Source organism: Pipistrellus hanaki (genome assembly GCF_964339955.1).
Source record: "Pipistrellus hanaki genome assembly, chromosome: 3".
Lineage (NCBI taxonomy): Eukaryota > Metazoa > Chordata > Mammalia > Chiroptera > Vespertilionidae > Pipistrellus > Pipistrellus hanaki.
This window is the reverse complement of record NC_140505.1, coordinates 140,413,699-140,549,204: the sequence shown is the minus strand read 5'-3', so window position 1 is coordinate 140,549,204 and position 135,506 is coordinate 140,413,699. Positions and strand designations below refer to the sequence as shown.

The window sequence follows — 135,506 nt, the reverse complement described above, 5'->3', positions numbered from 1 at the left end:
TCATTCTCAGGTTCATTGTCTATATAACACCAACTCAGCTCTTGAAAAATGAAAATTTCAATTCTTAACCCCCTCATCCTCACAATATAAAAAAATATTTAGAATTTTTTCCATTACAAAACAGAACTGAAAATTTGTTTGGACATTTTTATTGATAACTAGGGGCATCTAATTTTCTTTTCTACCAAAAACTTCTGGGCAATTGGGCACTTGGATTAATATGTATGTCTTAAGACTGTAGCTAGCAGCAGCCATTGATTTTATAAACAGCTTTCACTTTTACTAGATAAAGAAGCAGAGTCAGAACTGGCTCTGAGGGAGCTTGGGGCTTAGTGTCGTCTTTGTTAGCTTCCACCATGGTGTACGGTGGCCAGGGCCAGAAGGTACAGAAGGTAATGGTGCAGCCCATCAACCTCATCTTCAGATACTTGCAAAATAGATCTCAGATTCAGGTGTGGCTTTATGAGCAAGTGAATATGAAGATAGAAGACTGTATCATTGGTTTTGATGAGTATATAAATCTGGTATTAGATAATGCAGAAGAGATTCATTCTAAAACAAAGTCAAAAAAACAACTAGGTCGGATCATGCTGAAAGGAGATAATATTACTCTGCTCCAAAGTGTCTCCACCTAGAAATGACTTAAATGTTAAGTAAGGAATTACTGAGAAGCAATACAGTTTGTGTTTTATGTTGTTCTTTGTTGGGAGACTATGTCTTATCCATTTATTCATATTGGCTTACAATACCCTTAAGTTACTACCAGATGACAATAAATGATGCTGAATTGTTTTTATTTAAAAAAAAGGAGTCAGAAATAAAATTACTTACCAAAGGATACTCTATTAGGTGGTAGATGTGGATTAATAATCCACAAGTTTGACTCCTGCTGGATTTAGTGCACTTTTTCCTACAATATACATTAGTGGGGGTGAGAGATTGATTAATTTCTTAGAGTCCTTTCAGATAAAAAGGCATTATGTTGCTTGAAGTAGTGGGTTAGCTGATGTTCTTTCTTATAGACAAAAGAATAGATAAGATAATTTAAACACCATTTTAAATCTACATTCTCTTGGTCTTTTCTATAGTATACCTGTAAAAGGGACTGCAGTTACTTGATAGCACTTGAGTTTTATTCATATCTGAAGTGTTGTGTCTTTGTTTCTGTGCATTTCTAATATATACACAAATGTTATTCAATGTCTGCATGTGTGTGTGCATGTTTGTGTGGTGTAGAGGTATTAATATTATGTTTTCCTCCATGAGATGCATATCACCCAGACTTTATCACCAGTCTGCCTTCTAATTTAATGTCTGATGTCTATTTTTAGTACATCTGTTGCATACTTTTCTAAGGTGTTCAAGAAGAAACACCCTCAGAATATATAAAGACATGCACACAACCTTAAACACGCACATGTACACACACAGTCAGAGACATATAGCCAGCACAAGCTCTCACACAGTCTCTGGCTCTTCCCTGGACACTCCTCTTATAGCTGGCAAGTATTATTGCTGCTTCTGATGGAAACCAGTGAAATAGCCTGCTTTTTCTGTATTTGCCCTCTTTTGCTGACCAAGGATGATTGCATCGGCCTCGTTTACTTAGATTTTACTGTTTTCTAAAAGGTAGCCTGAGCAAAAGCTTCTTCTCTGGACAGCATTTTTGTCACAAACACTTTTACTCAGAAATTCATGTTTGGTTCACCTCATCCTGCCAACTTTATAATTCATCAGCTTCTGAGTCTCTTCTCCCATGATTCTCTGATGCAGAATCCTACACTCTCTCCAGCACACCTTGTCCTCTTCAGTCTCTAAACTGCATGAGCCATTGCCTGACCAGGGACACACGGCCTTTCCCACATTTGTCCTCAATTCCATCTCAGCTCTCCTTCCCAATTCTAAATGATCCCATAGTGTCCCCTTCTTTGGGGATCACTCCTTTGATTCCTCTAGTTTCTCTGCAGCTTCCGCCCCTGCATTGATGTCCTAATCTCTCTTGTCTCTCAGTCTTCTCATCTTTCTTTCTGGGTCCTGAATATATGCTCCATTTCCCTGTACAGCTGTGGTGAGGCTCCCTCCATACAGGGATTGGCCTAATCTCTTGTTTTGTGGTGTCCCTTCTCCAAGCCCTGGCCATGCCTTCTTCCTGATAGAGTATTGATTAGCAAACTGGCTGGAATGGAAGCTCAGCCTAATAATAGCTCTTCTATCTCTTTTCTTAATTAATTTGATGTGTTTGGCACCAGCTCTGTTGCTAGAGGGGTATTTTCCAGGAGGCAGAGGAGTGTCAGAGGCCTTGCTCCTGTTCTTTCCCTTCCCAAATAGACTAGTATTTCAACCTGACAGCTCCCAGCCAGTCCTCTGGCTATGGAACATTGAGTGTTTATTTTCCTGATGTTTTTATTCTGAAGTCTTTGCCAGGGTCATGTTGTTGAAGTCTGCCAAGTGACAGAAGCCCCTGACCCTGCTACTGAATCTGACACATTTTACAGGTACAGCTGTTGTCAGAAAATTATAGAAGCCAAAGGCAAAAATAAAAGAGGCCTTCAGAGGTCATCTTGGACATGCCCCTGTCTCCAGGCTAGTAACCATCCATTTCTGCTCAGGTAAATTAGAAAAGTCTAGTATTCAAAGTGCTACATGAGAGAAATGGATGTCACACTCTTTAATTCCTATTCCATTATCTAACAGCTCTTCCTGCCAGAATAATATACTTCATTATATGGACCCACAACTTCTCCTTTTCTTTCCTTCTTTTTTAAATCCTCACCAGAAGATATGTTTTTACTGATTTTTAGAGAGAGGGGAGGGAGAGAGAGAAACATCGATGTGAAAAAGGAACATTCATTGGTTGCCTCCCATATGCATTCTTACCAGGGATCAAACCCGCAACCTAGGTACGTGCCCTGAGCAGGAATCGAACTGGTAACCATTCAATGCATGGGGTGATACTCTAACCCAGCGTTTTTCAACCGCTGTTCCGCGGCACACTAGTGTGCTGCGAGATGTTGCCTGGTGTGCCGTAGGTGCAGACAAGACAAGAATTTTATAATTTTTCACTATTTTGTTTACTTAATATTTCATAATAAAGTAATTATAAAATACTTTCTTTGTGTTTATTTGATTCCTATTCAAGAGAATTACTTTATATATAGTCAATATAGGCACAGAGTTAAATTTTTTAACATTTTCTAATGGTGGTGTGCCTCGTGATTTTTTTCATGAAACAAGTGTGCCTTTGCCCAAAAAAGGTTGAAAAACACTGCTCTAACCAACTAAGCCACACCAGCCAGGGGTTTCATTTTTAATGTCAGGCCCTTTTCACTTCAATGGTTCTCTCCAAAAATGGGTGATGGAGAATATAACATAGTATTGACTTGAAAATGTAAATTAGCAGATTGGACATAATCCAGAGAAAGTGGACTATGATGTATAATTCAATATTTAACCCAATCTACATTCTTTCCAAAGACCAGAGTAATTTCCAGACTGATTCAGCTGTTTACCATAGACATCCAAAATCCTTGCAGGCTAACAATGATAAGCAGGTTTCTAAATCTAGATTAGTCTCATTCACAGATTTAAATGCTTCTTGTCTACCCACAGCCACACTACAGCTCTTCCCCCAGCTCAGTCTTAGAAAATGCTGGTGCCACTCAAAAGCCCGCACATTTAATAAGGGTCTAGGTAATGCCAAGCAACTAGTCATAAGCAGGAGAAAAAATGTCATCTGGTTAATCCATCCACTGGCTGCCACATATCTGGATATTTGGGAATAATCCAATAAAGGATTGAAGTTTTATTTTGTCAGCATGCAGCCCTAAAATCTTGTAGTTGAGTAGTGTCCATGGATGAAGTTAACCGCCTCATTAACACTTCATTTGTCCATTTGGCATGGGATGGCTGGACAGGCTTCCTTCCCACCTGATGACCTCAAAGCTGGCCTAGTGGCTTGGCACTGATTAAAAGAGAGATGCCAGTGTCTCAAAAGTGCCAGAGGGTCTGGCAGGCATCCTGACTATTAGACAGCTGCTATATTTCCATAACAGAAGAAGCAGAATGCAAAACAGAATTGCAGGAATGAGATGGCCCCCTTCTAGTGTTGGAAAAGACAAAAAGATAGGAACTCATTTCCTGAGAGTGACTCTAGTCTATATATCCAGGGAAGGGGATGGGTGGGGAGAAATGTGGGTGAACTAATTGAAAGCAACGTGTCCTCATCACCTTTGGAGAATAAGCTTTCATACCAGCTACCTTTTCAAGGAATTGATTGGGCTGTTTCTACACAACCTAGAGAAATACATAGTGATTCTTTACTTACATATAGAAATATATCAAACCGAATAATTAAAAAAATCTACTTAAATTCTTAAACTGTCCAGATTTACAGTCTTTTGTCTACATGTCAAAATAAGTAACTAATTGCCAAAGTTCCGCTTCATGTGGTGATATGTAGTTATAGCCCTAATGTAGTTGGTTTATCTCCACTAAAACATTATTCAAGCCAATCCTTGACTCTCTCAATCTCTTCTTGAATCACTAGCGAGTGTTGAGGATAGGGGGAGGAAGAGAAACACAAGATTAAGAAATAGAGAACCTCACATTACCCCCTTCTTTTCCTCTACAGGCATCTAAGATGAAGCCATCTTAGAGTCAGGGAAGGAAGGTTTCACATTAAATCAAACTCAGAGTCTTGAAGATACATTGGACTGGACATTTTAACTACAGATTTGAAATTGTGTATGTGACTTAAAGATGTTATATGACTTGAAGCTGTTATAGGACTGTCTTTACCTAAAAGTGGGTAGAAGAGTCTTGGGGCCTCCTGCAGTTTTAAACCCCAGAACCAAGAAGGATTACCTACATCCATTGACATTTTAGGGGATGATAGAAAACAAAAATTAAGTTGCATTTTGTCTTGTAGAGAGAGAGTATCAGTAAGGATGGACTGGATGACAATAATAAACCCTAAAATGTGCAGAGGCTCAGACATATAGAATGTTACTTCTCTCTCAAGTAAAGTGCTGGGCAAATGATTCTTATCAATGAACAGCTCTCTTCTACATGCAATTCTGGGATCCAGGCTCTTCCCATTTGTGTCTTCACTGTCAAATGAAGACAACAACAACAACAACAACAAAACCATCACTCTCGGAAGAGACTTTTCCCCAGATGGTGTGAGTTGATGAGTGGATGAATGGGGAAGAAAGAAGAGGACTCCAGTGAAAGAACAGAAATAGAAGTGACAACAGTCAGGTGGCCATGAAGATGAACAAGTCTCCTGTAACTTGACTGCTCAGAACTTCCACTTGCAGGACCCTGATTCCCCCACCCTCCACATCTCAGCCTCCTTCTCCCGTTTCCCGCCTTCTGTACAATGAAGATGTGCCTGAAACCCCTAGGTCTTGGGAAGCCTGGAAGCAGATGCAGTCCTAAAAAGCAAACAAACAACACCTTTTTGCTACTGAAAGAATCCAGTAAGAGTTGCCACAGGACACAGAAGTCAGTAAAATCCAGGAAGGCAGGGGAATTGCCTGGCCCTTCAACCCTAAACAAAATCATAGTTACATTAGATGAATTCCCAAATTAGATTTATTTTTTTTTAAGTGCCTCATTTTGGACTAGAAGACACATATGGTAGTAATGAGATCATTCCAGTAAGAATTTGCATGTGTACACACACACACACCCACACACACACACACACCATTCTGTCTGGGGAGTTTCACCTTTGGAGGACCAAACAGCTTCGCAGGACCGGTCGCTGAAAGCAGTCTCCGGCCACTCAGTCCCCTCTGTTACCTATAGCATGGGCCTTAGGGCTCGCTAGTAGAAGGGGGTCTCCATTCTCCCCCAGAGGTTCCTGTCTGCAGGGACAATCACTACCTTCTTCATGCATGCGTGCAGGAGCACTTTCTGTTCTCCTCGCTTCGCCCGAGCTTTAGGTTAAGCATGCTCTCCTGCCTGCTTTCTTGAGGTGCAGGAACACACGCTGGAAAAACCAAAGCCGGCGGGGAGCGGGGGCGAGGAGGAGAAGGTCTGTCAAACCTCCAAGCTAAGAGCAAATAAGGCTTCCCAAGTAAATAAATAAAAAGTACTTTGGGGGGGGGGGGATCATCCATTCGTGTAGACACTGGGCTTTGAGATGACCCCCTGTCCCTCCAAAGCCACGATCAGGAAGGACCCTGCTTGCCGGCCCCTATTGGCATGAGCAGCTGGGTCACAAAGCTGCAGGCGGAGGTTTAAGAGACCTGGAAAGTGGGGAGTCCCTCGCTTCACTCCCGCCCTCCTCCCCGCCCGCCCGCGCGTGTGGGTGCCCGGGGCGCGACAGCTCCGAAGGTCTGGGGACCAGGCGGAGGCCTGGGCGTTAGGGCCGCGTCCCCTGGCCACCGCCCGCCTCTCCGACGCTGCCTGGAGAGGGGCGGCCCCTCTGGTAAAACGGCTTTTGGGGGGATGGGTCACAGCCACGCGAGGGCGAAGGAGGGAAAGTGCGCGGCCCCCTCCGGTGGAGAGGGTGCGGGGACCCAGGGCCCGCCCGGGAGCGGCGGGATGCGGGGCGGATGCCCAGCCCCAGCGCCAATCCACAGAAATTCCACCCGGAATGTTTGCAAATTCATATTTCTCCCCATTTGCCTTCCCCCACCCCCTTTAAATCAACCTATTCTCTCTCTCTCTCTCTCTCTCTCTCTCTCTCTCTCTCTCTCTCTCTCTCTCTCTCTCTCTCTCTCTCACACACACACACACACACACACACACACACACACACACACACACGTAAAACGCAAAGACGGGATGAGCAGGCGCCGCGGGGTCTGGGTCCTGAGGTCCTGCGGGCGCAGGTTCCGTTTGGTTCCGGCTGGGAAAATGAGGGTGACCCCTGGTTCAGGTTGAGAAAATGAGGGTGACCCGGGCCCAGGCAAGAGCGCGGGGAGCTCGGCTTCTGAACTGTCTGTAAACAGTCTGGGGCCCTGGAGGAGCGCTCTCCCCCGCTGCCCGCAGGAGGCTCTGCGGGGGCCGCATCCTCACCGCTGCACCCCAGATCACCGTGGGGGCGACCAGAGAAAAAGCTCTGAACACAGGACCCCGCACCCCTCGAAGTCGCAGGCCTGAAAGCGCAGGTTGAACGCACGAGAAAGGAGGCCAGTCCTCAGCTCCGGGAGCAGCCGCCCCTCCGCCCCATTTGGGCTGCAGGAGGCCATCTGCTTTGGAGGGCAGAATAGGAAGCCGCTGGGGAGTTAGCTAGAAAGGCAGTGTTCCTGGGCTCTTTGAACAGCCCTGGGGAAGAAAACTGAATAATGCGAGATGATGGCCCCATTATCTTTTCCCATGAAGACCCCTTCCCCCCACCCCACCCCACCATGAGCCTATACGTTGAGCTGGCTCCATCCCCAGGGCCACAAAATGGTATCTTTTGGGCCTTGAGAAGGGGGCCCTTGAAACGGAAGCTACCAAGTAAAGGCTGAAGAAACGGTGGAGAGGGAGGTGCGCCTAAGGCGGTTTCTTCATTGCCCCAGGGGTTTGTAACCAAGGAAGATTTGAAGTTATCACAGATACACTCCCTGTTCCCATAGCATGGACTTCATGCTCCAGCCTCTGTGTAGGGTGGGTCCCAGCTGCCAGGCCCCCATGGAAGTGGGGGGACAGTATTACAGCGTTCTGAAGAACAGCATCATCACAGCAAAATCGTCTTTAAACATCGGACTACTCTTCCTCTCTCTTACCTTTGATGGTTTGAGTGATTTAGGAAAAGCTGAATTCTGATTGCTTGTGGGGACTCATGGCTGGAAAGGAAAAAGTCCCCCCCCCAAAAAAAAGAAGACAAAAAGAAGAAAAAAGGAAGGAAAATCTAATGGAGACCGGTGCAGTGTGCTCTGCAGGCTGGCGGGCGGGGTCCTCCGTGCATTTTTCCTGGTGGTACAAGGACAGGGCCTTTCTGGGGTGTCTGGAAGGATATTGTTTCTGTTATGATAAAAGGCGTGAAGCTAGATAGTTATCGAAATTCAGAGGGAAGGAAAGGGAGCTCAAGTACTGATTTTCTACTTACCTTGATGGAAAAATATATATCTTGGCAGGAATAATATTTGGGTTATAGCTTTTCCCAGGATGGTCGAGGCTGGGTGGGACCAGTCCCCTCCACATAACCTTTAGGCTGAATATGCCATTGCAGCGTGAGTTTGGGCATCACCCCCACTTGACATGAACTGACAGATGCAGATCCATATTCCAAGCTGCGCAGAGCATCTGAGAAATCCCTCTGGTTCAGACCCTGAGGAGTGAGCCCTGAGAGGCCCGGATAGAAATGGAAGGGGTGTCCCTGGATCTAGCTAAGAGCACTCCTCTAACGGCTGCACCCAGAGGCCCAGACCCTCAGATCCAGCGAGCAGTCATCTTGCAGGGAGATGGGTCTGGATTGGGCTTTTTTCTTCCCAAAATCAATCACATTTGGAAAACCCTTTTTAAAAAGGACTGGTCTAAGATTTGAAAGGTAATGAGAGGGAATTTCTTACTGGCAATGTTTGAAAAGAGAACTCCACCACTGCTTATGATCTTATTTCTACTATTTAAAGGATAAAATACCCTAAAGAAAAGATTGAATACAAGGTGGGGCAAAAGTAGGTTTATAGTTGTGAGTAGGTGAAACAGTTTATTCTTGTATTATCATTTATTAATTATTGTATTATTTTCCACAGGAACCACTGTAAACCTACTCTTGACCCACCCTGTACAGAAAATCTGTAGATCCACAGGGCACCAAGTTTAGAAGTACACAGGAAACATGTCTAATTATATAGGGATATTGTCATTGAAAGTTTCTATATAAAACATGACCATGCCACTTTATATGTATTACATGCAGCAAATGGCAACAAATAAAGAGCCACGCAGAAGAAATTAGCACTGAGATCCCTATCGTCTGAATAATTTGCTTTCCCCTTTCACCCTCTGCCAACCAGAGTTCCCCAGCTGTGCAGCACTCTGTTCTGATGGCTTTTCTGCCTCTGGCCCCCAGCCCTTTCCACCCACCCATTCACTTACTCGCCCATTTTTTATTTTTTTGAAACCAGGGATTCTCTCAATCTTTTTTTGAAAAACATTTGTAGGTGTATGCGTTTTCTTTTATCACTTCCATATTTCAAGACTGACCTTTTTTTTTTTTTTTAAGAAAATAAGACGTCTTTCTCCCTCTTTTCCCCTTTGGGAGGTGTTTTTTCCACAGGAATAGGCAGAGAGAAGGAAGAGAAAGTTGGCTGTTTCTTGCTTCTGGCAGAGATGATTGTTAATAGAAATTTGCAACCAGGAAGTGTCCCCGCAGATAGGCACGGGAGCCCCGACACACAGGGACCTAACTCCCCAAACCTCCAAATCTGTTCACACCAGCACGCCCATGAATGCCCAGCTGGGGTAAGCCCGCGCCTCCCCACACACCAAGCTCCCAGGGATCTCTCAGGAGTCTGCCCACCCCACAGATAAAGATGCCCGCCTGTGTGCTCAGCCATAGGTGCCCACAGAGCGCGCACAGCGCACCCACCGGGATTGTGGGGCGTGACTGCCCGGCTGGCGGGGTCCCTCCGGCGCCGCCGCCGCCGCCGCAGGGAGTGTGCGGGCGCTTCCCAAAGCGGGTACTGAACCCGCTGTCCTCCGCCTCGGCCATTTATGAAGGCGGCTGTCACGACGCTTAATCTTGATAGGAGTTATTGAAATCAAATACTAAGTAATCGCTACACACTAAAAAATTAAAATTAAAACAAGGCCAGCCTATTAAAATAAATAACGAACTCTCGAAATATTGAGAGCGACCCAGACAGAACAGAGAAGGGGGCGTTGGATGCTGGCGCCCCATTCCTCCCAGCGCAAAGCGGCGGTGACTGCTCCCTCTGCATGGACTTTGGATCCTAACGGAGAAGAGACTGAGGGGATTCGCCACTCAGGCTCCGGGAGTGACCCCAATCTTTTTAAATCCTTGCGGGGGAAATTGGGCTGGAAGAACAGACTCAAAGCGAGGGTTCTGCCCGTGTGTGGGGGGCAGCACTTGGTTTGGGGCGGGCATCTATTTCCCTAAGGGGGCTGCGGAAAGGAAGGGCTCTGAGAATCATGTATTGCAAAGTTGCTCCTGGATATCCTCAGACCTGGTGTCTTTATTCTCTCTTTAAAATAACATTTTAAAAAAGTATTTTTGCCTTACATATGCCTGCATACCATTTCCATGTAATTGCTAACCGCGTCAGAGAAAACACTAAAGGAGGTGAATTTACGAATGTCTGTGCCAACATATATCCTTTCTGTAGGTCTGTCAGACCCCCTTCATACGTCTTAGCTTCAGCATAAAGACAATTAAATACTTAAAAACTTTTTAAAGTAAGCATGACTGTGTTGTTATATTCAAGGGGAATATTTTAAAATTTTTACAGAGATTACCTAATCATATGGACATGGGTTTCCATGGACCTATAGCATATATTAATATTTATCTAAAGTTCTCTTAACAAAGCACATGTTCTATACTTATTTGTCTAGAGATGATAGGTCTATAATAGATGAAAAAAAAGTACATCTCTATTACTTCTTTGGAGGGAAATTCATTAATAAGCCAAGCACAGAGGGCGGGGGAAGAGTTATGTAGAAGTGCTTTAAATCACAAACGCAGATTCTATCAGAAAAGGATTATCCTAAGGCCTCGGAGTCGGAAAGGGATTGCACAAGGTTCCCCTCCTCCCGTGCCTTAAGAATTGCATCTCTGGAAAACGTGCGGATGCTCTTTTCTCCCTTCCATTTGCTTATAGAGTAGCCAGGCCAAAGGAGAGAAGGCCACCTCTAGAGAGAGCTGGAGCTGGTGGGTCCATGGGGGTCTTGTTCAAGTTCACTCCTACCCTATCAGCCCGCCCCAGCAGCACCGCTGTCACCATTGACCTGAAAATGTCTCCGTGCTATACAAGCACGAGGCACAGGAATTGCAACACATGTTCCTCAGCATGTTTGATACCCAGGAATGTCCAAAAACCCAACTCAACAACCATTCTGCCCAGAAATGCTGAAGGTCGTCAAGTGCCTGAAAACTCGGGTGGTCTGTATTCCTTGAGAGATATTTCTTCTTATCTGAGTTAATTTTTCTCTGACTTTGCAAGTAAATGCAGTCATTTTGGGGAAGAGAGGAAATGAATGTCCCCATCCTTCTTTCTACTTCTTTAGGTTTCATTGACTTTGCTGCATGAACACGACAACACCACAACAAAGAGAAAAAAGTTCTTTTAAATCTTCCATGGAGAAAGGGAAGTTTGGGTGAAGAAGAGAAGGCAGTAAGAGAGGGAGTCTGACCGCCCTCTCCCCAAGGATATCATAGGGATAGTTTCCCTTCAGTCACTAATATATATGTGTGTGTGTGTGTGTGTGTGTGTGTGTGTGTGTGTGTATAACTATATATATAGTTATATACACATATACATTTGTTTTTTAGGAAGTTTAATCACCACTAGCAGGACTCTTGTGCCCTGTACCCACCTGCCTTTAGCTCCATGGATCCCAAACAAGGGTGGTTTGTTTGTTTTTTCAAAGAGGGGTTTCTTTTCTTGGTTTAGTGGAGTCTTGGGTGTTCACTTCCCCCACCCCTTTTTTTTCAAGATGGTGAAATTAAATTTTCTTTCTTTTGATAAGGCATCTTTTGAAGGTTGATTAATTTTGGGGGTTCTGCTCAATGAGTGATCAGAGTATGTCTTCTGCTGTGATTTCTGAGGTGCCTGGTCACGAGGAGAGCTAGGCTGTGATCCATTTAGGGTACAGCTTTCTCTCTCCCCCATGCTGAAATGTATATGCATCCTCTACCATCTGCCTTTTAGGGCCGCACCAAACTCCAGTTCACAGCATTATGGGGGCATTAACGGGGTCTCTCACCTAATTAGAGTTGAAATGTCCAGCCCTCAGCTTTGCCTTTTACATTTAGTCTTTCTCTGGCAGAGGTTAAACAATCCACTTTAACCAGAAGAATGCTATTTTGGAATCCACAGCCCCTTCTTGCCCTGATGGGGAAAATATTGTTTTCCATATTCTCTTTTAAAATAACTGGAAATTAGAGAGAGGTGGGAGAAGGAGAGAGGGGCGCAGAAGGGGGGGGGGAGGACACCCATGAACCTGGGAGGCGGCATTTGTGTGCATGCCTACTTCCTCTCTAGGAGCCCCAAATCTAAACTTTAAAAGATGGAGGAAATGATAGAAAGTGATAAATACCTTCTCTGAGCTTTTGGTTTGTTGGCTTTCTGACCAAAAGGGGCCTTTGTTAGATCTCTGCAAGGAAGCCAAATCCAGCCCCCAGCCAACATGCCTCCACCTCTGGCCCATCCCCCCTCAGCTCTCCTGTCTAACTTGAAAATGAACTTGGACTTCCCTCCCAGACAGGCCCTAAAACCAGGAGAGATTTTATTTGTCTGTTTCTGAAGGGCTTCCTACAGGGGGAGGTGTCTGGGGGAGAAAGGGAAGGGACAGAGGGCTCTCTCTCCCACAGCAGAGGGTGGGGTGGGGGTAGGAGCTCTGGGGAGGCACGAGGGGGAGGAGATACTTTGTTAATTTCTTAACTTTGTGTCTGTCCCCTGACCTTCTTTTATCCGTTGGGGGTGGGGGAGGGCAAGTGACTGGCTGAGATGCAGGGGGGAAAAAAAAAGGGAGCAGGCGGGTGAGGGTTAGAAAGAGGGGGCCTGGGGAAGGAGGGAATGGGAGGGTTGGGAAGGAGGTCTGTGATGAGCCTGGCAGGGGCTGGGAAGCAGTGGAAGAAAGAGGGTTGGGTCTGAACCCTGGCAGCCACTGGAGGTTTCCTGAGAGTTCTCCATGGAAGGGGTCCCTGATCGCCCTGCCCAAACCCAGTGTACCACCAGGCAGGGTCTGCCATTAGGGGCAGGCCGGAGGAGAATCCAAGAAAAGACTGGTGATAAGAGCCTAAAGCAGGACCCCTATGTAGGTCCCTGCAGAACCAAAAAGGACAGTTTGGTGGGGCTCCCCAGACTGTAAGCCCTGAGTGGGCAGCAGAAGGGATGGATTTCTTTAATGTCTGAAAGAGGGGAGGAATAGGCCTGGAGGAAGGCAAGTTTGGGTTTGAGAGCAGAAGACACTGAAACGAGGAGAAAGGTGGTGTCTCAGCCATCCTTGCCCCATTTTCCCTCAGACTGGGGGCCCCAGGAGGGAAAACAATAAATGTGGAAGACAACAGGATGGCAGCCACTGGTCAGGAGGCCAGACCCCAGACGGGGAGGCGAGGCCTGGGTGGCTCTTCTCTGAGGCCAGGCTGTGGGCATGGAGACAGTGAAGTAGAGCAGGTTCCAGGCGGACCTAGGACCTGGGAGGTGGCATCTGTGTCTGCAAGCTCCATGGGCGGCCGCAACCTCCTGGAGCCCACAGAGGTGGAGGGAAAGAGGCCAGGAGAGGGCTTGGCAGGGCCAGGGAGCCCCGGCCAGGATCCACCACTTTTTTCCCTTCCCCAACAACACCACCCTTTGCAACTCACCAGGAATTTTCTCCGAGTGTGGAAGGCTCCTCCTAACTCAGACACACTCTCTTCTCGGGGTGCTTCCCCTGGACCCCTAACCCATTCCTATAAGTGGCCTCTCCACCTTAAAAATTCCTTTCTTTCCTGGATAGTTCAAGCCTGACGGCCCTTCTCCTCCATAAGTTTCCTCTTCTATCACGCAGCCTGAACCCTGGGCAGGAAAGGGACCCTCCAAATCCTTGCCCACCCACCCACCAAAGTCCCAAGTCCAGGGCCCAGAATCCAGACCCCATGGTGGTGAGCTCTTTGTTTTCCTGCAGCCTCAACTCACCCCCTCTTTTTATAACGGGACTTTTTCTCCCATAAAAAGGCGGGGCGGGGGGGGGGGCAGGAGCTTCAGCGCTTGGAGCTCTTTTTTTTTTTTTTTTTTTTTTTCCTTCCCTCTGGAATATGGAGGAAACAAAAGAAAGAAGAAATCAATCAATGCTTAATTTTCAGAGAAGACAATCTGGGTGTTGAATAAGGGGGCACACAACACTCATTTCTCTCATCCTTTTCCCCAGCCTGTCTGGCACGCAAGTTACACCCTAGTGTATGCCTCAGTCCTGCACCCTCTTGCTGCCAATGCCACGAACTGCCACCTCCGGCTCTGCCTTTAACACAGTGAGCCAGGAATTCCACCCACCGACTTCAGAAAGACACGGGCATCTGCCTCCTCGTTTGCCTAGTACGTTCCTTTGGGATGCCTAAGTAGAAGACGAGCGTGTAAATTAAGTGCGTACACGGAGATGAATAGATCCGCAGAGATCTTTATTCGAAGTAGAGGGTTTCAGCAGAGGGCTTTATAAGCACATCTGGGCTGTGCCTACAAGGGCATGTGCCAGAGCATGCATGCACCCTGCACAGTCCCCAAGGTCCCTTGAGAAGGCACGAAGGATATCGCCTCTGAGAAAAAGAATTTCAGAGTTGAGCCGAGCCGGGGCCTCAGTCCGCAGAAGCAGCTGAGGGCAGAGTGGCTCCGGAGCCTCGCCCTTGCAAATGTCCCTTTGTAAAAAGAGCCCAGAGCGGAGCTCGGCTTTCCGACCAGCCGGGGCTGCCCCGCCGTTTTCCATCTTCCTTTAGTGCGATGCAGCACGTCTAGAGACCGGGCAGCCACACTCCTTTCCATTCGTCTGGACGTGCTGCAAACTTCGTCCGTCTCCCAGGCTGTGCACCCCGGCGGCGGGGCGGGTGTGGACGAGTCGGGGGAGGCGCGGTGAGCGCGGAGCCGAGCGCTCGGCACCGGCTTTCTAGGGCGGGATCGCCGCCTCGGAGATGTAATTACTACGTTTCCAGTGGTGCATATTCTCCCGGAGTGTTTAATTTGGTTTTATTTGTGTCTCAGCGAGATCCACATTTTTTTCGGGGGAGGAGGGAGAAGCGACCCCAGGCTTAAAGTTAATTAACCAACAACGCTTTGCTCTCCGCCGCCCGCCCCGGGCTCTGGCATCGCCGCCGCCCGCCGCCGCTCGGCGTGCCCCAGCCGCGGAGCCGCAGTTTCAGGCGGACGGTGTTGGGGAACCGAAAGAAGGAGCAGGAGGACACCCCACCGGCCACTTTTAACTCCCTCAGCCCTGAACTTTCCCCTCCAGCCTTCTCGCTTCCCCTAGTCTCCCGGGGACCTGCATCTCAGGCTGGTCTTCCTGACGGAGGGGACAGGGGACGTGGGTTCCAGCTTTTTCCTCTTGTCGCTACATTTTGGCCGCACATTGCCTCTAATAAATGGAATAGTAAAGTGGCCGGGTTAATTAAATCTATATCTCACTGCAATAGGAATAGTTAATGTCCTTATATAAACCTGGGAAAGAACATACTATTAATTTTATTTATTGCTGGGCAGCCCTGCACCCAGATCCTTCCCGCGGTCCTGCCCCCTACTCCCAGAAGCTGGGGGACGTCTCTGGGGTCTGGCCCCGTGAATACGCCCCTAGCACCGGGCTAAAGCACTCGTGTACCCCGGAGGGAGCCCCAGGACTGGAGTGGGCATGTCGGGCCCTTTGTTTGTCCTCGTGGCCCCACAGAGCCCGGTCCCTGTCGCCTGGGTTCTCCCCTCCTCACAGATCCCCCACATCACGGGAGGGGAAGCCTCTCCCCTCTTGGCTGGAAACTCACCCCAAACCTCCCCACCCATCTACCCCCACCAGCCAGGCCACAGGCAGACAGGGGCTAAGGTCACAAGAGCCAGTCTAGACTGGCCAGGCCAAGTTTACGCTCCTCATTTCACCTTGACCTTGGACTCCCTCCTGAGGCAAGGAGGCCAGTTTCCTAGCCGGGAGCTGGCTCCCAGAAAGACCCACCTTCACTTCGGCTCATCTCTCCTCCTTGTACCATCACCACCGCTCCTGCTAGCCCGCTGCTGTTGTGTGTCCTTCCTACTGCCAGCCCCGCCTGATTGCCAAAACCTAAGGATGTTGATCACACGGACAAAGCTTGGTTTCTTATCCTAACTCAGCCTGCCAGGACCATGTCCATGCTCTCCATCTTCGACCCCACCTTCCCCCCACAGGGAGAAGGGAGACTTCGTGAGCCGGGTCTCTGGATAGACCTGGCCATTTGCTCCTGGGGCTGGCGGGGTCCAGCGGGTCTGGCTTAGCCTGGGGTGACTGTGGGCTGCCTGGACAGGAGTACCCACATGTAAAGGATGTCCAGGGGCAGAAAAGAGGGAGATGCTTCAGCCCCTCTCTCCTCTTTACCCCCTCTCCCCCCCTTTCTTTATGATCTCTCCTCAGGAAGGCCCTGTGCTGATAGGGAAGTTGGCTCAATTCCACGGAAATGGGCCCTGGAAAGAATTGACTCTGTGAAGGCATCGCATGGGGCATAGGAAGGCACATAAGTGGGGAGATTGGGAGGGAAGAAGGGGGGGCTTTACCGTAAGTTGGAGTTAATTTGTCCTTTGAAATATGGGATAATTTTAAGGCATGAAAGCAATTCACACTCTAAGGGAGTGACCCCCAGAAAGCCCTGGGAGCTAAAACTGCTCTGATCCCGGCTCTGCCTGGCCCACTGGCCTTCACCAGCCTAACGGCCCAGGGCTGGCCACCCGGCTGAGGTCCGTCCTCCTGGGCCTTCCTTCTCTCCCTCATTTCAAGTTTTCTTTTGTCCACAGATATGAGAACAGGAGTGTTCTTATTCACATCCAGGGCTTCTTTAGCTTTCCTAGACCTAATCCTCTCCCCCCTCCACCCCTTTTTCTTTGAAATATGTCACTCTGAAGCTTTTTATTTCTATTGTATATTGAAATATCAGCCTATTCTATTGCCCCAATTTCCCATGTCCCTCCTTTTATTCTCTCTCCATGTTTCACTGAGAGCATCTGTGTGCGGTGATCTGTGTGCAGGGGCGGGAGGGGGGCGATCACATCCTTCCAGCACTGTTGGCTCCGCTTGAGAAAGACTTAGGGACCAGGAATCCCTCTCAGAAAGCTGGGGCTTTAGGGTAAGTGGCTGAAAGCTGGAAATGGAAACGCCATCCGGTCATCAAAGTCTCTCTTCCTGCCCGGCTTCGGGACCTAGTGAGTTTCAGGGGTGTCAGCCTGGGCCACAGCCGGACTCCCCACACTCTGCCCCACCCCAGCCACCACCCCCGCGCCCTGACGCCTGCTTTCTAGTTTCTTCATTTATTAAGAAGAAAAAAATCCGTTTTCTCCCTCACCCCTAGCTCCCAAGTTCCAATCCACTCACAGCGATCTTTTGGGGGGTGGGATTTGTCTCCCCCACATTCATCCTATACCTAGGGGGAGACGCCCAGGAATAGACCTCGTCTCTCCAGACCCCTTTGCGTCGGCCAAACTCAGCCTCCTCGCCCCCCTCCTCATTCTCCCTCCCCTGGGCCTGCCAGGGGCGTTGCCCTGTCCCTTTAAATCTCCCAGCTCCCTCCTCTTTGCCCCTCCTGCCAGCCAATCCGCATAGAGCTTTTCCACCTGGCCCCGCCCCTTCTGGAGGGGTGGGAACTCCTAGACTCCTGGCCCGGCTCGCTAGGCGCCGGCTGAGTCACGTGGGCGCCGGAGGGGTGTGGAGGGGAGGCGGGCGGCAGCCGGCGGATTTCTTAATGAAGCGTCCCCGCATGCGTAGAAGGAACCAGGGGGGGAGGGTGGTGGCAACGCCGGGAGGAGGAGGAGGAGGAGGAGAGGGGTGGGGAGGGACGGGAGGAGGGATGGGGGAGGGGAAAAGAGAGCGAGGTGTCTCCCCAGCTCGCTGCCTCTGGCAAGTGGAGTTTTTAAAAAGCTCGAGCAGATCATGTCATGACGACTTCGCTGCTCCTGCATCCGCGCTGGCCGGAGAGCCTTATGTACGTCTATGAGGACAGCGCGGCGGAGAGCGGCGGCGGCGGCGGCGGGGGCGGCGGCGGCGCGGGCGCAGCGGGGGGCGGCTGCAGCGGAGCGAGCCCCGGCAAAGCCCCGAGCATGGACGGGCTGGGCAGCAGCTGCCCGGCCAGCCACTGCCGCGACCTGCTCCCGCACCCCGTGCTGGGCCGCCCGCCGGCTCCCCTGGGGGCCCCTCAGGGTGCCGTCTACACGGACATCCCGACCCCGGAGGCGGCGCGGCAGTGCGCCCCGCCGCCCGCGCCCCCCACCTCGTCCAGCGCCACCCTGGGCTACGGCTACCCGTTCGGCGGCAGCTACTACGGCTGCCGCCTGTCGCACAACGTGAACCTGCAGCAAAAGCCCTGCTCCTACCACCCGGGCGACAAGTACCCGGAGCCGTCGGGCGCCCTGCCCGCCGACGACCTGTCCTCCAGAGCCAAGGAGTTCGCCTTCTATCCCAGTTTCGCCAGCTCCTACCAGGCGATGCCCGGCTACCTGGACGTGTCGGTGGTGCCCGGGATCAGCGGGCACCCGGAGCCGCGTCACGATGCGCTCATCCCTGTCGAAGGCTACCAGCACTGGGCGCTCTCCAACGGCTGGGACAGTCAGGTGTACTGTTCCAAAGAGCAGTCGCAGTCCGCCCACCTCTGGAAGTCTCCCTTCCCAGGTAAGGATGGGGCCCGATGGCCGCGGCCGCCGCCAGGGACCCTCCCCGCCCCGCCTGCCCCCGGGCTCCGCGCCCCAGCCACCCCCGCCGTCTGGCCCCGGCGCGCCGGCTGCGCTGGGCTGCCCATGGAGCTGGCCCGGCGAGCCGCGCTGAGGAATGCTCCGGGGAAGAAATCTGCTCCGACACGTTCCCCGAAGCTGCCTGGCTGAGAGTGAAGCAATCACAGGCGCCCGTGCGCCGGGCCGCCGGCTGCGCTCCAGTCGGTAGCTCGCCGCCTCCTCCTCCCCCAGCCGGCTCCAGGCTCACGCGTGGCTCGGTGCCGGCGAAGCCCTCTTCCGGCTAAGAATGGGGGTGGGGTGGGCCTAGAGTACCTAGGAATCCACAATCCAGCTCCAAACCCTCAACCCACCCAATAACTGGGGCGGGGAGGGGGGATAGGAACCCCCATTTTCTTTGCCAGAATTTCCAAGATCGTCCAGGAACTAGACAGTGTGTGTGTGTGTGTGTGTGTGTGTGTGTTTAAATGGGTCCAATTTGTCACTGTCTACAGAAATGTAGGATACTACATTTTTCCCGTTTTTATGTATTAAAAAAAAATTGTCTATGAATTTCCCGATTGTTAAAGGACCAGAGCTAAAATCTCTCTTGAGAAGGTGTATAGAGAAGGAAGTTTGAGTCCCTCTCCTGAGATATAAATTTTATTTTCCTCTCTGGGTATACTGAGGTCAAATAATGTGGGTGTTTCCAAGGTTAACTCCGCCAAGTGTTATCCATGCCTCAAACACAGAAAGAAGGTGGTGAGGGTGAGAGGTATAGAGGAGGAAGACCTGTTCCGGAGGGATCTGGGCCCCGGCTGAGAACCCTCAGTTTTGTCTGGCTATGTGTGGGGTATGAACGGTGGGATTCATCGTTGCCCTATTCCTCTCATTGCCCTATTCCTTTCCCTAAACAGGAGGGGCTTTTGCAGCCCACCCAAGCGGGGAAAGAACAGTCTCAGATTCCTGAAAACTGTCTGGGAGTTCGGCACTGCACTGAGAAATCAGGATTTGGGGTCTGACAAATCCAGAGCTTCAGTCTGCTCGGGCTGTAAGCTCAGGGAGAGAGGGCTGACTGGCTCCCTTCTGATGCCCACAGGGGTCCAGTGGGGCCCAGAGCAGCCACATATGTCTCCCCATCCTGCCCAGAGGTCCCCCAGTTCTGCAGATGGGCCTAGGGACGTTTTCATTGGAAAATATAGACTGAAGATCTCTTCAGAGGGGGCCTGAAATTCCTCTTTATCAGGGACTGGGGAAAGGGCAGATGGCGAAAATATCACTGAATTATGTTAGAAAGTGTAGCTAATAACATTCTTGTAAATATTGTGAGAATACTCAGTATAACATACAACCGAATACCTGGTGGAACCCACCCTAGGCACCCCATTGCTGGTTGCAAGAAGATTTAAGGTTGATAGAATTTTAGTACATGGTATCATGCATTACCTATTTGGCATTGGCTATAATATTTTTACATAATAACATTTGTGTTATTAACCACCTCATATGAAACAGACACTAATATATTTCTAGAATAGAGGCAATTCACATGCATCAATCCCCCAATTCTCCCAAATGGAAAGGTCCTTAGGAACTGGGTATCTAGCAGGAATTCTTGGAGCAGGTGGAGCCAATAGGCCATACTAAAGGGCCAAAGGCAGGGGAACATGTGCCCACCAGGCTCACTCCAGGCAGAAGTGCAGGTCTGTAGCAGTAGGCGATGGGTTTCACGTGAAGACGTGAAGAGGAGCTTCTCTGGCTTCCTCGTGTATGCTTGTGAAGTGGAGTGGGGGTGAAGGATTGAAGAGAAGCTCAGAAATATCTTTGAATAAAATATACATTCAAAAGATTCCCAGAGGGGAAAAACATGCTAGAAATAAACACTTCGTGATCACAGCCTCCTAGAGAAAAATAGCTTTGAAATAAAAAAGATACAGCCCAACTGAGATTTAATACACTTGCAAATTATGGCATGCAAATTACAGCATGGAGATGGATATAAAACCCAGTGTGTCTCAGCAGCTATGTGCTCAAACACTCCCTATGTGGAAATAGAATCAGGCTGGTGGATAAGTGAGTGCAGAGGTCCAGGCAAGAGGCAGATGAAAAAGAAATGCTCTTCAGACACCCTCCATCTTTCTGCCCACACAGAGATCCTTTAGAAGCAGTGAGATTTCCAGATAACTCTGTCTATGCAATTGTGGTTTGTTCCACAGCATCTAGGCATAAACACTACTGTCTCTCTTCAGCGCCTCTGGCTCTGAGAAACCTCATCTATGGCAGGCTGAGCTGGTGTGGGAGATGGAGCAATTGTTCAGAAAGATCCAAATAATTAGGGCCAAGATGTGTTGTGGCTTCTTCCTTTTCCCCAATTATATAGACCCTTGCTTCATTATTCCCTCTCTCTCTCTCTCTCTCTCTCTCTCTCTCTCTCTCTCTCTCTCTCTCTCCTTCCAATGGTGAGTGTAGACTCCTTCTTTTTTTTTCTTTCAGAGAGAGGCAGAAATTCTGAGGGAGAATCAGCAAAGAAAAGATGGGAAGAGACAGAGAGGCAGGAGTAGGGGAGAGAGAGAAAGAGAAAAACATTCTGTGGTTCTTTGGGCCATGCTGGAGGACCTACTGACAAGCCTTTGGGTTTTGGTTGAGAAGAGCAGCTAGGATTTCCGGCTGGGCAGGGCGTCCTCTGCAAAGCCCTGTTGTGGCAGTGAGTGGGCAAGAGCGAGGGAGCAATAGGAACCTGTACACGGAGCTCCAAGAGAAAGCTATGGTTGAGCATTGATCTGATTTTTATTCGCTCCTCAAAGGTGTCCATTGGATTCCCAGGTATGAAGTGGTTTGGGTGCGTGTATGCTCTGGAGAGAGACTAGGGAAGGGTTGATTGTAATATTAATTAGCCAACTCCCCTACTTACTTTAGGCAGTATAGACGTTATTCCAGGTCTAAGCCCCAGATGTTCCCATATCTGAAGATCCCACTTCCTTTTCAGACAAGACAACAGACAATGAAGGGGGGCTTCTGTGGGTAGGCAAAATGGAAAGTATTTCCCCAGGAGGCCTTAAAAAAAAGCCCCAGCAGTTTAGTCTGATCCATGAAAAACTTAGCCAAATCAATCCTGGTAGTCTACAGAGAAAAATAGGTAGTTTAGATTCGTGGTCGGCAAACTGCGGCTCATGAGCCACATGCAGCTCTTTGGCCCCTTGAGTGTGGCTCTCCCACAAAATACCATGGCCTGGGTGAATCTATTTTGAAGAAGTGGCCTTAAAAGAGTTTAAGTTTAAAAAATTTGGCTCTCAAAAGGAATTTCAATCATTGTACTGTTGATATTTGGTTCTGTTCAACAACAGCAAGTTCATCTGTTGACTAAAGAGTTTGCTGACTACTGGTTTAGATCAATTACTTGTTGTTTTTTTTCAAACTGATTTTTAGGGTTGCATTGATTAAACCTCACTGGAAAATCAGAGTTGGGGTTAGGGGACCCAAAACTGGGTAGGTAGTTGTGAGCATTTAGAAAGTGAGGGGATAAACAACAAGAAGACAATTATTTGGTTACTTCAGGAATCAAATACCACTTTTATTCCATTTTGCTCCCCAGGGAAAAGAAGGTATTTTATTTTATTATTTTATTTTTGAAAAGGAGATTTTTTTTTTTTTAAAGCTGAATTGTACCAGGTGGCTTATTTCCATTTGAGAACTCACTGTGTCATTATGTTGAGTCCAAAAATCTAGGTTTAAAATCTGGCTCTGCCACAAGTTATTTTACCCAATCTAGAGCCTCAAATTTTCATCCTGTAAATTAGTTTAATAAAATAATCCTGGAAAAAAAAATGTTCTGGGGATTAAAACAAACAAAAGGAAAACCTCAGGATGTCCTCATGATATTATTACTTACCTTCTCTGTATTATTCTTGTCCAGGAATTATCAATTCCTTGAATCATAGTTATATTTCTAAGAGTAAAAAACAACTTGAAAACTGAGAAGTTTTTTTTTTTTTTTAAATGATCTTGTACAAAAAATCATTTTTAACCTAAAGGATCTTCTCTGTTAAAGTTAAGTTGTTTTGTTTTTCAGATTTTTATAAAACCTTGGCCTATTCATACGTAGGCAGAGACAAGTGACAAATCCAATAATTTTCCTGAGAAATTGTCATCAGGAAGACAGCCAAACCAGGCCATTGGAACCCCCCTCTCCCATGTTCTTCCTGAGCACTTTTCCTCAGGAGGCATCTCTCCCCAGCCTCCATAGACAAGGGCCCCTGGAAGGGCGCAGACCCCATGGGAATGGGGAGAGGGAAGTTGTACGAGGGTGGGTGAGAACAGCATTTCAGGAAGAGCCTTGTGTTTTCATTCCTGACTGTTTCTACACTTTTACAGGGTAGAGAATGAAGGAGAAACTCCCAGTAGTCTGGCTTCTTACTAGCTTCTTCCTGAAGAAGTCTAATAATTACATTTTAAAAATTAGGGAGCTATTTATTTAGTTAATCTCCCTACTTTCCCACTTCCCCTTGAAAGTATGGCTATGATCTTTTTATTGACAGAGATGAGGGTGGAGTGGAAGGGGGGATACGTGACTTCTTTTTGTTGTTGTTGTTCCAGTGAAATTTTCAGAGAGACTAGGGAAGGGTATAAAGAAACTGAACTACTAGTGGTTAGGATGACAAGGTATTTAGGATTTAGGCTTAGGATTCCTGTATGGGATGAAGAGATTATTTCTCGGGCTTTGGGAGAATGGAGAGGAGGGGATTGGAACAGAGCAGAATTTGCTGTTTTGGTGGGGCAGGGGGACACTGAGTTCTCTTTATAGACTTAAGTGAATAGCTGATTTTTACCCCAATAAGGGCTCTCCTGGTGCCTTCTCTGGTGGACAGACCCTGGGGCGTGGACCCTTTACTTCCAAGGACTGATTCTCTACATCTCAGGACCAGGGCCTCCTACCTTGGATGTTGTTAAGTGGCTCACAAAATTGAACTCCTACACTGAAAGGCTCCCACGCGGGCTGGTGTCACCCGGACTGTTCTGTCTAGTGGTGCAGGCATCGGACTCCTAGTGCACAGCCAGGGACAGAGCCGTGAGCAGCCACTTAGTGGTCTGTGCCGAGGGAAGCTGTCTCTCTGCCCGCCATGTCCTTCCTCAGACCTACAATAGAACACCTTCCTCTCCTCCTGGAGCAGAGGGTGAGCTGACGGCTGCCCAAATGATTTAACTGCAGAAAGGCCTGCAGACCAGAGTGAAATTTGAAGGAACCCCTCTAAAGGCACAGAGTCTAGGGACACAGATTTTCGTGACACAGAGATTGCTGTGCCGAGCCATAATGAAGCCTCAGACAAAAGGGAAATCAGTAATACGGTTTTTATTTAAAACAGTTTATTTAAAAAAAAAATTTGGTATTTTGTTCATCATGAATATTTTACACTCATTTTGATATTTTGAAAGCATTATATTCAAGTATTATTTATCTTGATTACTGAGTATTTTGTGCCCCATCCTTTAAAGTTTGAACCAGAGAAAAATACCACAGTCGTGGCCTTGCTGATAGAGACGCAAAAGATTGATTTGGGGGCAATCCGCTGGCCCCTTTGAGTCACTGCCAAAACTTTGCGCCCAGTTTGCGGTGCGGTCTCCGATGCCCGCTGCCCAGTCCAGGGTCCAGCCCCGCGACTCACTAGCTGCCCGCCTGCCTTCTCTCCTCCCCTTAGACGTGGTTCCCCTGCAGCCTGAGGTGAGCAGCTACCGGCGGGGGCGCAAGAAGCGAGTGCCCTACACCAAGGTGCAGCTGAAGGAGTTAGAGAAGGAATACGCGGCCAGCAAGTTCATCACCAAAGAGAAGCGCCGGCGCATCTCTGCCACCACGAACCTCTCCGAGCGCCAGGTCACCATCTGGTTCCAGAACCGTCGAGTCAAAGAGAAGAAGGTGGTCAGCAAATCGAAAGCGCCTCATCTCCACTCCACCTGACCGCCCACGGGGCCACCTTCCCCCTCTATTTATGTCGCGGCTTTGTACCATAACCAAACTCACCGAAGGACCCTTCGCCGGTGCAGACGAATATTTAATGTTAACGAGAAAGAGGACCTGTGGCTGGGAGGCAGAGAGTATCCAAGGCGGGGCGCCCTGCTGCCCCCTACTCCCCACCCCATCCTCAACCCCCACCCCCATCTACATGGGACCTACTGGGCCTCAACAGCTTTGGAGGTGGATCCCTGGCGGGCTGTGGGAGCAAGGCTGCCCCCCCACCCCCCCTCTCCCCTTTCCTTGTGAGAAAGCCAAGTAGCAGCGAAGAGCCGCCTCCTTGGCCCAGCAGGCAGAGGCTCCTCCTGAGGCACATCTCAACCTCAGAGCAGGACCTGGTGAGCTTAAAATTTCCTTCCAGCTCCTCCCCGTCCCTACCACACTCCTTAGTTAGGCAAGAATTCCCAATTAAGATTTTCTGTGCATATTTTAAAAGTCGTGTTAATATTAACGATAATTATTAGGGATCTGGCACCGTGATTGGAGTGCAGGCAGCACATAGGTTTTCTTTCTTTCTGTTTCAACAAAAGCTGGAATTGGCCTAAGAGCCATCTACTACCCTCAACCAAGAAACCGAATTTCTCAGAGCTGCCTTTGCCCCCACTGCCTCCTCTGTTCTGCTCTCCCAGTCATCACGCAGGAATCCAAGGTCAGAAACTTAACCAGCCTTCTAAATATTTTTCTTCCCTCCTCCTCCTCCTCCTCCTCCTCTTCTTCTTCCTCCTCCTCCTCCTCTTCTTCTTCCTCCTCCTCCTCCTCCTCCTCTTCATCCTCCTCCTCCTCCTCTTCTTCTTCCTCCTCCTCCTCTTCCTCCTCCTCCTCCTCCTCCTCCTCCTCCTCCTCCTCCTCCTCCTCCTCCTCCTCCTCCTCCTCCTTCTTCTTCTTCTTCTTCTTCTTCTTCTTCTTCTTCTTCTCTCTCTCTCTCTCTCTCTCTCTGTCAGAAAGAAGTAGAATCTTTTTATCTTAAAAAGAAAAGAAAGAAAGAACCATATGATGGAGATTGGGGTCCCCCAGCAGAATCCCTCTCAGTCACTTCTTCATCACAGCAATAGCTGAGAACAGAGGCCTCATACTTTCACTTTTACTGACTGTCCAGAGGAAAGCAGTGTTCTTCCAGGAAGCCAAAATAAGGGCCCCCACAAAGCCAGCTAATGTAGCCGCTGCCTAACATTTCCCTCTTCAAGGCCAACTTGGTGCTAGGGGGCCCCTCACCTTCTCCCACTGGCGCATTACAAAACAGTGTTCTTCTGCAATGTTCATCAGAAATAGGCTTTTTAAGACTGTTGTGTATCTGTATATAGTATTGTGATGTCTGAATGACCATGTATTGAATTGAATGCAAAAAGAAAAACCCACAAACCTGTTTTTAAAATAAAATCTTTTTTTGGGCCTTGATTTCATTGCTCAACGTCTTTTGAAGCCTCTTCTTTCCAGTGGTTCTTCAGAGAAGTTTCTGGTGCCCTGACTCAGCCAGAATGGGCATTGGAAGAGTGTAGCCATCACCCCAGCTGGGAAGACCCCTGACTCATATTTAACTTGGTTTTTTTTTTTTTAAAAAACGTTGGGTGGTTGAAACTAGACAGGAGAAGAGTTCTTTCCATCCGGATGAGAGAAGGATGTAATCAGCAACTGAAAAGGCCTGGGAGCAGGTGAGTGAGAAAAATACTTGCTATATATTTCAGTTAGTAGTTGGGTCTCAAATCTGCATTTGGGTGCTGGAGCCGAATGCTGCTGTGGCAGCAGTGGGAAGCTAACCTGAGGCCTTACTGTCCGCAGAGGGTCCCAAATCCCTACAGCCAGTTCAGGGCTGAGGCGAGGGAGAGGTCCGTCCACACTGCCACGCCGCCCTGCTCGGTGTTCCCAGGCTGCACTCTGTCTTTCCGCAGTGGCCTATGTGGAGAGGTCAGGCTGTCAGGATCCCTGGTGCCCCAATACACTAAACCAACCCCACTTTTATTCTCCAGCATTCCTGGAAACCTTCAAGCAATCTGGAGCCCTATAGACTCTGCCAGTCATTTTTTTTTCTTCTTCTGTCATGCCTATCTCCCTATCTAGCAGAGTTAATGAGATTGTTAAATTGTCAGGTTAGGAGACTTTTAAAAAGCAACATAGCCTAAAACAATGTTATCTTGGATTAAATCTTTACTGCGGCAATTTTTATGTATAACATTCTTTCTCTCCTGAGACACAGAAGGACTGGAGGCATTGAATTGGAAATCAGAGTTCTCTGGTCTCCCTTTACCTGTTGGCTGAAGTTTTTTTTTAATATTTTATTGAAATAAATAAATGTTTCTGAGGATGAAACACACACATGCACACACAGGGAGTCTGAGAGACAAAGGGCCTGAAGAATTCACCATCTCTGGAGGCTTTGCTACTGATGTGGCACCAGTCCCATTCAACCACATTTTAACTCTGGGTTAACTATAAAAAATCATGCTGGGAAGTAGAGATTTAGGGGGTGTAAGTGAATTTTTAATTCCATCTCCCCTTTCTTTTCCTATCCACCACCCTAACCTTTCCCAAAAAACAGCTCCCTTGAGAAGAAAAGAGTTGAAGAGGGCCCTGGCCGATTTGGCCCAGTGGATAAAGCATCAACCTCCGGATTCAAGGGTCCCAGGTTCAATTCCGGTCAAGGGCATGTACCTTGGTTTCAGGCACATCCCTGGTAGAGGGTGTGCAGGAGGCAACTGATCGGTGTTTCTGGCTCTCTACTCTTCTCCCTTACTCTCTGGAAAAAAAAAAATCAATAAAATATATTTTTAAAAAAGAATTGAAGATTAAATGTATGCTTGATCAGAAAAAGGAAATGAATAGATAAAAGGCCTGGGGCTCTCTTGATATGGTCCCCCACCTCTTTTAACTTGAAGATGCATTGAGCAGTCCCACAACATGCAATGTACACACAGTGGAAGTTGGACACTCGGGCAGAGAGAGTCTAGAGTTCTCTGAGGGGCCCTCCGCTTCACACAAACCCACACGTAATCAAATGAGTGAATCTTTCCATGCACAGAGGGGCTGGCACTAAAGCCCCAGAAGAGGGTGATGGAAAAGAAGAGAGCCCGGCCAGCATGGTCCAGGAGGTCATGACACAGGAGGTCATGGTTTGATTTTCCTCCCTGCCCCCCCATGGCACATGCCTGGGTTCCCAGCTCAAACACCAGTGTGGAGTGTCCAGGGGGCAGTGTATCAATGATTCTCTCTCATCATTGATGTTTCTATCACTCCCTCTCCTTCTCTGAAATCAATAAAAACTTTTTAAAAAGAAAAGAGAAAGAGAAAGTCTGTGGAAGCTCATTGGGGTTGCATTGGGACCCTGGTAACCAGGGCAAAGACAGAAGTCTCTCTGAGTACTTGTGAGTCCCGGTGTTTAAGACCCTCTCCTGCGCTGGATTAAATGTGCCTGGTTGGATTTTGGAGAATTGTCATACCTGGATCAATTTTAAGATTCCTGTCCCATAAAAGTAAGTGAGCATGAGAAAGAAAACTCCCATATGAGACAGGTATTGTGTGACTTGTGTGTTCTACGGTGGCAAAGTTGGGAAAATGTATTATTCTTTTCCTGATCATGTTGATCCCTTACCTCTCTGTCCTCCAAGAATTAGCATTCTCACTGGGGACTCTGTGAGACATTCCTGTGAAGGATGTGTGTGTGTGTGTGTGTGTGTGTGTGTGTGTTTAGAGCCTTTGGCCAGTGGAGAATTTCTTCAGCCTTTACTGCCTGTGTGTGCAACTAAGTGGGTAGGAGTGTTGTCAGCCGGCACTCATCTCAAGGTATAGACTTGTTTTCTCTTCTTTTTTCAAATCTATAAAAAGCCTTTCTTTCTAAGGCCAGTCTTCTAGTGTTGGTGTGAGATTCAGGCTGCAATAAATATGAGAGTGCAAGGAAATAGAAGGGCAGTGAGCACAGAAGCGTCTCCTGGATTCAGCCCTTCCCCTCTGGGATGGAAGCTCCTGCCATCTTTCTCAGTCTGCAAAGGCATTGTCCACTCTTCATGCCCCACCAGCTCAGGACTGGGGATCCTGGGTAGGGGTGGGCTAGAGCCTAACAGGACTCTCCATCTGGAGGCCACGCAACCAGGCTGCCAGGGAGGGCTCAGTTATATCCTTCCCCACCCACATTTGCATCCCCAGACCTAGGGCCAGCAGACTGGGCCTTTCAGCCTGAGTCCCACAGCCAAGAACCCACCTGAGGGAGTGAGGCCAGCAGCTCTCGGGAGATTCCTCCACCGCTGTCTCTAGACCATCTGCTCCTGAGGCTGATCCACAGACACCTGGGTCAGCAGTTCGGGAGTAGAGCAGGGACAGCCCTCTGACATTCTCCATGGCTCAGAGGATTGGAGCTGGGGGCACTGCGGCAGCCCCTCTGTTCAAAAGAGAACTCCCCACACTGGAATCCACCCGGGTCCGGCTCAGATGGCCTCGGTAAGGACGGGGCTGGCCCCAGGCTGCTGGCATGAGCCCACCCCTCAAAAAACTCCGACTGCTGGATCCGATGTGTATCCAGACCTGCGTCGGTGGAGGATTGAGGGGCCCTGAGGAGCGAGGAGCTTCTGGGAGGAGGAGGAGGGCGCCAGAGCCTTTCACAACCAACCAGGCTCTTCCTCTTTTAGCCTTGACCGTGACTAGGTCTTTCCGACCTTGAACATCGCAAGGAGCACATGTGAGGGGGGAGGGGGGAAAGGCCTTGATCTTCCGGTGGCCGGAGAAGGGGAGGGCCGAGAGCCCCCTCGACGCGCCATCCCCCTTCCCGCCGGAGCCCGCCGCCTCTGTTTACACACAGAGGAGGTGTCGTCTTCAGTCTAGACAGGGGCGCTAATAACGACCATAAAAGGCGGCCTCCCCAGAGATGCTCTGCAGCTCAGCTCCCGCGCGCCTACCGCCGGCCGCTCCCTCCGCCTCCTCCGCCCCGCCCTCCTCCGATACCTCGGCTGGGCCCGCGGCGGGTCTTGGGGAAGGGGGAGAGGGTGTCTGAGGCTGAGAACCCCCCCCGTCCCGCACCCTTCCGAACCTCTTCCATCTCCAAAGGTAAGTGGACCCCGCTCTTCCGGCCCAGCCACCCTCGGGGTTAACGGTTCGTCCTCCCACCACCATCAGTCTCCTGGGCCGGCTGCCCCTACTCCCATCCGCCCGCGCTGCCCACCCCGCGCGGGGGGCTTCGCTTTGGGAAGCGTTTGGGTCGCTGGGCAGAACAGACCCCAGGCAGAGCTCAGCCGCTTCCCAGAGCGAGGCCTGGACGGAGCGGGTCACAGCCAGCCGCTGGCTGGGGGGCAGGGGGCTCCGGGGGCAGTCCTCACCCCACATGGAGCTCCGAGGTTTGCGGAGAACGGGCCCCCTGACAGGCGGCTGTGGGTGTGGCGTTTGGTGGAGGTGTTTTGTTGTGTGCTTTTTAACTCGGTCCCACACCTTTCTTGACACTCAGTAGTAATTCACTAGGCGGAGGAGATCCTCTGCTGGCGGAGGTGGAAAATGTCAGAGCCACGCAACCATTTAACTATTAGCGCGCTGGAGAGACAGAGAATGGGGAAAGATGGCTCGTTTAGGGATGCTCAGGTGAAAGGTGGAGAGATGGCTCCCCAGATGTCCCCGCCGGGACTCCCCACCCCTTCCCCGTTTTCTGAGCGGCCACCGGGCTGGGGTCTTGCGGTGGGAGGGAGCTCAGAGGAGCCGCAGGATCGGAGGATAGAAGGACGCTGCTGATCCCAGGCTGCTTGAGCCTAAAAACCTGACTGGCTCCCTCACCCAGGGTTTCTCTAAAGCCCCCACCTCCATGCTGTAGGTCCTTAGAAGGCAATACCTAGAGAAGGGGCCTCCCAAATTTATTTTTTAAGTCCCGGGCTCCCAGAGGAAGACCTGGGAACCAAGAGGGCTCCAACCTCTGGAGGAGCGAGTGAAGCAAAAACAGAGGAGACTGAACCCCCTTCCTTGACCTCATCTAGTCTGAACCCGACCAAGATCCTGTTGCAAACCCAACTGCCCTAAAGGGGTGAAACAGCGAGGATTGAGGGGTCGGGGCCCAAGCCTTTCACATTCGCCGCTTTTCAGCTTTTCATCTCCCCTCTCCCTGCCTGCTCAGTCCCTACTCCTATCTCTTTCCTGGCCCCGAGTCCTGCCTCATTTGCATATGCGGCAGAGCCGCTTTCCGCAAACTAGACAGTGACCTTGAACCGGGCCGTCGCGGCCTCGCCCCTGACAGGGGAGAGGAGGGCACCGCGGCGCTGAATCACTCCGACCCCGGAAGCCCAAACACAGCTGCTCCGCGGTGGCCTACGCGGCCGCTCTGACCTGCCACCAGAACAGCGTAGATTTTGTCATTAACCCCTTTCTCCTGGCTCAGCGGCGGCAGCGACTCGAGGCCCCGCGAGAAGGCCTAGGAGACGCGGGAGGGATGGAGGCTCAGACCGAGGAGGCTCAGACAGAGGAGGCGCGAGAGAGGAGCCGGTGGATGCGCGGAAGCACGAGGGCTGCCGCGGGTCTTGACGGAAAGCCTTGGACCACATCCCGGCCTTCGGTTTTAATTAACCCCTGAGTTAATGAGAGGGGCACGGTTGAGCCAAGACCAGCTGCAGCCGGAACCCGCGGCTCAGACGCTGGCAAGCAGGTCGTCTCCTCTCACCCTGTGGTTTGATGAATGTGCCGGAGAGTGGACGTTCAGATCGCCCCGCGGTTCCGGAGCTTGGGTCCCCGGCCAATGGTAGTTTTGCTGGCGGCTGCGAAGTGCGAGCGGGTTTAACCCGCGGTCTAGACGCGGCTGCCCAGCGCTTTAGGCTGGAAGTCCTTCCCAGCATCCGTACCCAGCCCCAGTGGGCTCGGGGCTAGCAGCTTTACCCGGATTTAGGTTTGATGTGAAGCCTCGCACCCGAGCCTCCCGCCGGCCCCGGGGACCCAGGCTGAGAGTGGCGCTCCGGGGGCTGTCTGTCTGAGGGTGGTCAGGGAAGGGGCGCTGAGCTGCGTGCGGCGGGGTCTCACAGGCGAACTGAACCGCGCTCGATGCAAAGGGAGGCTGAGCGCTTTCTGTTGCCTGGGTCCTCGCTGCGACCCTGCAAACCCCTAGGTTCACCCTGAGTCCCCAGAACAGGACAATGGAGGTGCGAATTTTTATGATGATTCTTGGTAGCTCTCCCTGAGAGGACTAGGGGTCCGAAGCTCTCGGAAGAAAGGGGGTTTAAGCATGTGCCAGTGCCCACAGAGTCCAAAACCTGGGAAAATGGCTTTTTGATGGGGTCAAATCAGTCTGATAGAAACTGCGAGTGAAGGAAGCCTCCTCTCCATCCTCATTTCCCTGGCGTGGCATCTGCCGCCCTGTGGCCGCAGCTCTGTGTGCTGGGCGGCCGGCCCGAGGGCAGCGAGCAGAGGTCTAGGCTCCTAGGCCCGATATTTCCAAGCTCAGGAGGACTAGGGGAAGGCTGAGATCTTCCTCCTGGGGTCCGCCTTCCAGGAGACTGCGCTCCTCTGGGAGGGAAAAGAGAAGGGGGAGTAGCCTCACAGGAACTGGAGATTATTCCGCAAAGCTCAGCTCGCCATTTCTCCCACCAACAATAGCGGCTGTGAGCCCAGGCCTGCAGACCTCGCCGCCGCCGCAAGGTTCTGATTGAAAACCGCGACAATATTAAAGTCACACCTTGTTTCGTTTTGTGACCAAAATAACCCCCAGATAAGTTATTTTTAAAAAATTACAATTTCAGTGGCGCTCATTAATGTATCCTGAGAAGGAGGCATAAATAATACGTTGGGGGTGCTGTGACGTGCGTGGGATGTGCAGCTGAGGGATGCTCCTCTCTGCGGCCGCGGCCCTTTAATCAGTCTTGGGCTCAGCAAGCCCAGTCCAGGCGGGTCCCTTGCCCACTGTTTGGCACCCGGTTCCTGCGGTTCTGACTGGAGGTGACTGAGCCAGGCTGGCATCCCACTGCTTGGTCTCGGTTAGGCAAGTTGGGCCCCCAAAGGCTCCTGGGTGGGGGTGGGGTGGTGTGGGGGAGGGGTGGCTGGCGAGGCAGCCTGGCGGGTTAGGGCGGAGAAGGTGCAGACTCGGAGCTTCTAACTGCGGGCCGGCGAGCCGGCTGGGCGACGCCTGCACGGACGCATTTCTGTGGGAGTGAGCAGCTATGGTTTGGGATATGAAATCGCCCGGAGCTGTGGAATTCTAAGAATCTGCGTTTCTCTCGCTGCGTCGTGCAGAGAAGAGAGAGAGAAAAAGAGGGAGATGGTATTTTTTTGCTTCGGTCGGTCTGCTTCGGCTTTTGCTCAGACATTTAACTTTCACCTCCATGGGTTTGTTTTTTTTCTTTCCCTCTCCCATATTCTCTCCGTGTCTCTTAGTCTCTAATTTTCTCTAAATCTTCTGGTGTTTTCTCATATTTAGATGTTTCCTGAACTATTTATCTCACCTCATATTACTAGAGCTGGGCATTGGATAGGAGCCTGTAATAATCACATAGAAATTCGACTATTTGTCTACTAGGCTCTGATAGAATACACCCACTTCTGAAGGTTTTTGTATTGTGTGTGTGTGTGTGTGTGTGTGTGTGTGTGTGTGTTGGGTTTTTTATTCTCCTTTTTAATCCACTGGGCTGTGTGCTGCGGACTTAGTTGAAAAGGTTTGTGATTTCCCTACGTTGATGAGTCTCACCAATGGCCAGCGTTGGGTACTCAGCCTTTTCCGGAAGGAGCTGCTGAGGCTCGCACTATAAACATAACCCAACAGGATGGCTTTCTGGAGTCCTTTCCCTCGCTCCCAGCACACCCAGTGGCCTCAGCACCGCTATCTGAGGGTCCCGAGGGGAGGGTGGGCCAGTTTTGGGGTGCCAATGTCTTCTCACAGTGGGAGTCAGGAGCTTCCCAGGCCAACCAAGCTCTGCTAGGGGCCCAGAGATTCTTGCTGCACAGAATCTGGGAGATTCCCCCAGAAGCCCCTGTGACCCGCAGAATCACAGAAAAGAGCAGCCCAAGCCCCCAGGTTCCCAAGAGCAGGTAGGCAGGTTCACACCGAGCCCGGTGCCTTCTTTTCCTGCCTCTTCCGCATCTTTCTCTACAGGCTGAGCGGAAGTGTGAGGGTAGGATGGCTCCCAGCTTGGGGGGAGACCCTACATTAATAATTCTCCCTGAGTCCTTCCTGGAGGAAAGAACCCCAAATTCCCGAGGAGAACGAGCTGAAGAAGAAAAGCTCAGCAGCCAAGGGCTGAGAGCGACAGCGGCAGGAAAACCTGCCTTTGCCCCCACTCGCCGCTACTGTAAATAAACCCCGAGCCAAAGGGCTCATCCGTCTCCTTAAACAGCCAGTAAACTTTATATGACACAATATCTAATAGTAATTTATTGGGGAGATATTGTAAATTCCAACGGTTTTAGTTAATAAAGGAGCTAATTAAAGAGGACCGGGCTGTGCCGGGCCAGCTGTTGGTGAGAAGAGAATACATCTGTGGGGGGGGGGGTGCAGTGGTGTGGATGTGCGGGCATTTTTTGGCGTGGCTGTTTCCCCCTCGCCCCGTGTCCGGCGATTGCCTCACTCTCTGCGTTAGGTTTTATAGGATTTCTTTAAAAAACTAGAAGCCAGCGAATAAATCTGTCCCCGCGTTTCGCTATTCCCCCCCCCCCCAATTGGGGAAGGGGGACGTTGGAATTGGTGCGGGGTGGGGTGGGGGGGATCCGCTGTCCCCACCCATCCCTCTGGCGGCGGTGCCCACGTGAGCTGGACGGCCAATGGGTGGCCGGTGCAGGTTTAACTATGTTTAATGTCAGATAGCAATAAAGTAGAAGCCGCCGGTCGGGCCCCGCGGAAATGGGAGAGCATAATCTCCTGAATCCCGGGTTTGTGGGGCCGCTGGTGAACATCCACACGGGAGACACCTTCTACTTCCCCAATTTCCGCGCGTCCGGCGCGCAGCTGCCCGGGCTGCCTTCGCTGTCCTACCCGCGCCGCGACAACGTGTGCTCGCTGCCCTGGCCGTCGGCGGAGCCGTGCAATGGCTACCCGCAGCCCTACCTCGGCAGCCCCGTGTCGCTCAACCCGCCCTTCGGCCGCACGTGCGAGCTGGCGCGCGTTGAGGACAGCAAGGGCTACTACCGCGAGCCGTGCGCCGAGGGCGGCGGCCTGAAGCGGGAGGAGCGCGGGCGCGACCCGGGCCCGGGCGTGGGACCCGGGGCCGCGCTCCTGCCGCTGGAGCCGGCGGGGCCGCCCGCGCTCGGGTTCAAGTACGACTACGCGGCCGGCGGCGGCGGCGGCGGCGGCGACGGCGGTGCCGGACCCCCGCACGACCCGCCCTCGTGCCAGTCCCTGGAATCCGACTCCAGCTCGTCCCTGCTCAACGAGGGCAACAAGGGCGCCGGCGCGGGCGACCCCGGCGGCTTGGTGTCACCCCTAAACCCCGGCGGCGGGCTCGCGGCCAGCGGTAAGCACCCCGGCCCGCTCCGGAGACGCACTGGGGCGGGACGTCTGACGGGGCGGGCGGGGTCGGGCCGAGCCAGGGCCGCCTGGGGTGACAGAATGTGTGGTGAGGAAGCGCTTCTTTTTAAAAAGAAGTGGGGGTTGGGGAGACCTATAAACATGTAAATATCCCCATAAAAGAGCTGAAGAGATTCCCTTCTACTTTAGCCCGCGGCTGGAGGGGGCAGGGAGCTCGCGAGGAGGGAAATTCTTGACCGAGGCTTCCCCAGGCTTGAGGGGTGGGAAGGTGAGGCCCAGAGCTGGGTCCCTGCTCCTCCTGAGCCTCCCACAGCCTCCGTTACCTGCATGTTTTCGCCAGTGGATAGTTTAACTCTCGCCACTCGCTCGTGTCTGTTCTAACTGATCAGGGACCCCATCCTGGAAGATGTGAGAGGAAGGGACCAGCATATCCCGGAGAAGAGGTTTGGGAAGAAGGAGGGAAGAGGAACATAGAAGGGTCAGGGATACTGCAGTGGCAGATAGAGTTGGCAGAGCAAGGAAAAGAAGTGAAAGAGGAAAAGAAGTGAAAGAGAAGGAGAATGGCGAGGGGTGGGAGTTGGTAGGGGTGGGCTCTGCAGAGAAGAGAGGCGCCAGGAGAGGAAGGGCTTGGGGTGGGCATGAGGCCAAGGTGACGAGGACTAGGGAAGGAGCAAGGGCTCTGAGCCTGTCCCCTCTCGGTCTCCTGGCCAACCCCCGTTCCCGGTTCGTCTCCACCCAGGCACGCCCTGGTACCCGATCCACAGCCGCTCGCGGAAGAAGCGCAAGCCCTACTCGAAGCTGCAGCTGGCGGAGCTGGAGGGCGAGTTTCTCGTGAACGAGTTCATCACGCGGCAGCGCCGGAGGGAACTCTCGGACCGCTTGAATCTTAGTGACCAGCAGGTCAAGATCTGGTTTCAGAACCGGAGGATGAAAAAGAAGAGACTTCTGTTGAGGGAGCAAGCTCTCTCTTTCTTTTAGGGGGGCCAAGACAAGGGAGCCAGCCCCAGACTGAGCCCGTCTCTGGCGGAGAGCAAGAGGGGGCGCTGCCTGGGACACAGGCTCCCGGCTTAGAAGGCCAGAAGTCTCTGGCAGGCCCTCTCTGGACGTCCCCTTGTCTGTTTTCTTCGTGTTCCCCTCTCACACACCCCCAGCAGGTCCTGCCAGGCCCCAGAGAGAAGGGAAGAGCCCGGCCAGGGAGACAGAAAGCCCACAGCTCAGGCCAGGGACAGACAGGGCAAGCGGAGGCATCGGGGAAGGGTTGGTTTGAGGCAGCCTGAGGCTGAGGACCCTGCTCCCACCACTTTCCCTCAGTGATCTTGTCTGCCTGCAGGAGTAGGCGAGGGTAGGGACAGTGGAACAGTCTCCCAGAACTCGCTGTTGGGATTAGGAGCCGCTGACAGGAGGGAGCAAGAGTAGAGGTCATTAGAGAGAGTAGAGGGGGACAGGGCGACTCTGGGAGGGCAGGAGGAAGTGGGGGGATCCAGGAGGAAGTGCGGTTTGGAAGGACCGAATGGTCAGCAATACCCATGTCCAGGGTGTCTGGGTCCTCCAGGCCTGGACGGCAGCGCAGGCAGAAGCATGAACGGTTGGCAGATCTGGCTGCAGACAGGAGATCACAACCTTATGTCCTCTCTAGGGCAGGCTGTCCGAGCGTCTCCCGGTCCCCAGCCCTCTCCCAAGCCTGCCAGCCCGTTCGCTCAAGGGTGTGCTGCCATCCTCTCTTCCTGCCCCCTCGGTGGCTGCAGACCAGAACCACAAGCCAGGAATTGAGGGCTGAGCAGACGCAGCCTCAGATTCCAGAGTCACTCTAGGGGCCCCCACCTGGCCCTCCGGGGGAACCCAGGAGGCTGTGAAAGGGGCTTGGAGCACGGCTTTGATTGGCGGGTGGAAGAGTTTCTGGCTGCCCCCGCTAATTCCCCCTTTCCTGCTGGCGTTCATGGTCACGGCCGGCTAGAGGATGGACTGGCATAATTTATGAGGCAGGAGGAGAATCCGCCCCTAGAGGGGCTACTGGCTGTAGTGGCCCAGCTCAGCCCAGGTTTCCCAGGCTGGTGACAATGAAGGAGGAGGCACTGCAGCCCCCCACCCAACTAGTTTCTGTCTCCCACTCCACCCTCTCCCCAACTTGGCCCTTTGTCTCAGGATCCATGGTCTGGCATACAGGGACCAGGCCAGAGGGAGGAGCACATCTCCAGAACCTGTTGGAGGTCAGAGAGTGGCTTCTCCAGCGGAGGGCCTTCTATTCACAGCCCCTATCAGGCCCAGCCCACCCCCAGCCCTGGCCCCAGTCCCAGCCCCAGAGATGCTAGCCTGGCTTAGGAGACAGAAGCAGTGAAGGAACTTGCCTGCCTTCCCATATTCCATTTCCCTCTGGGTAAGAGTCCCCCATCCTCCCATCTGCTGCCCTACCCTTGCCAGGAGCAAGGGACTGACCGGGAAGTTCAACTCAGCTTGGGGAGAGTGGAACTGGCCTGCTAGCTGGGAGTTCTTCCTGCCTGGGGAGCGTCTCTCCTAATACACCCTTGAAAGGCAATCCACAGAGCCCCCCCCCCCATTCTCCCACCAGCACACAGCTCTATACAGGACCGTGCGGAGGCAAACTCATAGGGACAGCTGAGCCCAGCACACCGGTGGGCGCAACCCACTCTCCTGACTGTACTTGCAAGCAGGCAGCCTCATATCCCCAGATAAAACACTGTAGAGTGGCCATATAGTCACATGCTCCCATCCTCCGCTGGGCACCTGACACTTCCCCAGCCACATGAACTTGTTCCCCTTATGTGCGAGTTTGCAGCTGTCTGCTGCTGCTGGGTCTGAGACACTCTCCCCTTTGCCTGGTCACCCATGTACCTCTTCGTGCAGCCCCTCCTGTGACCTCAAGGGCCCTGGGGTGCTGGACTCCATCTGCATCACCCCAGCCTGACTCCCCCTGCCCAATACAGAAGAGAGACCAGAAGACTCCCAAAGGGTGGAAGGAGAAAGATATGCAATATTCTCTTCCTGTCGCTTTAAAATTGACTTCTGTGAACTCTGTCAATCTGTGTCCTGTTCTCTGTGTCTGTTGCTAGTACCTTGTGCAGTCCCTGTGGGTAGACAACCTCTCTTCTCTCCCTCCCCAGCTCTCTGTAGTGCGCCCTCCTATTCAAACAGCTGTCTTTAGCACGTTTTCCCCTTTATATAGTCCTTGTACAGAGTTTCTTCATCATATTAATATTAATAATACTAATTAAAACATGACTGTATGATGATGTGATTTCTTTTTTTGAGAAAAAAAAATTAAACTGGTTTCCCACACAATGTCTCCTCTGCCTAGGGAGAATGGGATCCTCAGCCTCCGAGCTGTCTTCCACTTTATTTTCTCCAGCTCAGGTGAATAATAAAAAGAATAATTATAATAATAAAGGAAGAGCAGTTTCAGGGGCAACAAAAATATATGAGCAATCAAGATCTGTTGATGAGCTTCCATCTCCAGCCCTAAGCAATTACTAGCGGAGAGAAAATTGGGGGGGGGGGGGCATAGATTGGGGAGGAGGAGAGGAATATCTGAGAAGTCCTGGGCTGTGAAAATAATGTGAGCAGCTTGGAGGAGGCTGAGACTACCTACCTGCAGGGCTGGGAAAAGAAAGTCTGAGCTACAGGATCTCCATGAAGCAAAACCAGGGCAGGGGTGCAAGCAGGCTGGAGCTGGGATGATGGGAGTGGGATACGGGCAGGGTTTGGTGGGTCCACACTTCAACCCCAAGGCCCTGACTCCATGGCTTTGCTCTGGGAACATATCTGTGCACTGCAAGATCGGGCAGGGGACTAAAGACCACTTGAAGCTGGAGAAATTGGCTCCTTTTCTCTCAGCCAGTGACCTTCTCTGGGCCATGGTCAGAGTCTGGGTTCCAGCTGAGTGCATGAGCCCTTTGCAGCTCCACCTCACCCCTTCCTTGTAGGTGGAACGGCCTCCCTGTGCCTCTGGTCCCTGAGTTTCTTATTTTCACAGTCTGGCTCCAATCATGGAGTCTCCTCCAAATTCCCCTCTACCCTGCTGGGCCCTCTCCGGAATAGCAGGGGTCCCCACCCCAACCCAGCCTGCAAACCACGCCTTCCGCCCTGAAAACTTTGTCGCTCTTCCTTTCCTTTCTCCTGCAACTAGTAAAACTGGTAAATTTAAACCAAACCTCATTTCCCTTTGCCCCTAATCCCAGCTGTCTTGTATAGATAGCTGAGGGGCTCAGGCAGGAAGAAGATGATCCCAAGCGTTGAGGGTACTCACACAAAGGCCCTACAGAGTGGGGGCAAGGCTGGGAACAAGATAGCGTCTGGCAGCCATGAGCTGGGGGAGGGTCTGGGTGGCTGTGCCTGGATCTGCATAAAGGGGGGAGGAGGATCTGAATCCCCATGAATCCAGGGACACATCCATACAGGAAGTTAACAGTGAAAACATTTCTGGCTAAAAAGGAAGAAAGGAAGTTAGGGAGGCCAGGAATAACTGGCCCTTAATTTATTCCCTCGACTTATTCTGAGATACTGAAGATCTGAGAGAGAATAGGTCCTGTTGGGTGGTGTCTACGCAGCACCCACCCCCACGCAATAACTGGGGGAGTGTCAGTGAAGGAAAGACACCATAATCTCCTCCCAACGGCTGAAAAACAAGTCCTTGGGTCTCCTGGCCAAAGAGAAGGTCATGGTTGAGACATAACTCAAATATTTAGGGTACACCGCTGGAGCTCTTGATCTGGGCAAAGATCGCATCTACTTTGCAACTATTTGTCTGGTTCAAGGCCTCAAACTACAATTGGCTCCACCGGCTTTCAGACAAAGCATCCTGTGCCTCCACTGGGTCTTCCGGAGCAAGAAATGGGGAGAGTTATCTGGATAATCCAGATAGAAACTAATCCTGCTGCTGTGTGTTTGCAAGCTTATATACCATCCAAATAACTTGTGTGTTTGGCCCTGATCATCCACTCAGTTCTACTCCACTCTGATCTGCACAAAGGCAGCCAGGGCATTAAAAGCCACTGTGCAGCGGACGAGAGGTGGTCCGGCAGCCGGGTTCTGTGGAGACTAATGCAGCCGGCGCGGTGGATGGCTCCGATCCAGCGCAGAGAGGGGACAGCCAGCCTCGCTCTGCGAACAAAGCAAACCCCGGGGATTCAGGTTCCGGACAGCCCGGAGCCCCTGCCCATCCTCCCCGCCATTACCGGGAAAGCAGGAGTGGTTCTCGGGCCCCGGGCCGCGCGGGAAACACACTAGGGAGCTCCCGAGCCTCTCTGCGAGGCGGGCACATGGAGGCGCCGGAGATGCCGGTGTAATTCGACTCGAGGTGGCTGCAGGCCCCGGATCCCGGAGCCGCGTGGATCCCGAGCCTGGAGGTCGGAGCGGCTGCCCTTCCGTATCTGTCTCTGTGGAGACCGAGTTGTCGGTTTTCCGCCCCGAAGTGTGCGGCCGGTGCCCGCGCCCCCTGGACGCCCCGCAAACTGCGGGCGGCGCCGCGCTCCCCGCGCGGGGAAGCGGCCCCTGAGACAAAGGCCTCCCGGCCGCCGGGGATGACGCGGGCGCCTGGACCGCCCTCTCCCAACAGTGGCCGGCCGGGTGGCTGGGGCTCCGGTCCAATTTCCCGCCCGGCCCGGCCCAGGCTCCTGACCGCTCCTGCGGCCCGAGGCGAGGAGAGCGGGAGCGCTCCCCAGCCCCGGGACCCGCGGAGCTCCCCGCCGCGCAGCCCGGCCGCTCCGCTCGCCGCCCGAGGCCCGCGGGGCCCGGGAGGGGTGGGCTGACCCCTGCTGGCCGGAGCCGCGGAGGCTGCGGAGCCGGGTCCGGCTCATCCGCTGGTCCCTGAGCACCCCGGGCCTGGAGGGCGCCCCGCGAGTTTGTGGGAGCCCTCGAAGAATAGCCCCGGTCCGAGGCGCTGCGGGGCTCCGGGAGCCAGGCCTTTTTCCTAAGCACCTTCTCTCCGCCGGGCACGCGGCCGCCCTCCCGCCGCGCCTCTCACCCCCAGCGGCGCTGCCCCCAGGCTCCTGCCCCAAGGAGCTGGCCAGGGAGCCAAGGAACTGGGCTTGGTCTCGCCCAGGGTGACCAGCCGGTTGTTTGTGAGTGTTTTCTCCTCCCTGAGTCGGAGCCACTTCCTGGGTACGTGGAGACCAGCCTCCACTTGACCAGTTTCCCTGACCCAGAGTAGAGAGCGTCTTTCAAAGACATGTCTGTGTGGATGGGACTCACCACCGGCGGGGAAAAGATGTTCCATAAAATGCACGCAAATATGAATACATCGAAACCTTCTAAAATGCATAGATTACAATCTATATTACATATACATTCTGGGAATGGAAAATACATTTCTCTAGAAAATATACATACAGAGGCACTTCCAGCTATTGTATGGAAAAGCAATCTCCCAGAAAAAGATTACATAAAGCATGTATATCCACCACATGTAAAATTCACTTACAAACAGCACGCTTCCACATATTCTACAAAGGAATTACAGTCCTGCATCTATTTCACTACATAGAGCATAGAAAATCAGTGCCCAGAAAATACATCCAGATAGTAATATATCCACATAAAACTGCATTAAAATACATCCTATTATTATAGACACACAAAGTGCATATCTACCCAGTTAATGAAAAAATATATATTCTGTAAATTATGTTTGCATGCATGGTGTGTACCAAATATAAGTTGAAAAGCATTCCTTGGGTTCACACATCGTATTTATAATATACACTTCTCAGGCGATCTTTAAAACAGTACTGGGAGGAAGATCAGGCGTTGGCAATGACCATCTCCATGGGTTAGCCTCTTTTCTGTACTTTATTTCTATTGTCTCTGTCTTTTAAAAACCCTTCGATATCTACATGCATTATTTATATGAGTGGTCTCCTCGCCCTGACTCCCTGTTGCCTCTCTTGTCTGAAGTCAGGGACTATATTTAGAGTGCTAAGCCCTGTTTGCAGAGGGTCTGGCTGCATAATCACTGGCGTATGGAATTAGCATTATGTAATTAGGTTATCCCCTGTGCCTCAGGACGCGTTCTTCTGGACCTAATATAAGCATATTATAAAGTTCCTCTGGGCTGCCAGGTAGGAAGGGGGGAAGAGAAAATGCAGTGACCAGAGAAGTGTGTAACAGGCAGGTAGAGCTAACAGGCAGTTCCAGGTATGTGCTGGGCTCCTGAAAATGAAGTTATTTCAATTTAAATTTTTAAATTATTTTCATCTAAGTCTAGGGAGCAGCATGAAGCAAACACTGAACCTCTTCTTCAATGCCCTTCTCAAATCCCAGGGCAATCCCACTCCTTCCCAGCTGCCCAGGGTCTGGTTCTGGCCTGTCCAGCGCCTGCCTCAGCTCCGATTCCCAACCTTAACCTTGGTGGAGTCTACAAAGACAGCAGGGAAATTATATCCCATAATCCCAGCTTTTTTTTTTTTTCAACAAAACCCACTCTCAATGCTTTTGAGAGGCAGTAGTAACTTAAAGCATTTCCTGGCACTGAGCTAACTCTGTTGTGGCCCCCTAAAAATTAGTCCCATGTGGGTCTTTCTTTAGCAGCTAAAGATCCAGGACTGCATGACACATGCCTATGGAAAATTCTTGGAGAAGCAGTGTGCTCACACCCAGCAGAGATATTGTTTATGAGTCCATGGGTTCTGTGTAGACGCGGCCATATTTTACTGTCCAAAGGAATCAATTAATTAGTGCCTTGCCAGTTCCCCCCCCCCCACACACACACACACACCGGATGCTGCTTGGCTGAGCCCGAGTGGCTGAGATAGATTTGCTCGGCCAGCTTGCTGGTCTTGTTAACAAGCCTCGTCATAAAGATGAAGATGATAAGGAGAGCGAGGAAGCCCTGGTGGCCTGGAGAGGGTGGGAGCGGGGGCTCGGGGGACCCAGCCCAGCCGTCTGTAGGACAGCACTGACCCACGAAGCTGCTTCATGCCGAGCGAGCGCCATTCTTCCCTGCTGGGGCGTTCTTGCTGTGGCTTGGATAATTCTCGCTCCCCTCTCCTTCCCTGAATTTTCCCTTTTCTTCCTCAAGCCCTCCATGTTTAAAAAGTCCTTTAAATAAAAATATGTAAACCTCTGTCTGTGAGTGCCTCTCTTGCCCTCGGCCGCGTTTCTTCAGGGACCTGCTGCCGTTTCCTTTCTCTGCATTTCTCCCCGAGGTTCCTCTCCGGCTGGTCTGGCGCTCTCTTCCCTCCTGCGGCTCTCTCTCTGGCTTCATGGTTGCTTTTTCTACCAAGTTGGTGCTGACTCAGGACCCAAAGAGCTTATAAAAAGAATAAAAACACCCTCTGGTTATCTCACTGCAGAGTGAACACCCCTCGATGAGCCAAACCCAGTGGGGGGATACCTTGGATGTAATTGCTGGTTTGGGTTGCAACACTTAATTATGTTTATTCTCACCAATGTGCATACTTAACGGAGAGATATTGATATTAAAGGGCAAGGGGGGATTAATTTTACTTTTATAGTCGTGTATTAAAAGCAGGAGATGATTTGAATCTCCTTTAAAGGGGCCAATATAAGAGGTAGGGAGAGAATAAGAAAAGGGGGGGGGAGAAATATGACTGAAGGCGAACAAAGATCTTTGCCCGAAGAAACAATGTAACACTAGACACAACTATAAAGTCTGGGAATGTAAGAACCAGGACTCTCCCCGCTTCCCCCATTTGGAATTCTTTCCCCGGCACTTCCTGCTGAAACCCCAACCCTGACTACACAGCAGCATTCAAAGAAGAATTCATGCAATTATCCGGATAATTGTAGGGGGACAGAGAGAAGGAAGGCATTTCTCTTTTATTGTCTGCTCCTCTGTGCTACCTTTGCAGAAGAGGGGGGTGTATGGGATATAGAGTAAAAGTAGGTGGTAGGATCGCCCAATATCACCCTATCCCCGACAAGATGGCTACTCCTAAGCCAAAGAGGTCTTAGGCAGGAGATTAGACATTCTGGAGCCTCCTGAAGAAGGGATAAGAGAGTTTGAAGGCCTCAGCAAAACAGTTTCATTTTTGAGGAATTTGCTTGGCTTTACTTTTTCTGCATAGACCTATCTCATCTACTATTGTAATTACCACGAGTAAGCAAATAACAGACAATTATAGGGGTGTCCATAATATCTTTTATTTTATAGCCGCACAAGACATGATTAGAGTTAATGTCAGTGGCTCTATTGGAGCCTGGGAGACAGCAAGAGGTGAGATAGAGTGGCCCCCATAGTCCTTTTCATTCCTATTTTTATGTGTGTGTGAATCTCCAGAAATCCCTAATTCTCTAAATTTCATCCCCAGATGTCTTAAGAGAAATCTTTAGTATTTAAGGGGCTAAGAACTCAGAGTAGGGCAAACAACAATTTGGTATTTAAATCTCCTCTTTAGTCTCAGGAGCAGTGATCTCTGCTCTCCCCAAACCGCCCCCTCCCACTCCATCCCTAATCAAGGCCTTTTCTCTCCGCTCTCTGATTAGGACCATTAGGGTGAGGCCAGTGAGAGGAAACCAGGGTCTTACCAAAAAGAAGTTCACTGTCATCCCCAACTGGTCGCTGGGCCCAGAGTGAAGCCCCTTTGACCCCAAATTGGCCTTCTTTCCTGACCCTCCACCCAGGGACATGTGGATGGGGCAGAAGCCAGTCTACAGCTATGGAGATCATTTGGGGTGGGGATAGGAAAAGAATATATATATATATATATATATATATATATATATATATATATATATATATATATATATATATATATATTGTTTGTTTGTTTCTGGGATTCAAAAGACCAGAACAGAAGACTGTGGTAGAGAGAGGAAGAAGAGATTACAGTAAAGAGCTAGGCAAGAGAGAATCAAGGAAAACCATGAAACCAGCAAGCACGAGGGAAATGAATGAGTGAAAGAAAGGGATTAAGAAGGGGGACAGTAGAAGGGGTGGGAAAGAAGCAAGGAAATAAAAAGGAAAAGGCAGAAAAAAGGGAAGAAAATGACAGAAGGGGGAGAAGGAGGGAGATGAAAAAAGGAAAGGAAAGAGAGAAAGGAAGGAAGGAGGAGGCAGAAGCTCGCTCAGCCTGGCTGCCTGCAGGAGTCTGCGGGGGCGGGGGGCTCAGTGACAAAGTGAAGGTCAAGTTAGCATCGTACCTTATATGGAAGGTGCCGTCCTCCATTTCAGCCTCTCTTTCTGCCAGGACTTGGCCATGGCATTTCTGGTCTTGTAAACACTGGATTCTTTGGGGTCTGAAGAAAGGGGACCTCCCGCCTTCCTTCATTGGGGGTGAGCTCCGCGGGCCAGGGAAGCAGCTCCCGGAGAAGTCTACTAATGAAGACTGCGGGGAAACTTTTCTCTCCCTTTCTCTCCCTGGCTCCGCTCCTGCCAGCTGGGCCCCCTCCCTCCCGCCCGCCCTCCCTCCTTCCCTCCCTCTCTCCCTCCTTTCTCCACCCAGACGCCTCTTTTCTCTCCACTTCTCTCGTCTGCCGCGCCTCTCGCCTCTGTCTGCGGCTCCGGGCTCCGTCTCTCTCCACGCCCCCCTCTCCCCTCCTGCAGACTTCCAAATCCGCTCCGCTCCACTCCAACCGCCAAGCGGAGCAGGACGTAGGCATTGGAAAGTAGCCGTCACAAAGAAAAGTTCATGTACAGCTTACATTTCTATTCAGGTCTCCTTCCGAAAACAAGGCGGTTCGCTCGGTAAGGAGAAGTGAGGCAGCGCGGGGGCGGGGCTGGGAGACGATGGAGAGGCAGGAGACCTGGGTGAATTTATTTCTCAGGACCAGAGGCTGAAAGAAAGGGCGAGGCGCAGGAAAGCGAGAGGAAGGCGTTTTCACCCGGCGGCCGGCAAAGCAGCTGCCCCCGTGCGCGTGGGAGCCCGGCGCGCCCGCCCAGAGCGGTGCCCGGCGCTGAACCCGCTCAGCCCAGGCCCTGGGTGCGGAGCAAGATAGCCTGTGAGATGTTTGTGGGTCTGAGAGGTGCGGGAGAGGCGGGGATGGAGGGGGACAGGGACAGACAGTAAAGCGACGCCGCCGCAGCTGGCCCGCCCAAGGGAAGTGAGCTCCCGAGAGGCGAGGAGAGGCGAGGCGAGAGGCGGCGGCGCCTGGGCTGCGGGCAGCGGGCAGACTCCACCCAAGGCGCTGAGGGAGAGGAGCCTGGAGTGGGACCCTTGATCCTTCCCCTCCAGAGTGCACGAGGGGTGAGACGGAGGTAGAGACGGAGAGAGGAAGAATTTGAACGTGGCGTGGGGTGTCCTTTTTGCTGGACCTCACAGCTTGTTCTCCCCGCTCCCCGCCCCAAGAGCCCCTTTTAAGTCTAACCATCGCTTTTTAAGTGGGATTTTTAATGGCGCGAAGGGAGGGATGCTCAGAAGCAATGGTGGGGGCTTCTGGTGAAGTCTGATGCCCCCCAAACCCCTAGTTGTTGTGGCCTCCTCCCTTCCCAACTGGAAACCAGCCTCTGAGAACCGTCCCCTCCCTTTTACCTCGTTAGTTGGGGGCGCCTAAGGGACCTGACTGGGGCCCAAGGCCCAGGCTAGGAACTGCCGGGAGCAGCGAGGGTGGTCAGCGGAGCCCGCCCACCCCATGTTCGGATAATGGAAAACACAGGGGAGGATTTGATTATTTCTGCTCGTGTTAAGGATCCCAGCTTTCAAAAGCAGCATCTGACCCTGAGATCTAAGGTGATAATTGTCTCGCCCACAAACATTAATCCAGGCAAAAAGGTCTGACTGCAGGGCTCAAGGGGCTGAGGGGGCGGCCAGGGCTTGGACATTGGCTGCCAGGAAGCCCAGGAAGGGAGCAAGGGAGCAGGAGGCCCTTCTTGGTGTTCTCTGGGGTTCTGTAGAGAGTGTTAAAAGGTCAAAATGGACTGGGCAAGCCCTTTCTGAGGTGCCCGGCGGCTCAAGGAAGAAGAGCTCCCGGAAATACGGGCATTTAGGAGCTGGGACCTTTCCCCATAGCGTGGGGAAAGACGGAGACGACCAGCCCTCATGCTGCAAAAAGTGTTTCAGATCAAAATGTTTCGGGTCTGTGACAGAAAATGGTAGCGGCCTGGGAGATTTCGGGACTTGCAGGGCGTGGGGCAGGGTCAGACACTCTGGTGGAGGCGGAGGCTGGGGTCTGGTGGAGGGTGGGTGGAGGAATCCGAGGGAACAAAATTAGAGAGGTATCCCCCAAGCCCATTTCCTCAGAGAAGCAAACACACACACACACACACACACACACACACACACACAATGGGCCCCGAGATTGAAAAACACCAGATGATCTGTTTCTAAGGGACATAAACAGGCCAAGCAGATGCAGGTTAATAAAACCCGCAAAAGCCCAGACAGGAACACTTAAAATGCCCTAGAAACAAAACACACCGTGACAAATCCTCCTCCAGCACACAGTACATGCACCAGAATGTTCCCAGGCACAAAGAGGCCTTCCCCATGTCGGGTCTCCACCGGGGACACTCAGGTGTGCCTGCCCGGCACACACAAAGTTGTGCACGCTCCCAAACCTGCCCGAGAAGCCCTTGGTGGGAGGAGCAAGCACTGAGCTGCACACACACACCCCACAGCGCCAGGCCCGTGTCTCCTGAGCCTTAGTAATGCACGATCCATACCCAGAGATAAAAGTCTAGACAATAGATGGCTGTTTATGACAACGAGGCTTTCCAAGTTTGGGGCCAGCGATAAATCTCTGGCGAATCTTCCTGTAACTCAACTTCTGGCCCTCGTGCCCCAAGACGGCAGAGAGGAAAGCAGCAAAATTTTTTTCCATCGTGAGCAGAAGGCCGCTTCCACACTGGGGCTGGCGAGTGCAGGCGGTCACACTGGCCCCAGGTGGTGTGTCCACACTGTGTGGAAGCTTTTGAATCAAACTTCAGAAAACAGCAGAGTTTGGCTTCCGGGCCCTGGAAATAGGGTGAAATGTGCAGGCAGAGGGGAGGGCCTGGAGGCTGGGACAGACCCACAAACCATTCTTGCTGCAGGCAAAGGGCCTTTTTTTTTTTTTTTTTTTTTTTTTTTTAATTGGTGACTGGATCTTCTTGCTATGTGTCACCTGAATTCTCTTTCTCTCTCCTTTTCCTTTTTGGACGGATGGGCTGTTCCTTTTTGCATATTCGACCCAGGCATCTGATTACAAGTAAAGAGCCACTGAGTTGATCTCATAAACATGCCGAGAGCTCACTTTGATCTGGAGAACTGGGTCCGAGCCTAAGTAGGCGCTAAAGTCCGAGAATGGTGGGTGTCCTGTCCAACCACCGGCCTCACTGCGACGCCCCACCTGGAGCCCCATCCAGTGGCCCAGCAGGGCAATCCTGGGCAGAAGGGGAAAAAAGCATTTTCTGTGCTGCTGCAACTGGGTTTGGAACACCAAGATCCAAAAGTAGTTGCTCCATTTCCAGACTGCTTTTAAGACATTTCCTTCGTTTTAGAGCATTTGGTGAGGGGGCCCATGAAACTGGCTCGTAAAATGGGACTTTTATGGGGAGAAATGGGGTCGCATTGCTAGCCTCCTGGGACAATCCCTCCGCTGAGAAAGGTGGGTGGGGCTTCGGGGCAGAGAGGCTGCCCTTCCCCCACCCCTTAGCCTGTCCAGGGGCCAGAGGAGCAGCATCCGTCTGTCTAGGTGGTCTGACCTGGGGCTTGGGGCTTGGGGTGATGGCCAGGGCTGAGGAGAGGTGGGGGGCCAAGAACCGGAGGTCCTATCCCCTTCTAGTTCCCTAGATGGGGGTGGGAGGTGTCCCCAGTGCAGGATAAACCGCTGGCCTGAAAATCCCCAAGCATACTAAAGGATTATTAAACAGCCCTTATCGCTCTAAGAAAGAGAAATATGTGCAAAAAGATGCAAGCCCATTTCTAATGAGGGTGCATCCTTGGCAGCCGGCTTCTGAATCGCTGAGTGTCCATGTGCTTATTGTTTATCTTTTTATTGATTCTACCCAGCAGGGACCGAATTTACAATTCAAGCCCACCGCAGCTCCACCAGCCCCTTTCGCCTCCCTGGTTTTCCTCCCAGTTCAAGGTCGGTGGGGTGGGCCCCTTCCCTCCCACAACCCATTCTAGAGCCCGGACAGCAGGAGGAGGCGGTCACGCTGCCAGGCAGCCTGGGCCGCGTGGAGGATGCTGACTGGGGTCTCCCAGGAGGGAATGTGGGAGATACTGCCCCCTTCTGAAGCTGTCTCTGGTGTCCATGTGTGGAAAGAAGCGAGCCGGAATTCGTAGCCCTGGCCAGTGGCCAGCGTACCTGGGCAGCTACCCAGACCGCAGCTGCCTGCTAGCGGGCAGGCAGGCAGTGCTTACTGAGGCCATCAAGAGGCCTGGGTGGGCAGGATGACCCTGCGGGAGGAGGAGGATTGCATGTGAAAGCCGGAACCCCAGGATGGTGGAGGGGCCACAGGCACCTATGAGATGAGAAGGAAAAAGCCACCTCCACTCCAGGCAGTGGGGATTGCGAGGTTCTTGGGAATAGATTTGGGGATACTGATGCCCTGGGGTACAGCCTAGGGCAGGCAGCTCAGTCTATGTTTAGGAGCGGTTTGGACCTAGGGCCAGGCAGGGAGGTCGAGGTCCATAGCCCTTATTGTGGGCATTTTTGCCAATCAATTCTTTGCAGACCTCCGTGGCAAGGGCCTTTTCCCCGTGACTTCAGCACCAACCTCCAGTTGCTGGGATTTTTTTTTTTTTAAGTTGTTGAAAATTTAAGTCCAGACCAAAACTAGAGAAAAAAAATGGAACTTGATGCCTGACTTTTAGAAGGAAGAATATTATTTTCAGAAACCTCTGTTGGGAGACCCTGGACATCAGCTCCTCGGACATTCTTTTCTGCCTTTCTTTTTTGTTTCAAGGAAATAGAGCTGCCAACAGCAACTTGCAGCTGGCTGGCTCCCTTTTATGGTGGCCCTGGAATAAACTTTGGTGGTCAAATTCAAGTGCTCAGGCCCACAGCTGTCTCCTCACAGGAAGCGCACCCCCTCCCCACTGCCGGCCCTGGCGGTGCAGAATTTGCCTCGGGGCCTGGGCCCCACGTTGCCCTGGAGGCCAGGATGGGGGAGAAAGCAGGATCCTGGGAGAAAGTGGAAATCCAAAGCTGAGACTACGAACCCTCATTCACATCTCTGCAAAGAATAGTGGTGTCTCTCACCAACCTCTCGCTGGTCCCTATCACTGTTTGGGGAACATTTTGCCTTCTATAAACTCAGGTTTAATGAGGTCAGTATGAACCCCATAAAAGCCATAGTCCATAGTTCCCCATCATTATAATTAAAAACGCTGGCCCCAGATCACCCTATAAAAGGGGTAGAAAAAGGAGGAAAAGCAACAGATTTTTCTTTCTGCAGCCCCTTACGTATAGAGAAGTCGCCCTAGAAAAGGGGATTTAAAAAAGGAGGAAAAGCAACAGATTTTTCTTTTTGTAAACCTTTACCAATGAAGCAGTCCAACATTTCTTCAAGGCCCCATATCTAGTTCCTCTTTGCCTTCAGTTAAGATCTAGTCAGGACAAAAGAAGAGCCTTTTGGCCAGCGATAGATGAATGGGCAGAGGGTGCCAGAGTCTTATCCCTGGGTATCCCAGAGCCACCCCAAGAACGAGACCCACAGAGGAGGCAGGTCCTCCCTAGATGCTGCTCTAAAGACTGAGCAAATTTGGGAAGGCAGGAGGTGTAAGAAGGAATAGACTTTGGGGGGGTTGTATTTGGGGACAAGGCACTGTGTTTGTGTCTTCCACATCTGGTTCTGGGGCCTCAGTACCTCATCCTGCTCAGCAAGGAAAAATCAAATCCAAATGACATTTCAAAAGTGGAAACAAATTTTAATCCAAAATTTGGTGTGAAGATAATTTGGGTCATTCCTGGCTGTTCCTGAGTTGCAATGAGCTGAGTCTTTTGGGGGCTTCGGTTCCTCCCCTCCTTCCAGAACAAATCATGCTCTGACAGCTCCTCCTTGGATCCAAGGTTGCTCTCTGCTCCTGACAGTTGCTCCAGCCCCTTGGACCCGGTCCAGAACCTTTCAATAAAGTGGTTTTCAGCTGACCAAATGTGTCCTGTGGTGTCCAGAGGGATGGGAGGCAAGGGAGGGTAGAACCACCGAGGCCACCCCTTGGGCCACAGCCATCAGAAGGCTGGCAGACGCGGTGGAAGGAGGCAGGGCAGGTCTGAGAAACAGGAAGGCGGCACTGAGGCCTGGCTGCGGGCCCCTGGGAGCAGGGCTGGGAGCCCCCACCAGGGAGTGGCCCTAGACACTGCCTTGCCTGCCCAGGCTCCTCAGCTCCCCTCCACTGCCCTGTGGTCTGTCTGGAGACCCGCATCTGGCCACACCACCCACCTCCCAGTCCCAAATCATCTAAGGATAAGAGCCCCAGACCTAGTCCTGCAACCATATCCTTCCGGAACCCCAACATGGGTTTCCTTTTCAGCTCCCCAAGCTGAGGCTGAGCCCCCCAACCCAAAGAGAAGATACACGGCATTCGTTCCAACCTTTTTCTTTGGGGTTTGAGATTTAAAAAAAAAAAAAAAAAAAACCACCGTGGATGTAGCTTTCTGTGCATTGATTGACAATAAAGTCAGGCATGAAATATTCACCCAGGGCCACTCTCTCGTACTAAATATTTAACACAACATTAGAGAAGGTTTTTCCCAGACTTTGCCAGGCACCGGCTGGGCGGCTGGCGCACTGCTTTCCACTCCTTTATGACTAATCTAAGTCCCTAGCTGCCGCAGCGCAGCGAGCCAGACAAAGTTGGAACGTGGGCTTGCTACTGGGCTGCCTCACCTTGGAGAAACTTCAGATACTCTTCTGAGGAGTCTCTCCCAAGGGAAAGGTAGTCTTGACACCCAGCCCCGGAGGGGGGGAAAAAGGATTGATTTATTCCAACTCTTCCAAGTAGGCGCTGGCCCCTCTCCGGCTGGTGGGCTCCCGGGCTCCGGGCCCCTGAGAGTTGGGGGTGAAGGATTAACATCTCTGGCGGGATCAGGCGGTGGGGAAAGAGGTCCTCATCCCCATCCTAGTCTCTGCTGACGCAGGGGAGGAGGCTAGAACCCCTTCCGTGAGAGCCCTCCTCCTTCCCCCAATCCTGGGGAAGAGAGCGCAGCAGCTAGGAAAAATACATCTACCCCCTCCCAGCCACCGCCCCTGCCCATCCCACCGCCCACCCCACCCTAAGCCTCTCTCTCCTCCTTTGCTCGCTCTGTGGAATGGAGAGGAGGGGAGCGAGAGAGGGAAAACGAATACAAATCTGCAATTGATTTTCATAATGTTTCTGCGGTGTTTGCAAACCAATCGCCTGAACGTCCCCATCTTACCTAAGAGAGAACCCCTCCTACGTCTGCGAAGTGCTCCGAACTGATATATGACAATATCTACTTTGGATCACGTGCTCGGGGAGAGAGAGACTAAGACGGATAACGCGTCATCTCGCCTTCCCAAATTTTCCCCCCTCGCTCGACCGGGTCCAAAACCTCCATCCGGAGCCGGCAGGAGAAGAGAACGATGTTTAACTCGGTCAACCTGGGCAACTTCTGCTCGCCGTCGCGCAAGGACCGGGGCGCCGATTTCGGGGAGCGAGGGAGCTGCGCCTCCAACCTCTATCTGCCCAGTTGCACTTACTACGTGCCCGAGTTCTCCACGGTCTCCTCCTTCCTGCCCCAGGCCCCCTCTCGCCAGATCTCCTACCCCTACTCCGCCCAAGTGCCCCCGGTCCGGGAGGTCTCCTACGGCCTGGAGCCCTCCGGCAAGTGGCACCCCCGGAACAGCTACTCCTCCTGCTATGCGGCGGCCGACGAGCTCATGCACCGCGAGTGCCTGCCTCCCTCCACCGTCACCGAGATCCTCATGAAGAACGAAGGCTCCTACGGCGGCCACCACCACCCCAGCGCCCCGCACGCGGCCCCCGCGGGCTTCTACTCCTCCGTCAACAAGAACAGCGTCCTGCCCCAGGCCTTCGACCGCTTCTTCGACAACGCCTACTGCGGCGGCGGCGGCGGCGGCGGCGGGGACGCGCCCGCCGAGCCCCCCTGCCCCGGCAAGGGCGAGGCCAAGGGGGAGCCCGAGGCGCCCCCGGCCTCGGGACTGGGGGCCCGGGCGGAGGCGGGGGCCGAGGCCGAGGCCGAGGAGGAGAACACGAACCCCAGCTCGTCCGGCTCGACCCACTCGGCGGCCAAGGAACCGGCCAAGGGAGCCGCCCCCAGTAGGTAGCGGCGGCCGGGAACCAGGCGGGCGGCGAGGGAGGGCGGGCGGGAGGGCGAGCATGGGGAGGAGGGGGGGTGAAGGCGAGGGGAACGGGGCCGGCCTCGTGTTTTGGGTCAGCCTGATTTTATGTGGAGTTTTATAAGCATTCAAAGGATTTTATTATAACCTACAAAGCCCTCTCTCCCAACGACTCGACTTTTTACGACGGAGACAGGGTGGGGAGGGAGGGGAAAGGGCTCTTTAGAAAAAGCCGGTGGACACCCCCCCCCCTCCCCGTCCCCGTTATCTCCGTCTGTCTGTGAAATTTTTAAAAGCGCCACCATCGCGGGCAATATTAACTTTGATCGTGAACTTAGAGGAGCATTTAAGGGAAGGACGGGGAGCCGGGCTGCGGAGGGGTGGGCGGGAGGGGAGGGGTGGAGGGGGAGAAAGGGGAGGGCGAGGGGAAGACAGGGAGAAACTCCGAGAGAGGGGGAGTGGTGGGAGAGAGAGGCGCTGGAGCAGAACCTGGGCCCGAAGGGGCCCGCCAAGGGCTGCTCCGCTTCTTTTAAAAAACTGATTTTGAAATGTTCAAACTGTGTTTTCCTGGGTCCTTGGGCAGAACCCAGAGTCACGCTCGGGGTCGGCGGCGACGGAGGGACGGGGCAAGGCGGCTCCGGGGGCCGCTGGGCTGCGGGCCTGGGTCCCCGCGGCCTCCGCGCCCGCCCGCCCGCCCGGCGCCCGGGGAGGCGCGGCCAGGGCCCCCGGAGCGGCTCCCGGGAGTCCTCGGCGCCCGCTCGCTCTGCTCGCTCTGCTCGCTCGCGTCCTCCCGCCTCCCTCGCTCTCTCCCTCTCTCACTCTGCGCGCTCCTTCTCCGCGCCCCCCCCCCCCAATTTCTGGGGGAAGGACGGCGCGTTCCCCGAACCCCTGGGAGGACAGGGGAAGGAAGGGCCGAGGCCGCCGGCTGAGCGGACGGGGCCGGGGACAGCGGCGCCCTGGGCCCCGCAGGCGGCCTTCTCCCCCGGGTCTGCACCCGCCCAGGCTCTCGCCTGCGGGGCGGGGGTCCCGCGCGCCCCGGGTTGGGGACCGGCTGGACCGGGCAGGGGTTCGTGGCGGCCGCCCCGGCGGGAGGGCGCCCGCGGCGGGGCTGGGCGCGGGGCCGCCGGGCGCCCGGTGTGGGCTGGGGTCGCCCGGGTCTCACGTGTCTCTCTCCCCCTCTCCTCGCACCTGCCCCCTCCCTCCAGACGCCCCTCGCACCCGCAAGAAGCGCTGCCCCTATTCGAAATTCCAGATCCGGGAGCTGGAGCGCGAGTTTTTCTTCAACGTGTACATCAACAAAGAGAAGCGGCTGCAGCTGTCCCGGATGCTGAACCTGACGGATCGGCAAGTGAAAATCTGGTTTCAGAACCGGAGGATGAAAGAAAAAAAACTCAGCAGAGACCGGCTGCAGTATTTCTCGGGGAACCCTCTGCTGTAACCCGCAGGCCGGGCCCTTTTCTGGGGAGCGGGAAAGGGGGAGATTATTATTTTATTTTATTTCTTATTTTTCGTTTCCTAACTCGCCTTCTTTCCGCGGGTGGAAACCTGGACTGTGGCCAGGGCCGTGGCCCTTCCTTCCTTCCTTCCTTCCTTCCTTCCGAGCTCCCTCCCCTCCGGCCGGACTCTCGCCCGGGACGGGCCGGGCCTGGGAGGAGGGCGAAGGGAAGCGGCTGGCCCTCGGCGAGCGGACTCCCTGGGCGCCGAGGCCAAGACTTTATTTAAAAGAAAACACACCTCGCGACGAGGTCCTGCTGCTCGGGCCGGGTGGGGGCGGGGCAAGAGCCGTGGCGCCTGAGCCGAACTAAAAGCTTCCCCCCCTTTGCAAGTGAACAGATCTGCTACCACGCCGCCGCCGCGTCTGCGGCTGAGACTTCTGGGGCGACCGGCCCCGACCCCACCTGCCCCGCGGCCGGGGGGCAGCTAAATGTGATCCTGCCTTGCTGTGAAATGTCCGTACCTTCCGACCTGGTGTTAGGTGTGCAAAGTCCGTGTCCTACCTCCGTCTGCGCCCAGGCCCCGCCCGAGCCTAGCTGTCCTCCCTGTGAATGTGTAGAGTCCTCCTTTGAAATGTCCGGACTGGTGCATTGAGGTTTCCCAACCTTTTTTCCAAGTCGTGACCCCCATGGGTTTATAGCGATAGTCCATGCAGTTGTTGCCCCCCTCCCCACTCCCACCTTTATTTTTTTTTTTTTTAAGGAAAAAAAGATCGGTGTGGGTGAAGCAGTAGGGAGATGGGACTGGGCACCTCCCCCGTGCTGGGGCCTGAATTTTTGTAAATAAATTTCGCAAGCGTTTCTTTCTACCCCGAGGCGATAGGGGGAAGGACTCGCCCGGAATGAGATTCAAATCACCCACCTCTCTCCTCCGTGTGCGTGAGTGCGTGTACAAGTGCAATCCCCACCCTGCTCTGTCCCAGAGGGATTGCTGTGAAATTCTTATGGTGGCAAATAAAGATATTTCATTCTGTTCAATATTATGATTTTATTTGACCCTTTTATTAGCCTCTCTCCTCTTAAAACCCTCAGTGCTCCCAAGGTGGAGGAGGAGGCACTCGGGCAGAGCCCTGGTGGTGTGGACAGGCGGGGAAGGTGAGGCAGGCCCGGGTTCTGGGCCTGCACCCCACCCCCTCCTCTCCAGGGGCGGGGGCCTGGAGTGTGGTGGTAGCTTCCTCCCCATCTCAAGCTGAGAATATTCCGTGGCTTCTCTTAAAGCTCTTTCTCACGTGCAGCCCAAGCAAGCTGCGTCCAAATGCCCAGCAATGCTTTCCGTTTAAGTACACGTTTGTTGTGGAGTTAATTGTAACCATCATCAAATTTAAATTTATAGGAATTTTCTTGGCTCCACTGCCCTCCTGCCAGATGTCTCCGTCTGTTGCAGTTAAATGTGTAGGGTTGAGGATAGGGCGCGCTCGCTCTCTCTCTCCTCTCTCTCTCTCTCTCTCTCTCTCTTTCTCTCTGGGAGAAGACTACTGGATTTTTTATATACAAATTTGAAGGAGGGAGGGAAGAGGAGGAGAAACCTCTTCCTTCCTCACCTTAGCTGCCCCTGAGGGTGGGGAGGTGGAACTGGGCCCTTTCCCCTCCAGCACAAATGGCCAGGCTCCTCCAGACACAACAATACCTCAAGCTGGGGCCGCCCTAATGTTTATACACTTGGCATCCCCAGGGGAAAGTGTAGGGATTTGCTTTCTAACAGGTTGGCATGGGGTGCAACACTGGGGCAGATGACCTGTGTGAGCCGTGGGCCACACCTATGCATGTTTTTCTATATAAAGATAACATAGTCCGTTCCTCACTGCACTTTCAGTGAGGGCATTCCTGCCACCTCCAATACAAATTCATTTCTTATTTGGGGTCAGAGATTTGAGGCCAATACTTGTATCTTTCCCCCACATTGGAACTGCTCTTATGCAATTCAAAGAAAATGTTTTTGTCAATACAGATTCTGCTGAAGGAAAGATAAAAGTGCCAGGACAATGGACTATTGCTCTGGTCTCCATCTTCCATTTTTGATGACTGGAATCCCTGCAGCTGAGGTATCTGACTCTAACTTAAAAATGTGGTTTGGAGACAAAATTTGCAAACTAAGCTGCGTAGGCAATGCAGCCCCACGGTTCCCCGTGTGCCCCCACACAAATATGTTTAAGTCAGTGTGCCTGTGGGTACACACAAGAAAGAATAGCAGTTGCACGCTTTCCCTGTAGCATGAAGCAAACCTGGCCACACGCACACCTAGGCTGCGTCCTCTGTGGTGTGTCACTTAGGGCAGCGTTTGGGGATGAGCAGGAATGCAGCGGAGGACCCTCTGTGTGTGAGTGTGTGCGTGCGTGCGAGACTTCTCTAGGTGTTTATCTACCAGTCATTTCCAGGAGTCTTGGCCTGCTGGCCACGTTTCCCATAAAATAACATGAAGATAACTCTGTAGAACAAATCCGTTATAAAGCAAGATAGTAATCTCCAAAGACTCCCGATGTTGGAGAAAAAAAATATTTTAAATCCTCAACTACCACATTCCCTGCCATGGGCAGCCCAGAAAAGGTCCCGGCCTCCAGGAGGGATTTCTGAAGGTTGGCCGGGGGAGTCACAGCGAAAGAAAAACAAAGCTGCTGTGACCCTAGGCCCGGGACCTGCCAGTCCTTGGTGACGCTCTAAAAAATAAGGAAAAAAATAAAATAAAGGGTTCCTGTCTCCCAAACAAACCCACTTTCGGACCCTGGGGATGTCCAACACCCTTTTTTCAGGGCCACTCTGGGCCCAACTTCTCCGGGTAATCCCCTCCAGCCCAGGCGCTGCCGGGAACAAAAGATCCCCGTCTAGACGCCGCCATAAAGCGTTCCCCCCACCCCACCCCTGGCCTCTAAACCCAGTTTCATTTCGCCCTTAACGACCCAGTCTGGCCTGTGTTAGAAAACGCTTCCGCCCTAAATAGTAAACAAACCGGTAGTGGAAGGTCTTGGCACCCCCAACCCTCCCCAGACCCCACTCCATTACCCCCTTGCCTGGCGGTTCCCCCTTCTCTAGCCTTTCTCGGCTCCCAGCTCCCCAACCCCCTTTCCCTGCCGCCGCTCCCCCACCCCCAGTAAATAAACCCGAGGCCGAGTTCAAAGTTTCCTGGAGCTAAGGAGGAATGTTGGTTGTAAAAATCCAAGTTTATAGCGCACGTGGGAGTTTACAAGGGTATTAAGTAGTGCGGGCTGAGAGAGAGCACTCTGAGCCCCTCCCCCTCCTGCTGCGGGTTTTGGGGGTGCAGGAGGAACCTGGGGGGACTTGAAAAGAGAAGTGGGTCGGCGCTTGGGGTTTCTTTGTCACGCAGACTCTAGGTTGCTGGGAAAGGGTGATGCCAGGGCCCCTCGGAAGATGGCTCACAGGCACCCACCGAGAGGCTCCGAGAGAAAGCCCGTGGGTGCTGCCGGGTCTCCCAGATGGAGAGCGCTGCTCTGAGCGCTGCAGACCAGATCTCTGGGAGGCGAACAGACTTGGGGACACCTGGAGCCAGTTCTCAACCAGAGGGGGGCAGACTACCTGGGGCGAATTTCTTGAGTGGCCTAAAAGCCGAGAGAGGACTTTTCTCTCCAGAGCAAAGAGGAACTTTGAACTTCAAGGGAGTCAAGGGCACCAACCCTTCCCTCTCCCAGCCTCTCTCAGCAATCTGCAGGGCCAGTATTCCCTCAAGGAGGCAGTCCCTGGGGTTTCCGGTGCCCCGGGGCTGGATCGTGCTGTATGCTGAACCCTCCCTTCTCACAGAATCCCTTGCACGCGACTACGCTCTTTATTATTCATATAAACCTTTGGAAAAGGCATCCCCCGGAAGTTTTTATAACTTTGTTTGGCATAAAAGTTTTTACAAGATTCCTCCTCCCCTTTTTTTAAAACTTAAAGTTTTGGTGTTGCTATGACTGAAATTGCAAGATTTGGGGGAGGTCGGGAAGACAGGGGCTGGGATGCGGGTGGGGGGAATCTGGAGTTGCCTTGCTCAGCCTGAGGCAAAATAAGGCTTAAAGGCTGAGGTCAATATCTTCTGAGGCCCACACTGGACCCAGCTTTGGGGACTGCCAATGTCAGCAGGACCAGACCTCCATCCTCATGCCCTCTTGTTTGAGTGCAGGCGTCATTCTCCCTCCCTCTCTCTCTCTCTCTCTCTCTCTCTCTCTCACACACACACACACACACACACACACCCTGCACACACTCTCAACCCACTGCAAAAAGTGGAAACCCATAACCTTGATTCAGACCACAGATTTGGGATGTGGGAGGGTCTCTGTACACACAGCTCTGCCTCCCGCTAAGTCCTCAATGAGTTTGAAGAAAGAATTCAAACCGCCAAAGAAATTCAACCCAGAGGTTGCCGGGCAGGAGGAGGAGGATGGCCAGCAGGGCTGCAGTCTGGGAGCTCGGGGAACAAAGGTGCCCAAGTGGACATGGCCTTGGGCTACCAAGCCGGCCAGTGAGCCCTTGGATCTGCTCCTTGAATCACATGGGACCGGCAGAACCCCACTTCTCCATTTCCCCTCACCGCAGCCTTAGGGAAATCAATTGGACTCAAATCGAGGTTACTTTACTGTTCGATTCTGGAAGACAACACAAAGATGAAGCTAATTCTGCAAAGACAGGCCTGGCGGACAGGGCTCTGTTGGGGAGACTGAGATGAAGATACCGAGCCCGGGCCAGCGCTGTAGGGAGCCATGGGAGTCCGCTCCTCCTCTGATGGCGACTTGGAAGGCCTGGCCTCCGGCTGCCGCAGCCCTGCACTTCCCCTTGTGAGGAACCGAATTAAGACTGAAAGCAGGAGAAGGTCAATTCCAAGCCTGCGCAGCCGGCTGGGGAGGGATGCAAGCAGCCGAGCCTGATTCTCTCCCCTCACAGAGCCCATCGAAACAGACAAACAAGAAAGGCTAGGGAAGAAGGTCAAGAGGAAGGGAAGCACTGAGGAGAGAAAAGAGCAAAGAATAAATTGTATAATAAGGAAAGAAAGAAGGAAAAATGAGAAAGACAATGAATTAAGGAAGAAAGAGGAAAGAATCAGAAAAACGGGAAGGGAAAAATGAACTGCAGCGGGGGGGGGGGAGAGAGAGAGAAGAAAAATGCAGAAAAAGAAGGGGGAGCAAAAAATAAATTAAAAAGAAAGAAAGAAATAAGAAAGGAAGAAAGGAAGGAAGGAAGGAAGGTAAATGATGGAAAACATCTTGGAAAAGGAATGTAGCCGGTAAGGAAGGAGCGGGGGTTCTCATCGGAGTGAACCGGCCCAACCACAGTCCCCGCTCCGGCTGGAAATCCGACCTACTGGGGCAACTTGGAAGCAAACCATTAAAGTGGGGAGCACACACATCCTCCCTCCCATCCCTCCCTTCCTCCCTAAGCTTCTCTTGGACGCGTTTGCTATCTGGTTTCGATTTGATTCAGGCAAGGTTAAAGCATTGGTCGGCTTCCGAAAGGCAAAGAAAGCGGTTCTGCTGGTCAGGCTATTCGACTTCTGGACTCGGGATTGCAGGAAGCGCATTTTTGGGTAAAAGAGAATATTTGTGGCTCAGTGTACAAAATTAAACACAACTTAGACACGTGCGTAATTGGTAAACCCCATAGCATCAGGGTGCAAATGTGTGCACAAGGTCCAGATGTGAGAGCGACTCTAATGGTTGGCTTCCCCGGGTGGAGTGGCTGCGAGGTCCGGGAGACCAGAGGCCCCTCCGGGCGTCCTGGGCCTCCCATCTCCCTCTCTGTACCTGTTTGCAAAGCTCTTTCCTGGGCTTCTGAGCATTTGTATTTTGTCTGGGATTTCCTTTCTCCCAATTAAGCCGAGGCAGAGTCCGTGTTAGCGGAAAAAGAAAAGCAAATCTTTCCTTCAAGTTTTAGAAGGAAAATTATTTACGTGAGACTCCAAAAAAAGAGGGGGGAAAACCTGCAATTTCCACTAGTGTGATTTTGTTCTCTATTTTGCTTGATGAGATTTCAAGACACACACACTTTTATTTTTATTTTGCCACAAAGGGAGAGACACTTTTCCTTTTTCTCTTCACCTTTGGAATTTCCTAGTTGACTGCCCTTACCTCTTGGAGAAACTTCACTAATTTTCCTTGGCAAAATCAGGGTGTTTCTGGGGTGCTTTTTTGAGTGTTTGAGAAAAAACAAAACAAAACAAACAAAAAGACAACAACCGGCAGAGGTTCCTTTCTGTTTGTGAAGCCCTCCATTTTTCTTCTATTTTTACATGGAGACCCCGAGTGCCCCAGCTTTCAGCCTGCCCCCCCTCAACCCACAGAACACCCTGGAATATTCCAGGAGCACCCCCCCCCTCCCTTGCCCACAGTCCCTCCTGCGGCAGGAGGCCCAGCCCTGCCTCCCTGCTTTCTTCCCATGGTCCGGGTACTGGGAAGAAGGGCCCAAGGAGCCAGCACCCTTGGGGTAGGAGGGATTTGTCACGATGTGGGTGCAGCCTGAACCCCTCTCTGGCCTGCAGCCCCTGGATTTTTACACCCTCAAGTGGAGGCAAGAAGAAGAAGCCCAAGAGTCACAGTTCTCTTGGCGCTCCTGGGAAGTTGGGGAAACGTCTCAACATGGCAATTCCAGCAACACAGACTTCTTCCGGACCCCGATCCAGTTCCCTGGGGTTCAGGCCCGAAGGCCTTGGCCCCGGGGAGCAGGGCCGGTGGGCGCCTGGCGGCAACTCCGGTGCCTTTGAACGCCTTTGAACGCCAGGCCCGGACAATAGGGCGGAACCGGCCTTTGCTCCTGGCCTCGGGAAAGACCGAGCTCAAGGGGGGCCCACCGACCTGCCTAAACGCTCCTCTTGCCCCCTCCCTACCCTCACCCCTCAAGTCCTCCTTCCCATCACCCCCCTGGGGTAGAATCCCAAAGTCTGGAAAACCCTACAAGTTGAACTCGGGTCTGCGTCTGCACGGGCTCCAGTTTAACGGCTCCGAGTTGTTTGCGTTTATCCTGCGTAATTAAAGGCAAACATTTGTCCCACCGGGGGTCCTACTTAGGCTGATGAATTTGATTTCTTTTTTCATTAATGGGCCGTGTTTATCATACTTCTAATTATTTCAACTTTAAACACTATTTGTTCTTGTGAGGAAGTGGGAGTCCAGGCGGGAGGTTCCTTGTCCCACGGGGATTCCTTCCATTCATAACGGCAAGGATTCGGGAGCCACTCGGTCCCCTCCCCCGGTGAGGTGAGGAGTCTGTTGGACTGGGGGTCGGGCAGGCGGGGGAGACTGGACCTAAAGCCTAGGGACTCCACTCCCTTCCCGCTGCTTCCCCAGGTTGTGCCCAGGGACGCGCTGGCTTTGAGAGGTAACCTGGAGTTCGTCTCCTTCTCCTTCGCCCTGCTCCTCAGCCTCCCTCGCCCCCTCCCAGGCCACGCTCAGACCCTTTCTCTGAGGCTCACGGCGAACTTCCATTTCCTGCTGCCCCAGCCGGATGGCAGCCTAGCGGGCCGAGGCTTTCCTAGTTCTGGACAGGCCCCCGGCCTACCCCCAACACCGAGAAAAAACCCAGGAGAGGCCAAGGTGGCCAAGGGGCACCTGAGCAGAGGGACGGGGCCCAGCGGAACCCCGAACTAAGAGCAAGGGCAGGCGTCTGGGGCGCCAGACTCCAAGGACAGGCACACCGAGGCCGGAAAATAAAGGCGCTGGGAAAGAGGGGGGGGACCCCCCAAAGCCATATAATTTTCAATTGCTCTGGTCTTTAATTTCATCGCCCCATAAATGAGGAAATATCAGTTCCCATACTAAATTTTTATCCTCGGCTGATAAATATGACGGGGAATTTTCGTTGGGTCCTCGTAAAAGCGAGCAGTTTCGATCAAACTGGTGGGGAGAGACTTATGCAGATAATGCAAACAGAGTGGCCATAAAGTCTCCTCCGTCTCCCTCGGGGTGGGTGGTGGGACAAAAGGCTCTCTGGGTTGAGGGCTCCCGGGCTGTCCCAGGTCTCCTTTGGAGCCTAAACAGCCTAACCTTGCCTGGGCCAGCCCGTGTGCCGAGCCCACGGCGGCGACCGCTGCAAATGAAAACACAAAACCATTTCGAATCTCCGCCGGCTGGCCCTGCGAGCGAGTCATACATTACAGATGTTCTTCCAGCTTTTCCTGCTCTTCCAGGTGTAGGGACCCCGCGCCTTCTCTCTGGACCACTGGATGAGAGAATCCAGGGGATCTGTTTCCGAAGTCCCCTTCTTGCTGCCCGGGCTCAGGCCTCCTCAGAGCCATCCAGCCTCCTCACCGCTCCGCGCCGGGGCGCGCAGGGCTCCAGTCCTTTCTTTCCCCGCCAGGCTCCAGCTCTTGGGAAAGCAGAAACCTGAGGCTTGTCCAGGGGGAAATGCGGGGCGACCAGAAAAACAAGTTATTTCCCAGGTTCTGTTTCCTAAGGGAGGCGTGGAGGGTTTGGTTCGCTTGGGGAGAAAGGCGGTGGAGAAACGAAAAGAACTATTTCAGACACGCTTGCCCCTTACTCCTGGCTTCCCTTTATTGAAAAAAAAATAACCGCAATGATAGACTCGAACCTTATCTCCTCTCAAAAATGCCCCCCCCCCCCCCTGCTCGTTCGCTCTGCAAAGGACAATTCTCTGGGTGGGATTTTTGTCGAGTCTGGTGCCTTGGTTTTCCGTGTGAGACGCAGCCCTCCCAAACCGGCGGAGGCCCCGGGTCCCTCTTTCTCTCTGGGAATAGTCCCTGCATTTGTGGGAGCAAGGTCAATTGGAAAGCGGGGGCCTCTGGGGCCTGGAGCAAAACAACCAAACCCACCCAAAGGCCAAAGCTGCCCCGGAGATGGTGATCTGGGAGCCATCCACCCAGCCAGGCCCAGGCGGCACTCCTGGGTCCGACCCTGTCTCAGCCACCAGCTTCCTCCTCCGCACCCCGGATCCGCTCTCCGAACCTCCTTTGCCCAAGCAGCCCTGAAGTGATGGGACCCCCTCCCTGACCTCTCCCTCTCTGGAGATTCCCTGCCAACTCCCAGGGGAACTTGAAACTTGATCAACTTCCGTGGCTGGCGGTCCCCCAGCTCGCAGTCCCCAAGGCCACGCACGGGCCGGCCAAAGGAGAATACAGGAAAGCAGAAACTTTCGTTCTGTTTGGGATTCCTTAACTTTTTCTCCATTTCTCTGCCCACCCCCCCCCTCTGGAGCCCTCTCCCGCCAAACCTTACCCTAGTCCCTCCCCAAGGGAAGAAGCCGAGGCGAGAGTCCAAGGAGAGGAAAAGGGAGGTGAGGAGAGAAGGGGAGGAAGTACCTGAACGGTGTCTTGACCTTTTTTAATTTGAATTTGACTGTTTTGAGCCGCGAGTTACCTTGCTCCCTCCGTCTCTCCTGCGTTCCCCCCCTTCCCACCCCCTTCCCCAGGAGTACAGGCTGGTTCCCGGGTAAACAAACCCCGTTCTCCCTAAGACACCCTCCACCCCCCACCCCTGCCCAAGCTCCCTCCACCTCCCTCCTGCCCCCGTCGCCCCCGGGCGCTTCCTTTGTTCGCAGCGGAGTGCTCGGCCGCCCCTACCCCGAGGTGGTTGCTAGGTGGCGCTGTTACTCCACGCTCCGCGCTCCGCCCGCCGACAACTTGACCCCGCTGACGTCACGGCCGTCTGAATCATCAAGGCCATTTTCAAATCCCATTGGTCTAGCTGTCACATGGTGAGGCCCGAATGTGCGGATAATTATGGAGCTGATATTCCCCCCCTCCCTCCTTTCTCTTCCCGCCCCCTCGAACCGCCCCCCCCTCCCGGATGGGGGGAAAAAAAGATGTCAGCTCCTCCGCCGTAGTATTGCTCCTTAAAAACCCCTCTCTCTGAAAATGACATGCCCTCGCAATGTAACTCCCAACTCGTACGCGGAGCCCTTGGCCGCGCCCGGCGGAGGCGAGCGCTATAGCCGGGGCGCAGGCATGTACATGCAGTCGGGGAGTGACTTCAACTGCGGGGTGATGAGGGGCTGCGGGCTCACGCCCTCGCTCTCCAAGAGGGACGAGGGCAGCAGCCCCAACCTCGCCCTCAACACCTACCCGTCCTACCTCTCGCAGCTGGACTCCTGGGGCGACCCCAAGGCCGCCGCCTACCGCCTGGAGCAACCTGTTGGCAGGCCGCTGTCCTCCTGCTCCTACCCACCTAGTGTCAAGGAGGAGAATGTGTGCTGCATGTACAGCGCGGAGAAGCGGGCCAAAAGTGGCCCCGAGGCAGCGCTCTACCCCCACCCCCTGCAGGAGTCCTGCCTCGGGGAGCACGAGGTGCCCGTGCCCAGCTACTACCGCGCCGGCCCCGGCTACCCCTCCGCGCTGGACAAGCCGCCCCACTGCGCCGCCGGCACCAACGACTTCGAGGCCCCCTTCGAGCAGCGGGCCGGCCTCCACCCGCGCGCCGCCGAGCATCTGGAGTCGCCCCAGCTCGGGGGCAAAGTGAGTTTCCCCGAGACCCCCAAGTCTGACAGCCAGACCCCCAGCCCCAGTGAGATCAAGACCGAGCAGAGCCTGGCGGGCGCCAAAGGCAGCCCGTTGGAGAGCGAGAAGGAGCGGGCCAAACCCGCCGCCGACTCCAGCCCGGACACCTCGGATAACGAAGCAAAAGGTAAGGCCGCCCGCCTGCCTGGGCCGGGGCCCGGCTGGAATGCTCGGTTATTTGGTCTTCCTGCCCGGGGTCGGGGAGGGTGGGGAAAGGCAAAAGGTTGGGCCGAGGAGGCCCTGGAAGGTCCTGGGAATAAGACCCGGCTTGCGACTCCTGTGAGCGGAGCGCCCGGCGGGGGCGCGGCATTTGGCGGGGAAGGTGAGCGGCCAAGTGGAGGTGCCGGCGGCGGCCGTGGCGCCCGGACCGGCGTGGCCATGGCGCGCCCCGCGGGCAGGCTGCGGCTGCCCAGGCGGGTGGCCACTCCCGGGCATGTGCTGGGTTCGGGGGGCTCGCTCTGCGCTGTGGTCCCGGTGCGGGCTGAGGTGCCCCCGCTCAGGTCAGAAGCTTGCAAAAAAAAAAAAGCTTAAAATGGCGATCTTGGGTCAGGGACTAAGGAAGACCGGGGAGAAAGGAGATTGCGCTTGACTGTGTTCTCCCAGTTGAAAACTGTTTCCTGAGAAGCGCGGGTTTGTTGTTTGTGTGTCTCCTCTGTGCGTGTGGTTTGGGCTCCTGCGGTTTTGGGACGGCCCGGGGCCTAGGGCAGCGGGGCTGGAGCGGAAGAGGTGGAAGAGGTGGAGGTGAGAGGCCGCCCGCCGTGTCCCTCCCTGCCCCAGACGCCTCGCTTGGGTATGGCGTTGGAAAGGAGCATTTGGACTGTTGTAAGTTTTGGGGTTTTTTTTTGTTTTTGTTTTTGTCTCCCTTTTAATTTTTTTCTTTTCCTTTTCTCTGGTTAAATTTTGTTTTCGTTGTTTCTAATAGCTGCTTACAAAGGAGTGGCTGGGGAATGTCTGTGTGAATGGCAAGGAAGTGTGGCTTTAGTTGGTTTGCATTGTGACTTTGGTCTGAGAGAGAAAGCTTCGTCAGAGTTCAAGCTCAGGGTTCAAGATTCATTTTTGCTGCAGGAGCTGGAGGCCTTGGGGACCTTCTCTGACACCTGGAGAGGAATGTGGAGGAAACAAATGGGTCCGGCCCTCAGGGGAGTGAGGCTGAGGAGACCTACTCTCCCCAAAAAGTTGGAGCCCAAAGCATCAGAAAGGCCCAGCTGGGAGGGGAGGGATAACGCTGCTCCCCAAGGTGCGGGTGCTGGGGGCTGTATATAAGAGGGGCGCTCTGAGTGTGGAGGCAGATGGGCTGGTAAGAGCTGAGCAGCCTGGATCTTGTGGTGCTTTGTATATGGATGCGGCACACGCATGCCTGGAGACCTGTGTCACACTCACACACACACCCCTCTCACATGCTCCGCACACACGCATGCCTGCTCACAGTCTCTCTCTCTCTCTCTCACACACACACACACACACACACACACACACTCTTTTGGGGGGCAAGGGCTAAGCCTCTCTTCCTCGGGTCTCCTCTGCCAAGGTGGCCTTGGCAAATTTCCTCATGGAAACCCTGGCCAGAAGACCAGGTGTGTTCAGGAGTGAGCGTGAGGGAGAGAGTGAGGCCCCCACACCCACAAAGCCTTCGTTGTGGCATTTGTGCAACATGAAAGTTTAATGGTCCACCTTTTCCTCAGACCCTGAGCTTGGTTGGGGAGCAGATATGTAGGATAGGAGAAGCTGTTACGGCCCCACCAGAAGCAAAGTCAAGGTTAATAAGTTCACCTCCTGACTCAAACTGGCCCCATTCTGGTGGGCTCCTTTTCTCTCCTGCCCTCCCCCCCAAAAAAAAAAATCTAAATCGTCCCACCCCAGCTAATCCCTCTCAGTCCGCTCTTTCTCCTGCCCTTCGTGCCTCCCCTCTCCCATTTTGATGTCACCACCTGGCCAGAGGCAAGAGGGCTTTTGGCCAGCCTTCACCATTTGTAATTTCTTCCCTTCCCCCAAACCCCAACAAACCCAATAAGAAAATAAACAGGACAGAGTTAGAGGTGAAAAGCCTTCCAACGATTTCACTGGAGGCTTCAGGTGCAGAGGTGGGAGCAGAAGGAAGGGCATTTGGATGTTTTAAAAACTACAGCCTCAAGTTTGCATTCTTCTGGTGCCTCCTGGTTCCCCTGGGCCCCCCACCCCACTCCCCCAACAAGATAAGACCCAGGAAGCTGGCAATTCCATTTGGGCATATGGGAGACAGAGTGCAGAGCCACAGCAGGGTCCTTTGCTGGGTGCCCATCTCTGGTCTCTGGGTTTCTCCCTAGAAAAGATAGCCCTTTTCTCTTTTGCTGCTTAAAGAGTAAGACCGGTCCATTTCAGCAAGAACGTGGTCCAGGGAGAGAAGCTGCCCATAAGATAATGGGAAATACACACTCTACTTATAGTACCTCCTTATACAAATAACATGTCTGCATGTGTGCAGGAGAATGCTTTGCAGGAATACACACAGGCATGCAGGCATCCATCTCTATGTAGATACGCAGGCAGGAGATTTCTAAGAGGCTGCATTTCCTCAGGACATCTCTCTCCCTTGACCTCAGGTCCTATGGCCAGGGCTGCTGTCCGAGGACCACGCAGCATGCCCCAGAGCCGTTGCCCCTGACCTCTGCTGCCTGTACAAGTTCCCTTGCCTCACTATTGACACCCCGGGGGAAATGGCCAGGAGAGGAAGAGCTGGCAGTGGGAGATCAAATGGGACAGTGTCATTCGGTGGCACTTCAGGTGGGAACAGGGACTGGAGGTCTGGTGCGGGACAGCTGCAGTGGCCACTGGCTGCAGAGGATGGGGCGACAGCCCTCCACTGAGTTGAAAGGGGTCAAAGCTCTCTGGGAATTGCTCTCCCCAGCAGGATGGACTCGGCCACCCCCGTCTGGGGCCTGGAAAAATGCTTTTCCTTCTGGTTGGATTTTTCCAGAGCTGGAATGGAACAGAGAGGAGGGAGGGCCTGGTGAGGTTTCAAGTGCCCAGCAGGATCAGCAAGCTGAGGGAGTGGGGAGTCCTCAGAACCTGCCAGGTCAAGGTGGATTGGGCAGATTTAAATTTCATAAATGCTTCCGAGGCAAGAACCTCCTGTCTTTCTCCCCTGGAAATCTAGACCCCAAAGATATTCTAAGGGCCCCGAGCCCAAGAGGCCCCCACCAGCCAGGCCTGTGGAAGGAGCAGCTGCCCTGTGCTCCATCAGCCGCCCGCCCGCAGCAGGCTGGCAAAGGCTGCAGCATTCTGGAGGGGTTGCCTCTGCAGGGATACTTATGTAAATAATGTTATTTTTAACAGAGGAGATAAAGGCAGAAAACACCACAGGAAATTGGCTGACAGCAAAGAGCGGAAGGAAGAAGAGGTGCCCCTATACTAAGCACCAGACGCTGGAATTGGAGAAGGAATTTCTGTTCAATATGTATTTGACGCGAGAGCGCCGCCTGGAGATTAGCAAGACCATTAACCTTACAGACAGACAAGTCAAAATCTGGTTTCAAAATCGCAGAATGAAACTCAAGAAAATGAACCGAGAGAATCGGATCCGGGAACTGACTTCCAATTTTAATTTCACCTGAGCACTCGGCCTCCCCTTCCTCCTCCCCTCTCCCCCACCCCTCTCTCCCTCTCCCCGCCCCTCCTCCCTTTGTGCCTGGTGGTATATTTTTTTCCCCTCCCTCAGTATAAATGCAACAACGCGCCTGCGAAAAAAGGCAAAGACCTCAGACTCTCCTTCCGAGGGACCAGTGGTTCGTGCTGTGAAGATGCTGTCCACCTAGCGCATGAGAAACGGGGTGCAGGGGGCTGGGTGTGGCGTGCCTGCATAGCTAAGGGCGGGAGCGTGACTGGTGTGCGTGTGAACCCCTCACTCACCCACGCACTCACACACACACACAGCATCCTGTTCTCTATGCAAAGTTAAGGTCGAATACACACAAATGGGGGGGGGAGGGTAAGAGGACAAAAATGAACCAGAGAAGGTCTGTAATCTCACAGAGCACAGTCAGATTCGCTCCTTTCTTGCTGTATTTCCCCCTTAGAATAGACGTTTTGGGAAGTTCGGCTAGTGTTTGTGTGTTCATCGTAGCGCCCAGCGCCTCCACCAAACCCCTCTCCCTGCCTTTACCTCCCAGTCGCTCTGAGAATCTGCTTGAAGTCTTGTATTTGTACTGCTTTCTGCATTTCTTCCATCCTCCCAGCACCCCACATCCTCCATCCACTGACATCTGAACATTCCCATCCAGAGGAACAAAACATTTAAAAAATAGAGCATAGTGAAGCAGAGACACCCCCCCCCCGCATCACCCAGCCCCTGTCCGGCAGTTGTGTTATTTAAAGATATTCTGTATGTTGTATCTTTTGCATGTAGCTTCCTTAATGGAGAAAAAAAATGCTAATAAATTTCCAGAATCATAATCCTCAAATGGGTGGTTTTTGTATGTAGTGCTTTTTCTTTCTTTGCGACACCCCCCTCCCCGAGGAGGCTGAGTGTGTGGCTGTGTGTGTTTTGTGTTGGACTCATCTCCTAGAGCCTTTCTAGGACGTCTCCTGGCGGGTGTAATGTAAGTGAGAGACCATAACGTTGATTTAAATATTATCCAGGTGACCACAATAAGTCAAGGTCATAAAACAGTAATGTCAGGACGGTCTTGGTGCGCGCGAGAGGTGGATTTTATGATCTGCAAATATAATGTGGTGCTGCAGTAAAAGATGCATTTAAAGGTGACTGGAGGAGGGAAAGAGGCAGAGAGCAAACTGCAATCTTGAGGAGCAGACGGATCTGATCGCCTGGGGTGCTGGGCCAGGCACACCCCACCGCGGCCCGGGGGGAACCCCAAGAGCTCCCCACCTATCCAAAGAGAGGAATAAACTTAACCGCTGGAGGGGGACACGAGGAGCGCAGCCACCCCCCTCCCCTCGACAGCAGCAGCAGCAGAAGCGCCGGCGGAGGCAGCAGGAGGAGGCGGCGACAAGGTAGGAGAAGCGGTTTCTTGTTCTTCTCTTGGCGGCAGAGCGGGGGCGGCGGCGTGGCCAGGTGCCCGGTGCTCGGCGGGCAGCACCGGAAGGAAGGAGTTCGGGGCGCCCGGGCTTTCCGAGAGCCCGGGGCTGGCTTGTGGACTTGTGGATGATGCTGGCAGCGGAGGGCAGTGGCCGTGAGCTCCCTTCCCGCCCCTCCTCGGCCTGTTGCTGAGGGGGTCAGTGGTTAAAGGGGTACATGGGTAGGTTTTGGCTTCCGTCTCTGCCGCTGGCACTTAGGGTTGCCTCGAGGCTGACACATGGGTCTGGATGTCGCTCGGTCTGGCTGTCTGCTGAGGGGAGCAGAGGGAGGGCGGGCTGGAGAGGGTTGGAGCTTGAAGCTTAGGTTTTTCTGCTTTCTGCCGGTTTGGATGTGAGCCTTAGCCAAGCTCTCGGTCCCCACACTCCCTCACCATGGGGCTTTGCCAGGCAAGTGGCCTGGTTGGAAGAGGCGCTGGAGCACGGGCTGTGTGGTTCGGCTACCCGCAGATGCAGGGAAGCCGGAGCTGAGCTGAGAGGGAGAGAGGATCAGAGGGAATCGAGGAGGAGAGTGCGGAAGAGCCCGGTGGACAGGACAGGAGACCCAGCTCCAGAGGGGAAGGACACTTGGGCTTCCCCAGGGCCAGGGCCAGAGGCAGGGGAATAGGTCTGCTGCGGGGCTGGTGCTGGAGGGGGGTGTTGGCGGCTGGAGGTCCCATTTCCTCAGAGTTTCCCTGAACGATTTGCTTGAGCCAGAAGCTGATGAGGCAGTCAGACCCCTACCCACCCAGCCACCCAAAGTCTACTCCCTAGCCTTTAGGGAGGCTGTGGGGGCGGAAAGGGGGACGGGGCTGAATTTCTTCCCTCCCCAACCCCCTTCCCTTCTCCTCCCGATAGATGCAAAGCTGAATCTCCCGCCCTGCTCGCTCAGCTGATCTGTGGCTTAGGTAGTTTCATGTTGTTGGGATTGAGTTTTGAACTCGGCAACAAGAAACTGCCTGAGTTACATCAGTCGGTTTTCGTCGAGGGCCCCAACCCACCTATCCGGCTCCGTCCCTCCCCTGTGGGCCTGCCCCAAGCCCCCTGGCAGGTAGGGCACATTGGATACAGACTGAGGAGGGCACGCTGTGAGTGGGGCCAGGCCAGGCAAGCCTGAAAACCCCACTTTCCACTCTCTGCTCCTCAGCCTGTCCCAATCCCTGGGGCTCAGGGAGAGGAGTTTCCCCTGCAGCTATTGTTTCTTGGTCTCAGCTGACAGAGACAGACAAAGACGGTCTAGTCAATTCCAAGGAAATTGAGGAATTTGAGTGAGAGGTGGTCTGGCAGGCCAGCCAGGGTAGGGCAGGGTCATTCGGAGAGAGGAGAGCACAGAAAGAGAAGGGAGTCTCTGGAAGGGTTCGTTCCTCTCACCTGCCACCTCCAAGGAAAAGCTATGCCTCCAGAAGGCTGGGGCTGAAGCTTCCCCTTAGAAAAGTGGGGTGCCTGGGGGGGGGGTCCCAACAATTGGGGATCTCTGAGCACTAGCTCAGTCACCTTCCCTCCCGCTCTATGGCTCCATGCCCAGGAGAAGGGCATACTTAGGGTGTTAGTAGGTTAGAGGAAAGCATCAAGTCCAAGTAGAAATGCCCACCCCCTCCACACACACACATTCTAGGAAGCATTAGGGCAAGAACCTAGCTGGCCCTGGTCTCGGGCGGGCTGTCCGTGGCCCCGTAGGCCTTGGTCTGTGTGTCTGTGGCTGTCAGGCAGCTGCTGGTCTTTGCATTGTGTGGAAATGTGTGGGTGAAGGGAGGCTGCCAGCGCCCACCTTCACCATGTTGTTGGGAAGGCTGTTGGCTGATGCCAGGGAAGGGAGGGAGGGAATGGGGTGAGAGGAAATCTGAGCAATGTGAAACTTTGCAAAGCTTCTTCCCCTCCTTTCCCATCCACCCCTTGCCCTTGGTTCCTCAATTCTGGACCCTGTTGCTAGAGAGAAGCTCTCCAAAGAGGTTTCTCTGTCTGTGAAGAAAAATGGGCAGGGTGGGTGTGGGGGGGAAATCCAGGAGAATGGGGAGATACACCCCAGTTCTCAGACTGGGCAAGAGAAAGCCAAAAGGAGGACAGGTTTCCTTACTTTGGAATTATTGTGATTATTAAAACATGATAAACTTTCAGACAGAGAAATGAAGTCATGTCCCCGTTACAAAACATATACATGGAGTTCCATATTCTTGCAAGTGTCTGCTAGGAGATATCTGTAGCCTTGGATGAGTGTGGGTCTCTGTTTCTATATCCCTGTCATATATATATATATATATATATATATATATATATATATATATATATATATATCTGCATGCTTATTTATTTTTCTCTCTGTTATACAAAGAGATTTGTTTTCACCCTGAGAGGATAGAGGGCGAAACGGGCACAGAGCCTCTCTTCACTCGCTCCAGCTGAATTTGTCAGGTTGACTTTCCATCTGTCCCTTAGCCATTTGTAGGGAGAAAAAAAATATATCTTCCCTTAGATGAAGGTGCTCAAATCTCTCTATGGCTCTCAGGGACTAGGGGGTTTTCAGAGAGGAAGACCAGCTGGTTCGAGGCAGGCCGGGAGACCCCCTGTTTGGGAGTCCCCCAGCAGTCTCTGAATTTTCAGGTTGCCAGAAGCCCCCGGGCAGTGGGAATGAAACCGGTCCCCAGCAAAGGCGGGTGCTGGGGTGCCTGCCTTGGGGACTGGGTCCCCGATGGGCCGAAATTCACCAATGAAGGGCTTCTGGGCTTTGGGTCCCTCTGCCTCCATCTCTGTTTCAGAGCCCCAGAGCTTATGGGGGCTGGTCACGGAGCCATGGGTCTGAGTGCCCACCCCAAAAGAATCCTGGTTGAATGGGGTGAGTTCTCCTAGGGCCAAGGTGAGGGCCAGTCTGATGGCCAGCGACTGCCCCGAGGGCCCTGGGGCCATGGATCATGGCTAAGGTGGTGGTGATTACTTATTCGCTTCGCTGGAAGGGAGTCTTCAGAAGAAACAGCGTGAAGAGGAGGGGAAAAATTATCTTTCTTGTCTGCGGATATTAAGATGGATTTTTATTTCTTAAAGGGCCCTCCCCGCCGAGAGCGCACGAGCGTAAACTTAATATATGCTCCGCAGCCCAACTCCAGAAATCGCAATAAAAGTTAAAACCTCCCCTACTGGTTTTTTTTAATTATGATATGGGAAAGAGGAACAGGATTTATAGAGCTGAACTCTCGGCGTGTGAGTGTTTAAGACTTGTGGGAGAAGGAGGAGAAGGCGAGAGCTCGCCCAGGAGAGCCTTGGGCTCCGAGCTATCTCGAGGCTGCTGCGGGGGCTCCGGCTCAGCCCCCCGGACCCTTCATCCTCCGAGGCTTCCCGGGGACCCTGGATCCCCAGCCCCCTCCGCTGAGGCCCGCGGCCCGGCCCGGCTCGACGCGGAGGAGCTGCAGCTCTTTTCGGCAGGAAACAGGTGAAGGGCGGCGGCGGCGGGGGCTTGCACCGGGCTTTGTGTGGGTCCGGTGCCCGGGAGGAGGTTTGTCGCCCGGGGCGAGCCCGGAGCCCCAGGGTGCCCGGCGGGCGCCCAGCCTGGGCGGGGTGTCTGAGAGCACCGGCTAGGTGGATCGCGTGTGCACTTTGGCTGCAGGCGGAGCAGAGCTGGCTCCCGGGGCGGGCGGAGGCCCGCGGCGAGCCGGGCACCGGATATTGAGTCTGTGGGAAGGACCTTGAGGTCCGAGTGGTGCTGGGGTGGCCGTCGCGGCGGTCCACGGCGCGCAGCTCGCGGTGCGTGGGGCGCGGCGGTCCTCGTGGGCGCGGCGGCAGGCCCCGCGCACCTCCGCGGGGGCAGGGCCGTGGCCAGGATCTGGGCACCGAGGCCAGCCCAGGCTCAGAGCATGAAAAATAAATGCGGTTACGAGGTCTTTCTTCCTTTCTTTTGCACAAGAATGTCTTTTCCTTTTTCCTCTCTCTTTCGGAGATACCTGGATCCGGTCCAGAACAGGTTGCCCGCGGGAGGGCCCGCGAGCGGCGGCGCGCGAGGGAGGGAGAGAGGGAGGGAGGGCGAGACGGAGGGAGGGAGGGAAGGAGGGCGGGCGGCGGCGGCGGCGGTGGCCGGGGCTTCCCTCCCCGGGCGGGCGGGGAGGCGGCTGCCCTGCCTCTGTGGCCGTGGGGAGCCGCGGAGCAGGTAACGAAGGCGCTTCCCGAGGCGGGATTGGACCCAGCCTTCCAGGTCCCTGTCCAGCGCCCTGGAGGGGAGAGAAGGTAGGGAGATCGGCGCCCCGGGCCTGGCAGAGAGGCCTCAGGGAATGTGGAACCTGTGTTTGATTTCGGGCTCACACTCATGCTGTGAGCCAGCCTGCCTCTGGAGATGCGGTTTGCCTGTCGTGTCTGTCTGTCTGTCTGTCGGAGGCGTCCCAAAGCCCGGGCTCTCCTTCCGAAGGCTGGCCAGTTTGGGGAGATTGGTCGGAATGTGCACTTTCATTCATTGCCGCCTCTGTGACTCGGTGCGGCTGGCGGCTGCGCCCCCAAGTTGCAGGGGAGCTGGGCTCCCGCCTCCTGGAAGCCAGAGCCTCCGGTCCCCCCGCCTGGGGCTGAGTTCCGGCTCCAGGTTCGCGGGTCGCCCTGAGGGTGGAGGCCAGACAGCTCCCAGCCGCGCAGGGAGGGCGGGGGAGAGGCTCGCGGCTCTGGCCCCTTAATTGTACCCGTATTGTCTCTCCTCTCGCCACCTCCGCTTCCGCAGTCTGGGCTCCAAAGTCACTGCAAATTTCCTTGCGACACACACATCACAGAAAGATCAGGTAACAAGTCGCCAGGGCCACGGGGGCTCCGGGCAGAGTGCACCCCTGGCCCCGGGCCCTCCCCCTGCAGCCACTCCCCAGGCCGGGGAGCCGGCCGGCTGGGGGAGCCGGAAATAGCCCCGTTTGCCGCCGGGCGGGCGGCGGGGCGGGGGCCGGCGGGCGTGCAGGCCGTGGCGTTGAGAGGGCCAGGTTCACAGGCCCCGGGGGTTCGCTCCTGCGGGGCGGAGGGGCCGGGCCCCTGGCGCGCGGGGAGCCCGGGTACCCACCTGGGGTGGGGGCAGGACGCGGGGCTCCTCGCCGCGGGCCGGGAGGAGTCCGCCTCTGCTTCCTTCCAGCGCAGGCCTTGGCGAGGAGGAGTTGCGTGTGGGTGTGTTTTTCCCCAACAAAGAAGGATCGGGCGAGAGAAGGGGGGAAAGTCGAGGGGACCCGGGGAGGGGGCGGGGAGGGAGAGAGGGCAGCGAAGAGGTGGACTGAGCCCATTTCGGGGGGGAGACGGAAAATGAAAGCAAATGGAGCACAGCCTGCTCCGCGCGGGCGGGTGCAGACGAGCCCCGGAGCGGCCTCCCCGCCTGCGGCGGCCGGGATAGCCCGCTGGGGGCACCGGGAAAGGCTGTTTTAAATTTAATCCGAACTTGACGGTGTGGATTGAACCGGAGGGAATTTAAATCACTGAAAAGGAGGCGCAGTGCGCGGGGAGAGGAAGCCTCTAACCTGTCTGCCTCTCTCTGTCAGTCCTGCCCACGGTGGTGCTAGTTGCTTGGCAGCAGGCGTAGCTGCCCAGGTTCGAGGTGATCGAGGAAGGCCGCCCCTCCCCCACAGGGGGCTTTCCGGTGCCCAGCGAAGCCTTTTGGGGGTGCAGGGGAGTTCTGAGAGCCAGAGCGAGCGCAGGGCTGCTAGCTGAAGCTGGGGTCACCCTCTCCGCAACAGGGATTCCCAGTGGCCTCCAGGCTCCTGAGTTTCTCCCCCATTGGCGCTGAGGAAAATTGGAGGGAGAGGTGGGGGTGGAAGGGAGCCCTGGAATCTGCCAGGGGGTTCAGGAGGAGTAGCTGGACCTGGGAAGACAAGCCCCTCCGGCGTGGTGTCCCCCACATCCTTGTGCTCCCATCCCTAGAGGCCTGGATTTGGGGGAGCCTGAAAAATCTGCTTCAGAGCCCTGACCTGCCACTCTCCCTCCAGATACAGAGAATGGGGTACAAGCCATATGCAGTTGTGGAAGCACAGGGGCCTGGGTCTGGCGAACTCAGGGGCTCCCCGCCTCTTCCAGCCCCCCACCCCCACCCCAAGGCCGCCTCTCCAAGCAAGGCCTAGGCAAAACGGGGTGTTGGTGGGGAGGGGGCTGTGGGCGAGGCCTACTTCCTGACCGCAGCTCTGTCTGTGCCTGAGCAGGGAGGGTCTGAGTTCACGCTCTGTAACTAAGGTGACAATCTCCCCTCCGCTTCATGGGGAAATTGACAGCGGCAGGGAGTGGGGGCTGGCGGACTTCAGCTGTGATTTCAGCTGCCCCACGCTGCTGCCTCTGCCGGCTGGGCAGGGCTGAAAAGCAGGCCAGGAGAGAAAGGGGCATCGGCCTGCAGCCTGAGAGCTCTCCCCAAAAGCAGAGGCCCATAGAAGAGGGTCCTAGGGGTGTCTTTCTTCTAGGAAAGCTGAAATGGGGGCCATTGGGCCCTGTGGCCTGGCAGAGACGCCACAGAGGAGCAGGGCGTGAAACCTCCTTCATCATGTCTTCTTTGCTCCTTGGCTAGAGCATGGCTCAGCCCCAGCCGCCTGGAATGGGGTTCGCCATCCCAGGAGCCTGGTGTGCCCACAGGAGCCGGCGCTGGGAAGGGCCGGAGAGAAGGCCTCTTCCTCCTTTGTGTCAGGACAGAAGTGGCCGCTGTGCCTGGAGCCTGTCGCCGGCAAAGGCCCGGCAGGCAAGCAAGCGAGCAAGCGACTGCACAATGCCATGGCTGCTCCGCCAGCTCTCTATCCCATCCTGCCTGTCGCCGCCCTTCCTCTGTCTTGCTCTCTGCACGCCTTCCTTCCCCTGCTCTCCCATCTCTTTTCATCTCGCCTCCCCTGGTTTCTTTAATTCTCCCCTCGCTCCTTCTTTTTTAGCCCAATCCTCTGTTTCCTTCCCTCCTTCCCTCCTTCCTTTCGATGGCCTGACGTTTCAGTTGTTCGGTCTCAGGCTAGCTCGGGCGGGCGCAGTCTCTCTCGGGCTCTGTCCCTAATGTCCTCTTGGTCACAGGCTGGCCCCGGGCCGGCCAAAGGCTACATGTCTGCCAGCAGCCGCCCAAGAGCCGGTCAGGGTCCCCAGCCGCAGGGCTGGGGGAGGTGCTGGCGGCGCTGGGGATTTGGAGAAAGCCTCTGCAGGGCACTGGGACCTCTTGTCTTTTCCTTGAACTAGTGAGGGAGGATTTTTGATTGACAGCTAAGCCAACTCCATCAAGGCCAAAGAGATACTCTGTTTCTTGCTGTTATTTGGATTTTTCCAAATCAGTTGAGTCTGGGGGAGGGGGAGATAATCCAATCAGAGCCCAGGGTGAGGAGGCTGAGGCCCCGAGTCCCTTCTCCTCAGCCCTTAGGCACGGCTCACATCCTGCCCCCCCATTTCGGAGAAATCCCAGCCCCGCTTGGCCGAAAGGGAAAGCACTGGGAAGGGGGAGGAACAGGGACTGGGGACGGGGGCCTAGAAAGCTGGGGTCAGTGTTTGGACTTCACATCTATTCTTCCCCCCTCAACTTTCCTCCTCCCCCCAACATGCAGCCTACACTCCCTGGGACACCCCTCGCCAGTCCTTCTCCGCCCCAGAGGAGACAGGTTGACCTGGGTGCAGGAGGACACCAGCCTGGGCCCCCACTCCGGGGGACAGGAGTGGGAACGAAGGGCAGGCATCTCTGCTCTGGGAAGCTTCCGCCTTCCCTGCTGTTCCAGAGCCTCCTCCCAGCCTCACTCCTGCCTCTCTCACCCAGCACAAACTGGGGCTCGTTCCTTCTGACCCTGAGACTGCACCCCTCCTTCACACTCGCTCTGCCATGCCTAGGGTGCGTCTGCCTCTGGGGACATCACCTGCTCAGCTCCCCCACCAGCCAGCCTGCCCGCCCCCTCTTTTGCACTCATGCTGAGGATTTCCTGCTTGTGCAAAGCCACCTTTGCTAAACCACCGTGGGACAGTCCCGTGGAAAGCAGAGGACCGGGTACCAAACCCCAAACCCACACAGGAGGGGAACAGCCAACTTATTGGGGGAAGGAAATCCTCGTGTCTGTCCCTCCCTGCAGTCACACTGCTTCTCCAGAATTCAGTGTCCGGCCCCAGAGACACTGCTTTCTCCCAGCCCTCCGCTGCTTTTTTCCCGTTCCAAAAACAGCCTACAATTTTATTTAATGAAAGACACATTTATGAACAATCAAATGATCCTCATAAAAATTTTATTGAAGGACGTAAAAACAAGCTACTTGCCCACAACTGAGGTCGCTCCCTTGCCTTGCCCGCTCTCACCCTGGCTCTGTGCAGGCAGAACCCGGGGGCTGACTTCTTTTTGGGGGGTCAGGGTGCCCCAGAGATGGGATGGGGGCAAAGGTGGGTGAGCAGGAAGATGGGATGGGGCTGCCCCACTCAAGTTGTGTAGATCTCTCCTCCACTTCTTCAAGCTGGCAGGAAAAAAAAAAAAAGGTAGATACAGACAATAAATTTAAAATAGAGGTGCTTGCCTATCTGTACCGAAGCAAAGAGAGCATTTCTGATGCTAAAGGTGTCTGAGGCCCAGAGGTCCTACCCCTCCCACCCACGGACCCCCTTCCCTAACCTTCCCTTGCCCCAGCTTTGGGGGGCTGAGTTGGCCAGGGCAGAGGCACTCTCCCCCTTTCTCTCCTGCCTTCCCTCCCTCCACCCCAGCTTCTCCAGTCCCCTCCCACCCTCCCTCTCCGGCTGCCGCTGCTCCTGAAAGAAATACATACATGCACACTATTTAAAAACGCATTTTTAAAAAGCCACGTTCCGAACTGACAATCGCTGATCTCGGCTCGCGCAGGGACTGCGGGCGCGTCGGGGCCGACAGAGACGGATTACGTCAAGAAATAGTTCCTCCACCTACCTCGGCGGCCGCGGTGGCCGGCGGCGGCGCCCAGCTCCGCCCCGGGGGTGCGGGAGCCCCGGTTCCGGGGCCGGCGTTTTCGCCCCATTCAGAAATCCTCCCGGGGCGGGGGCGGGGGCCCTCTGCTCCCGGTGGGCATGGGCCAGGGGCTCTCTGCTGAGAGACGAGTTGTCCTGAGGGGGTGGCGGGCGCCTGGGGTCCAGAGTTCCGGACCCCCAGGAAAACGCAGGTCGCGGGGATCCTAGCAGAGAAGGGGGTGGGAGAAGGTACAAAAAAAAAAAAAAAAAAAAAAAAAAAGCAAGGGAGGAAAAAAAAAAAAAAAAAGCCCCTGCGCATTGATCCGCGCCGTATTTTTGGGTAAATACGATCACGTGGGGGCCGGGGAGCCAATGGGCTGCGGGGAAAAGGCTGGAAAAATAATTACCTGCCTTGATTGTTCTGTGAGCAGATAAAAAGTACATATACAGTTCATACAATAATCTTATGTATGTAAAACCCCGTTACGATGTCGGCGACGGGGCCCATCAGTAACTATTACGTGGACTCGCTCATCTCCCACGACAATGAAGACCTCCTGGCGTCCAGGTTCCCGGCCACCGGCGCCCACCCCGCGGCCGCCAGACCCAGCGGCTTGGTGCCGGACTGCGGCGACTTCCCGTCCTGCAGCTTCGCGCCCAAGCCCGCCGTGTTCGGCACGTCGTGGGCGCCCGTGCCCTCGCAGTCGTCCGTGGTGTACCACCCGTACGGCCCCCAGCCCCACCTCGGCGCCGACGCGCGCTACATGCGGACTTGGCTCGAGCCGCTGTCCGGCGCCGTCTCCTTCCCCAGCTTCCCGGCCGGCGGCCGCCCCTACGCCCTCAAGCCGGACGCCTACCCCGGCCGCCGCGCCGACTGCGGCCCGGGCGACGGCCGCAGCTACCCGGACTACATGTACGGCTCGCCCGGCGAGCTGCGCGACCGCGCCCCGCAGACCCTGCCCTCGCCCGAGGCGGACGCGCTCGCCGGCGGCAAGCACAAAGAGGAGAAGGCCGACCTGGACCCCAGTAAGTGGGGAGCAATCTTCCTTTACGACCGGCGCGGGAGGGGAGCGGGGGGAGCCGGATTACAGCCCCTCGCGGCGGCGGCGCGGGGAGCGCGGGAGAGGGGCGAGGGCGAGGGGGGCGAGGACTCCATAAAAGCGAATTACCTTGGGGAGCTTTCAGGGGGCAGGAGGTCTGAAAGGGGGCCCCCTCCCCGAGGAGCCAGGTTGGGAGTAGGGCTGAGGGGGCCCCGCTCCCCAGGAGCAGGTTTGGATGAGAGGGACCCCCGCCCCCAGCACCCCCAGCCCCAGGCTCTTTGGCTCAGTCGTTACTTTCGAAGAAATGCAGACAGGGCCAGGGGATGGGGTGGGGGGCGAGGTGCATTTTATGGTTTGAGGTGGGACGGGACAGAGATGAGGAGGACACCAGGGGCAGGGAGAAAATTCACCCCTACCTCCCAACCAGCATGATGGGGGGGGGGGTCCTCACCCCACTAGAGATTCATAAAACTCAAGGTCTGTGGACTTCTCTCCCAGGACCACTGAGGGAAGGGTCTGGGGGAACTTGGAGGGACAGGACTTCCGGAGTTGGGGGAGAGAAGTGGGGTCCCAGCCTCAAACTTGAAAGCCCTCCTCTGAGGGTCTTCTGCAGGAGAGAAGGTAGAAAATGGGGGTGTCAGGGATGCGGAGTGGGGAGAGACATCTCCCCAGATTAGAGAATTACACACTCACACACACACACACACACACACACACATGCACACACATGCACACACTCCAATCAGGGAGACAGGAGCCTTCTGAGTGTTGCAGAGAAGGGCAGGGGTAGGTGGGGAGGGGCAGGTGGGAGCTGTAGGGCCAGAGAAAGGGGACAGAAGAGAAGCAGCAGGGGAGGGGTGCAGCCCCCTGGGTGTGAGGAAGTGTCTGGGGGAGTCCCAGGGGGGGCTCCAGGAAATCCTTTCCTCCAGCCCGGTGAGGGGCCAGGGCCTAATTATACCCCTCTGAGCCTTCCCTCCTTGCCCTCAGCGACTCTCATAAACCTGAAATTGGAGGCTTGGCTCCTGCAGAGCCTGTCCTGGGGCTGCAGGAGGGGTGGGGGCCCTGGAAGTCAAACAGGGACGCTCACATGCAGGGGGCCTGTTTCCAAGGCCAGCAGCTCTCTGGGGGAGAGGGGGGAGCTTTTCCTAGCCCAGCATCACCCTGAGAATTCGCCTCAGCAGGGTTGAACTCGGAGAGAGCGGAGATGAGCAACAAACCGCTCTCGCTGGAGAGGGTAGTGAGGGACTGGGGGGCTCTCAGGGTCAGGAGGCAGAACTGCAGCAATCTCCAGGACTTGGTCGTGGGCCGGGTGGATGGGAGGGGGCAAAGGAGGAGGGAAGTGGGGAGGAGAGAGACCTCACTATAAAAATAAAAAAACAAGGGAGAGAAGCATTTATGGGCCTATGAAACGGTTGGGAATTTGGACTTTTTATGAGGATATTCTCGAGTTACTACTCTTGAAGCTGAGGACCAGACTGTTGGGGCTTTGATAGCTTTGATTTCCTATAGTTTTAGGAAGCTGAAGGAAGGGGGAGCTGGGGAGGAGGGCAGAATGCAAAAGGAGTGAGGGGAAATTCCAAAAAAAAGTGTCCAAATTCAGGTTCAATCATTGGGTTTTGATAGCCTGGCTAGGACTGGGGGTGGAGTGGCAGGGCTCCTGGGCTGGAAAAGGGTCTCCGCTGACCCCTGCCTGTGTTTGGCCCTCCAGGCAACCCCGTGGCCAACTGGATCCACGCCCGCTCCACCAGGAAGAAGCGCTGCCCCTACACCAAGTACCAGACGCTGGAACTGGAGAAGGAGTTTCTCTTCAATATGTATTTAACCAGGGACCGTCGGTACGAGGTGGCCCGGGTTCTCAACCTCACCGAGCGGCAGGTCAAAATCTGGTTTCAAAACCGGAGGATGAAGATGAAAAAGATGAATAAAGAGAAAACCGACAAGGAGCAATCCTAAACCCTGCCCGGCCTGCCTCGGCACAGCCAAGGGGAAAAAAAAAAAAAACCAACAAAAAAAATCCACAAAAAAGCCCAGCCCAGGCGGGAGAGAGCAAGAAAAAGGAAAGGAAAGAGCAAGATAGAGAAAAGCCAATCCGCTTAAAAAGAAAAAAGAAAAAAAAGGGGGAAAGGAAAAGGAAAACTCTTGCAATTTGGGAGGGTTCAGTGTTGAGAAATTGGTGTTTTAGAGTTAGTTCTACCCAGCGAGGATGAGGAGGTGGGGAGAGAAGCCGCCTTCTCTTCTCCTGCGCAACTGAAATAAATGACACACACAATGTGATTTTTTTTTCTCCTTTCTTCAGAGAAGCCAGTACTTGAATCGCTATATTTCTATTTTTTTTTCTTCCTGTATCATATTTGGCCCGGGCCTACTCTCCCCAGGCCTGGGGTGCTCTGCGTGCAGATTTTGTACAAAAAAAAAAGATACACATACATACACAATAACGAGTCCCAGCCCAGGAACCGCGGGGCGAGGGCCGGGGATGGTGCCGCAGGCTGGGTCCAGCGCGCAGGCCGGTGCCTCAGGCGGGCATGTACATAGCAGTGTTTCCTATCATCCCCAGCGTCCGTCCTGTTACGTGCTTCTGTTTGTTACGGTAGAACAGCTCTGTGTTAATATATCGAAGTCACTTAAAAAACCAGAAAACCCAACTGCATCCAGTTCTCATTATTTCTCCTCCCGGTGGCTCCCAGGCCGCTGTGGTGGAGGAGGCCAGGGCTCAGACCCTCCGGGGGAGGCCGGAGCCAGGATGGGGCTCTCCTGACCTCGGGAGGGCAAGTGCCTGCTGCTTCTCTCCAGGCGGGGTGGGGTGGGTGAGGGCTCCAGGGTGGGGTGGAGGCCGCTGAGTCCTGGGCACAGTCTGTGCCTGCTCTGATCGCTGCCTAGGAGTTCCCTGGTAGCTCAGTGGAGTCCAGGGGGGAGGGTGGGGGCATGGCATGAATGGCTTTCCCTGGCTGTAATTAATTGTAATAATTTATGAGTACAGGAGATCGGAGGGAAGAGATAGGTGAAGATGAAAGTTGGGTGCTGGGTGAGGGCCCGGGCTGGATTCCTGCCTGAGAGGGATGGCTGGGGGGCTGAGGAGGGAGGGTGTGCGGTTTGGAGGAGGAAGGCCAGCAGGCCTCAGGGAGGACAGGCACTGAGGACTTCGTGGAGAATGAAAGGAGGAAAATGGGGGAGAGAGAGGAGAGAGAAGGAGAGAGGGAGGGAGATGAAGGAAGGAGATAGATGGCAAAGCCAATACAATCAGAATTAGGTTTAGTTTCTACTTCTCAATGCATTCTCGGTCTCTCGGATGGTTCGTTTGAGTGTTGGTCTTGGGGTGCAGAGGGTATGCTGTGCAGCTGCAGCATTTCTGGGGGGCAGTGTGGCCAGGGCCCAGGGAAGCTGCTCAGGGATTAGTCAGGCAGAGGATGTTCTCTGGCGGTGGAAGGACCCCAGGCTTAAGGATGCAGAGATGTGTGCCTGACAGGCTTGTGGGGCTGTCAGCTGCACTGTACCCCAGAGTGCCCTCCCCAGAACTGGCAGTTTCATCTGCTAATCAGAAGCAGACCCAAGCTGCAGGGTATGCCTCAGCCTGGGCGCCCCCTTTCTCGGAAATCCCCCAATCTGGAAACTATTAAACTCAGACTGCCTGAAATATAGCCCTTTAATATCTCAGGCTGCCCATTCTGGAGAGGGCACAGGGTGTTGCTCTGAATTCTTGGGGTGTCTCATAAAAGAAAATAATTGGGGACCCCAGGCCTTGTGCGGCTAGCTCCCTGGGCCATTGCATTGTCTTACAGGATTGGTGAGGGACCAGCCCCTCCCCATCATTTGAATGTCCTACCCCCTCCTTCCATTAGACTATCCAATGTTGGGGGCTGGAGGAAGGTGGGAAGGGGTGAACGTTCTGTTTTGATGATATTTTGAGTCGGGGCAGTCAAAAGTCGCAAACGATCGATGGTGTGGTTTTCCCAGTAGCCGAAGCACCCTCTCCCCTTTCCCGCTTAGAAGACACCCTTCCCAATTCCAGAACCGATTGTCTCCTTGGTCCTTCTGAAAGGTGCTTTGCCTGTAGACTGCTCGCTTTTCTTGCTTCCTCCCTCCTCCCTTTGGCCGTTTTGCAGCTCTGTGACCCTGGCCTCAGGTCTGCACCCACTGGGGAACCAGGCACCCGTCTGCCCGAGTCCTGACGCGGGCATTCAGGCTTCTCTCCCAGCCCGAGCGTGGCGGCCTATCGGGGCCTCCACCCCGCCCCTGTTCCAAGGCCCTTTCGCCTCCCCGCGTCCGCCAGCGGGGCCTGCTTCCTGCAGCCGCCCGAGCGGCCTGAATGCGGGCAGGAAGCAGGGCGAAGGGCTCCAGGGCCCGGAGGAGAGAGCGCTCGGGATCCAGAGCAGGCCCGCCCGCCCCGGCCCGCTGCTCAGTACCAGCTCAGCCGCCTGCAGGTCAGGATTGGATTCCATTTTTATTTATTATAATCTGTGAGTTAAAAAATCATCACAACACAACACACATCTGGGGGAGAAGAAGCGAAAGCTGGGGGAAAGGGGTTAGCAAACGCCCTCCTGCCCTAATCCTCCCTCCCACCTCTCCTCTGCGCCTTTGTCAGAATCACAAAACCCTAAAGGTTGTTCCACTCGGAAAGGCAGGGGATAGGTACATTTCCGCAGCACCGAAATGCCACTTTTATGGCGCTGTTTGTCTCCCTGCGCTGGATTCTGAATGGGGCCGAACAAAACAGCAGCGCGGAGCTGGCTAGACGTCTGGGCTTAATTGCTTTATGGTTTAAATAAGGTGGACACTCTTTCCTTTGAAATCAGATTATAGGAATGTTTTGTCTATGGCCCACGGAGAACAGGACCTCACTGGCTGGGAGGGAGAGGTGGGGAGAGCCCGCGTGAGAGAGGGATGGGCCACAAACCGGGGGCAAACCGCCGGGAGAAGGCAGAGTCCCACCCCAAAGTCCAGCGGGCAGCGGCGGCATAGGCGGTGCGGACCGGCGGCAGGGTAAGAAGAGCCAGGAGTTAGGGTGCAGCCTGGGGCAGGTGGTTGCGGGGGGGCTTCGGTGCGTGCGTTGGCGTGCGCGGAGGTGTTCCCGGCGCAGAAAGCGCCTGAAGAGGGGATGAGGGAAGGCCGCGGCGGCTCCTTCGCATGGTGTCTCATAATGCGGGAAGAAAAGGTTTCAAAAAGAGAGAATAGCGTGAGACCTTTGACAAGATTTATCTCGAGAACCTATAAAACAAACGAAAAGCGGTCCCGGGGGGACTCCCTTGCAGGGACCCCCTCCCCCCTATCTCCTCCCCCATTTGGAAACTCCTTCCTGCCCCCTTTTCACCTTAGGGCCAAGCCTGAGACCTGCTTGCTCTCTCCCTTGGCCTTTCCCCCAGCTGGGCTGCATTGGAGAAAACGAACGCGAGGTGGCGCTGTTGTTCAATGTTAGAGGCGGCGGCGGCGCCCCGGCCGGCCTGCCCGCGCTGACATTTGAGGCCCGGCTCCCCGGAGCAGCGGCGAGAAGGCCCCGCGCCCCCTGCCCGGCCCGGCCCTCCTGGCTGAGCAAATCAATCCTCTCACCTGCGAGGTGTAAATAAATCGTGAGCGGTGGCGGGAGATGGGCCCTGGCTCTGACAGCAGGTTCGCGAGGGAGGCGAGGGAGGGCGGGTGTCGAAAATAATCGCTTTGCGGAGGAGATAAGAACGGAGCAGGCAGCGCGCGTAATTAACACAAAAAGGCAGAATGACCCAGACGAACGAACGTAAATCCGTGATACCTAGAAAGGCGGTGGTGCAGGCCTCGAGGCGAGGGACAGAGACTTCCCAGCGAGGATGGCTGCTTGTGGTTCTTTATTTCCTGGCTCCCAAAGGGAAATCAACCAGTTATGCGTAAAAGAAAAACAAAAACAAAACAAAACAATCAAATGAAAGAAAGGAAGAAAAAGCGAGGGACCCTCCCCCCCCAAAAAAGGGGGGGGGTACCAAGTCCGGCCAGGGGTTCGGGACCGTGGCGGCACACTCAGGACAGTCGCATTCCAAGACACAAAGACCCGGAAGAAGAGCAGTGTGGCAGGGATTTCGCCGGACCATAAACTGTAGAGATATCCCCTCCGCCCTCTAAAAGATAAGGTGCAGGCTCCAGAGCAGACTGGCCTGCCAGCCTCCTCTTCCCAGGCCGGGAGGAGAAAGTATTTATGACAGTCCCTGGTCATCCAGATGCTGGAAGCCCGGAGTCCGCCCGCCCGATCAGCTCAGCGCTGCAGAGCAGGCTCAGCGAAGGCAGGGCTGGAACCAGGCTGGAGCGTGCTCACCCCTGTCTGTCCTCCACTCTCCTGGGCCCCGGGGAGACCACAGCCCTCCTCTGACCCTCCCCTCCCGCTGCCCCAGGGGCCCTGCTCTGGGCAGCCCGGACTCAGGTGGGGGTGGTTTTCTCTGGATTCAGAGAATAGAGGAAGCATCGCTTGCTTGGGCACCCGTGAATCTCCTTGGAGAATTTGGCTGAGGGTGGCCTTTTCCCCAGCAATTATGAAGATAATGGAGGGGTGGGGTGGGGAGGCTCATTCTCTCAGCACCACCCGCCCCTGCACTGCCATTCCTCCCTCCATGCCCAGAGCTGGCTTCCAGATGGGGAAGGAAAAGATCTGGTTTCCTACTGCCTCCTTCCTCCTTCAGGATGTGGAGGGCTCAGGATGTGGACGGAAAATAGGTGGCAAATTTGTCCGTGACGCAAAGAGCTAAGGCTGCGTGTGTATTCGCCAGGTATTGTTTTCCTAAGCGCCTGGGTGTGCATGTGTGTGCACAGTATCTGTGGAGTGACAGGGGTGCTACAAGGCATGGTGGTTTAGTGTTTTTCCGGGTGGGAGGTAGCAGGTACGGTGTCTGTATAGCCCCAGTGTACCTCAGTGCTGCCCTGTGTGTCACCACCTCACACCCTGTACAGGGAGAGGACCAGAAAAATCGTTCTTCCTCTCGCTCGTTTCTATGCACACAGCACACATCTCTGCAGCCCTCTCGCTCTCTCCCTTTTCTCTCTGTGCTCAGCCCACATCACCGCGGAAAAAATGGCCAGAGAAAGGTGCTGATGAACTAAGGTTATTCATTAGGATTGACTTGAATGGACCCTGTCTTGGGGATGGGGGAAACCGCCCAGAGAGTGTGGGTAAATATTTAAAGAGTGTCTGTTGACAGTTCTCATCCACATCCTGGCCTGGGCAGCCTGCCTGGGGAAGTGGGGGGGGGGGGTGAGGTGGAGCCAGGGGGTGCCCATGGCAGGCTGGCACTTCTGGTGGTGGGGCAGGGTACATGGGGACAAGAGAGAGGCCTGCTCCAGTCCCCGCCAGCCTTGGGACGAGCAGCCTCCCAAGAAGAGACGCCCTGAATCACCCCAGCCAGCGGCCAGAGGTCCACCAGCTGCCCCCTCCTCTGTCCCCACTGTCTCCTCTGCTCGCAGAACCCCCAGCCAAGCTCCTGGCCATTGCCTGGCTTCGTGCCTCAGGCAGGAGCTGGTGTCTGAAGGGGCAGTGCAGCCCCACTGGGTCTGTGCAGTGACCCCACCTCTTCTCTGCCCACAGCAGGCAGCAAGAGAGCCTGAAGGACCGAGGGAACAGGGGCAGCCTCCCACCGGGGGAGGGGCGAGAGGCATGGAGATCTCTGATGCCTGAAGGATTTGGGGAATAGGATGTGCTTGTTCCTTCTGCAAAGTCCCCAGACTTCAGGATCCCTTAGGATCCCGTCTTTTGGCTCAGGGAGCCTGCTCTCCCTCGCTGGCATTCATGCCCCTGGGGGTCGTGTACCTGTTGAGGTAACCTGAGTTGACCTGCTGGCTCAGGTATCTCTCCAAGAGGAAGGAAGAGAGAAGAAGGGGGGAGAGGCACCTTCAGATCTGAATGCGCACCTTGGAAACACTGGCCCCAGCCATTAGCTTGGGCTAGCTCACCACCCCCCCCACACACACACACACACATATACACCACACCCCCATCCCTCCCCCTTCCTCTCCTCCCAGCACCAGGTCCCCCCCCCAGCTCTGAACCCCTCAACCCCCCCACCATCCCTTCCTCCCTCTCTCTCTCTCTCTCTCTCTCTCTCTCTCTCTCTCTCTCTCTCTCTCTCTCTCTCTCTCTCTCTCGCCTGTCTTCATGTCGTGGATTGATGAACGCGAATCGCGTGTAAGCGCCGCCACCGCCGGGAGTCTGAGGAATTCGCCTGGGCTGTTAAAGGAAAGAGCTAAGTGAGGGAGCGCGAGCTCTACCTACCGACAGTGAAGAGAGCCGCCGCGCCGCCGCCGCCGCCGCCGCCGCCGCCGCCCAGCCCGGGAGCTGCTGAGCCGGCCGGCCGGCCCCGGCCCCAGCGCGCCCAGCCCGGCCCAGCCCGGGGACCAGCCGGCCGGGGGTTCGCTCCCGGGGGGAGGGGAGTTTCGGGGGTCCCGGGCGGGGGAAGGCTCGAGCCAGAGGGGAGGGGGCGGCGGGTTTTCATGTGCCCAGCATGAGCTCCTACTTCGTCAACCCCCTGTTCTCCAAGTACAAAGGCGGCGAGTCCCTGGAGCCGGCCTACTACGACTGCCGGTTCCCCCAGAGCGTGGGCAGGAGCCATGCGCTGGTGTACGGGCCCGGCGGCTCGGCGCCCGGCTTCCAGCACGCCTCGCACCACGTCCAGGACTTCTTCCACCACGGCACCTCGGGCATCTCCAACTCGGGCTACCAGCAGAACCCGTGCTCGCTGAGCTGCCACGGAGACGCCTCCAAATTCTATGGCTACGAGGCGCTCCCCAGACAGTCCCTTTATGGGGCTCAGCAAGAGGCGAGCGTGGTGCAATATCCCGACTGTAAATCCTCCGCCAACACTAACAGTAGCGAAGGACAAGGCCACTTAAATCAAAACTCGTCTCCCAGCCTCATGTTTCCATGGATGAGACCCCACGGTGAGAAGCCTTTTCTCTTTCCCCCTCCTCGGTCTCCCGCGCTCCGGGGTCCTCCCCCTCCCTCGCCTCCTTTTTGTCTGTCCCCGGCTTTCCCTCCCGGCGGTGGGGTCTCCCCCGGCCCCACCTAGGTGCCTGAGTGGGTTTCTGGAGGTGGGGAGGTCCAGCTTTGGGGGGTGAGGCGCGGGGCTTGCCTGGGATGTTGGGGGGACTGGAGGGAAGGGGGAGAAGTGGTGCCTGGGTGCAAAGGGTTAAAAAACCATCGTTTTCTCACCTCTGTCTGTCTGTCCGTCTCTCCCTCTTACCATCTCTAAGATCAAAGTTGGTGACGTGGCTGGGAAGGGGCCTGAGGACCCTGAGATGATTGGCCTTTGGGGGCAAATCAGGGTCTCCATGAGGCACAGAGCCTTAGTCCAGGCTTTCTTGGGGTGAAGAGAGACCCCTGTTTCCCTCCCCTAGCTGGGTCAGAGGGCGGTAAGACCCCAAGAGCAGGTGCTCTGGCTCTCTGGGGGCACCCAGCACCTCCTGTCAGGGAGCTGGCCTTAGGGCCACTGCCCCAACTTTGCAGGACTTCCCTCCATTGAAGAGAAGAGAGGAAGCCAGAGAGGAGAGGGGAAAAAAGAGAGAGAGAGACCATACAGATTAGAGGGCTCTGAGGTCCTGCAGCTCCTAGCCACCCTACCCCCTCCCAAAGGCTGGCTGGGTCTCCTGGAGACCCTCAGAGCGACTCCGGTCATGTGCCCTCCAGGGGTGGCCCCTCCTGGCCCAATTTCGAAGTAAAAGGGGAAGCAGAAAGCGACAAGTTCCAGCGGGGATGGCCCTGATTTATTTGCTGGTCTCTAGTTAGCCATCAGGCCAAGCGGTGATGCATTCCAGCAGATCAATTATTTTTTTCTTCCTGGCAAAGCAACTCCTCATCAACAGTGAGCAAAGCCCCTGTCTTTCCCCCAGACCTTTTTTCCTTTTTGGGGGGGAAGCAGGCTGTCCCCAGCCCTGCTCACCAAATGCCACTCTGCACTTGTAAACAAAGCTGCGAGGGCCCTTTTCCTGGGACTGCAGGCCCTGCAGTGATCCCTGCAGTGATCCCCAGCCCCTGCCCTCCCCGGGTTCCAGACAGACCCCGTCCAGCCCCCACCTCCCAAGGTGAAGCAAACCAAAACAAGCGCCCAAACTTTCCTGCCCTCGCCTGCTCTCGCCCTCTGCCCTCGCCTGCTCTCGCCCTCTGCCCTTGCCTGTCTGCGGGAGGAAGGGGACGGGGAGACCAGGAGGAGGACTTTAGGGGAGAAAGGATGGCAGGGGGAAGCTGAGCCCCCACCCAAACATAACAAGCCTGGGGTTCTGTTCTGTCCAGCTCCCGGGCGGCGCAGCGGAAGGCAAACTTACAGCCGGTATCAGACCTTGGAACTAGAAAAGGAGTTTCTCTTTAATCCTTATTTGACACGAAAGCGCCGGATTGAAGTCTCGCACGCCCTGGGACTGACTGAGAGACAAGTGAAGATCTGGTTCCAAAACCGAAGGATGAAGTGGAAAAAGGAGAACAACAAGGATAAACTGCCCGGAGCCCGAGATGAGGAGAAGGTGGAGGAAGAAGGAAACGAGGAAGAGGAGAAAGAAGAGGAGGAAAAGGAAGAAAACAAGGACTAAGCAAAAAAAGAGAGACCCCCCCCCCAACCCCTTTAGCAACTCCCTTGAAGTTTCGTTTTATGGTAGCGGATAAATTGAGAAGTTTACGACTGTCATTTGCTTTTATAGAGAATAGAATGACACTCACAACTCTAACTACCTGTCAGATACTTGCAGTTCTGGTTTTATTACCTTTGGACTTCCCCCATCTTTATTTGTTGGGGGGGGGGGAGACGGAGACACAGCGAAAAGTTCCGAGTCTCTGTCTCAGTCTTTGCCCCGACACACACACACCCTGGTCCCTACCCCCACCCTCCAGAGACCAGCCAGGATTTTAAGGTCTGAGACCTGCCCTCTTTGCCCCCTCTCTCGCCCCTTTTTGCCACACTCCCCCCTCCCTGCTCCTTTGGTATTTATTTTAGAGGGGAGCCCCCCTGAAAATGAAGAAGACTCATGGCTTTGTGTTTATGCTAGGATTAGGTTATTAGATTTACTTCTTTTCAAAGGAAAGGAAAGAAAAGAAGGAAGGAAAGGAAAGGAGAAATGTTGAAAGAAATAAAAAGGCGATAGTAAGGAGTATTCCTTCTCCCTTTTGGGGGCTCCCTCCCTCCATTAGAAGGACCATCCCCCACCCCCCCCACCCTTTCCAGAGGGTAGACAGGAACCTGCAGTTGCTGAAAATGCTACCTAGCCATCCCATGGTCACCCAGGCCCATGCCTCCCTCCCCTTCGCTGTCTGATTTCTGTTGTTGGGCCTAGCTTCCCTTGAGCTGCATTAGTGTTAGTGCTCAGAAATCACCATAATCATGAAAATGATAATACTGATAATAATAATACTGATAATAATGATACTGATATCTTTAACATACTACCTAAAGGGAACCTGCAATAATCTTGAAAAATAAAAAAAGACATTTTTAGAAATCCTCATATGGGAGAAAAAAAAAAAGAGAAAAATTTTAAAATGAAAAAAAAAAATAAACCTCCAACGTATTTTATCACTACCTATAGAGAGAAATCCTGCTTTGAGAGTATTCGTAATGCGGTTTTGTTGTCGTTTGTTGCTGCTTATTTCACTAAGAAAACCCAACAACTGAGACTGCCTAGCTCGCCGGTCCTGTGCGCTTTTATTGTGCTTCTAACCCCAGTAGAGTAGAACTAAATTGCACTGAATGTATAGTTAACTCTGTCTTGAATTCTCTGTTTATGCAATGTGCTCGAAAGAAAAAAAAAACACGTTAAAAATATATCTATAATAATAATTTTTGGTCATTTGTCTTTATGTCCAGCTATGAATGTAGATTTTGTGTCCCGGCAGCCCTGTTCCTGGTCCAAGTACTTTGTATTGTATACGTGAGTCATAATAAAATAAAAAAAAAGGAGAAAAATATTTGAATCTGGAATGACTTGCTTCTTTCTCCAAAACCCCCTCCCTAGATTCTGTCCCCTCCCCGTCCTCATCCTCTTTTCTCAATCCTCTGGCAAAGGTCTCCTCCCCGGACCTGGCTTTGGGGTGGAGGGGTGTGGAACTCATGTAGAGTTGAGAGGGCAGGCTGGGCTGGGAGGGCAGGTGAAAGGAGGGAGGCGGAGAGGAGGAGGAAGAGCACTATGCTCTGGGGAAAACCCTGGCTCCAGACACAGTGGGTTTCTGGGTGCCAGGATCCCAAATGGGGAAAATGGGGAGAAAGCACCTCCCCGCTTATCCACCTTACTCGTCCTCGGCCCTGGGCTGGGCCTAGACAAAGAATCTGCCCCATGCCCGTCCCAAGGCTAGGCCTTTTATTTCCAGGGCTGGGGCTGAGGATGAGGCCATGAGGTTCTTTCTGATCGCCACATGCCCCTCCTGGCCAGCTGTGGGCAGCCAGCACCCACCACCAGAGCAGTGAACACGACGGGGAAAATATGAGGCGCAAGGCAGCCTGGAGGACTTGGCTGGGAGGTACCTATGGATGAGGAGGCATAAGCCTTGGGGCGAAGGCCAGAAGAAGGGGCGAGTGAGTGAGCTGGCACACCCAGCAGAGTGGGACCCCACTCAGAAATTCAAATTCAGTCAGCAGAGCCATCATTCACTTAGCCCACTTGCTCCCACTCCAGCCTCTGTTCTAGCTGTTTCACACCCAGTCCAGGCTTCACCTTGGCATTTGGGCAGCCTGCCCTACCCTCATGGTGTAGGCCATTGGCCTGGGGAGAAGGGACAGGCCTGCTGAGTGGACAGTCCCTCTACTCCAGCCACAGTAGGGTAAGGAGAGTCTTCATTGGACTCCTCATTCTCCAAAATAAAGGGTCAAAGGCTAAGGGACTCAGGGGGGCAAAGCGGTCTCTCACTTCCTTGAGGGGGGGGCATTCTTAGAGAAATCTGTTTATGCCAGTAAGATTCTGGTCAAATAATACCAAATTCCAGAGATAAAAGTCAGTCATCTGGTTCAGTCAGGAGAGGGGGAAAGGGGAGGGGATGAGATCTTCTGGTCTTAAAAACCAGATCCCCAAAGACTGAAACATTTTGAGGCCAGATCTCTCTCTCTCTCTCTCTCTCTCTCTCTCTCTCTCTCTCTCTCTCTCTCTCTCTCTCAATGATTTTCCCAGACTTAGGCTCAGGCCAACTTTTGTTTTCTGTGATTCCACTCTGTGTCCTGGCTCCCACCAAAGTGATCCTGAAAACAGGGTTGAGTCGGGGATCGTGGATAGGGAACCACTGCAGCCGGAGACTGGGTGCGAGAGAGGGTACCATTTGAAAGCCCACGCTGGGGGCAGCCGGGAACAGCTTTGAGCAGCTTTGGGGGAAATCTTTCGGAACCTGGGGTCCCCACGGAGGGCTACAGAGCCAGCCAGGTAACCCGGTTTGCTGCGCGAGACACTATCAGCCGGGAAAGTCCTAACAGACAGCGTTTAGCTCCCACCGCAGGCCTTCCCACGCGCGGCGCGTCCTCTGCGGACTCCCAGCCTGGCAGAGGGCTGTTTTGTTTTTAAATGTGGAGTTATGAATGCTATTCATAGAAACTGCTGGTCCAGGAGTGGAGGGGGTTGAACCCTACACTAAGTGGCTGGGAAGGATCTCACCTCATTTCCCCCCAATGTCCCATTCATCCCTGGCCCTGCTCGGCAATGCCCGTGGCCCCAAGCCGGGCGTCGGAGGGCGGGCCGGGTGCATCTGGAGCGGGTGTCGCTTGAGACGTGGGCCAGACTCAGAGATCTCTGGCCGCCCCCTCTGGCAGCACCCGCTCCCCCACCCCTCCTGCCCACCGCCTCCGTTTTCTCGTTTGGAGAGAAAAGAAGGTAAAACCCGTTTTATGGGGGAATTTAATTGCGAGCAGGATGCGCTCTTTTTAGAAACGCGTCTCCCAAACGCTCCCGCCGTCCCATTACGGGAATGGGGACCATTCGGCGGAGGCAGTTAGAACTCTCTCCCATTCTTTACTTTTTTATTAGCCAATCAAAGTGGCTTCCGAAAGCGATTTGTGATTTGTGAAAAATAGTATCTTTCAAAATGCTGAGTGGAAGCATCTCCCTCATTTTGCCGTGAATTTATTATTCTAATCTCAACCGTGGAGACGAGATAATGCAGCTATTAAGTTGGGGGGCAAATTCGTTTCTGTGGATTTAAAAAATCCCTCATCATTTTCTCTCTCTTCCGCTTCACCGCCGAAGCCAGGGGCGGTGCAGGCCTGTGGGGAATGGGGAAGGAGGGAGGCGGGGTGGGCACTGGATGCCCTAAAAGGCTCCTTGAGGACCCTGGGACGGGAGAGTGGATTGGCCTCTCCATCCTCATCTTTTCCAAATGAGATGCCCCCGCGGCTGGGAGCGGCTGGAGCGGTCACCGCGCCCCAATTAGAGCGAACTCGGGACAGGTTGTGCCACAGACGAGAAGGAAAATTTCCGGCGAGCTGCCTGCCGCCGTGCCGTCCCATTCTCCCTGTGGCCCATTGTGAAAAGCTGGGCCAGCGCTTCCTTGTTGTAATTTTTAACTACCTGTTATAAAATTTATGGGTGGGTTTGTAAAAGAAACGAGGTCCCTGCATCCGGCGGAGGGAACTGCTTCGCTGATGTGGAGGAAGCTTGGGGAGGGGACCAGGGACCCCTGTCGGTTGGGGTAGGGCGCCCAGCCCTGAGAGTCCCCAAGCCAGCCCCCTGCGGTGCAGGGGGAGAGCTTTGGGCCTTCAAACCTCCAGCCGGTGGGAAAGGTGACTGGGCGATGACTGATGGGCAAGCAGTCTCTATGGGGGCTTTATTCCGAGCTCCCCCACACTGGACACATCGCCAAAATTTGGGGTCTGGAGAAGCGTGGGGCTGCCTCGGGTGCTCAGAGTTTAGTAAGAAAGGCGGAATTTAGGGAGGGATAAGGTTCTGTATTCCGTGCCTCCAAGGTGTGTCTCAGCTGCCCAGTTGCGGGAGATTTTTCTGAATAAAGGCGGGCGGGTGTGGGCTACCAGACGGGACAGAAAGGGCTTCAAACTGCCTTGCACCTAAAGGAGAAAGAAGTGGGAACCAAGGTTTTGGGCCTTAGTTTTATTTTGAATTCTAAAAAGATTGAGAGTAGCTGCCATCTCGACCTTGGAATTGAGAAGACTAGACAGTAGGGGTGGTTTGGGGGGGGAAATGTATTTTCTCTGAAAAAGGAACCTGGGGGTGAGAGGTGCTTTGGGGGTTCTAGAAGCCGCTCCCAGTGCCCATCCTGTCCTGCTGTCTGTGCAGGACTGCCCAGGCCAGCCTCAGCCCTCCCTGCTCTGCAGACCACGGCCAGTGCAGGCTTGCCTAGAGGTTTCCAGGGGCCTGCCCCTCCCATTTCTGTTTGGGGTGCAGTGGGGGGCTGCCCAGACACCCCATTGGGAAGGATATTGTTCACTTACCAGGAGAAAAAAAAAAAGGCAGGGGTGAGGAGCGCACCCCTTCTCAGTCCCTTCCCCCCCCGCCAGCCCTCACTGCCCCAATGTCACAAACCTTTGCCAGGCTTCGGTTCCCCCAGATCCAACCCTAATAACTTATTTATTAAGGAAAATATTTAAAAATCGGCATGGCAAAGGGAGGCAGCCGGCTCAGCGCCCGAATCCTTCCTTACCTCCTCTCGCATCCCCCTTGCCCTGTCTGCGCGGCGCGGCGCGGGCCCTGGGGGAGCGGGCGGTGGGTGGGGGTGCGCGGGGAGTCGGGGGCTGCTCCCTCTCAGAGAGAATTGGGTAAACATGGCGACCGCGGCGCCCATTTGCACACGCTACACAAATGCATCGCATTCCCGGTTGTTTGCAGAAAATTTACAGCTGAGTAATAAAAGTTTACGATCGACTCACAAGTTGGATTGGCCACAAGAAGTCATGTGGATTCCATCCATGAACGTGAACTTTTTATTGTGGTTTGTCCGTTCCGAGCGCTCCTCAGAACAGTCCTCCCCGTAAGAGCCTAACCATTGCCAGGGAAACCTGCGCAGGGCGCTCCCTTCATTATCAGTATTTTTTTTTTTATTAATCTGATTAATAATTATTTTCTCCCCCCCATTTAATTTTTCCCCCTCCCAGGTGGAGTCGCCGGAAGCTGGGGGCACCTGGGGCGGGGGGCGGGGGAGAGGCAGGAGTGGGGGGCACCCCTCTCCCTCCCTCCCGGCCCCCCGGCCCCCCAGGGGCGGAGGACTGCGGCGGGGAGTTGAGGCAGTAGCTGCAGCCGTCTCCCCTCCCCTCTCCCGGGCGCTCCCGCCTGCCCCCTTCTTGCAACGCTCCTTAATTTTTTATTTGGCTTTTCGGTTATTAGGGTTCATTTATTTTATTTTTTTTTAAATGTATGTAAAGTATAGATGCGTGTGTGGAGCTGAGGCAGGCTCGGCGGCGGCACGGGATGAGGACAGACGAGGAGGAGAGGGAGAGGGAGAGAGAGGGAGCGAGGGAGAGGGAGAGTGACAGCAGCGCCCGGTAAGTGTTTCCTTATTGGTTCAAATATGTAACTAATGGTCCGTAGCTGGGTGGCGGTTTGGAGATAAGGACGGCCGCGGCTGGCCTCGGTTAGGGAGGAGAGGGGGTGCGAGGGGGTGCGCGCGTGGGCACTTATGGGGAGGAAACGTGGAGGGGGGCGAAATCGGGTTAAACTGGGATATTAGGTAGTATGTGTGTGTGTCCTGATGTCACTGATGTCACTGTGCGCCGAAGTTGGGGGTGCGGGGTGCGGGCCGGAGGCTGCGCCCTTGGGGCTCAAGGCCGGGTCTAGGGCGCCGCCCGCCGCCCGCCGGCGCTCACCGCGGCCTTACCTGCTGTTTGGCTGTGCGGCCTCTGGGCTAACGGGGCCGGGGCCGAGGGGTCCCAGAGGCGCACTCTCCGGGGCGCAGGAGGGAACCTGTAGGCTGTAGCCGTCGCCCCGGAGCACAGTCGGCCCCCCAACCCCCAAACAAACTTTCGCGCGCCCCTCCCCGCCGCGCGCCCCCTCCCTCCCGGAGCGCGCGGCCGCCGGGCTCGCACATGCGCAGTGCGGGCCCAGGGCCGGGCGCGGAGCAGGAAGCGCGCGCCGCCGGGCGGGCGGGCGGCGGGGCCTGTTAATTGGCAATTACGGGGGGTTGGGGGGGGTGGGGAGCGAGGCTGGTGACTGGGGAGCGTCAGCGGAGGGCAGAGCGTCTGCGCACCCCCAGCTCCCGCTCCCATTCGAGCGGCTGGGAGGATGGGAGGTGCCCGGCGCCGCGGGCAGATGGGTGGGGGTGGGGGCCTCCTGCTCCTCCGGCGCTTGGAGCACAGGGGCCTGTTTGCCTGCTCTGCCCCGGAGCGCGCCCCCCGCCCCCAACAGCGGCCACCCCACCCGGGATCCGTGCCGGACAGCCTAACCCGCCTCGGCCTGGCGGCTCTGGGCGAGGAGCGGCCCAGCCTGGGCGGACGTGGGCATTGGGGAGGCCCCAGCCTGGGTGCACAGCCCAGGCCTCGCCGGCTGGCGGGCCTCCGGGGTGAGTGGAGGCAGTGAGGCTCCAGGCGTGGCCGGCTCCCGGGGTCGGGACGTCAGCCTCGGGCGGCCCCGGAGGGTTTGGGGCGCCCGGGCTCTTCCTAATAATTGGTGCTAATGGCGTGTTGTATAGTCCTAACCCTACACATATGGTTTCATAACACAGTGGCTTAATTTCTTCCAAATGTACGTGGCCCTGAATGTGTTGCCATGTGATATATGACCCGCCCTGCTCCCTGGCCTGGGTCCGAGGCGGCCCCTGTATGTGTGGTGAGCTTCTGTTTATAAAGGGCGACGCGCACGCAGGCGCCTGCACACCCAGGCGGACACACCCCAGGGCTGGGAGAGGGGGCGCCTGCTCCTCCAGAGGGCGTTGAGCCTGGGGGCCAGACTCACCTACAGTCCGAGTCAGGAGCCGCCCCCCCTAACCCCCCAGAGGCCCGACCGGCCTCCACCAGCCCGAGTGGGGGAGGGGATCGCTCCTCGATTTCCTGTTTAAACCCTGACCCGTCGCCTGGGGGCGGGGGGGGGGGGAGGAAGAGAACCTGTTTTTATCAAATTCCTAAAAAATATAGTTCGACTGCGTTCAAATCAAACCCCTTGGGCTCGGGTTGACGGTGAATCTTCCCTCCCCTCCCCCCGCAATCCCCTTCCCTTCCTCTCCTGCCCCCCCAAAATTCCCCTTTCGCAGACGACATAAAGGCCTCTGAGGTATTCTCCCGGGGGAAGCAATGGCACTTTCTCCCCCCCTTCCCTCCACCCCCCCAATAGGACTGTGTGTGTCGGCAGAGGCGTCTGCCGAGGGGCTAATTTCGCGTTCCTTGTTTACGATCGCGGAAAGCGCTCGGCTCTCCCCAAATGGGCCCAGCCCGCCGCCGGCTCCGGCTGCCGCGCGCTCTCCCGCCGCTCGGGCGCGGCCTCCGGGAGCCAGGCCGCGGCCACCGAGATCCCCGAGTCCGAGAGGCCTGGAAAGGGCAAGGGGAGGCCAGTGGGCCCGTGGAGGGGCCCCCCGGAGGCCTGAACATGGGAGCTTTCCTCCTGTCGTAATGTGGGAACCCGCCGACCGGTGAGGCCTCTATTTCTCTCTTTTGCCTGTATTTTATCCGCCCCCGCCCCTGCAGATGGCCATACCCTCTGGAGGGGGGGGGGCACACGAGCTCCTTTGTCCCTGGGGAAAGGGTTTCTAAAGAAGGCCACTGGGGCCGTGGGGATATTAGAGGGTCCGGTCCCTTCCCTTTGGAGCCGTGGGCCTGGGCAAGGCGGGGTATTTCTCTAGGCTGCAGGGGGGGTCTCACAGAATGTGCTGCTGGCGAGGTTTCAGGGTGTTAGGGTTCCAGGTGACGGGTGAATAGCACCATCCTGAGATGTCCTTGTATAATATTTTTATCAATTGATTTTCTGTCTCTTCCCTGACGAGGGTCCTATAGGCGCCCAAGCCCTTCATCCCTAGACCCCTGATGAGGCAGAAGGATGCAGAGAAAGCAAACGCCATGGGGACTGGCCTTGGTTTTCTGGTTCTCTAGTCTGGCCAGGGGATAAAGACAGCCCCAAACGCCAGCCCCTTCCTTCCCTCCTTACTTTCGATTTTCACTCCCTTCCTTCTTCCCCTCTCCGGCGCTCAAACAGAGGCACACGAGGGGCTACAGTGGCAGCTCTCCACCGCCTCGCAGGCCAGATCCCCTGTAGACATGGTCCTCGGTGCAGGCGAGTTCTGCAGCGATTATCTAATAATAGCCTGGGCTGCTGAGAATAGAAGCTGGCGCAGGGACTCTGCTCACCAGGGGCTCGGGGCTGGGCAGAGGCACTGAACCTGTGTGCTCGCGCCTGGCCATGCTGACACCAGCCCCCAGGATTTAGCTCTGAGTCCACTCTCTGGGCACGCCAGGCCTGCCCCTCACAGGCTTTGTCAGCCCTGGCACGGGCTGTATTTCATGCACCAGCTCCTAGCGAGGGAGAACTGGGCAGAGCAAACCCTTTCTCTCCCCGATCTGACAGTTGTGATCCCCGTGAAGAATGCGACCTTGTTTGGAGAAGGCGGCCTTGTTGGGTTGGCTGTTGTGTTCGAAAACCAGGCTTGGTAGCTTTGTACACATGTATACGGGCTCAAGTGGGATATCCTTGTATAATATTTTACAATCAAATTCCTAAAAAATATAGTTCGACTGCGTTCAAATCAAACCCCTTGGGCTCGGGGGTTTTGCGTGAACATACACAGACTCGTATTTCCTCATTGGTTTGATTGTATATTACCATGCCTGTATTCGCTCAGACACCGTTTTATGTGCATGCAAAATTTTATTAGCCCTCCCGAGGTGGGCAAGGGCTCCAGGGGACACTGGGTGCACCAGAAGGCTCTCTGTGAATGCTTGATGGAAATGTGTACAATTGTATATGCTGCCATTGGAGTATGCAGGTTCCAGTCAACAGCAGACACTACAAAAGCTTTCTCGGACCTTAATACCCTGGCTGTCCCAGCAGCTGGGCTGGGGAAATACTGATCTGTTCTGTTTTCTCTCCACACCTCCCCCCAAACTTCCCCAACTCAGAGACTGTTTTGCCCAGCAGTGTTGTAAGTGAGTTTTGTGGGAAATCCTTCTGTGGGGTTCTGTGTGCCTTGCTTGGAGCCGTGGGCTGGGCCCTCGTGCTCACAGCCTTGCTGGGGCGGCGAAGGTGATTTGGTGGCCTCTGGGTCGTGGTCTGGGGCAGCTGTGGGCTTGGGCCCTCGGAGAGGCCTGCCGGAACGGGTAGGAGTGCGGTGAACACCTACCCTCCAGCCTTGCTCACTCTGTCGTTTACCGGGTCCAAGATTTGCCTGCGTTCGTTGTCGTTGTCTGTGGGACGGATTAGGGGGTTCTCTAAGTTCCCCAAATACCGATATCTGGTCACAAATGAGACTTTGTTTTAATCCAGTCCGCCCCATAAGCTAGGAGAAGGCTGATGGGGCAATGCCAGAGGGTCTGGCCCCCTGTGGGCCTGGCGCATTGAGTATGGGCCAGGGCAGGCAATTAACCAGCCTCCTTTCCTAGCCTTTCTCCCTTATGGGGCCACAAAAAGACAGAGCACGGGGGAAATAAAAATGTCCTTAAAAAAAAAAAAACCTCAAAAAGAAAGTAAGGACAGGAGAGGGCCTGGTGGCGTGTTCCTCTGCTCCTAGGCGATCAGGTTCCTACCGAGACGCTCCTGTCCAGACACGCTGTGGGCGCAGAGGCACGCTGCTTTCTTCCAGCTTCTCTCCGCTGGCACCAAGAGTGGCCTTGGGTTTTCAGGCCTTGGGCATCCCTGGGTGCCGTGTGACATTACCCCCCAGTTGTGCCCCTCTCCTGGCCCACGGCCTCTGCCACGGTGGCAGCGGCGGTGGGGCAGCTGCCCCTGTTTATTGTGTCTGTGAGGAGTTGTTTACTTGTTTTGTCTGCTGCCACCCTGCGTCTGAAACCCGCCAAACCAGCAAACTCACCCGGGCGAACAAAGTGCAGTGCTATCCTGACTCCCTCCCCTTTCTAGCACCGCGCTGAGGCCCTTCCAGCCCTCACCTCCTCCCTCACCCTCTCTTTCTGAAGGGAGGAAGCAGAAATTGTACTAAAATAGGGCAGCTGTTTATAGGGTTGGGGGATTATGGGGACACCATAAACCTTCGGTGTCCTGGTGGTAGAGAGACTTGGAGCAGCCCTCCCCTCGCCTCCAGCTTTTCTTCCTTTCTCCTGGCAACTGCCTGGTTAAGGGGGCCACAGTCATTGAGAAAGCTGAGCCCCCCCTCAACCCTCTCCCCCACTCCTTTCTGCAGGAGTTTTCCCTGAGACACAGGTTGTTGGGTTTTAAATCAGGGTAATGTTGGCAGATTCGTAAAGCTAGATAAAGCATGGCGCTCACCCTCCCTTCTCCTCGGCCCCCCAAAATAGCAGTGAATTTAAGCAAATCCTACAAAATTAAATTGCCCCTTCGCTAAAGATCCTATAAATTTTCAATCCCGCCAGGTGTAGAGTCAGAGAGGCGCTCGGCTTGCCTCTAATTTTGCTCCTGGCTATCAAATCTAAAAGAGTATCATTGAAGTAAGTAATATTCTCCTTTCTGAAATTAATTCCCCCTCCCCATCTCTCTCCCTCTTTTTGCCAGCACAGATTAAATGGTTCTTTCAAATCTGCAAACAATAAAGGATAAAATTATTTATAGGGAAATGAGGACTATGTTTCATTGTTGGCTTATTGTTCCAGAACATAATAACATTTTATTTTCAAGTGGGAGAACTTGCACAAGGGGAAGAAGGGGGAAAGGAAAACCAAGTCAGGGGAGGCAGGGCACCCACACACAAAAAGCTCCTGTTGTATATAACTTTTATGACATTTACAATTTCCTCATGACAACTCACTGTGACGTCATAAATGCCATGTTCTCGGATTTTATAATTCTCATAAACCTCCAAAATTGGTCTAAGCAGCGCTTGCTCAGTGTGGAGGGTCAGAAGAGAAGCCAGGAGGTCGGGAACCCTTTGGCCTCATTCTGGGGGCCAAAAAATTCTGAATATTTTGGATTTTAATTTCTTCCTCCTGGACCAAGCAAACCACTCGCTTTGCCACCCATCCCCTTCCCCGAAAGCTCTCCTCTGCCCCCTCCTCAGCCCATAATCAGTTGCTTGAGACAGAGGTAGCACGCTTGGGGGCCAGGCCACAAAAGCCAGAGGGAACCCACAAGACTGAGTATGAGGGAACATAGACTTGGGACCTATTTTATTTTTTAACCTTAAGCCAGAGAAGTGAATTGAGAAGCCAAGCACACACCAGAGTGGGAGCTGATGCTTGCTGATGGTAGCAGCATTAAGTGGAGTGGTAGTAATGAAAGGTCAGGCAGAAACCTGGAAAGAGAGAGGGAGGAGAGAAAATATGATGTGAGTTAGCAGAGCCCCTCCAGGTACCTTTCTTCTCTGCCTAATGACAAATAAAACAAAAGCAGCTTGGGCAGCCTCTAAACCTCTTAAAACCTCTTAACTCGAAAGAGGGATCACCAGCCCAGGCCTCCGAAGTGTTTGAAGCAGTTCTCAGGCACTTGACATGCCCCATCTGGCCTCTTCCTTTCCCCCCCCCTCCCCGTGGACCCCCAATTTTATTCAGCTGGCCAACTTGGGCCTTCTCCTATAATATCAGCACCCCCTGATGGAATCCATTTCCGGGTTGGGTGTGTCAAATTTCACTTTTCTCCAAGTGTCTCCCCGCCTGAACTTTGAAAGGAGAAGGAGCGTGTTTGGGAAGGCAGTGTGTATGTGGGGAGTTATGTACTCAGACAACTTCTCCCACATATCCGTGAAAAACGGGGGGCTCTCAGAGAGAGCTGTTCTTTGATGTCTCCAAGCAGACCCAGTTCCCTGCGTTCAGGTTATTTGGTGGACTGAGCGATTCTGCAATCCTTTCATTCTGGATTCTGTGGAGATCAAAGGAGTTCATGCACAAAACACTGGGCATTTAGAGTAGGATTTAATTTCTTTTAAAATACAAAAGCTAATCATAGACCAGGTCGGGGCCAAGTGAATAGTCAGTCGCTTTAGAACAGCAAAGTCTTAACCAAACAGTGCGATTGTGAAGTGAGCTGAACAAGTACTGAAACTCCGCGTTCTCTGCAAGAGGGATTTCAGCCCTTGCCCAGTGGCACAAAAGGGGCCGGTGGGGGAACAGCTCCTACCAGCTCTGGAAATTAAGAATTGGCGGGTGGGCCAGGCAGCTGCCATGGCTTCCAGGCAGCCAAACGCCGGCCCAGCCGAGGGCGAGCGCCGAGGACTGCGGATCCAGTGTCGGTCGGTCCCTGAGCAGCCTTCGGAGGCGCCGAGCTGTAGCTGGTGGCGCAGGCAGCCAGGCAGCCAGGAAAGGAGTGTGTGCATCTGTATGCGAGACTGGGTGGGTCACAGACATCCACACGCAGACTTGGGGGATCTGGGGAGACAGAGAGACAACTGGCAGGACACAAACTAAAGCAGGACCTCTGATTGCTCCCAAATAAAAATTCCAGATCTCAGCCCTCTCACTTCAGATACCTTATCCTAAGAAATTAATATATTTCCCAGAGCAGAATGGAAAGCAAAGGCAAGGGAGGTTAGGCCTGCCTACGAATCCCAAATTCCTTCTGGGCCAGAGCCCACCCAGGTCCACCCACCCTCTTCTCCCTTCAGAGGCCCCCAGACCCCCAGGCCTGGAGCAGGGTGAGACTCCGGAAGGAGTGCTCTACTCGCCTTGGGAAACCCTCAAGCCCCCAGCTTCCAATTAGATCCTTAGCCTTGGGGACTCCTGCCCCGCACTCAAGCCCAGGGCAGGCCTGCAGTGAGTTCCTCTCCTATAATTAGTGCTTGCGAGAAGCATGTGTTTTGGATTGGGGAGGGGGCTGGAGCAGCAAGCGGCAACTTTCCCCCTTTATTCCTGTTGTGTGTTTTTTTGAATTCTGTGTTTGAATCCGCTAATTACAGCTCCCAAAGCAAAAAGTCTGCTCTCGCTGCTAAACCCCCTCGGAATGCCTGATTCCGAGGCCGAAAGGGCAGAGCAACTCGGAGACCTGCGGGCCTGCTGGGGGGCTCCGCTCCTCCGGCTTGTTTTATAGAAACAAAGAACAAGTTCTCCCTCCCCTTCCGAGGACATGTGCATATTTACAGAGCTCGACTGCAGTTTTAATAAAACATCTGTTCTTGCTTCTGTTGATGAGTTTCCATAATTGTTTTCAGACAAATTTAACAGGAAAATATAAATATATTTAGAAAAACCCAAGTCCCAGCTTTCTCCCCATAGACAGTCGTTCTTTTGCCAAAATAAAAATAAAAAAAAGAGAAAGAAATGAACATAAAATGAGCAAAGGAAAATGTAATCCAAGGGAGGGAAGCTTGGGCTCCTCTGACCTGCTCTCCCCCCTTGGAGCGAATCCTTCCAGCAGATTTCAGCTGCTTGATTAAAGATCTCACCGAGAGGAGGGCGCTTCTGTCCTCAGGAATGGAAGGTGATGGGGGAGAATGTGGTGGGAATGAATTTGGCTGAAAGTCTTTAAGCTTTGGGGGAAATTATTTGTGTTTCTGCTTCCCCTTCTCTCCCCCTCCCAGCATCTCTGCCTCCCCCCGCCCGCCCCCCAGCAGCTGGTTTCTGTTCATTATAAATCGGCAGACCTTTCAGTCTCTGCCCTCTGTTTAGGGATGTAATAAAACACTTAACTTTCTGGGGCTGAGACTTTCCTCAGGTCGTAGTCGTGCGCCCCCCCCCCCCACACACTGCCTTTAGGCCCAAAGGAGACTCTCCCCAACTTTGGGACCCCTTTCCCCTCTAGACTCGGTGTGGGAGGGGCTCAGGGGAGCTCTGGCATCCTTGCTGGAGAGCTGAGTACATGTTTCCCCTTCTTTCTTCCAAGGACCTTCCTTCCCCCGCCCATCCATAAAAGAGATTTAAAAACACATAGAAAATCAACACTCACTGAAAGCAAAACTTCATTAAGATGTCCTATCTTCTATCATTCAATTTGTTGTACATTGCAACAATTTAATATCTTGCAGGAAATATCACTGACATGATTTATCCCTCTAGCAATCTCTTTCTGAAATGGGGGTGGTGGTGGTGGTGGAATTTACTCTTTCTTTGGCCTGTTCTACGTGTTACCCCGCTCCCCTCAGGGCAGAGAGGAGTCTGTGAACTCTGAGAGCGGCTACTTGTGTCCAGGGGTGCACTGACTTGTTCCTTAGCTCAGCCCCCTGGGTCTCCCCGCCCCTAGTTCTCCCTCTCTCTCTCCCTTTTGCCCTCCAGGGGGCCTGGAGCCCCAGCCAGCTGTTGGAAACCTCTGTTCAGGCATGCCATGAATTGGAGGACAACTGGATTCTGAGAGAGGAAAGCGATTCACGCTAGTGTCTGTGTTTTGTGAACCTGCCACGTCACCCCAAAAATGAGATGATTCATCTAAAAATTTCTTCTTAATTTAAGGATCCTCCCCTGCCCTTTCACCTTCAGCTTCTTAGGGAAAGGAAAGTATGGTCCAAGAGGAAGAACCTTTGTAATGACAGGGGTCTTTCCCCCGCCCTTCTAAATAACAGCACATTTCCTTCTCTGAAGGATTGAGCCTGTGATTTTAAAAGCCAACACAAATTATTGGGCAGAGAGACTCTTCAGCCCGGTAAGGAGCTTCATGTATTAACTAGCATGTTGTCATCGCCACCAGTTCCTACACACTGTCTGCTTTTGGGTTCAAAAACTTTATTTTTCCCCCCTAGCGACACTCCAGGGAAACCTTAACGTTACAGAAGATGAATAAACGAGTTTTTTCCCAGCATAGTCCCGTTTATGGCTTTATTGCTACCCATTGATTACTCTGCTTTGTTACACAGAAGGAAAAGATCATAAAATCTGGCGACATCCGGGTCCTTGTTATAGCCAGTCCTTCCCCCCAAAAAAAATGATGAGGGGAAAATATGAGCTTCCATTGCCCTCTTCCCTTACCCACCACCCCTTCTTTGTCACCTCAAAGCCCTCCTAGCCTGCGCCACGATAGCAAATTAAGTTTGGATTAATCAGGAGCGAAACCCCATCTGCACACCTTCCGCTGCTTCAGTTCGCCCAGTGCGGCTCCCTCAGAAACCTCGGACTCAGCTGCCTTCTCTTCCTTTTTTTTCTCAGCCTCAAGGTGGAAAGAAATGGGGGGTAAGGGCTGCTGAGAGGCTGGGCCCCACCAGGTATGGCTGACCCTCCTAGGGAGTACTTTGCTGGAATTTCCAAGCCCCACAGCTCAGGTCCAAGGGTGCCTCCTTTAGCAGGGAAGAGAGGGGGCAGGGGCTTCTAACATGTGCAAGGGCTGGAGCTTGCAAGATGCTAAATGCCCATCAGAGACCCCCCCTCCTCCCCCCAGCCTTCTCTTTCTGGCTGGATCTTATGTGAGTTACCCCACCGGCCCTCAATGGCTCCAAATCATAAATTCTCACCAACATAAACAGGAGTTGATGTGTCTAGAAAGACTCTGAGTTCTTTCTCCTTCCTTTCTCTCTCTCTTTCTCTTTCACCTTTTGCTTCTTTCCCTCCCTTTCCTTTAGCATTTTAAAAAAATTCTCCCTTTTAGGCAAAAATGCTGCCAGAGTTTCCCCCAAAAGGGGGTGCTGAGGAAAAGGCAGGGGGATCTGGGGAAGAGAAAAGCAGTCGCCTGGCCCCTCTGCCCACCTCAGATCTGCCCCTGCCCTGAAGTCTCACCCTCACCCCTCGAGACCCATCTGCTCCTCTACATCCAAGACTCTCAGCCACACCCTCCTTCCTCTGAGCACCCTGTTTACGAATTTCTTATTACTCTTGATTTTTTTAAAAATTGTTGGGGGGGGGAAATGCTGGTTTGGCGATGAGGAGTCACTTCGTGGGATATCAAACCAGGATTTCCTGTAGGATTTCTGGGGATCCCCCCTGAGCTGGGAGGGAGCTCCTCCCAGGGAGAAATCAGGATGTAATTTTAGAAGAGAGCGGATATAAAAGATGAAATCAGATTGAAAATACAGAGATTCTCCAGCCCTGGCTCTGGCCACTGCACAGCAAAGTTAGCTGGGGCCGAGCTCTCCTCCCCTGGGCCCCACGGCCCTGCTCGCGGACATTCACCCTTCCCTCACCTCCACACCAGCTCCCTTCCGCGCATATATATTTTAAAAAACCCAAGTCTTACTTTCAAAGCACACACTTAGTCTCAACTAGGGAATCAACAGAAGCAGAAGCGATTTTTTTCCCCCTTCTTGACATCTGGCTTGCGATTGGCTGGAAGGGGGTCAGCTGACTTTGTCATTTTGTCTGTCCTGGATTGGAGCCGTCCCTATAACCATCTAGTTCCGAGTACAAACTGGAGACAGAAATAAATATTAAAGAAATCATAGCCCGACCAGGTAAAGGCAAAGGGATGAATTCCTACTTCACTAACCCTTCCTTATCCTGCCACCTCGCCGGGGGCCAGGACGTCCTCCCCAACGTCGCCCTCAATTCCACCGCCTATGATCCAGTGAGGCATTTCTCGACCTATGGAGCGGCCGTTGCCCAGAACCGGATCTACTCGACTCCCTTTTATTCGCCACAGGAGAATGTCGTGTTCAGCTCCAGCCGGGGGCCGTATGACTATGGATCTAATTCCTTTTACCAGGAGAAAGACATGCTCTCAAACTGCAGACAAAACACCTTAGGACATAACACACAGACCTCAATCGCTCAGGATTTTAGTTCTGAGCAGGGCAGGACTGCGCCCCAGGACCAGAAAGCCAGTATCCAGATTTACCCCTGGATGCAGCGAATGAATTCGCACAGTGGTGAGTTTTACGGCTCCGAGATATAAATTAAATAAACTGAACTGGCTTTATGACCGGCTTCCCTAGAAGAACGGGCGGAGAGAGTTTTTTATGGCCCCATAAAAACAATCACGCTCGTCTCCTCGCCGACGCCGAGACAGGGCCCCCTCTTCTGCCCCCTCTGCTCGCCTCCCGCTCGCTCGCAGGGGCCTGGCCCCCTCGGCCCCTGACCGATGGGAGGGCTCCGAGGCGAGCTGGGGAGGGGGGGGCAGAAACAGGGCAGGGAGTGAGGGGAGAAGGCAGGGGTGGGGGAACCCCCAAAGTTGAGTCAGTCTGAGAAGGGAGGGGGAAAGGAGGGGGCAGAAAGTGGGGGGGGAGAAGTTTCCCAGGAGCTAGGGTGCTTGGGGAGGTGGGGGAGTGCAACCGTTGAGACATAGGGCCCTCAGCCCCAGTGTTTAGGGTTTTTCAAAAACCAGCTTTTAGATGTACAGCTTTCTGCCTGGTTCTTGCCCCCAGCCCTCCCACCATTCTGGTGGGACACACACCTACCAACCTATAGGATGTGGGTGTGTGTGTGGGGGGGACTGAAGTTGGGATCCTGGCTGTACCCCTAAGTGGGGGTGGGGGTGGGGCAGGGCAAGGGGGAGAAGGCTGGAGGGGCCCTGAGCTGCTGCTGGTCAAGCTGGGAGGGTGAGGAGCGGGCTGGGCTGACCGGTGTGCGGAGGACGCCTGGCTGATTGTGTTCGGTGTGTTTTGTGCCCGGGTCTCTAGGGGTTGGCTACGGCGCGGACCGGAGGCGCGGCCGCCAGATCTACTCGCGGTACCAGACCCTGGAGTTGGAGAAGGAATTCCACTTCAACCGCTACCTAACGCGGCGCCGGCGCATCGAGATCGCCAACGCGCTCTGCCTGACCGAGCGGCAGATCAAGATCTGGTTCCAGAACCGCCGGATGAAGTGGAAAAAGGAGTCCAACCTCACGTCCACGCTCTCGGGGGGCGGCGGCGGGGCCGCGGCCGACAGCCTGGGCGGGAAGGAGGAGAAGCGGGAAGAGACAGAAGAGGAGAAGCAGAAGGAGTGACCGGACTGCCCCTCCACCCCTCTCCTCTCCTCCTCCGCTCCCCGCGCCCTCCTGCCCACACGCTCTGTATTTATCACTGGCACAATTGGTGCGTCTCGACGCCCTGAGAAAAATTAGGGAGTCAGATATGGACCTGGAAGTAAACTCTGGACCCCCGCCCTCACCGCACAAACTCTCTCACTCCGCGCCGCCGCCTCCTCCTCCTCCTCCTTCACCTCCTCCTCCTTCTCTTCCTCCTCCCTCGCTAGCTCGTTCTCGGCTTGTCTGCAGGCCCCTTCCCCCGCCCAGGCCTTGGGGGCTCCGTCCCTGAACCTCGCTTCAGACCCCACTCTTCTTTACAAGAGGACTGGGCCTCCCACCCCCTCGGCGCCCCCTCCCGCCCGCGCACAGAGCCGGCGCCCCGGGCCCGGGGCCTCCACTCCGGGGCCTGGGGGCCCGGCTGGCGGCGGGGAGGGCCGGAGGCCCGAGGAGGGCGCGTCTGGGCCCCACAGCCGCCCCCAGGGCCTCCCCGCAGCCCCTGCCCGGCCCCTCCGCCCCAGCAAATGCCCAACCCCGGCGAATTGTATTTAAAGAATCCTGGGGGTCATTATGGCATATTACAAACTGTGACCGTTTCTGTGTGAATATTTTTAGCTGTATTTGTGGTCTCTGTATTTATATTTATGTTTAGCACCGTCCGTGTTCTGATCCCGTCTTAACAAGGGAAAGAAAGAAAGGAAAAGAAAAAAAAAAGAAGAGAGGGAAAATCACAAAAAGAGGAAAAAAAAAGTGAATGACGTTTGTTTAGCCCGTAGGAGAAAAAAAATAATAATAAATTCTAAAAAAACCCCTCGTGTTACCCTCCTGTATAAATCCGACCTCTGGATCCGTCCCCGAATATTTAATAAAACTGATATTATTTTTAAAAGTTTACATCGGGGTTTCTGTGACTTCGCTCGCCCGCCTGGCCTGGGGGTGAAGGTTGGGGCGGGCTCCCTCCCCGGAGCCCCGCGCCGGCCTGCAGCCTGCGAGCCTCCCGCCTCTCCACCCGCCTTTCCCGATCAGGCGCCGGCCTGTCCTCCCCACTCCGTGGGGCTGGGGGGCCTCTCCTGGCTCCCGGGCTCCCTACACACTCACCCCGAAAAAATAAAAATAAAAAAAAGCGGCTTGGGATTTGGATGAGGGTAAGGGAAAAGCCGGGGTTGGTCGGCTTGGTTGGTCTCCAGCCCCACACAGGCCTTCCTTTCCTGCCTGTGATTGTCTGGGGTCCGTCTTCTGACCCACCAGCCCTCCAAACCCAGCAAAGCAGCATGATCCGGGGCTCCGGGCTCCCCCGCCCACTCTTGGGGTGAGGAGGGGGCGCCCTGCGAGCAGCCCCCTGTCGGCGCCTGGCCGACAGACAGTTGCGAAACGTGGCGGAGGCGGAGAGAGGAGGGGAAAGGAAGACCGCGGGACCGGAGCCCTGCGCCGGGACTGAGCGATTCAAGGACATCTCGAAAAAGAAAGCCTGGAAACGGAGCTCTCGCCTGCCCTGGGACTCCTGACGTGGCTGGGACAGGATTTCTTCCTCCTCACAGCCCCAGCCCAGTCTGGCTCCTCACTCCGCCTTCCCCCCTCACACTCCGCGGGTGAGGAGCCAGCTAGGCCTTGCCCTCTCCCGGGCTCGGGCCTTCTCTCCCTGAGCCCAGCCAGAGAAACCCGAGTGGACCCAGAGGGTGAGGTAGTGAGGGGGGTCTCCCAGAGGGGAAAAAAACCCGTCAGAGTTTTCTAGACCTTCCAGATCCCCGCCAGCGCCCCGCCAGTGCCTCCGCCTGCGGGGGGGGGGGGGGGGGGGGAGGCAGGGGCGGAGATTTCCTGGGGAGAGGCATGCAGGAAAGAATAAGACTTGGAGCTTGGGGAGGGGGGTCGGAAAGGGGCCGAAGGGCTGTACAGGCCCTGACCGTGGGCTGTGAAGGTTGCCCAAGCGCCTGCTCTGCCCACCCGCTTCTCCTACCCCCAGTCAGGTTCTTCCTGCATCCCCAACAAGCTCAGAAATGCCTCTCCCGTGGACCTCCTGGATGTAAGTCCCTGGTCCAGAGGCCTGTCCGCCATAGGGCACTAAATAGGTCTTGTTCTCTGCCCTGCCCATATATCCGTGGAGGCTGGAATCTTGCTATTCCATGCCCTCAGTCAACGTCTATTTTCTATCCGAAATATCGGACATAGGTATCACATGAGGGTCAGACACAGGGATGTAGAGCAGTCTGCCAGGCCATTGTGTCTGGTTCTACACACACACACACACACACACACACACACACGTTAGAAATGACCTTGTTGCTACTCTGGGGTCTCTGGCATGGTGAGGAGGTCTACTCAGCCACCATGGCTCCTCACCTTCAGGCTCACCCCAGAGTCCCCAGTACTCTCAGCCTCATGACCCCAACACCCCCATCTAGTTCTGCCCACCCAGGATCACTTCTCCTGGGCATCCTGTCTGCCTCTCCAGAGGCTTGGTTCACTTTTCCATGCTGACAAGCAACTTCCCAGCAATAGCAGTGCTTGGGGACATCCAAGGAGAGGGACCTCCAACCTGAGATAAGCCCCCTCTACGTCCAACCTGGGCAGGCCCCCTCCCCCACTTAAGTCCCCTTCCCTCAGCCATTTTTGAAGATTGGAAGGCCCTGGGGTTGAAGAGGACAGGTCTATCAGTAACCCCCCTCAAAAAAAAAACCTCAGGGCATCCCAAACGAGGCCTCCTCTTCCCTTAAAAATTAAATACAATTTCAAAGGCCATTTCAGGGGTTTGTTGCAGCAACAACCAGCATCTCCTCTACGGGGGTAGAAAATCCATCGGTCTGAAGAGGAGAGCCGGCGCGCCAAGCTGCAATTTCTCCAAGTGGGCACCAGGTGTCGCTGTGGGCTCGTTGTCCCGGCTACCCCCAATTCAAAAGAACCATTTTTTTTTTCCTCCCCCTTCTCTCTGTTTCCCTCATTCCCTCTCCCCTTTGGTTAGGCTTTGCCAACATATCAAGATGCGTTTCGCCGGCTTCCATCACTAACCTCCCGGAGGTCATCAAACCAAATTTATGAGTGGCCGCCGGAGTCACGTGACTCTATTTAAGGCTCCCTTATTTGGGAAGAGCGCATAGGATAAAGAAAGAGATATCTCCACCTATAAATTGTGCACTTTGGAGAACAAAAAACCCCCTCAACTTCAAAGAGTCACAAATCACCCTTCATCAAAAAGGGTGCAGAAATTTTTTTTGGGCCCTCCCCGCCATGAGCTCCTACGTAGCCAATTCATTCTATAAGCAGAGCCCCAATATCCCTGCCTATAACATGCAAACTTGTGGGAACTATGGATCGGCCTCAGAGGTGCAGGCACCCAGGTACTGCTACGGCGGATTGGACTTAAGCATCACTTTCCCACCGCCTGCGCCTTCCAACTCTCTCCACGGGGTAGACATGGCTGCCAACCCGCGGGCGCACCCCGACCGCCCCGCCTGCAGCGCCGCGGCCGCTCCGGGACACGCTCTGGGCAGAGACGAAGCGGCTCCTCTGAACCCCGGGATGTACAGTCAGAAGGCGGCTCGCCCGGCGCCGGAGGAGCGAGCTAAGAGCAGTGGGGAGATCAAAGAGGAGCAGGCGCAGACAGGGCAGCCCGCCGGACTGAGCCAGCCACCGGCCCCGCCACAGATTTACCCGTGGATGACCAAACTGCACATGAGCCACGGTAAACTTTAGGACTTCATTTTGCGCGCTCGGGTCCGCCTGGGTTTTATAGGCCATGCGGGGCAAATAAAGAAAAAAAACCCGCGGCCATAAATTTTACGATCCAGGCATCAATGGCTCGTAAAACTGTCCACTAAAAGGCTTAGAGGCTGTGTGCGCCCAAATTTACGACGACATAATTGGATCATAGGAACAAAACGTGTATAAAAGGCAATATTCAATTTTTGGGGGAGAGGGAGGGAGTTAAAAAAATAGAGGGACCTAAAGGGCGAGGCGCGCGGGGCTCGGGCGCGGGGATCCCCCCGCGGCTCCCTCCTCCCCCGCGGAGCCGGCTCGGCCCGCGCTCGCCGCTCCGGAGGACGCCAGCGACTTGGGAGGGGCGGGAGGGGGGTCCCCGGTGCTCGGATCTGGAGGGTGCTTATGGTTCGGTCCGAGCCTGGGTCTCCCTCTCCCCCCAGCCCTCAGCCCCTCTGGCCGCGGAGTGAAGGCTGCGGCGGCGGAAAGTTTCCTGCCGGGGCGGAGGCGCCTCTCCCGGGGCCGGGCCGGGCCTGCCTCGCCTCCGGTGCCTCCGCCGCGGGTCGGGGCCTGGGGCTCGGGTGGGGGACGCTGAGGCGCTGCACGCTATTCACCCCTTCCTGGCTTGGGGGGGCTTATGTTCCAGAGACAGACGGCAAGCGGTCCCGAACCAGCTACACGCGCTACCAGACTCTGGAACTGGAAAAAGAATTCCACTTTAACCGCTACCTCACCCGCCGCAGGCGCATAGAGATCGCCAACAACTTGTGTCTCAACGAGAGACAGATCAAGATCTGGTTCCAGAACCGCAGGATGAAGTGGAAGAAAGATTCCAAAATGAAAAGCAAAGAGGCTCTTTAGGAGGCGAGCGGGGAGGCCCGCCAGGCGCACCCTGAGCTCCTTTCACCCCCCTCGCCTTTGCCTTTCCTTCTCGGTTTTCCTCTCTCTGTTTTAGGGCCAGGGCGGTGGCAGGGGGACCGCTCCCGGGCCTCAAAGACAAAAACGCTCTCCCCGGCTTTCCCCGTCTCCACCGACCCCCGGTTCCTGCGGGGCTGGCCATGCTCTGCTGATTCCCCTCAGTTCTGCTCAGCCCTGGGGCGCCCCGGGCCAGCTCCGCGGGGTTCCAGGGGCTTTACTTGGGCTGCCCAGGCTGGCGCGGCCCCGACCCACCGGCCTGGGCCGCCTCTCAGGCTCCCAGTCCCAGCCAGACCCACCCGAGCTAAGGTGGGCCGTGTGGTCGCTGCAGGCCGGGCGCCCCGACCCTCCAAGCCTGGCTCTCTCCTTTGTTTCCCGGTTTAGGCTGGCCAGGCCGATTCGATCTGGCGAGAGAGAATGGTTGTGCCTGGGGGAGCCTGGCGCCAGATTCGGGGTGCCTCGTGGTAGTGACTTACACTCAAGTTGTTCTTTTAAAAATAATTTGCATCATAAAAGGGGAGCCTATGGAAGTCTGCCTGGGGCTCCTTGGGTTGTCCTCTGCTCTCTAAACCTTTCTCCCAACCCCAAACCCGGGAACCTCTCCAGCCTGCGCCCTCTGCATGCCTTCAGGCCCCCAGCCTCAGACCACTAGCTAGCTCAAATAGTGAGGTTCCCTGCCACGGACCCCAGCAGCGGTCCGAGAGGCTCCTGGCTGCTAGCATCCTTGCTGCGACTTTCTGTGCCCGCCTGCCCCATCGCTGTCGTACGACTATTTATTGACTCCAGGTCTTTCCTGAAACTATATTTTGTCATATCAAATAAAGACAAAGAGAGAACAGGACTAAAAACATGCAGTGACTCCTCTCTGTTTGGGGCACGTATTGGGCAAAAATGTCTAAATGGGCTGTGAGGTGCAGGGGGAGGCCCACGGCCTTCAAACCTCCCCTTTAAAGGAGTTTTTAGGAGCTTCTTGGGCTGGAGAGACAAGGCAGGTGAGCTGAGCTCCCGTCCTGACCCCTGGCGCCAAGAAGGGCCTGGGGGAAGGGGAGGACCCGGTGCCTGTCCTGTGCTGTGGCCATCCAAGGCATTTAGGGGTCTGCACCCCCTTCCCTCCTTGGCTGGGTGGATCTGGGGCCTCTAGACTGGCAGCGGCCCTCACTGCAGGCCAGAACGGATCTGCAGGGACTGGTGGCCCTGTGGTATTCACACTCGGCCCCCTGAAGATCTCTCCAGGGTTAAGGGGTCCCCCAGGGGCCTAGGTGGACATAGAGAGAGAGGACTGAGCCTAGGGTCCTATTTGGTCTCAGAAGGATCCCCAGATTGGGTGCTGCTTAGTAAAGGGGTACTGGGGAAGTTGGAGGAGGTGTGTCTCAGCTCTCTCAGAAACTGGCCGAGGGTGAGGAGGGAGGGCAGTCTGCAGGGTGTCCCAGGGATCTTCAGACTGTCTCCCCACCTTCTAGGGCCTAGGGCTATGCAGGACAATTAACTGGATAGGAGCTGCGTAGACCAGTGCCTGAGTTTCATCTGTTTGCCATCGTTTATCTCTGGTGGTTGGGATATTGTGTGTGTGTGTGTGGGGGGGGGGTAGGCAAAAGGGAAGGGGGAAAGGCAGATAATTCAGGTGGTGCCTGCGACTGGCTTAGGCCCACGCTCTGCTCTGATTGAGGCTCTTGGGATGGGAAGGGGGAGGAAGTACTTTATAGGAGAAACAAATGTGGGAAGGGTCCATAAAACTTTACTGCGTTTCCTCTCCCGCCTCCCACAATGGGGTGATTTCCTGGAGCCAAGCCTAGGCCCCCCACACTGGGTGGTGGTGTGGGGGGAGGAGAGAGGTTCAGGAGCTGGGCTAGAAGGTTTCTCCAGCAGCCAAGAGGGAAAGGGAGCAGGGAGGCTCTGGGGAGGGGTGAGGGGAATATTTATGATTATTAATGCTGATGCTCCTTGGATTTATTATAAGGACTGACTTCTCTGCATCCTATTGCCTAAGCCACCTGTCATTTTTTTAAAAGACCCAAGAGCCTTTCCTCACACTGTGCCAGCAAGTAGGACCTGGTCCCACCAAATGTTTATTGAGGGGCACCCATTGCTGCACCCTTCTTCACCCTGCACTCACTCAGGCCACACTCGGCCTCCAGAGGTGTCTCTCCGCCACAGCACACAGCAGACAGCAGACAGCCCAGCTCCAGCTTGCCTTCTGCTCTCTCTCTCTCTCTCTCTTTCTCTCTCTCTCTCCCTCCCTCACTTTCTCAAATAAAATGTGTAATTTTTCGTCAGGGAGTTACTTTAATTTTTTCTCCATGCTGAGTAAAACTATTGGGTGAGCGGTGAAGCATGGAGAAGCACTGAGGCTACCAGTGGGTAACCGTTAACTAAGGAAGAGGCCCCTGCCCTGCCTTCACCTGCCCCAGCCTCCCTGCCTGCCGGAGGCCCCAGGCTCCCTCCCCAGGGGGTGCACCACCTCAGGGGGAGAACCACCGGCTCTGCCAGGGGTGGGGGCAGAGCTGCTCAGACCCGCTGGGCAGGGCGCTCCAGCCCCACCTTGCACGGACTGCCTCCTCCCCGAAGGCTCTGGGCCTCTCTTTCTCGGGAAGAGCTGGGCAGGCGTGGGGAGGTGCAGCCATGCCTGCCCGGCCCCCCCTCCTGTCACAGTCCGCAGGTCTGCGCCCAGGCCCCGGCCTCTGCTTCAGCAGCATCAGCAGCCACAACCCTGCGCTGGGAGTGGGGCAGCCCAGGCCCTTGCTTTTTGCCCTGAGCAGAGGCTTCTGCTTTGCAGTCTGAGGTGGGTCCCCCACCGGCCAGCGCCCTGGAACAATCTCCACGGACCAGGGTTTCCTCGCTCTGGGGGAGTTCGTGGAGGGGCGCCTGGGTCCCAGACAGAGACAATGGAGCCTGCCTCTTCCCTTTGCCCTGAAACCCACCCCCTCTGTCATCCTCGAGAAAGAAGGGGAAGAAGCATGACTTACCTTCCCGGGGGAGTGGGGAGAGGGGGATACGGCCCACTCTGAGCAATTAGAGGAGAGAGGAGGAAAAAAAATAGGAGGAAAAAAAATATCAACACGACCTCGAAGGCGACAGGTCCTTATGGAAATAAGTAAGTAAATAAATAAGGATCCACCCTCTCCCCCCTCCCCACCCTACAAGGGGGGGTGTGGGGGTGGGGCAGAGGAGCAGCACGAGGTCTTTTTGGTGTAACTGAGCATTAGAGAAATACCCACGGCTTCTATGTGAATTTAGGAGTTTGAAACTTTTGGAGGTTATTTATGTGAATGGCCCGAAGGCAAGCCCGTGAGTGGCTCTTGGGGGACCACGTGATGTCATTAAACCAAGTTTTATGGTGTAGGGAGAGCTGACAAACCCACAATATATTTACATCATATATAATCTTAACTGTCCAGCCACGCAGCTGCTGGTAGGTTTAATGCTAGGACAGAGGGCCTGGCAGTTAGAGGGGATTACGGCGCTGGGGATGATGGTGAGAGAGGTTACTTCTTCGCAAATGAATCCCAGGCGAATGCTGTAAGTTAATTTTCTCTCGCTGACCCTTTCTCCCCGTTACCTAATCTTCCCACTTTGTGAGAGAAGGCCGTCCCTGCTCATTAAGGGGAGGGGAAGAGGGCCTCCCCAGGAGAAGAGAGGCCGCTGGGAGGCAGGAGGATGGGGAGCCTTTTGCCCCAGACGAGCCTCTTCTCCCTGCCCTTGTTCCCTCCAGTGAGGAGTCAACTGAGGCAAAGAGAGGCCTGGGCTCTTCAGAGCTCTGCCAGGTCTCCCTGACCCCCTCTCCCTCCTCAGTGGGGAAGGAAGACAGCAGCCAGCCACCTATGGGTGTTTGGTGGGTGTTTGCAGAAGTGTGGGAACTGTAGGTGCAGGCGCAAAAATGCCTCTGGTCCAGGGAAGGGCCAGTGGCCCAGCGTCCAGGCTGGGTGGGCAGCTGGGGATGGAGGGCTTTGGGGCTATTGAACCCACAGGCTTTGAGCTGAAATGGCAGAAGCATCTTAAAGGGGGCCAACTGAACCCCAGGGCTCCTCACGCACCCCCTCCTTCTTCATCAGTAAGCCTGGGTGGGCAGCTGTCTCAGCCTCAGGGGGTTTGGGGTTCTAGTCTGTCTGTGGCCAGTGTGGTCTCACGCCTCCTCCCCCCTCTAGCTGCTGGGGTCTTTCCTGGCACCCCGAGCCCCTGCCAACCGTGAAACTAGGCCTGGAAGGCCTAGAGGTGACTGCTGTGAGTGGAGCATAAGTGGGTGGGGGAATGGAGGCAACTGTCTTTATGAGGCTGGCCAGGCAAGGCCTCAGCCCTCAGGAGGGATGGGTTCTGGCGGATGGGGCCCGGCGCCCTGGCCCAGTCTCAGCTGGGCTCCCTTCGGGTTTGTAGGAAGGAGCAGCACGTGTCCCCCACACCTGTGAGTGGTACCCCACCCCCGCGTCACCCGGGGCTGAGCCAGAGAAGCGGCAGCATGTGAACTCGGGCTCCTGGAAGGGCCCCACCGGAATCTCCAGGGATTCTGAAGCAAGGGGAAGGCGGCCCCAGGGAGGGCAACTTGGGAAAGAGGAGGGGGAAGAGGGGCGAGCCAGGTCTACAGCTTTCCGGAATAGTGGGGGACTGCCTGGGAGCATGAGGGGGTCTAGGCACCCGCTTTGTGAAGAGGTGCATTTGGGGAACAGGGAGAGGAGGCTGCGAGCTTGCCCCTACTGCCCTAGAGACTGAGGAAGAAGCAGGGATGAAGCACCCACAGGGAGCCCAGGCAGACTCTGGAAGGGTGAAGGGGCACAAGACCCAAATGCAGCGTGTCTGAGCTGGAGCCCAGCCCCACCCTGGCAGTCGGTCGTTGGTGTGAGGACTGCAGGCGCTGGGGCTGGGGGAATCCGGCCGCCTCGGTTTCTAGGTTAGCCTCGGCCTCCCCACCCTCCTCCCTAGTTCTTTATTTCCTGGGGGGCGTTGGGCATTGGGATCCCCCAGGGTTTCCCTCAGCAGCCCATTTGAAAAGTTAGCTCTCAGGTTCTCCCTTCCTCACTTCTGGCCCTCCTCCACTCCGCCTCCCCACCAGTCTGTGCTTTTGAGGGTTTCTGAAAACTTTCCATCCAGGCAGTGGGGAGATGGGAGTTTGCCTTGGTCTATCATTCTTCCCCTCGATCCGGCCTCCTCAAGGCCTTAAGGAGCGAGTCTCCTGGTCTTTAATCAAGATTTGAGCCGGGCAAAGACACGCACCCTGGCCCGACTCTCAGCCTCCCGGACTCCTGGCCAAATCTCTTCCATTCCCTCCGCTCCGTGTGGGGCGATGTACTGGGGTTTCACAGCGTCTTTTAGGGGGGCTATAACTTCCTCGTCCCGTTTTCTGTTTCTTAGGCTCAAAAATGTCCCTCCTTATTATCCCAATAATAATAATAGACCGTCCTTCCCCTCCAATAATTTACCTGGGCCAGTTTTTTTGTTTGTTTGTTTTTGTTTTTGCTGTTTTGTAATGGGGATGAATGGGAGTAGGACTAATACAAACTGGGCATGAGGTTCTTGGTTTTCCCACCCCCAACTTCGCGCTCGAATTGAAGGGGTCCACTGGAGAAGGGCGTTGGGGGTGGGGGGGCAATCAGGTGCCCCAGCCAACCCGGAAAGCTTTAAATTTCCGTTCCTAAGTCTTTAACCCTAGAAGGGTCAAGCAACCAATCAGGAATGCTCTAAGTAGGGTCACATGGCCCTCGCCAACCAATCAGCCCAAAGTAGTTGCGTCTCTGTCTCGCCTCACCCTACCTCCATCTCGGCTCCCTCCCTCCCCACCTCTCCCTATAGCTCCTGTGTTAGCCCTATTTGAGATGGGGGGTGGGGCATACTGCTGAGACTATTCTAGCCTCTGTCCCTGAACCAGCTGTGGAGAGCCCTTGGCTTCTGTTCTAACGAAGTTGTACCTGGAGGTCAATCTCAATTGTGCAGGGATCAGAAGTTGTGAGGGTGTCCTCTGGATTAATCCCATCTTGGCCTGTGTGGTCCGACCCAATCCTCTAGGTTTTATAGATGTGGGCTCTAGATTAGGCTGTGCAGCAGGTGTGGATATGAACTCGAACCCTGCATTCAAGTTCTGAGTATGGTTATTCCCTATGTACTCACCTTGTACAAGTTATCATTTCCTTCCAATCTTCTTGGGGGCAGGCGTGATGATTAGAAGAGGCCTCTTTTGATTTGTGTTTCTGGAAATGTTCCAGGAGTCATTAGCTTTATCTACAGGATGATCCTGTGTCCTGGTCAAAGGACACAGTCACTGAAGGTGTGGATTTCAATGTTTGTGTATACATGAGTCAGTCAGAACAAGCCATAGGTGGAGAAACTATTTCCGAGCGAGGGCATTTGATGACACAGAGAGTGTGCATGTATGACAGAAGTGTGTGTTCCCTAAACATTTGGGGCTGGGCCCTGACCCAGCCACCTCATGAGTGCAGACCAGGTACTCCTCATGCCCCACCCCTCTCCAGGACTTTGTTCCAGCGTTAATTTTTCTGGTTGAATTCTCCACCTCTCCCCTCTTCTGATCTCTGGTCCTCTTGAGCTGACTGAGGGGTGGAAGTTCTGATGGGCTGTGCCCCTGGGAACTCTAAGCCCTCCTCTGAGGGGCCTCAGGGAGGGGTAACCCAGTGTGAGCTGGGCTTTGTCAGCACCCTCCTGTTTGTTTGTCTTCTGGGTAGGGCTGATGCCACAGGTGGGAAGGATTAGAAAGAGAAGCCAGAGGGAAGGCAGCTCTTCTGGAAACCATTGAGCCCTCACTTTCCACATCACCTTCATCATACTGCTCCATTGACTCTTTCATGGGTTTGGAATGAAAGCACACACATTCTTTTTCCCTGGTAGATGGTGTGGTAGTCTTGCCTGAGACCAACCCTCACCTCCAGTGTGGATTTCTCACACTAGAGTTTCCAGATCCCATAAAGCTGGGGAAAGACAAGGGGGCCTTGGTTGTCTAGGCAGGCACTGGGAAGAGAGATTTTATTGCTTATTCCCTCCTAATATCCATGTAAACTTTTTATTTCTCTTTGACTCACCCTCTCTGTGTGTAGTTGCTTTGGGCTGGGTTTCAATTCTGTATTTTCTTTTGCTGAGGAGACAAGCACCACTCTGAGCCTCCTCCTCAGTGGGTCTGGAGACCTTGGAGCTCTTTGAGGTGGAAAAGGGGGGAAATCAGGACCCCAAGTTAGTGGTCTTTGAGTTAGAGATTCAATATAAGGAAGAAATGAAGCTGCTAGAGGGCCAAGAAAATCACACCCCCCTTTAACGGGTCCTGGTAACCCAGAATGGTGTGTCTGTTCTAATAATATCTCCTTAATGGGCTTTGATGGGGCCCCAGGAGCCAAAGGAATTTGGAAGGCTGAACTGGGATGATAGAGATCTCTTGGCCCATGAGTCCTGCAGAACCCTGGAATTTATCTCCCTCTCCCATTCCTAAGGCTCACTAAAGGGCAAAGGGAACAGCAGCACCCAGGAGAAATCACTGTGTAGGGGGAACAGGGGATAAAATTTGGGACTTGGGGAAGTTACACCAGGTAATCCAGCGCCTTGTTCATTCTCTGATGGCCAGGCCTTAGAAGCTACAATGAGAGGCTCTGGGCATGCTGGGGAGCCAGTGCAGGTAGGAGGCTACTTCTTCACACCCGATAAACGTACAGAGACGTTTCTCCCACCATCTGCAGCCCTGCATGGGCTCCATGGAATGTGCAGGCTCAGTTCCCTCGGATCCTTCAGTACTGTGTACGCCACAGCTCTCAGAGGGGTAGAGTAAACCAGGTCTTCCCTAGAAAGATCCCTGTTTCTTCCAGTCCCTAGCCCCAAACACCACACATGTGCCCAAGGATGGTATGAAAGAGGGCATCTGAGGTTTTGCTTTGTAAATCACTCTCCCCCAATCTGGCCAGTTCTGAAGACAGTAAACCAGTCTTGAGCCAACTTCCAAGTCCTTGCCCTGCCCCATTCTTCCCACCCACCCAGCCTGGAGACCATTTGTCCTGCCCTCCCCACCTCTGCCCTCAAGCCCTGGGCAACTGTCCAGTTTCCTTCCTTCTTTCTCTCTGGAAAACCAAAACCCTGGAGCAGCCCCCAGAGATGGTGGCAGCCAGGCTCTTGGTGACCTTTAGTCTTCTGTTGGCCTGTTGGGTTGTGGAGAGTTGGAAGATAATAAGGGACTATGAAGCCAGACCCTCATCTGATCAAATCACTCTTACCCTCTGCTCCAGGCTCAAATTCCAAATCTCTCATGGCTGATTTTTTTTTTGCTCCGGCAGTAGAGAAAAATCTAGTAAATACTTTTTTTAAAAGTCACCTAGAAAGCCCAGTGTGTGTGTGTGTGTGTGTGTGTGTGTGTGTGTGTGTGTGAAGTAAGTAAGGGTCAGGTCTCATTTTAGATTTTGTCTCTCCCCCTCCTCTGGATAGAGGATGAAGGCGTGGGCCTGGGTTTTATTGAGGGTGCTTTTCCTGTTGGGAGTAGAGACTGGGTCATAAAAGCCTAGAGGAGCTGTTTTGATCTGGTGACTTCTCAGGAAGTAGCATCTGAAGTTTTGCTTTGTAAATCACTCTCCCCCAATCTGGCCAGCAAGATTGGATTGCACTTCCCCAAGCCCACCTGGGGCCCCTCTATACCTCCCTTTCCCCAGTAAACCAAAGAAGGAAACTGAAAGGGAATCCATGGCTCCCCAAAATTTCCACCTCCAATAAGAAAAGAGCTTATTGGAGATTCCCCTCCTCAAAATTCCAGATTTAAAAAGCAGCCGAGAAACCTTTCATTTTCTTTTGACCTTGTTCCCCCAACCCCTCAACTAAAAAGGAACCAACATCCAAGCAATCAGCTTCTGAGCCTGGTGGTAGATACCATGACTCCTCGGGGCTCTGCTCTCCCTGTGACCCCTTGCCTAAGCCCCAAACTCCTTCTTGACAAGGTGGAACAAGGTGTTCAGGGGAGAACTTACGAAGAGGGGGTGGGAGTGAAGCATATAGAAGTCCCCAGCTGGCACCATGTGAATGGAGGGAATTCTGCAGTGCTGTGGAGCCTGGTTTTATGTAATTAAGATGGGTGCAGGGGTGTGTGTGAAAGCTCGCAGCCTTCCTATTTCTCTCTAACCCAGTTCTCTGCACACAAAATCATATTTTACCTGCATGGCTCCATTCTGTAATGTTAATGACCCTTCCTCTCCTAAAGACACCCCAATTTCCCACGGGTCTCCCCTGAGCCTGGAGCGAAGGAGCTGAAGGGGAAAGAAGCAAAGAGCCCTCTCCCTCCGTCTCAGTCTGGGCTCAGTAAATCAGGGCGTGTTCAGGCCCAGGCATCAGGGCTCCCAGCCACGGCCAGAGAAATGTCTCCACACGCTGGGAAGGAGGCCATAGATTACATGAGTTCCCGGGCTCTCTTAGCACTCGCACAGGCTCCAGTGCACCCTTGTTTATTTCCCGAGAACTCTGGGCCTGGGCACCCCAAACTCACAAGCATTAGAGAATTGCCCTCATTCCTAGGATTCCAAAAAAATAAAAAATAAAAAAAAAAATCCAGGTGTCTTTACAGGGAGCTGAACAATCCTATAGCTGCACACGTGAAAATGTATTTATAGACCGCTCTGTCTCTATAACAGGATGTATGTTTTACATCGCTCTCTATTCCACATTTAAATATAGATTTATAGATCTCTAGATTTATAGATCCACAGTGAACATAACAGTCCTCTGTCGAATTCCTGCGTGCACATTACCAATCCTTCTATAGTGCTGGATGTATATGCTAGGATGTATTGGTACAGCTCTCTCTCGCTAAACATCTAGATGAATATTTGGTGTGTGTGTTTTTTTTTCTCACTTGGAAAGAACTATAGATGTGTTGCTCAATCTCTATTTTGAAAAATTTATCTTGATTTATGTAAGGGTCCCAACTCATAAAACAACTATTTATTGAAGCAGAATATTTGGAGATATTTGTAGTCTTTGCAGAAACTTAAATATTAGAGCATATGTTTAGAGATGGCTTCATAATGCACACATCTACATGTAGGGGCACAGCTCTCCGTCTGGAAGGATTGAAATGTGCTGTCTCTCTATCTCTGTGATCAGTAAAGAGTGGGGATAGGGAACCAATACCTTTTGGACGTTTTGCTTATTAAAGCAAGTGATTCTGTTGCTATTTCCAAGGCTACCTTCACATCTAGTCCCGCGGAATTACCTGTCCCCTGAAAACCCACTCGAGGGACCACAGCCTCTGTCCAGACTGTCCCTGTGACCTGCAGTCCCAGCCCAGGCCCCCAACCTGCCTCAGCTCCTCGGAGAGCCGGAAGGAGCAGGGCGCTGGAGAAAGGGAAGAGTCCCGCAGCCCGGCCCCTCCTGGCTCCCAGGGTGAAGCTGACAGAGGCAGGAGTCCCCCCTCTCCACCCCACTGGGCCTTTGACCTTGGGGGAAAGGGTGTTCCAGCCCCTAGCTATTTTTGTAGGGTGCCCAAGTGGTGCCAGGGCCACTGCCCAACCCATCGCTGCCCCATCCCCAATTGTTCTGGGTGCCCAGGGCCCAATTAAGCAGCCGCCTCGCTCCGGGGCAGCCGCACTCTTATCGGCGGGATTGATGCCTCGGCGGCTCCTGTATATCATTTCCAAGATTTTTTCTGTCCAACTCCTCGGCTCCTTTGGCTTCTGCGGCTTTGACTAATGATTGCTACAGATGCCAACGTCTCCAGAATCCTAATAGCCAGGCGGGCGGACTCTTATTTACCCAGCAACATTGCTGCTGGGGAGGGAGGTTGGGGGACCAGAGGTTGGGGTGCTGTAGGAGGGGATGGGGTAAGGGGGGTGCAGGGAGGAGATTGCGACCCACTCAAGTTTCCCTGAACTTCTTCCCCAGTGAGAAAGCCATTCCCAACTCCCTCCGCTCCCCGAGGGAGCAATGTAATCATAAAACACTGCTAATAGTAAGTCATCTCGCCCTCTTGGAAGGGATCAAAGGATGAGCAGACCGTGGGAGAGTCATCAGAGGGGTGTTTATTAGTTGTAAATAGACGAGACATTAAGCGGAACACCAGCGGTTTGGGGAGGACAGAGAGGGCTGGTTTTGTGTGTGTGTGTTTGGAGGCGAGAAGGGCTGCGGTGGGAGGCAGGGCTCCTTTTCTTTATTTCCAGTCTTCCCCTTCCACCCCCCACCCCACATCTCCTTTACTCGGAAATTGAAATCTCTCCCCTCTCTCCTGCCTCGGCCTCACCTTCCGCCCCTCGGATGCAGGGGCTGCGGCTGCTCCGGGACGGCGGTGCGGAGGCGGCCGCCACGGCCTGAGTCCGGGGCTCGGGAGCGACCTCAGCCTGGACGGCCCAGGGCAGGTGGGGGCTCCGAGCCCCAGCCCCGGGGTCCCGCCGGGGCGCGCGGTGGTGCACGGTTGTGGCCTATTTGCTTCTCTGGGCGCCTCTGGGCCGCGGGCGCAGGGCCGGGTCTCGGGGCCCGGGAACAGGCTGGGCTCCCCGCCGAGCCCGGAGCGGGCGCTGCGCCTCCGCAGGTCCCGGGGTGACCCCCGACACCCCCTTCTCGGGGCGAGGAGGAGGCCCGCGGGCAGCCCGGCCCCGGCGGCGGTGATGCTCAGCGGCGCCTCCGCAGAGAATAAAGGAGCGAAGAGCTCGGAGGGCGGCTGGCAGCCCCGCCGCCTCGGAGGCCCGGGGGCGGGCGGCGCGGCCCGGGCCGGGGGACCATTTCGTTGGTGTGAAGGGCGAGGCCGCGGCCCGGGGCAGCCGGAGAATTACGCGCGGCGGGAGCGCTCGGAGAGACAAAAAGGGAACCGGGAGATTAAAACCAAGCGGAGGCAGAGGCGTCTCCAGGCGGCCAAAGCGAAAATCAATCACGTAATTAAAAACGGGGAGCGGGCGAGGCCCGAAGTTGGGGGTCTGGGGTTCGGAGGAAGCCGCCGAGGTGCGGGCCGAGGCGGGCGAGCGTCCGGGGGACGGGACTCGCGGGCAAGCGGAGGACAGATCGCTGCTATCCCTGCCCGGCTGGGCAGCGCGGCCGGGGCCTCTCCCAGGCCCGTCCCCGAGAGCCCAGGGCCCCTTCTGGGACTCGCCCATTTTTATGAGATTCCGGTTCAGGGCTGCTCCCCACCCCAGGGGTGCCATGGCTCTGCCTAGGAAAGTTGGTCCGAGAGCACAGGTGGCACCGAGGTGCTTGAGGGGAGAGAGGGAAGTGCCACCCTGGTTTCAGGTACTGACATATTGGCCTCGATTCCCCAACCCAGAAATCAGTGCTTGCCTTTGGGATGACTCCCATCTATGGAACCAGGCTCAGAAGGGGGTAGGAAGCGGGTGGAATATTATTAATATTCATAATAAGAAGAATTAAAACTTACATCAAGCGAGAAAGGGACATCCCAGTCCAAGTTTTAAAGGGGTTATAACCCAGCAGCCTTAAAGGGGAAACTTGGGGCTGAGCAAACTGGACCCCTTCCGGCAGGAAAAGAGAAGGAAGCAGGACAGGAGGCACCCAGGCAGCTGATTTGTGAGGGAATGATGCTCTTGTTATTATTGAGGTTAATAATGGTAACCTCTGGTATGGCTGGGTCAGCCTGGAGAGATGATTTCTAAGCAATCCTTTCTCGCAGAGGCTTCTCTCGAGAAGTCAAGGGTTCCCCAACTTGGTGACGATGGGGAGAATAAAATAAAGACCTTCCTCTTTCCCCCTTTCCTCTCCCACTCCTTGAGGATTCCAGCAAAAAGGGGACCTTATAAAATCTCCACGCCTCCCATCATTGTCCTCTGCTCTCGTCAGTTCACTAAAACGCACTGTCTTTGGGTGCTGGGCTTTGTGGGGTGTCTTTTTTACGAAGTTCCGCAGACAGTCACCAGACCAAGTCCCCATGAATTCCGTCTCTGACCCTGGAGGAGACCCGGGGTTCCCTTGCTTGCTCCATGGAGTTCTCCGTCTATCCTTAAACTTTGCAGTTTCCGCCTTCTTTGGTCCTGGGCGCCTGACCCCATGGGGTCTCTGGCAGCTCAGAGGCCACAAACAGATGAGGGCAGACGCCCTCATCCACCCCGGAAGGGATGGCAGCTTCCTAGCATCACCTTCATTCTGAGAGCACCAGGCCGGGGAGCCTTCCCGAAAAGACCCTAACCCCAGCTTCACTCCTGAATCTTTCAAAACTGCATTTAAACTCCTTTAAAAATAAAAGTCCTTCCCCCACTAAACAGGAAAGCTCGGGTCACAAATCCCTAGGCGCGCAAGCTTCCTGCGCCCTTCGTCAGAATTTGGACAACAACAATACTCATAATAATAAGAATTAAAGCTTACATCTAGGGGAAAAGGGATATCCCAGGCCAAGTTTTTAAAGGGGTTATAATCCAGCAGCCTTGGCCGGGAGTGGGGGTCAGAGAAGCCAGGATGAGCAAAGAAGGGGGTGCGGAACCCAGCCTCTCCTAACTAACAATTTCTCCAGCATAAAAATGAAACATCAAATTCGTTAGCCCAGGGCCTTCATTTTTCCCCTTCCACATTATAACTAGTTATTGAACTCACTGGAAGATCTAAAGGCCATTTGCGAAGAGACAAATTTCAATGGAGTTTCCCCATCAATAACCCCATGGCAGTGACCTATTGGAACAAGTCAAACACCCGAGGTGAAATGCAGGTCACTCTGTCTAACCAATATTAAAATGCGGCCACTTTTTAAAAAGCCACTTTAAACGAGATTTGAGGAAAATTGAATTCCAAGGAAGGCAAGGCAAGGAGGAGGAAATCCATGAGAGGACCTTGCCTATGGTCTAGAAACAAACAAGGGAAATTTATCTTTAATATTTTAAAGGGGGGCAAATTAACATTCCATGATTGCTTTTTCCCCCTCCAAGACTATAAGCGATTCCAGGAGAGAGAGAGAGAGAGAGAAAAAAAAGGTTGAGTATTTTCTGGTGACACGTCCAGGTTATTAAAATCATTTTAGACCAATTCATTACTTTTACTGACAAGAGATTTAAGAAAAAATCAATTAAGCATTTGCATATTCTTTTGCATACATTAGCCCTGCCTGCTGGCATTAGAAAGGGACAAAACACACATATGTACATACATACATGCACAGGGGGGAATGGGATGAGAGTCTTGCTTTAGTTTGGGGTTTTGAGGTTGTTTGGAGAAAAAAAAATAAAAATAAAATGAAGGATCTGATTGCATACTATCTAAAAGTCAATTTATTTCAGGAAGAAGAAAGAGATAGGTTGCCGTTTTCAATCTCTAAAATAACAACAAAAAAACCACATACATACACTAAAGCAAAACCCTGCACTTCTGTGAAAGGAATGACTCTCATTTTCCTTCTCTTTGCTTTCCAAATCCTACATGGCCCTCACATTTATTCTCCCTAGGAAAACTCAGGGAGTCCGAGAGGCGGATTTTAATGCAGCACAGAAGCTGTGGAGCCGCTGAGGTCTCTCAGCCGGCAGCGCGTTACTGGGGAGGGGAGGAATATGGGTTATCCAACGGTCAGTATGGTAATCCGGGCACAATAAGGCCTCGCACACAATGGACACATATTTTTCTTCAGCGGTGTCAGAAGGGAAGCGCTTTGTACTGAAACATGTTTCCGAAAGAGAAACCAGATCGAGATTTAGAAAGGATATGGGGTGGGGGGGTGGGGTATTCGGAGAGTGTTTAGAAGCTGGCAAAAGGTAGTCAGATAAAAAAATAAAAAATAAAATTGGGTCAGAGAGAGGTGGAGGGCAGAGCCAGCGGGAGAGTAGAGAGATCCTTGGGTTGGAAGGCCGGATGCGGGAGGGTAATGCACAAAAGGAGGCAGGACAGAGACTAGGCGTCAGTGAGGAGAGCCACTGCTGTAGTGCCTCCCTCTTCTCCCTCTCCGCCCCCCCTTACACCCCCAATTAAGCCAGTGCTAAGTGCAGGGTTTGATTTCCGCACTGCTAACAAGTGGAAATGTTTGTATGTGTGTGTGGTGCAGTCTGGCTTGCTATTTTCCTCGTGAGATAGGCAGCTTCCTTGCTATTAAGCTATAGAAGCCGAAGAGAGGTGTGTTTTGTTTTGTTTTGTTTTTTTGGTAAGTGATATAGATAAATGTGGGCATATTTGGAGGAATTGCCCAGATTTCTCTTTATGAATGTGCATGTTGAATTAGCTGTGCAAGCCTGCAATGAGAACCACACATATATCTGTGGCTGCATAAGGATGCATTTAATATATTAATAAACATTAGTAGTATATATATGTATTTGTTAGCTGTAATAACCAAAGACAGATTTGACATTTAGTTGGAGGCATCTGAACTCTCTGTGTCTACTTACACATACTGGCCTGAAATGGTTTCCTCCTCCCGCTCCCTCTGGCCACCTGCAGGAGCTCAGAATCCTGGGGAGCAGGTTGGTAGGATGTGGGATGGGCAGTGCCTTGGGAAGGACGCCCTAACAAGCCCGAGAGGGTAAGGAGACAGAAGAGGTGAGGACTGAGGTGGAGGCAGGGCTGGCAGAAGCTGAGTGTGAGGGCTGGGGGAAGGGGAGCCAGGCCGAGACCTCACAGGTCAGGTGGGGAGAAGACTATCTGGGCCGGATTGGGGTGGGGCAGCCTGACCCAGGAGCTGGCCTGGAAGGGAGGTTGGGCAGGGCTAGGAGGCTTTCAGTGCCTTTAGCTCCCCTACCCCCCACCTGAGATTCCCCAGAGCTTTGGCCCTCCCCTGGGGGCAGTGGTTCAGACTTTCATGCAGGTCAGCCTTCAGCATTGGTTTCCCTTCGCCTCTCTTCTTGCTCTCACCCCACCGCCAATAATTACAAAAAATAAAACCCTCACACACTCCACCACTATCAACCTTCCCTCCTCAAAGTCTCACGTTCCTCTTCCAACCAAACCAGCCAGTCCTCACACTCAGAGGGTCCGGACAGGAGTGGGGGTCTGTGGACATTTGGGAATCTCCTCCAAGAGATGGCACTCCTCCAGGGAATTCCTGTTCCCTCACCCACCTGATGGCCGGGGCCAGAGCATCATCTACTTGGGAGGGTGTATCCAGGGACCCCCTCCCAGGCACCTGGGTTGAGGGTGGGAGGCAGGAAGGAAGGGGGCCCAGAGGAGGATCAGCCCTTTGCACATCAGCTGTGGCCCAGTGTGACCCGTGCCTTAGGGTGAGCCCCAATTTGGAAGTGGGGACCCTCTCTGGCCTCCCAGAGATGGTGAGAGACAGGCTGAGAATTTCCCGCCTTCCGCCTTCCTCTCACAAGGGCTTTATTTTTTTCCTCTTCCCCTCCTCATTCCCTTAATTGCAGATGTTCTAATTAAACCCTCAAATAGTTGTTATGCCGTTTTAAAAGGTACTTATTCAAGTGTCAACCAGGCTGGGCTGGGAGGAGGCAGCGCAGGGCGGCGAATTAAAGGTAGATTGGCTAATCACGGCGGCGATCATAATAATAAAATCAGAGGGGGAAAAATCACATTACGACTTTTCGTGGAAAGGAGGGAGCAGGCAGCCAGCGGCCGCCAGCCCTGCGCCGCCGCCGCCGACACAAAGAGTGCGGGCGATTCCGCGAGACTGATTTATGACGTTTTACAGCCCTATAAAAGCTGCAGCGACGAGGCGAGCGCTCCTACCACCGCTGGCAGATTTAGTCTAATAAATAAAACATAAACAGTTAACTTTATGTGTCACTTTTATTGTTATCAAGTAAAATATAGCCGGGCCCCGGCAAGCTATGATTTTAAACTATAATTGTTATCAAGTACAACAAGGGGACCAGGCTCCCTCCCTGGGCTCTCCCTTCCGCCGCCCCCCCTCTCCCAACTCTGTGTTATGGGATCAGTTCATTGGAACTGGTGGCATGACACGGCCATCCCTATCTGGGGGGCGGGGGGTGAAAAGCAACCCTTCTTGCCCCCCCCCCCGTGGCCCTGCCTCCCCAGGCACAAAGGTGTTCCTGAGGGCTGGTGGCAGAGAAAGGGGAGGGGGCAGGAATGGGCTGGAGACACCCCCCCCCCTTAGGTGTACCCAGCCTCCCCCTTGGTGAGCTCACCCCTCAGCTTTTGGAAGGCAGCCTGGATATGGCCTCTGGGAATGTGTGTTTACATGTAAACACATGTGTTACATGGATACAATCCCTGGCCCGGAGCAAGCTCTCTCCACGCAGGCCTGCCTCCCGCTCAGCTAGGTCTGCCCTCTGTGGGGATGGAGAAGGAAGGGCGCCCAGGGCCTTGGCGGGCACAGCCCAGGCGGGCGCTGCTCCTGGCAGGTCCCGCTGCTCCCTGCCCGGCTCCTGGAAGCAGCCTGGAGGCGGGGGTCAGACAGCTGCAGGCCCAGCGCAGGGGGAGTGGGACTGGCAGTGGGAGAGGCCCCAGGGTCCTGGGCTGGGGCAGGGAGGCTCAGTGGGTGCTCGGGAGGGCAAGGCTTCTGAACACTGCTTTTGCCAACCACTTCCTGTCTCTCTTCAGCGGGGCTCAACCCCCCAGACCTCCAGAAATGACGTCAGAATCATTTGCATCCCACTGCCTCTACCTGCCAGGTCCAGCTGGGAGCCTGCCTCGCCGGCCCCTGGGCCAGAGGGTCGGGTGAGTGTGTACACACGGGAGGGGGCTGGGCTCTGGCACGCTTGGATGGGGGGCACCCCGGGCTCTTCAGCCTCCCCTGGGCTCAGCCCGGGCTCCTCCCCATCCAACCTCCACTCCAGCCCTCATTCAACTTCCTCTTCCTGCAAAAGAGGGGCGCTGCCTGGTGACCTCCACGGACAGACAGGATCACCAGGAATGGAAGCCTTTGCAGGAGCCCAGGAGCCGAGGCCCAAGGGGCCCATGGGAAGCTCAAGGGGAGACTCCAGGAGGGGGCTGAGTCACAGCCTCCCCCAGCCCCTCCATGCCCAGGCTGGGGAGGATCGCTGGGGGCTTCCCTCCTCTTACAGGGGCGGGCTGTCAGCCTGTGGGGTGCGCACCGAGACACCCCAGCCTCTGCCAGCCAACCCCCCATCACCACCACCACCACCACCCCAGCAGCAGCACCACCACCACCACACACACAAAAAAATTGGATACATTTTGAATAAAGCGATTCGGTTCCTTATCCGGGGACTGGGTTGCTCCGTGTGATTGGCCGGCGGAGTCACATGGTGAAAGTAACTTTACAGGGTCGCTAGCTAGTAGGAGGGCTTTATGGAGCAGAAAAACGACAAAGCGAGAAAAATTATTTTCCACTCCAGAAATTAATGATCATGAGCTCGTATTTGATGGACTCTAACTACATCGATCCGAAATTTCCTCCATGCGAAGAATATTCGCAAAATAGCTACATCCCTGAGCACAGTCCGGAATATTACGGCCGGACCAGGGAATCGGGATTCCAGCAGCATCACCACCAGGAGCTGTACCCACCGCCGCCTCCGCGCCCCAGCTACCCCGAGCGCCAGTACAGCTGCACCAGCCTCCAGGGCCCGGGCAGCGCGCGAGGCCACGGGCCTGGCCCGGCCGGCCACCACCTCCCCGAGAAGGCACAGCCGCTCTGCGAGCCGGCGCCTCTCTCGGGCGCCTCCGCCTCCCCGTCCCCAGCCCCGCCAGCCTGCAGCCAGCCAGCCCCCGACCATCCCTCCAGCACCGCCAGCAAGCAGCCCATAGTGTACCCATGGATGAAAAAAATCCACGTTAGCACGGGTAGGCAACTTTGCTTTTTGCTCTCCCCCCTCCCTCCCTCCCCTCTTCCCCGGCGCTCCCCACCCTCCCCGGCCCCCTCTCTCCGGCCCCCCGTCCTCCTTTCTCTCCTTCCCCCCTCTCTCTCTCCAGGAGCTACTCTGGGTTAGCACAATTGAACTGGATTTACGAGCGAGAATGGGTAATTACATCCCCCATAAATTTTATGGCTTAGCTACTCTGGGCAGTCCGAGCCATGTGCTACGATCTGTTATGTATGTGTGAAAACTATGCTCGCTTTCTAAGGGCGCATAAATAATTCAGTGTCGTTACAATGAGGATTCCCCCTCTTATTACACTACAAAGTCTCCAGCTTCCTCCAACTTCTCTGTAAGCCATTTAGCTTGATGACCTGATTCCCCACCACCCCCTCCTCCCGGTTCCACAGAGCTGAGGTCGGGGGTGAGGGTGGGGGCAGGGAGCTGCTGCCTCTGAACCCCACTGTTTGCTTTTCCCCATCCCCCCCGCCCCCTCAGTGAACCCCAATTATAACGGAGGGGAACCCAAGCGCTCGAGGACAGCCTACACCCGGCAGCAAGTCCTGGAATTAGAGAAAGAGTTTCATTACAATCGCTACCTGACCCGGAGGAGGAGGATCGAGATCGCCCACTCGCTGTGCCTCTCTGAGAGGCAGATCAAAATCTGGTTCCAGAACCGCCGCATGAAATGGAAGAAGGACCACCGACTCCCCAACACCAAAGTCAGGTCGGCGCCCCCAGCTGGCGCGGCGCCCAGCACTCTCTCGGCGGCCACCCCGGGCACTTCTGAGGACCACTCCCAGGGCGCCACGCCGCAGGAGCAGCAGCGGGCAGAGGACATCACCAGGTTATAAAACATAACCCGCACCCTGCCCCCGCCCCGCGCCCCCCCGCCTCCCCTCTCACACAGATTGACTCTTATTTATAGAATTTAATATATATATATTTTGGTTCTTTTCTCTCTTCCTCCCACCTCATCCCTTGTCAGTTCCAAACAGACAGAAACAGATAAACAGACAAGCCCCCTAGCCCTTCTCTCCCTTCGTCTGTTAAGGACCCTTAAAGCATGTGATGTTGTCTTAGCATGGTACCTGCTGGGTTGTTTTTCTTTTTCCTTTTCTTAAGGCCATGTTGGGGGGGGGTATTTATTTTTTAAGAAAAGAAAACTGCAAAAATTATATATCGTGCAAGGTGTGCTGGTCTGGTCTGGGTGAGTGTCAGGGGAAATGAGGAAAAGAAAAAAAAATGAAAGAGATTTTTAAAGCTAATTCTCATCCTTCTCCTCCTCCTCCTCCTCCCGCTCTCCCCCTCTTTCCTTAGGCCTTTTGCATTGAAAATGCACCAGGGGAGGTTAGGGAGAGGGAAGTCATTTTAAGGAGAACAAAGCTATGAAGTTCTTTTGTATTATTGTTGTGGGGGGAGGCTGGGAGGAGGTGGGGGAAGACAGCAGACAAAGCTAACTGCATCTGGAGAGCCTCTCAGAGCTGTTCAGTTTGAGGAGCCAAAAGAAAATAAAAATGAACTTTCAGTTCAGAGAGGCAGGCAGTCTATAGGTAGAATCTCCCCATCTCACCCCCCACCATGGTTATTGTGTTTTTGGACTGAATTTACTTGATTATTGTAAAACTTGCAATAAAGAATTTTAGTGTCGATGTGAAATGCCCCGTGATCAATAATAAACCAGTGGATGTGAATTAGTTTTACGTCAATGTCTGATGGTTTCTTTTTACCCCCCTCCTCTTTCTGGTCTGGTAACATCCCCCCTTCTCTATAGTTCCCTAAGTTTACGCTGAGCAAACACACAAACCTTAACTCTCAACTCTAGTTTTGCAATATCCTTAGAAGAACCAGTGAGGGGGTGGGACAGGGGACACTCTGAAGAGGGCATGTGGAAGGTTAGGGCTGATTTCTCTGTCCCTTCCCTCTGACTCTGCAGGGGTCAGACTCTCTGGGGGCACTGACAGGGGAGCTGGGGGGTGGGGGTCTCACTTTTCTATAGTTAGGCACAGAGCTTGCTTTTTTTCTATTTCCCCTCTCCTCCCTTCTCCTTTCTCTGTGCTGAGCAGGCCTGCCTAATTTCAGATGAGAAGGCAAGTTTAGGTAGGAGGGGAAAAAATCTTTGATCTTTTAGGACTTTTTTGGGGGTGGGGTGGGGGGAGATGAGGCATTAAGAAAGATGCCCCTTCTACATGTATGGTCTCCTTAAAAGAAGAAAGATTTTGAGCTGGTGATTCTGAGGCAGCAAAGTGACCTGTCAGGATGGCTTCTCTGTTTGTTTAGACTTGGAAAGAAGGGTGAAGTGGAGGCCAGAGGCCTGGGAGGCCCCTTGCATGGGTAGGCCTCAAAGCCTGATGCCTGGAGATAGTGAAGAACTTTTATTTCTCGCCCCCTAACTTTTATCATGGACCTGCCAGGTGTTGAGAAAAGATACAGAGAGAGGCAGGGACCACCCTGTTTCAGCAGGTCCCAGCAAGGCTAAGGGAAGGCTCTCTGGCTCTGTAAAAAAAAAAAAGATTTGTTTTAAACTTATTTCCTTGGGGCTAAAAACTAAAAAGAAGCAAAATAAGAAAACTGGTCTGGATTACCTGAATAGTTTATTTAAGCCAAAAGTCCCCTAATAATTCTGGTTGACCAAGCTCTAAGCAAGACCTGCTCACATTTTTGCTTGTTTGTTAGGATGTGGGGGAGGCAGCTGGTGAGTTTCTCAGGCAATTTATCCAAATTTTAGGATGAAGCATTATCAGAAGTAGAAAAGAGAAGGAGGGGAGATCTGGGTGTGTAGAGGAGCCAGGGATTCTCATTCCCTCTCTCTCCAAATCCTGGAGTGAAAGGCAGCAGGGGGACCAAGTTGTGAGAATCTGTTTGGCGTGCTCTGGGTTTATTTCCTCTTGTACCACTTGCTGGCTGGCTGGTTCTTGGAGCGGGGCGTGTGTGTGTGTGTGTGTGTGTGTGTGTGTATGTGTGTGTGTATGTGTGTGTATGTGTGTGTGTATGTGTGTGTATAAGTGTGTGTGTGTGTGTGTGTGTGTGTGTGTGTGGAGGGAAATCACTTGGTCCTGTAGGTCTACTTTCTCCTTTCTCAATGGTGCCCTGGAGACAGCAAAACATGCTGCCTATAGTGCAGGGAAGCAGGGCCAACAATTATCTGGAGTTATTTAACGCAATCAAGTGAATTAGGGGCCAAATCTGACTGTAGCTGCTGTCATCTTGAGAGAGTTGACTTTGGGGCAGAAAGAGAGGGGCTAGCTGTGCTTGGGAAGAGGAAAGGGGGTCTGAGGGGTGGGCCTGCTGGTCCTCCCAGCCCTGTGAGGAAGCTGAGAGGGAAGAGAAGGGGGAGAAAATAAAATTAAGAGCCGTAGTCCTTTCCCAACTTGGCTCGTTTGGTTTGAGGGGCATTGACTCCCTCTCCTCCTGAAAATGCAGAAGATGAAAGCAAAGATGGGGGGGAACCACTGTCTTTTATCTCTTCAGCTTCTCCCTGAACTTGTTGAAGGAAAAGCAGATTAAAAGAATTGGACAGTCTTTTATTTCCCCTCGTTAGGGGCTCCAGTTCCTCCTTCTGCTCCTCACACATAGACGCATCATCGTTCCCTCCGTGTCTCTATCCCTCTTGCTCTGAAACATCAGAAACC

At 54.3% G+C, this 135,506-nt stretch overlaps 10 protein-coding genes and 2 long non-coding RNA genes across 19 annotated transcripts; 11 read left to right on the top strand and 1 right to left on the bottom strand.

Moving 5' to 3' along the window:
- Positions 1 to 326: 326 nt before the first annotated feature.
- On the top strand, positions 327 to 663 carry LOC311620639 (small nuclear ribonucleoprotein E-like). Its single transcript, XM_084880181.1, has one exon. The coding sequence runs from the start codon at positions 357 to 359 to the stop codon at positions 633 to 635; it is 279 nt and encodes a 92-aa protein (XP_084736307.1). The 5' UTR covers positions 327 to 356; the 3' UTR covers positions 636 to 663.
- A 17,014-nt stretch (positions 664 to 17,677) lies between these two features.
- Positions 17,678 to 24,779, top strand: HOXC13 (homeobox C13). The gene is made up of 2 exons (XM_084879982.1): positions 17,678 to 18,480; positions 24,209 to 24,779. Exons 1-2 carry the CDS (start codon positions 17,751 to 17,753, stop codon positions 24,463 to 24,465), a joined length of 987 nt encoding a protein of 328 aa, XP_084736108.1. The 5' UTR covers positions 17,678 to 17,750; the 3' UTR covers positions 24,466 to 24,779.
- A 9,492-nt stretch (positions 24,780 to 34,271) lies between these two features.
- Positions 34,272 to 38,150, top strand: HOXC12 (homeobox C12). The gene is made up of 2 exons (XM_084879984.1): positions 34,272 to 34,904; positions 35,658 to 38,150. Exons 1-2 carry the CDS (start codon positions 34,295 to 34,297, stop codon positions 35,894 to 35,896), a joined length of 849 nt encoding a protein of 282 aa, XP_084736110.1. The 5' UTR covers positions 34,272 to 34,294; the 3' UTR covers positions 35,897 to 38,150.
- Positions 38,151 to 45,295: 7,145 nt separating this feature from the next.
- Positions 45,296 to 49,802, top strand: LOC311620531. The gene is made up of 2 exons (XR_014794708.1): positions 45,296 to 45,575; positions 48,000 to 49,802. It is a non-coding gene; the product is annotated as an uncharacterized lncRNA (long non-coding RNA).
- Positions 49,803 to 52,035: 2,233 nt separating this feature from the next.
- HOXC11 (homeobox C11) lies at positions 52,036 to 55,264 on the top strand. Its single transcript, XM_084879983.1, has 2 exons — positions 52,036 to 53,055; positions 54,281 to 55,264. The coding sequence occupies exons 1-2, from the start codon at positions 52,359 to 52,361 to the stop codon at positions 54,511 to 54,513; spliced, it is 930 nt and encodes a 309-aa protein (XP_084736109.1). The 5' UTR covers positions 52,036 to 52,358; the 3' UTR covers positions 54,514 to 55,264.
- Positions 55,265 to 64,268: 9,004 nt separating this feature from the next.
- HOXC10 (homeobox C10) lies at positions 64,269 to 69,431 on the top strand. The gene is made up of 2 exons (XM_084879981.1): positions 64,269 to 65,124; positions 68,310 to 69,431. Exons 1-2 carry the CDS (start codon positions 64,359 to 64,361, stop codon positions 68,585 to 68,587), a joined length of 1,044 nt encoding a protein of 347 aa, XP_084736107.1. The 5' UTR covers positions 64,269 to 64,358; the 3' UTR covers positions 68,588 to 69,431.
- A 3,141-nt stretch (positions 69,432 to 72,572) lies between these two features.
- On the top strand, positions 72,573 to 82,619 carry HOXC9 (homeobox C9). 2 transcript variants are annotated; one of them, XM_084879269.1, is made up of 3 exons: positions 72,573 to 74,252; positions 79,690 to 79,904; positions 81,627 to 82,619. In XM_084879269.1, the coding sequence occupies exons 1-3, from the start codon at positions 73,897 to 73,899 to the stop codon at positions 81,869 to 81,871; spliced, it is 816 nt and encodes a 271-aa protein (XP_084735395.1). In that variant the 5' UTR covers positions 72,573 to 73,896; the 3' UTR covers positions 81,872 to 82,619. The 2 variants fall into 2 exon arrangements, with proteins under 2 accessions (XP_084735395.1, XP_084735396.1); XM_084879270.1 differs by having other exon boundaries at positions 74,237 to 74,252; positions 78,799 to 79,904.
- Positions 78,180 to 78,782, bottom strand: LOC311620152. The gene is made up of 2 exons (XR_014794640.1): positions 78,725 to 78,782; positions 78,180 to 78,418 (listed from the first exon to the last, which is right to left on the bottom strand). It is a non-coding gene; the product is annotated as an uncharacterized lncRNA (long non-coding RNA).
- A 5,367-nt stretch (positions 82,620 to 87,986) lies between the features above and the next one.
- On the top strand, positions 87,987 to 91,812 carry HOXC8 (homeobox C8). The gene is made up of 2 exons (XM_084879035.1): positions 87,987 to 88,804; positions 90,153 to 91,812. Exons 1-2 carry the CDS (start codon positions 88,369 to 88,371, stop codon positions 90,443 to 90,445), a joined length of 729 nt encoding a protein of 242 aa, XP_084735161.1. The 5' UTR covers positions 87,987 to 88,368; the 3' UTR covers positions 90,446 to 91,812.
- Positions 91,813 to 96,200: 4,388 nt separating this feature from the next.
- Positions 96,201 to 109,364, top strand: HOXC6 (homeobox C6). 4 transcript variants are annotated; one of them, XM_084879037.1, is made up of 3 exons: positions 96,201 to 96,315; positions 107,246 to 107,591; positions 108,342 to 109,364. In XM_084879037.1, the coding sequence occupies exons 2-3, from the start codon at positions 107,438 to 107,440 to the stop codon at positions 108,647 to 108,649; spliced, it is 462 nt and encodes a 153-aa protein (XP_084735163.1). In that variant the 5' UTR covers positions 96,201 to 96,315; positions 107,246 to 107,437; the 3' UTR covers positions 108,650 to 109,364. The 4 variants fall into 4 exon arrangements, with proteins under 4 accessions (XP_084735163.1, XP_084735165.1, XP_084735164.1 ...); XM_084879039.1 differs by having other exon boundaries at positions 96,209 to 96,315; positions 107,366 to 107,591; XM_084879038.1 differs by lacking the exon at positions 96,201 to 96,315 and adding an exon at positions 98,276 to 98,390.
- Positions 96,202 to 133,577, top strand: HOXC4 (homeobox C4). 4 transcript variants are annotated; one of them, XM_084879024.1, is made up of 4 exons: positions 96,202 to 96,315; positions 130,655 to 130,771; positions 131,413 to 131,860; positions 132,373 to 133,577. In XM_084879024.1, exons 3-4 carry the CDS (start codon positions 131,419 to 131,421, stop codon positions 132,726 to 132,728), a joined length of 798 nt encoding a protein of 265 aa, XP_084735150.1. In that variant the 5' UTR covers positions 96,202 to 96,315; positions 130,655 to 130,771; positions 131,413 to 131,418; the 3' UTR covers positions 132,729 to 133,577. The 4 variants fall into 4 exon arrangements, with proteins under 4 accessions (XP_084735150.1, XP_084735147.1, XP_084735148.1 ...); XM_084879021.1 differs by having other exon boundaries at positions 130,921 to 131,860; XM_084879022.1 differs by having other exon boundaries at positions 130,891 to 131,860.
- On the top strand, positions 111,363 to 115,669 carry HOXC5 (homeobox C5). The gene is made up of 2 exons (XM_084879040.1): positions 111,363 to 112,343; positions 113,004 to 115,669. The coding sequence occupies exons 1-2, from the start codon at positions 111,890 to 111,892 to the stop codon at positions 113,216 to 113,218; spliced, it is 669 nt and encodes a 222-aa protein (XP_084735166.1). The 5' UTR covers positions 111,363 to 111,889; the 3' UTR covers positions 113,219 to 115,669.
- Positions 133,578 to 135,506: the final 1,929 nt, after the last annotated feature.

Excerpts from the sequence above, each read along its gene's own strand:
- LOC311620639 (XM_084880181.1), top strand. The coding sequence starts at position 357 with ATGGTGTACGGTGGCCAGGGCCAGAAGGTACAGAAGGTAATGGTGCAG.
- HOXC13 (XM_084879982.1), top strand. The coding sequence starts at position 17,751 with ATGACGACTTCGCTGCTCCTGCATCCGCGCTGGCCGGAGAGCCTTATG. Across the intron at positions 18,481-24,208 it reads CTGGAAGTCTCCCTTCCCAG|ACGTGGTTCCCCTGCAGCCT; the intron begins GTAAGGATGGGG and ends TCCTCCCCTTAG.
- HOXC12 (XM_084879984.1), top strand. The coding sequence starts at position 34,295 with ATGGGAGAGCATAATCTCCTGAATCCCGGGTTTGTGGGGCCGCTGGTG. Across the intron at positions 34,905-35,657 it reads CGGCGGGCTCGCGGCCAGCG|GCACGCCCTGGTACCCGATC; the intron begins GTAAGCACCCCG and ends GTCTCCACCCAG.
- HOXC11 (XM_084879983.1), top strand. The coding sequence starts at position 52,359 with ATGTTTAACTCGGTCAACCTGGGCAACTTCTGCTCGCCGTCGCGCAAG. Across the intron at positions 53,056-54,280 it reads GGCCAAGGGAGCCGCCCCCA|ACGCCCCTCGCACCCGCAAG; the intron begins GTAGGTAGCGGC and ends CCCTCCCTCCAG.
- HOXC10 (XM_084879981.1), top strand. The coding sequence starts at position 64,359 with ATGACATGCCCTCGCAATGTAACTCCCAACTCGTACGCGGAGCCCTTG. Across the intron at positions 65,125-68,309 it reads CTCGGATAACGAAGCAAAAG|AGGAGATAAAGGCAGAAAAC; the intron begins GTAAGGCCGCCC and ends TATTTTTAACAG.
- HOXC9 (XM_084879269.1), top strand. The coding sequence starts at position 73,897 with ATGCGGTTACGAGGTCTTTCTTCCTTTCTTTTGCACAAGAATGTCTTT. Across the intron at positions 74,253-79,689 it reads CGCCCTGGAGGGGAGAGAAG|CTTCCCGGCCGGCGGCCGCC; the intron begins GTAGGGAGATCG and ends CTCCTTCCCCAG. Across the intron at positions 79,905-81,626 it reads GAAGGCCGACCTGGACCCCA|GCAACCCCGTGGCCAACTGG; the intron begins GTAAGTGGGGAG and ends TTGGCCCTCCAG.
- HOXC8 (XM_084879035.1), top strand. The coding sequence starts at position 88,369 with ATGAGCTCCTACTTCGTCAACCCCCTGTTCTCCAAGTACAAAGGCGGC. Across the intron at positions 88,805-90,152 it reads TCCATGGATGAGACCCCACG|CTCCCGGGCGGCGCAGCGGA; the intron begins GTGAGAAGCCTT and ends TGTTCTGTCCAG.
- HOXC6 (XM_084879036.1), top strand. The coding sequence starts at position 107,192 with ATGAATTCCTACTTCACTAACCCTTCCTTATCCTGCCACCTCGCCGGG. Across the intron at positions 107,592-108,341 it reads GCGAATGAATTCGCACAGTG|GGGTTGGCTACGGCGCGGAC; the intron begins GTGAGTTTTACG and ends CCGGGTCTCTAG.
- HOXC5 (XM_084879040.1), top strand. The coding sequence starts at position 111,890 with ATGAGCTCCTACGTAGCCAATTCATTCTATAAGCAGAGCCCCAATATC. Across the intron at positions 112,344-113,003 it reads CAAACTGCACATGAGCCACG|AGACAGACGGCAAGCGGTCC; the intron begins GTAAACTTTAGG and ends CTTATGTTCCAG.
- HOXC4 (XM_084879024.1), top strand. The coding sequence starts at position 131,419 with ATGATCATGAGCTCGTATTTGATGGACTCTAACTACATCGATCCGAAA. Across the intron at positions 131,861-132,372 it reads AAAAATCCACGTTAGCACGG|TGAACCCCAATTATAACGGA; the intron begins GTAGGCAACTTT and ends CCGCCCCCTCAG.